The sequence below is a fragment of the Martes martes genome (assembly GCF_963455335.1).
Source record: "Martes martes genome assembly, chromosome: 15".
Classification (NCBI taxonomy): Eukaryota; Metazoa; Chordata; class Mammalia; order Carnivora; family Mustelidae; genus Martes; species Martes martes.
This window is the reverse complement of record NC_137903.1, coordinates 52,629,248-52,773,426: the sequence shown is the minus strand read 5'-3', so window position 1 is coordinate 52,773,426 and position 144,179 is coordinate 52,629,248. Positions and strand designations below refer to the sequence as shown.

General features: G+C 40.9%; 3 protein-coding genes across 9 annotated transcripts; 1 reads left to right on the top strand and 2 right to left on the bottom strand.

Moving 5' to 3' along the window:
* Window positions 1-65,947: 65,947 nt before the first annotated feature.
* Window positions 65,948-100,122, bottom strand: LOC308355998 (torsin-1A-interacting protein 2-like). Of its 3 annotated transcripts, XM_080824588.1 has the most exons (6): window positions 99,971-100,101; window positions 88,422-88,597; window positions 78,248-78,426; window positions 75,015-75,503; window positions 72,443-72,544; window positions 65,948-69,689 (listed from the first exon to the last, which is right to left on the bottom strand). In XM_080824588.1, the coding sequence occupies exons 3-6, from the start codon at window positions 78,279-78,281 to the stop codon at window positions 68,923-68,925; spliced, it is 1,392 nt and encodes a 463-aa protein (XP_080680714.1). In that variant the 5' UTR covers window positions 78,282-78,426; window positions 88,422-88,597; window positions 99,971-100,101; the 3' UTR covers window positions 65,948-68,922. The 3 variants fall into 3 exon arrangements, with proteins under 3 accessions (XP_080680714.1, XP_080680715.1, XP_080680716.1); XM_080824589.1 differs by lacking the exon at window positions 88,422-88,597 and having other exon boundaries at window positions 99,971-100,122; XM_080824590.1 differs by lacking the exon at window positions 88,422-88,597 and having other exon boundaries at window positions 99,967-100,106.
* Window positions 86,138-88,074, bottom strand: LOC308355999 (torsin-1A-interacting protein 2). The gene has a single exon (XM_080824591.1). The coding sequence runs from the start codon at window positions 87,927-87,929 to the stop codon at window positions 87,534-87,536; it is 396 nt and encodes a 131-aa protein (XP_080680717.1). The 5' UTR covers window positions 87,930-88,074; the 3' UTR covers window positions 86,138-87,533.
* Window positions 100,123-104,411: 4,289 nt separating the features above from the next.
* TOR1AIP1 (torsin 1A interacting protein 1) lies at window positions 104,412-143,520 on the top strand. 5 transcript variants are annotated; one of them, XM_080824584.1, is made up of 11 exons: window positions 104,412-105,153; window positions 106,847-106,924; window positions 110,547-110,606; window positions 111,757-111,801; window positions 122,188-122,229; window positions 123,059-123,145; window positions 125,828-125,884; window positions 126,935-126,976; window positions 127,503-127,571; window positions 138,192-138,248; window positions 141,094-143,520. In XM_080824584.1, the coding sequence occupies exons 1-11, from the start codon at window positions 104,673-104,675 to the stop codon at window positions 141,876-141,878; spliced, it is 1,803 nt and encodes a 600-aa protein (XP_080680710.1). In that variant the 5' UTR covers window positions 104,412-104,672; the 3' UTR covers window positions 141,879-143,520. The 5 variants fall into 5 exon arrangements, with proteins under 5 accessions (XP_080680710.1, XP_080680709.1, XP_080680712.1 ...); XM_080824583.1 differs by having other exon boundaries at window positions 141,091-143,520; XM_080824586.1 differs by lacking the exon at window positions 126,935-126,976.
* Window positions 143,521-144,179: the final 659 nt, after the last annotated feature.

Here is a 144,179-nt window from a genome sequence, read left to right as displayed (position 1 = left end):
GCTTGTGCCCTCTGGCTCTATCAAATAAATAAAATAAAATCTTCTAAAAAAAAAAAAAAAGACAATCATCATTCACAATCCCAAGTTGTACTCAGAGGCAAAAATAGTCCATGATAATTACCATACTGATTCCCTCAACCAGGGGCTAGAAAAGGGCTTCAGAGGAGTCTTGTGTGTGTAATAAACTCTTCCATGACTAGAACAAGCAAAACATTCTTAATATTAGCAGTGAGACCTCCAGCACTGGAGGTCAGTCTAGTGATCTTGATGGACCTTACCTGAAAGTGAGATAGGTGAGGTTTGGGAAACTACATGCCATTAAAACATCACCCACCTAGCTTGTTATGGTTTTATAGAGTTATTTATTAACAAACGAGGCAGCAAAGGCACCTACAGAGGGATCACATAGCTAAACACCATAAGCAGATTATAAAGGAGACTTTATTTGATTAATCAGTTGGTACTACAGGTCCTGGAGTAACACCATACAGGATTGGGAATTTTTAGTAGAATCCATGAAGAGAAGCAAGAGAGAGAATTCCATTGTCTTTTGATGAAAAGAGAGGGAAGTATGATATTGAGGTCAAGAGCAAGACAGGAGAGAAAAGACCAAATGAGAATAAAGGGGAGAAAGGGATTGACACCTTCAACGGAAAGATTTTTTTTTCCAGCTAACAAATTACTTTTCACTGACCCATTTAACTATTCCTTGTCTCAATACCGTAAATTTATCCAGAACCTGTCCTAAGACCAAAAAAAGGCAAACTTATAAAATGTGTCAATAATGAGATAAATATAAGCCTAGAGCCAGTGCTAATCCTGCTTATATTTTCTTAATCAATGTACTGAAAAAGGAAGAGACTCCAAAAACCACTGACACAAACTCGAATCAAAAGGTACCACAGAAAAAGATAGCACTAACACCAAATCCAGAAACACATTTAAGAAATGGAAACAGCTTTCTTCCATTAGCAGTAAACTCTGGAAACTCCTTGAAGATGATGCTAAACTTTAAATCATGTTGATAAGCAGCTTAGCATGAAGGTGAAGTCCCAAGAGACAAAGCCATAGTCATGGAGCAGAAGCATAGGTACTAAATTCTTCCTATGCCTCCATTAGACTCACTACAGTGCCTGGTACCCAAAAGATGCAAATTATTCTGCTAGGTGTTTGGCAAACTGACTTTGCTCAGAGCTCTCCATTCTCTCAGTGGTTAAATTTAAGTTGAGAATAAAAACAATGTGTTTACAGTTTTTCAAATACTCTATTGAAGGAAAAAGGGATCTGTAGTTGTACAGATTTATGCCATACCACTCATATTTTCCTTAAAGACTTTCATTTATTTTCAAAGTTCTGGCTTGGTTGGTGTCCCAGTATGAAACTTCTGGGCAATTAGTAAATAAAGCAATCTACTCATAAGACTAATGGCTCAAGACCTTCCTTAAAGCAGAAGTTAACACTGAAAAGAAATTTTAAAAATAAATAAAAATTTTTTAAAAAAACTATTGAAACATTCCATTACCTTAAAAAAAAAAAAAAAAGTACCATGTCATTGAGAAAGGTGATCGTGAACATCCCTCTTAGCAACTTTTTCATTTTCAGAAATTACTGTCCTTCCAACAAAAGTTGGAAGAGGAACTTGGATTCCAGAAATAAAGAAATTATTCTATCAGCTCAAACCTGACAAGAAGAAATTAGGGAAAGGCAATATATGAAGAAATAATGGCTGAGATTTTTCCAGAATTAAAAAAAAAAAAAAAAAGGCTTCACTGCTCCTTTTTCCACCACCATGGTGCACGCAGTTGACTGTTCCTCATGTTTTCTCACAAGACTTCCAAGGGCCGAGAAACAAAAGTAGAATCATTCCATTCCCCAGTGGATTTGGATGAAAACTCGTAATAAAATCAGGTACATGAAGGGCCTGGGTGGCTCAGTCAGTTGAGCATCTGACTCTTGGTTTCAGCTCAGGTCACGATCTCATGGGTGGTCCTGAGACCAAGCTCTGTGTCGGGCTCCACGCTCAACCAGGAGTCTGCTTAAGAGTCTCTCTCCCTTTGAACTTCCCCCTGCTCCCACACTCCCTCTCCCCCTCCAAAATAAAATCTTAAAAAATAAAAGAAAAAAATGCTAAAAATAAATGAGCTAAGCATCTAACTTAACAAGTTAGAAGAATAAGCCCAAAGAGAGCAGAAGAAAGGAAATACTAAAGGTAAGACATTAGAAAGGATCGATGAAGCCCAAAATTATTTCTTCAAGGACTAAAAACATGGACACACTTCTAGCAACACTAAGCTAGAAAAAAAGGGGGAAAGTCACAATATTAACAATGAAAACAGTACGTGCAACAAAGATTTTTTAAAATGAGATATTAACAACCTTATGCCAGTAAATTTGAAAATTGAGGTGTAGTAGACAAATTCCTCAAAAAAAAATTATAGATTGAACAAAAAGATTTTTAAAAATCTGAATGGACCTATAGACACTATCTACATGCAAACAATGTTTCATATATACTCCCACTTAGAAATGAGATCTAAAATAGTAGAGTCTGAATCTTCAGGAGAAAAGTGGGACTTGAAATGAATGTACAAATTGAATATCACATGGATGAATGGAAGAAAAACAAGGAAGATCATTTGAGAAAAGGAAAGACCTAGAAAAGGAAATGAGAACAGTGTACTTGTTTTTGTGACAGTAAAGAAATAGGACTGCCTAGAATAGAGAATATATTTTGGATGATGAAAAGACAGGAAAGTGCCAGATCATGAAAGTACTTAAAATCCCAAAAGAAGAGTTTAGAAAAGATTTTAGGAAAGAAGAGAACCATTTCATTACTATTTTTAGTAGAAGCTATGCATGGCAGCAGGGAGTGAGAGAGGAGCCTAGGTTTAGACCAATGATATGATGGATGGAATGATATTAAGTAATCAGACATGAAATATGAAATCTAGCTAGCTCCTCCCACCCATTTGAAGTCAAAGATACCCATTTCTCGGTCAATGGTAATATTTACTTAACATGTGTGGGTGTGACATTATATGCCAGATACTACACATTTATGCGGTTATTTTAGGTCATTCTCCCATGACACTATGGTGGTAGTCATTAACATCCTGATTATACATATTAAAAAACATTAAGTAACTTTCCCAAGCATTCTTATGTAGTAAGAAGTAGAATCAGAATCTGACCATACAGATTCCAACCCCAAAGGCTAAGTTCTTAAATAGTAACATGGAAGCAGCTTCCTAATAAGACAGCTCACTGTAAACCCCCCTTTAATTATACCTTATTTTTTTCTCTAACCTTAAGTTATTTTAAATATCTAAATGCTCAAAAATAATATAAATGCTTGGAAATGAGACATACTTCATACCTTCTAATATATACTATCTTTTTTTGTAGATTTATTTATGAGAGAGAGAGTGTGTGTGTGTGTGTGTGTGCAGAAGCAGGCAGGGTAGCAGGCAGAGGGAAAAGCAGGCTCCCTGCTGAACAAGGAGCCCAGCGTAGGACTAGATCCCAGGACCTTGGGATCCTGACTTGACCCAAAGGCAGACACTTAGCTGACTGAGCCACCCAGGCATTCCTAATATATATACTATTTTTATTAAGCAGTGTTTTATTAATAAGGTTACCAATGTATCCTTTCATGAGACTAGCGTAAAAACAATAATGTATCTAGTTGTCTTTAATCTCTCTAATGTATTTAGAAACCCTCTTTGAACTCCAATATTAATGAAAAAGTCCTCTGTTCAAATACAGTGTAAGTCCAGCAGGAAAAGGTCAGCCAGGGCTCTACTCATTTCCCCGTCTGCCAGCATGATTCATAATTCACCTCTTCTCTGTTCTTCACTCTGGTGGAATCCGTACGAACAAGACGTCCTGGTGTGGATTATAGGAACACTTCTACTCAGTCATTACAGAGTCAGATCCATATACACAAGTCAAAGAAATCCTACATCTATGAGCTCACCCACAAAAGCTGACCTGGGGCGCCTGGGTGGCTCAGTGGGTTAAAGCCGCTGCCTTCGGCTCAGGTCATGATCCCGGCGTCCTGGGATCGAGCCCCGCATCGGGCTCTCTGCTCAGCGGGGAGTCTGCTTCCTCCCTTCTCTCTCTGCCTGCCTCTCTGCCTACTTGTGATCTGTCTGTCAAATAAATAAATAAAATCTTTAAAAAAAAAAAAAAAAAAAAAAGCTGACCTGTACTGACCACACCTCTAAACCAGGTGTTCTCCACCAAGGGTGACCTTGACCCTCATAGGCAGTTGGCCACGTCTTGAGACATTTCAGCTGCCACAACTGGGGGGGGAGGGGGGCTTCTGGCATTTTACTGGGGGCAAGCCAGGGATGCTGTTGCGTGTCCTTCCTGTGATGCACAAAGAGCCCCCCACAATGAGAATTATTCCACCTGAAATGTTACAGTGCCAAAGATGAGAAAGCCTGCACCTCGTTCCCGCACTATGCACAGAAAGTTGCTTTGCTCAGGAAGGAATTAAACACAAATCCAGAGGCAGGGTAGGAGTCAGGAGCAAGGGTAGGCCTTACTCTAGAAACGAGACTCAGACCTGAAAGCCGTGTCAGATGTGGTAGAACAGTTACATGTTACTTATAAGTGATACATGAACGCTCATTGTCCTCATTTATGACTCATTCATACAAAACCCAGATTCAAAAACCAGACTCACTTGGTTTGAATCCAAACTCTGCCACTTACTAGCTTTGTAATATCGACCAACTTATTTTCTATTCCTCTGTTTCTACAACTGTAAAGTGAAAATAATAATAACAATAAAATAGCTACCTCTCCAAGTGGCTGCGAGGAGGATAGAAGTTAACATCTGCAAAGTACTTACAACAGTATCAAATGTATACCAAGCTCTAGGTACACATTAGCAGGTATTGCTTCTACAACTTGTCTTTCTAGAAACTGCAAATATGAAAGTGCGCACTGTAGGACACCTTCCTGGTATCAGAGTCTGCAAGAAAGAGACTCGATTCTTTGGTAAGCAAAGTAAACTATATACATACAAGAAACTTGCTCAGTCTGCAACATCCTGAGAAACTACCTTTTCACTTTCTGTGTTTCTGTATTGGGAAGAAGCTGGCACACTCTTTTCAAATTTTAATGTCTAAAATTGGCTTCTCAGCATCACTGGTGTCCCGCTGTCACTGTTACGGTCATGCTGTAGTTACGCTTGACGGTGGGTCCACACATGTGGTTGTAATTCCTGGTGAGAGGACTGAATGACTGCAACTCCTGGATGATTCCATCAATAAACCATTTAAGGGCCTTTGGAGGACAGAATACAGACTCCGACTGGTACCTAAAAGCCTTCCTATGACACCTTCTGGTACAATCAGGAAAGCTTTTGCACAGTATCTGCAGCAGCAGACTGGAAGAAAATCCTAGTGACAAGTAAAATACCTTAAGATTTTTATTTATTTATTTATTTGACAGAGAGAGATCACAAGTAGGCAGAGAGGCAGGTGGGGGGGTACCCCATAAAATGCTCTTTTAAGAAGTGAGTGTATGTGGGGTGCCTGACTGGCCCAGTGGGTTGGGTCTCTGCTTTCAGCTCAGGTCGTGATCTCAGGGTCCTGGGATTGAGCCCTGAATCAGGCTCTCTGCTCAGCGGGGGAGCCTGCTTCCCCCTCTCTCTCTGCCTGCCTCTCTGCCTAGTTGTGATCTCTCTGTCAAATAAATAAATTTTTTTAAAATAAAGTGTGTGTATGGGGCACCTGGGTGCTTCAGTTGGTTAAGCGTCTTGATTTCAGCTCAGGTCATGATCTCAGGGTCGTGAGATCAAGCCCCGTGTAGGGCTCCATGCTGAGTGCGGAGTCTGCTTGAAGATTCTGTCTACCCCCAACTCAGAAGAAAAGGAGGAAGGAATAGAGTGAGGGAGGGAGAGAGGGAGGGAGAGAGGGAGGGAGGGAGGGAGAGAGGAGGGAGAGAGGGAGGTGGGAGAGAGGGAATCTAAAAGACTTCTTCCATCAGTATGAAATAAAATTCTGTTGTTTTTTTTTAAGATTTTATTTATTTATTTGACAGACAGAGATCACAAGTAGGCAGAGAGGCAGGCAGAGAGAGAGAGAGAGGAGGAAGCAGGCTCCCTGCCGAGCAGAGAGCCCGATGCGGGGCTCGATCCCAGGACCGTGGGATCATGACCTGAGCCGAAGGCAGAAGCTTTAACCCACTGAGCCACCCAGGTGCCCCTAAAATCCTGTTTTTAAAAGCATTTATCTGCAGTGTTTTTTCTTTCCTAACACAACAAAAATACTGGCACATCTTACAGATGATGGCATCTTAGAGTTGACGAGTGACTGTAATTGGAGCTACCGTCTTTCCCAGAACCTGGAATGAGTATGCAGCCAAATCCAATGGGTTTCTCTATGGTCAATGTCAGAATATCAAAGAGAAAATGTGTTCCTAATACCTACTGAAAATAAGTTACCAGAAATATCAATTACAGCTCTAGTAGAATTGACACTATAATTAAGAATACTAACTCTTGACTATTATGAGGATCTAATGTACAGTATGGTCATTATAGCTAAATATACTGCATTAAATACTTGAAATTGGCTGACAGTAGATCCTAAGCATTCTCACCAAAAAAAAAAAAAAGTAATTGTGAGGTGATAGACTATAGTAATCATTTCCATGTATATACTTATCAAATCAGAGTATCACACATTAAATATATTTCAATTTTATTTATCAACTAGATCTCAATAAATCAAGTGGGGGATCCTAATTTAACCCACGACTGTCTTCATGATCTAACGTCTGATCTGAGAGTTGCATCCTGTGTCCATCTAGCTCCAGACACTACACACTTTATATTCCCTTATGTTCTGTGCTTCGAACCCCCTGAACTCCCATCAGCCCCACGCCTTGATACCAAGCATTCACTCTACTCTTCAGATTCTCAGCTGAAATTATATCTCCTCTAAGAAAATATACCTGATCCAAAATAACCCTCATCCCACTTCTCTCTCTCAGCTTGTCTTCATGTTCCTGTGTCCCTTGCTTCTGTTTGAATTTATCTGTAATATGTCTGCTTCTCCTCCCACCCCACATATGTACTCGCATTGAGTACAATTCCAAGTGGGCAGGGTTCTTCTCCATCTCTGCAGCTGTAACTTCGTTCTAAAATTGTTCCTGGAATCCAAGGGGACCTTTTGTTTGAATAAATGAATGCTCATGGCCACTTAATGAGGTGGGTGATGGCGTACTCGTTTCACAATTGGAAATTCAGACTTGGAACCCTTGGCTCAAACACTCGACGGTGAAGTAAACAGGATTTCAAATCCAGGTCTTTTGTCCGTAAAATTGTACTCCCTTCCTAGGTCAGGAAATGACTCTTCTTCAGCAATGGTAAATTGAGAAGACATACCGCTCAAATGCATCAAATGTATCTGCTAAGATATTTTCAAGTCAAGATCCTTACTTAGCAGCAAAAATAAACAATTTTAAAAGAATATTATTTTTTATGCGATTTCAGTTTGGAACTACCCGCCTTTATACACAAGTGTCTGCAATATTTCTCCCTCTCCTCTTTGCTTGGTTAACTTCTACTTGACCTTCAGAGCTCAGCTTTGATGCCATCTCCTCTTGGCTACATATTCTGATTTCTTAGACCTGGGCTGGGTGCCCACCTTGGGCTCACCTAGAGCACCTTGGAAATGAATCCTGTTATTTCTCCGCACTGTGGTTACCTGTTTATTTGCCTGAAGTCCTTGAAGGGACAGAGTCCTGATCACTGCTGTTATGCCAGCACCTACCACTGTGCCTGGCATATACATATACAGAAAGTGCTCAAAACATACTTATTGAACCTAATACACCATGGTCTTTAATGGAAATGTAAAAAAACAACAACAACAACAAAAAAAAAAAAAAACCTATCCACACTATTAGCAAAATAATCACAATATCATTCCATCAACAAATATTTATTCTTCTGGGTACTGAGGTTACAAACGTGGACAAGGCAAGCAAACTCTCTGCTACCTCCAGACGCAGCAACAATCAGTCAAATACACAGATAGTGTATTGTGTTAGATGGTGACAAGTTTTATGGAGGAAAATAAAGTAGCCTAAGGGGGGCAGGCAGGCAGTAGTGTATGCTTGTTACTGTACATGGAGCGGCTACCCTCGCTGATGAATGTCACCTGAAGAGAGTGGGGAGACTGGCCAAGCAAGGGTCTGAATAAGAAATATACTAAGCAAAAAAAAAAAAAAATTATATATATATATATTATACACACACACATACACACACATATACACACTAGGCAAACAGAAAGGCATGACTTAGGAGAAGAAATTAATAGACTACCAGACTATGTGGCTAGAGCAGAACTTTCAAGGGGCAAAATGCTAGGAAATGAGATTGAAAAAGTAACCTGGTCTGATGATGGCTTGAAGTCACCGGGTATTATCCCGAATAGGACAGAAACCATTGGAGAAGCATCTTTTTGGAGGAGTAATTTCGGTTGATGTTGACCCATCATGGACGGGCTTCTTCAATCTCTACTGGCTTCATTGTCGTGAGGATCGTGTTGTGGGGAAGCACAGAGCCAGTCATTAACAACATATTATAACAATGAAAATCTTTAGTGAATGAGTGGGTGTTGGGTGTAGCTCAGCACAGGAGCCCTGGGTCACTACTAGCATGTTCTTAATTCTAATGATTAGAAGAAAGCCTCGTGAGTTGTACTATTCGTTGTGCCATTGCTCAGACCACTGATTCCATCCAAATGTGCCTGCGCTAGCTGCATCCCTTTCTCCTGCTGCTTAAGGCAAAGTAATCAATTTTCTTCAGCAACCCTTTCATCCTTTGGGTACTGAAAATATCACTGAACTTGGGAGTCAAAATGCCTGGACCTACATAGTTTCAAAGCATGCGTTTTAGAATCTGTCCTCAGCTAGTGACCAATCAATTTTACTTTTTAAGTTGTAAAACGGCGGTAAAACTATCTACCCTTCCCAAGTTTTGTCAGTATTAGGATTATCTGTGTAAAGAATTTATCACGATACCTAGCATGTAGCAAAGGCTAATAATACGACTTTTTAAATTCATAACATATGCTGGAACATCTGATACGATAACTTCACCATCCACAGATATATATTATTCTCTGTCAAGGAACATTCCACATTTGGGTTTATATTACGTTTATTTGTGCCTGTATCTATTCTCAGGCTAGTGTGTGTGTTCCCTGAGACTAAACCACAAGCATGTCGTTTTTATGCCTGGTTCTTGACATTCTGTGTCTGAAAAGGTAGGTGCTCCATAAATGTATATAGAGAACGTATATAGAGGGTCGTAGAGATTTCTACCCATTGCCCCGAGCCAGATAAATACAGGTGGTCCTCCGCCATCCTTCCCTTACTCACAAAGTGGGACCCAGTGAGCTGCTTCACCTTCTCTACCCCACTGGGGCGTCTCTAGATTGGACTCCTGAGAAAGTCTTCTCGATGTTTTACCCTCTAGCCAGCCCATAGGTCTTCCTGTCCAGTGTCCATTCCTCTTCTACGTGCTTCATTCAGTCTCTCTTGGGAAAAGATCTGAACGACTTCAAAGCAACATCCCATGGATGGGGACCTGTGGGTCACATCTACATATCACAGATTCCATTCATTTGACTAGAATAAGGTCCTCAGTTAATATTATTGGTTGCTTGGGTTCATCTCCTCTCAGTTAAGGCTAGCATTTTGTTTCTGTTCCTGGTAAGTTAGAGCCAACATCCCAAGTGATAGCATATTAGGGCAATGCACCGCTGGGAACCAAGTTTGCTCGTTGATATGCCAGGTTTTGTGGGGAGTATTATTTAAGTAGTTTGCTGGACTCTGCTATTTTGCACTTTTGTTACTAAGTTGCTTTGTGCATACATGCATCCACACAAACACACAATCACACAATCAAAACCAAGAAGCTACATTATTTTCTGAATGTGATGTTTCAGTGTCAAGATTTTTTACATTCAATTGTTTGGGATTACTATTTTAATATTTATGAAACTTTGTAGTAAGTTATTAATATATTTAGGAATGGGTAAGAAAATACAATGAATTCCCCAGGAATAATAGGACATTGCATTTTATAAAGCACAAGTTAGAGAAAATTTGAAATGAAAATTCTTAAGTAAGTAAGGAGTGCCACAGTGTGGTTATAGTAGCTAATGTCATACAAATTTTGTCCAAAGAATTTTTTTAAGCTAAGATAAAATTAGTTGGTTGTTATTAAAGCTTCTCCTATATACTGCAAATTTAAGTAAATTGTTAAAATTTATTAAAGATTCCCCTAAAATAGACATAATGACAGCTAATGTTATTATTAATAACAGGCTACTAATAACATTAATAATAATGTTGTTATTGTGGGGTTATGGACATTGGGGAAGGTATGTGCTATGGTGAGTGCTGTGAAGTGTGTAAACCTGGCGATTCAGACCTGTACCCCTGAGGCTAATAATATATTATATGTTATTTAAAATTTTTAAAAATAAAATAAATAATGTTATTATTAATAACAAGTGTCACACTACTGGTAAATGGCTGAGAAGTATTAAAATTTATTTTTATCTGATTTCAGGTCCTGTGTTTAATAATCTATTATCTAAGCTAAGCCCTCTATAACCAAAAAGGCACTCCCTGTCCCAATAACCAGTGATCCTGGCTTCACGGGTCTATAGGATCAATTACAGTGCATTCATAGGTTTTTCGAGAAATTACACGAATACCTCAAACAGGACTTACTGGTTGTGATGTACTTCAGTGACCTTATCACGCAGAAGAGACAGATATTAACATTCATGTTTCAAACAAAATGAAACTCAAACTCTGTTGGTACGAATTTTTTTTTTTTTTAATTTAAATTCAAGGGGTGCCTGGGTGGCTCAGTGGGTTAAAGCCTCTGCCTTCGGCTCAGGTCATGGTCCCAGGGTTCTGGGATTGAGCCCCACATCGGGCTCTCTGCTCTGCAGGGAGCCTGCTTCCCCCTCTCTCTCTGCCTGCCTCTCTGCCTACGTGTGATCTCTGTCAAATAAATAAATAAAATCTTTAAAAAATAATAAAAATAAATAAATTTAAACTCCATTAGCCAACATACAGTAGTACATCATTAGTTTTTGATATAGTGTTTAATGATTTATTAGTTGTGCATACCACCCTGTGCTCATCACATCACAGGCGTGGCGCTTAAGTGACTGAAAGGGAACTAAACCCATCAGCTTCCGGTTCCTGATCAGCACACCTGGATGATTAGGCGGACATGTAGGGTTAGAGGTCACGAGGTTGGGAGGCCAGGGCTGCACACTAGGCGCTGTCACATAACTAACTGTATAATGTGAAGCAAGTCACTTAACTCCAGGCGTTTCTGGTTCCTTTTTCCTAAATAAAGAAATTATATTCACCTTGCCTGTCTTTGGAGACTATCATCTCAGTCAAATGAAATACAGCACCTAAAAGAGTTTTCTACAGACTGTGAAGTACTGGACAGGGGAGTTGTTGTTGTTGTTTTAATCTTCTCGTCACCATGGCAACATAAAGTGTAACTTTAGAACTGTAATTTAACTGAAGCTAAAATGTCTACTTAAATTAATCATTCAAAATTAGGATTTTTATGCCAGTCTGAAAATACCTAATCATCAAATCCTTACTGATATTTTCTCTCACTTAGGGCCTGGTGAGGACTCTCCACCATATACAGGAGACGGATTACAGGCAGTAAAACAGAACCTGCAGTGACAGGAGGTAAGTTTTAAATATAATTTTATGGTAATTCTGATATTGGATAAACTTCCCCAAAATTCAAATGCAGTACACAAATCAGATGGACATAGCTCATGTCTCACGGGACCTAACATAATAAGTTTAAAAATTTTATTTTTCTGGGGCACTTGGGTGGCTGCCCTGATTAAGTCTTGATTTCAGCTCAGGTTCAGGAGATCGAGGCCCCAATTGGGCTCTGTGCTCAGCACAAAGTCTGCTTGAGATTCTCTTTCTCAATAAATAATTTTTTTTTAAAGATTTTTTCTTATTTTAGAGAGAGAGAGAGTGCAAGTGGGGGGAAGGGCAGAGGGGAGAGAAGGAGAGAGAGTCTCAAGGAGAGTTTACTCCAAGTGCGGTGTCTGAGGTGGGGCTCTATCTCACGACCCTGAGATCATGGCCTGAGCCAATATCGAGTCAACTGCTTAACTGACTGAGCCCCCCAGGTACCCCAACGTTATAATAAGTTTAGATTAGTTTCCTTTTTTAAGCAGCTAGAAGAGAAGAAACCTATCTCTTTGGGAAAAGGTAACAACACTGATTTCCTAAAAAGGTTCTTAGCAGTATTACCAAGAGCTGTTATTTTCAAAACATTGTTCAGACCCCATTCAAAATCTCTCAATAGCAGTCTTTGGTTTTATTCATAACATTAATTACTAATTATAAAATGGTTTTAAGAAAGTTCTGAAATAAGAGACATCTTTGTAGGTACATCATTGCTCTAAAATTAATATAGCGTCTTTAAAGAGGTTTTCACATTCACAAAAAAACAAACTCTGGGAGTCTGAAACTCTACCATTAAGGTTCACTTCAGCACTTGAATCTGTACGGGTAGAGCCGGTATTGGAAATGTATGGAGAAGACAATTGGATTTGATGGATTTTTCTGGCCTAATAACGTCTCAAACAATGGATAGCAGGGTTATCACACTCTTGGTACGTTTAGCGATCATTCCACAAACAATCGTTGGTTCCCTGCATGAGACACGTGCCTCTGCCAGGCGCCTGCCCCAGGTCCTGTACTCCGAAGTTCACGGTGAGGGAGAGAGAGGCGCGCACACACCACCGGACAATGGGCGGATTCTACCCTGGAAGGCCAGGGAAGCGCAGCTGCGGAAGAACCACTCAGGGGAGACGGGCTTCTCTGCCCTCCCGAGGGAGGGGAGGGTGAAGTGTGAGACAGGTAAGACCTGAAAAAGCTACGATTTTGAAGAAATTCCGGGTCCAAGGACAGCACGTATAAAGGCATGATGGAGACAGTGTTAGAAACTGGGAGGGGATTCTCTCAGTCAAGTGTGTTCGGTAGATCATTCACGTCTAGGTTTTCACTGTCTTCCCCACTACTCCAGTTCATTGCTGTGTATATTTACATTGTTTTGCCGCAGAAAACAAAGAATGCTTGAATCGCTTTTTTAAAAATATGTGTTACATTACTATAATATAATTACATAATATTATATGTGTGTTCCTCAGTGCAAGATATATTCTGGAGCAATCTCCTTGGAGAAATAGAACTATATTTGCTTTAAAAGACCAACGTTGGGGGGGGGGGGGGCGCTCGTTGAACAATTTTTGGAAGAATGCTTCCATCTAGTGGTCAAATTGAGAAATTCACGTACATACGAATACATTCATCAGTATACTATAGAATACCGGGGAAATTACAGCACCTTACCCTAATACACCTTATGGGTGACTGAAGGAAAAGGCATATCACATCAAATTAAAGAAAATACTATGATACCTCTATTAAAAATTTCAGGCATGAAGAACAACACTGTCAACTCTGGTTGCCTCATCTTCAGCCTACCATGATGCAGGATGATCACGCTTGGGGAAATATTGGCAATAATGACCATAATAACAGCAGATTTCCTTGAGTATCAAGAACAACAAGAATGAATTAAAAATTTATAGGACGTTATCTTTATTTTGCAAGTAAAATTCCATTTTGCATCTTTCACCCTATGGAGATTATGAAGTGGGTCAGTTTGATGCACTGCCTGCTGGCCATCATGCCTTTCCTACTGCTCACTCTTGGTCACCATATACACAGCAGCCACGGATACTCTTCTGATAAGCAACACCCCTGCGCCATTGTTCCAAAGTGAGATGTCACCCTCTGGTCCAGATACAAGTCCACTGTCTAGGACATCCTCTACTTCCTTCACAGATCACCTGTCCTGGTCACCTTATTGCAAATGAGAACTCATCCCAACATCACCAGCACCACCAAGCCCACCCTCCCCACTCCACCCTTCTTTAGCATCCATCTGCCCACAGGAAACCTGCAACCAATGAAGAAACCAAATACTTAGGGGAAGCTAAGGAGTAGAAACCTCTACCTTCCACCAAAGCCAGTAGAAACGCCCACGTCAATCAACAAGGGTCATGAACAACACTCCCTAACAGATGCTGACTTGGAGGATAAAGACTGGCCTGAGCCACCAACTGGCTGCTGGTAGTGTAACCCAGCATCGGTGCCAAGAAACTAGGTACTAACTTTATTACTTTTCCCTTATCTTATGGAATTGAGTGCAGCACTGGGCACGTGGCAGTCTCTAAAGATAACCTTAATTTAACCCCTGATTCACTTTGTGGGTTTGCATTTTATGATAAAGAGCAGCTGCTGAATATGCAAAATGGGCAATTATTTCTTTAAATAGGCAAAAAAAAAATCTTCCTTTACTACATTCCCAACTTACTATTTAATCCATATTCATCTATAAGAAAAAAACAGTTGATCCATGGACATTATGTCCGGACTTCAAAAGAACAAGAACACCTTGTAAGGAAGGTGTGTAAAGAACACACAGGAAACGTAGTGTAGAACACATATCACTATCACAGCATATACATCAGGCTTCTATCTCACACCCAGATTTCTACCCAAGAATATGGGAACCCTATGTTCATAAAATCTCTCCCAGTCATTATAACCCACAATAGTAGCCTATGTGTTGAAAGTTAATGAACAGGACCTTCGAGTCACATATAGATCCCAAATTCTGCTCGGTTTTATCCACCTTCACTGATGCCCAATTTACAACCTATGCCAAAAACAGACTCCCTAAGGGGAAGGAAACCCTTACAGATCCTTGTTGGACTGATAAGAGGTTTAACAGAAGTGGCAGCCACTTCTTCTCAATTATCAATCAAATAAAGTTTTAAAAATTTTGAAACCAAACATCTCAGTTTTCATATACAAACAATGGCAGCTTTGTCATCATTGTGTACACGGATGAAATTACCAATCTATTACTAAGCACACTTTCCATGGAAGTAAATAGAGCAATGGAAGTCTGGTGCCCTCGTTTCCTAGCAACGTGCTCTAGCAACCCAGAACTAACTTTTTCCTGGCACCTGGACTTAGCTCCCAGTTGGCTAAGCCACCTCTCCCAAGTACCAGCTCCTATAAAAGGCACACCTCAACTATATTTCGACTTTCATACTTTTGTCTCCCCTTATCAAGAACAATAGTAGGATTAACCTAGCATCGGTTTGGAGTATATTATTTCTTTCTTGGCTAATTAAAAGATATTATCCTGTACGCAAATGGCATGTGAAATTCACAGACTGCCGCAGTGTTAAATATATTGTTGCAAAGAAAATCTCTGAGCAATATTGCTTGCCTAAGCGAAACAGTCATCAGCGGTGATATGCAACTTCGTGTAAATTAAGCCTTAGAATTAGGCAGATACCAGGTACTCCCCTGGCCAGGCTCCCATGACCTGGCCTCACCCAGCCTCGCCCTGTTTCAGGTCTCCCTGGCTACCCTGACCTGTGTCACCTGGCATTGGCAGTCACCACCCCTTCAGACACCCTTGGCTGGTAGGGACCCTCCAGGCTTGTGGAGCTAGGGCTCATGCCCGACAACCTGCATTGCAAGGGTGGAGGAAGCCCACCCCACTCCCATGACTGCTCTGAGGCAGCCACTGAAATGGGTGACAATCAGTCCCCATGAGTACTTACTGTTTCCTGGGGTCGACTCGGGCGTCTGCAGCAATCAAGGCTCCCAACTGCCTCTTGCTGGAAGATACCTCAGCCGGCTCCTGAAATCCAGCCCTCGCAAGGCAGTACAAGACTCCTCCAGCTCCGTCTTCAAGGGAAGATGGTTTATGTGCAGGTTAGGGGTGGGAATTATGCAGACCCAAGGCACCTCCAATACCCTCGCCTGGGATCTGGCCTCACCCGACACTGCCCTGGTCTACGCGCACGGGCGTCTCCCGCGCATGCGCAGTTCTCACCGTGACTGCTGGCCTTCGGCTGTGGGCGTCCTGCAGGCCCGTGGGGCTCGGGCTGTTCCCACCTACCTACTTAGGCCCCAGGGTGGGCAGAGCCCATCACCTGAAAATCTTTCTGAGGTAGTAATCAGTCCCCATTGAGCCTCGCTGCCTGATGGGAGTCTGGGCTTCTCCAGCCACCAAGGTTCCCAGGTGTCTGTTATCCAAGGATACCTTAGCCACCGTCCTCCCAGCCCTGCCCTGGCGTGGTATTCCAGATTCTTCTAGCGTCACTTAAAGTATGTGCCTCAGCGTAGGTTCGGGCTTGGAATTAATTTGATGTCACGGACGCCGAGAGTCCACTCCTGAGACCTGAATTCTCCAGATTTTACCTGTTTCTGGGTCTCTGGCTTCCTTGAATTGAGCAGCGGGTGCTTGTGCATTAAGCAGGCCATCAGCCACCCTGGGGCTACCTAGACCGTCCAGGCCCGTGGAGCTCCGGCAGGTCCCCAACCAACTGCATGGCCTCAAGCGCAGGAGCCCGAGCACGAAATCCATTCTGAAGCAGCAGCTTTTAACAGGGAGAGAGTCCAGATGGGTCCCAGCTTACCAGTTCAAGGCTCCCAGGCCTCTCTTGGTGAAGGACAGATACTCCAGCCCTGCCTGCCCAACAGTCCTGGTAAGGTAGTCCAGAACGCTCCAGCTTTGCCTTCAGGGGGAATGTGCATATTGGTGTAGCTTAGGGCTTAGAATCAGGCACAGGCTCTGCTGCCCCATGCCTCAGCCTTTCCCAACACTTGCCCTATTTTACTTCCTGCCTAGCCTGACCTGCACCGCCCACATGTTTGGAGTTTCCCCCATCAGCTAGCCTTAGGCTACAGGGGCAGCCAGGCCCGTGGAGCTCCAGCTGACTCCAACCAACGTGAGTGACCTCGGGCTCGAGCGAGCACTCTCCAGAAAAATCTTTCTGAGACAGGAGCTTTTTTTTTTTAAAGATTTTATTTATTTATTTGACAGAGTTCACAAGTAGACAGAGAGGCAGGCAGAGAGAGAGAGAGGGAAGCAGGCTCCCTGCTGAGCAGAGAGCCCGATGCGGGACTCGATCCCAGGACCCTGAGATCATGACCCGAGCCGAAGGCAGCGGCTTAACCCACTGAGCCACCCAGGTGCCCCTGAGGCAGCAGCTTTAAACAATCAACAGTCAGTCCCCATTTAGAGAAGCTGCTTGATGAGGTGCCAAGCTCCTCCAGGAACCAGACTTCTGGTGTCTCCTCATGGAGGATCCCCTATCCTGCCTACCGGGCGCCTGCCTGGAAAAGCAGTTTAAAGACCGGCAGCACTCCCTGTAGGAGGAATGTGCCCCAGGGCGCCAATAGGCCTTAGGATCAGGCTGGCATTTGGTACCCCCAAGAGCACCTCCCTGCGACCCAGCCACTCCTGACGCTCAGCCTGGTGAAAGAAGATTCCGAAGTGAAGTAAGCATTGCTAAGAGAGTCGCTCCAAACCGGGTCTGGAGGATATTGAGGGAGAAAGGCCTATGCAATGCCCATCTCCTGTTTCAAGTCTCAGGACATCCTGAACTTTTGGCTTTTGTCAATTGCAACTTGTCAGTTGCAACTCCACTACCTTCTGGATCCCATCCTACTTGGGGCTGAAATAGAGACTATGTAGCACCTGTTAGCTAAAGAGCCAATTGTGTATTAGTTTAATCCTGCAGGCACCAAGCATTCTTTCAAAACAAGCTCTATACCTGGACGACTGGGCCTTGGTAAGCCTGCTCTCCCTACTCCCTGTTTAGGGCAGGCTTTCAATACTGGTCAATTCAGTGCCTCCCAGATTGCCATCCCTGAAACCCCAAATAAGTGTTTTGGTTGTTTTACAGCCTTGTCTGGGTCAATACCCTGTTCTAGGAACCTGTACCCAAAATAGAAGCTCTCTGCCCACAACGGCATTTCAAGAGCCCCAGGCTTCTGAAGCAAGGGCGGGTCCCAACCCACATACCCTGTGTCCAGGGTGGAAGAAGTTCAACCCTGAAAACTGAAAATCACTGGGAGGCACCAGCAGGATGGGCGATAGTCTGCTTCTACATGCAGCTGCGGTCTGCAGGGGTCCCAGCCTTCTGCTGTAACCCCAGGCTCCCAGAGGTCTCCTACTGGAGGGTGGCCCAGCCTGCCCACCTGGCCCAGTCCTGCAGGGCCTTCGAATTACTCCAGCTCTGACTTCAGGGGTTACACGCGCATTGGTGTAGCTTAGGGCTTGGAATTGGGCACATGCCAGGTACTCCTTTAAATATGAGTAAAGGACACCAAATTAAAAAAAAAAAAAAAAGGAATCAGGGGTACACAGTCGGTTAAGTGGCCGACTCTTGATTTCTGCTCAGGTCATGATCTCAGGGTCGTGAGATAAAGCCCCTGGTCAGGCATGGAGCCTGCTTGGGATTCTCCCTCTCCCTCTCCCTTTGCTCCCAACCACCTCCCCACCCCACCCCAGGTCAAGTGTCTAGCTCATAGCTCACTCTCTCAAAAACAAACAACAACAGCAAAACAAAACAACAACAACAACAACAACAAAACCCACCGGCATCAGAAGCCCTGAAGAGGGAGCTGTCATGTCCTTACAGGTAGAGGGAAGGTAATTCTTGACCTGAGAGGACACTTTTCACGTTGAAATTTACTTCCTACTTTTAAAAAAAGAAGATCCCTCCCTGTCCCAGCAACAGGCACTGACCCCCATTTGCAGCTCATGGGACGCCACACCTCAAACTCTTCTCTGTTATTCAAAAAACCTTCCACAATTTCTTCCTAAAACTAAAAGCTGACCTTCCCTTTGCCTCTTCATACTTGACTGTGGTTTGCCCTACTTTGCTTGTCCCAAATTGCAATTCCTCGGCTATTCCCAAATAGACTCAATTTGCTAGGAAAATAACTGGCTCTTTTATATTGAAGGTTGACTTTAAATGGTGTCACAGGAATGAGATCCAGAGAAAACCCCCAACAACTCCGAGGCTGGTGAGCAGACAGCTGCCCACAGAGATGCCCAGGGATCCTGTCTGACTCAAGTGCTTTGTTGCTGACCCTGGAGCTGGGTAAGTCTCTCACAGGCTTCAGCTTCTGGAGCTCTCAGGCTTTATACAGGATCTGCTTTTTATGAAGGTATCCCCCTTGCGGGTTTCTGTTTGAAGCTTACTAGTAAGTCACCCATCCTGTTCAAGGGGTGGGGGGGGACGTAATTCCCAGTGTTTGAGCATGGCTGCTGGGAAACAGGACCACTTAAAGTTAAGACATTTTAGGGACTCCAAACGCAAAATAGGCCCCACCTGCTCCTTGGACTAGGCTCTTGTGCTTTTATGGAAAAATGGGTGAACTTTCGGATATTTTGAAATTATAACAGCCATTCTGGGGAGCCCCTGTTTTAGATAAGTCCATCTTCAGGGGTATCCTTAAAACAGAGGATTCTAAGCCTGTCAGACACAATGCAATGCATTCTTTGATTGACATGTAGAATCTTCTAAAAGACAAAAATGACTCTAACAACAATTCTAAAAGAATCCTTACAGTATGCAAACTTCTGCCATGGAGCTCATAACCTGAGCTTACTTAGACCATCTGCCAGAAATATTGCCTGGATGCAATTATTTTCTTCTGATTTGTATACCTGAGACATGTTTAACTTTTTTTTTAAGATTTTATTCATTTAGGGGCGCCTGGGAGGCTCAGTGGTTTGGGCTGCTGCCTTCAGCTCAGGTCATGATCTCAGGGTCCTGGGATCGAACCCCGCATCGGTGCTCTCTGCTCGGCAGGGGGCCTGCTTCCCTCTCACTCTCTCTGCCTCCCTCTCTGCCTACTTGTGATCTTTCTCTGTCAAATAAATAAATAAAATCTTTAAAAAAATTTTTTAAATAAAACAAAAAAGATTTTATTCATTTATTTGAGAGATATGTGGGGGAGGGGCAGAGGGACAAGCAGACACCCTGCTGAGCACAGAGCTGAAGGCAGGGCTCCCCCCCAGGACCCTGAGCCAAAATCAAGAGTTAACCACTTAATCGACCGAGCCACACAGGTTCCCTGATATGGTTAACAAAAGCTATGGGATCTCTATGCCTACCTACATGTTACATATTTCTATACTATACTATATACTATATTATTCTATATGTGTTTTAGGTACATCATATTTTTCTATCTCTAGATGGTATGAAATTTAATTATTAAATTAATTTGTAAAGAGCTCTAATTAATTGGCCTAAAGAAAATTAAGAATTTATAGAAATCAAATATACTCTAAAGAAATATAGAAACCATCCCAAATCCTCTTCAAGTTCATATGATCTTAGATAATCTTTCATAAATAAAACCTAAATTTTAAATTGTTGGTTTAATAAAAACGGACATGTCCTCAGGGCTATTTTATTAGGTTTATTACACTTAATGTAGATAAACAAATTTTTCTACCTGGGTTTACAAATCAAATAAGCTAATACTACATGTTACAAAATTTGTCAGTAAGAGAAGTAAGATGGTGGTTAGCTGTTTGATGAATCATCCAAGTATAAGAATTGAAAGCAAATAATTCAAATAAGTGTAAATAAGATCACAGTTTATATTAAATTAAACTAAATAAAGGATAGCCATTGAATATCTAACTTGTTTCCAAATAAGACAAACATTAAAGGCTAAACGTAAGTTTATCTACTTTTGGCTTTGTCATGAGCACACTATAAAGGCACATACGTGAGTTGTGCCTTTCCATAATGTCAGTTTTATTCGCTCATAAAGCAAAATGAATCACAATTATAAAGCAGGATCTGGACCCCAAATTCAGTAGCATTTCACCATGTAATTAAACTTAACCTTTTTGGGTTTGGTTTTGTTTCAGGCGTACAGGTCTGTGATTCATCCATCTGGCAGAATGTGCAGAGCTCATCCCAACGCATACCCTCCCCAGTGCCCATCACACAGCCACCCCATTCCTCCTGATGTGTGGAATTTGAGAAACAAGGCAGAGGAAGAGAGGGAAAAAAATGAAACAAGATGAAACCAGAGAGGGAGACAAACTGTAAGAGAATCTCAGGAAACAAACTGAGGGTTGCTGGAGTGGAGGGATGTGGAAGGGATGGGGTGGCTGGGGGATAAACTTGACTTCTTACACAGCACACAGAGCACAACCTAAGATAAGCCAGGCGACAAGCAAGGTAAAGAAGGGTGTAGGAAGTTAATGAACCAAGTGCAAAGTCCGTCTGTGGGTGCGCAGTGGAGATGAGGCCTCGGTCCGGTCCGGGTCAGCGCTGGGCACTCACTGCTTCTGATGTTGAGGCGGTGACTGGTCTCAGCTCTTTAACAGATCAATGGGGCAGAGCCATCAGGGGCAGCTGCTTTTTTTTTTCAATGGTGGGACATAGAGGGTTCAGTGTCTGGAGAGGCTGACAGTTTGTTGCAAAAACCTTCCCCTTTTCAAAGGGATTGAATGGGTCTGGGGCCCCTGCAGACCTCCTGTGCTTGTGCTCGCGATCAGCCCTGGGGTGACGGCAGCTGGTGCTGGTCTCAGCGATATCTCGTGGCTGCAGTGCCCATAACTGCTGCTATCACTGCTTGACCCCGGCCCCTGCTGGACATCAGACACTCCGGCTTGCTCTCTACAGGCTTTTTAGGTTTTATAGAGACCAAATATATTTGGATCTACTAATAAACACGTTTTATGCCACACTGAGAAAAATGTATTGTAGGGAAAAATATGTTTCAAACAAAGGTGTAAGTGTCTTTAAAGTTTGCTAATCTACTATCGGATCCTAATATATGGTAGTTCATAATTGCCTGCTTCCTGATTTTCACAATACAAAGTGAACCTTTAAAAATTGTCAGAACACTTAGAATAATAAGCATAAACTAACCTTGCACAAACTCTGTATAGTAGTGCTGAAAGAAAGTAAGCAAAGCAGCAGGCGCCCCTTTGGGGAGTAAGAAATGAGGGTGCTCCTAAGAGAACTTTCTCCTCCTATGGAAAGATTTATTGTAAACCCTTAGTTTGCAGACTGTAGTCACAGACCACTGATGAATTACGATTATCATTTTTGGGAAAATAAAAAATACACACATAGGTAGGTTATGAATAAGTACAGCTTCAGGGTCTTTTCTTTTTAAAGATCAGAGAGAGGGGGGGCAGAGAACACAAGCAGGGGGAGCGGCAGGCAGAGGAAGAGGGAGAACCCAGAGCTTGCTCCCAGGATCCCGGGATCCTGAGCCAAAGGCAGACACTTACTGACTGAGCCACTCGGGCGCCTGATGTATCTTCAGTTTTATCTATAATCTATAAATGGATTTATTATCTGTAGATAAATTAAAGGGAATAACTTCATATTATGCAAAATAGAAGATACATGTCAGTTAAACGTTTATTTCAATGTTACACTTATGGTTTCCCATATGGAGGTAGATGATGAGCCGTGATTCACGCTGTATTCTTGCTGAGGAATGATCCAGCGTGTTTGAAAGCCACTGTTCTTCTGTCACAATCAGTTGAGCAACAAAGGTTCTGTGCAGCCAGCTGAAATGGGGAATGCAAACACCCGGTCTGCCCTGTATGGACACAGTGACCACACCTCAAGGCCAAGGTACATTCACTCTGATGGCCTCATACTTAGCTGCTTTGTCTTTTCAGATTTGCAGCCAGGCAACAAACATTACCTAAAAGAACTTGCCACGTTTCTTAAACAGCAGTTTGCAAGGCTGAGAATTCTGGTGGCAACCCCCCAGACAAAGCTCTGCCATCAGCATTAAAGTTGTCACATTTTGCAAATCTTGATTCTGCCGACTCAACTCAGGGCAGCCTCTTCAGCAATCACGTGGGGGCTCTGTTCCCCCTGCCTGTTCTATCATTCTTGGTCCAACAGAACACTGTGAGAATGAGACTGTGAACAAAGTGAATCTCATAACTCATTTCCATAAAGCAGGCAGGTTATCATAACTGTGTAATGTTAAAGGAATTTACATTCATTTAATGTGATCCGTAATTTTGCTAATCTTTAACCTTTGTACTGTAAAAATTGCCTTATATCATTTCTAGATCAGTTGCACAAGCTATTGGACGTGACCTTTAAACTGATAAATATGAAATTGTCAGCAAAAGAAGGGAGGAGACTTTTTTTTAATGGATGGTGGTATGTGTGTGTATATGAATTTTTTTTTTTAAATTTTTTTTATTTTAATAAACATATAATGTATTTTTATCCCCAGGGGTACAGGTCTGTGAATCGTCTGGTTTACACATTTCACAGCACTCATCATAGCACATACCCTCCCCAATGTCCATTTCCCCACCACCCTCTCCCATCCCCCTTCCCCCCCGCAACCCTCAGTCTGTTTCTTGAGATTGAGTCTTTTATGGTTTGTCTCCCTCCCAATCCCATCTTTTCATTTTTTCTTTTCCTACCTCCCCCCCAACCCCCCCACATTGCATCTCCACTTCCTCATATCAAAGAGATCATATGATAGTTATATTTCTCCGATTGACTTATTTCGCTAAGCATGATACCCTCTAGTTCCATCCACGTCGTCGCAAATGGCAAGATTTCATGTCTTTTGATGGCTGCATAGTATTCCATTGTGTATATATACCACATCTTCTTTATCCATTCATCTGTTGATGGACATCTAGGCGCTTTCCACAGTTTGGCTATTGTGGACATTGCTGCTATAAACATTCGGGTGCACGTGCCCCTTCGGAGCACCACGTTTGTATCTTTAGGATATATACCCAGGAGTGCAATTGCTGGGTCGTAGGGTAGCTCTATTTTCAGTTTTTTGAGGAACCTCCACACTGTTTTCCAGAGTGGTTGCACCAGCTTGCATTCCCACCAACAGTGTAGGAGGGTTCCCCTCTCTCCGCATCCTCGCCAGCATCTGTCATTTCTTGACTTGTTAATTTTAGCCATTCTGACTGGTGTGAGGTGGTATCTCATTGTGGTTTTGATTTGTATTTCCCTGATGCCGAGTGATGTGGAGCATTTTTTCATGTGTCTGTTGGCCATCTGGATGTCTTCCTTGCAGAAATGTCTGTTCATGTCCTCTGCCCATTTCTTGACTGGATTATTTGTTCTTTGGGTATTGTGTTTGATAAGCTCTTTATAGATTTTGGATACGAGCCCTTTATCTGATATGTCGTTTGCAAATATCTTCTCCCATTCTGTCAGTTGTCTTTTGGTTTTGTTAACTGTTTCCTTTGCTGTGCAAAAGCTTTTGATCTTGATGAAATCCCAATAGTTCATTTTTGCCCTTGCTTCTGTTGCCTTTGGCGATGTTCCTAGGAAGAAGTTGCTGTGGTGGAGGTCAAAGAGGTTGCTGCCTGCATTGTCCTCAAGGATTTTGATAGATTCCTTTCGCACATTGAGGTCCTTCATCCACTTTGAGTCTATTTTCGTGTGTGGTGTAAGGAAATAGTCCAATTTCATTTTTCTGCATGTGGCTGTCCAATTTTCCCAGCACCATTTGTTGAAGAGGCTGTCTTTTTTCCATTGGATATTCTTTCCTGCTTTGTCGAAGATTAGTTGACCATAGAGTTGAGGGTCTATTTCTGGGCTCTCTATTCTGTTCCATTGGTCTATATGTCTGTTTTTGTGCCAGTACCATACTGTCTTGATGATGACAGCTTTGTAATAGAGCTTGAAGTCTGGAATTGTGATACCACCGACTTTGGCTTTCTTTTTCAATATTCCTTTGGCTATTCGAGGTCTTTTCTGGTTCCATATAAATTTTAGGATTATTTGTTCTATTTCTTTAAAAAAAATGGATGGGATTTTGATAGGGATTGCATTAAATGTGTAGATTGCTTTAGGTAAAATAGACATTTTCACAATATTTGTTCTTCCAATCCATGAGCATGGAGTATTTTTCCATTTCTTTGTGTCTTCCTCAATTTCTTTCATGAGTACTTTATAGTTTTCTGAGTATAGATTCTTTACCTCTTTGGTTAGATTTATTCCTAGGTATCTTATGGTTTTGGGTACGATTGTAAATGGGACTGACTCCTCAATTTCTCTTTCTTCTGTCTTGTTGTTAGTGTAAAGAAATGCGACTGATTTCTGTGCATTGACTTTATATCCTGACACTTTACTGAATTCCTGTATAAGTTCTAGCAGTTTTGGAGTGGAGCCTTTTGGGTTTTCCACATATAGTATCATATCATCTGCAAAGAGTGATAGTTTGACTTCTTCTTTGCCGATTTGGATGCCTTTAATTTCTTTTTGTTGTCTGATTGCTGAGGCTAGGACTTCTAGTACTATATTGAACAGCAGTGGTGATAACGGACATCCCTGCCGTGTTCCTGACCTTAGCGGAAAAGCTTTCAGTTTTTCTCCATTGAGAATGATATTTGCGGTGGGTTTTTCATAGATGGCTTTGATAATGTTGAGGTATGTGCCTTCTATCCCTACACTTTGAAGAGTTTTAATCAGGAAGGGATGCTGCACTTTGTCAAACGCTTTTTCAGCATCTATTGAGAGTATCATATGGTTCTTACTCTTTCTTTTATTAATGTATTGTATCACATTGATGGATTTGCGGATGTTGAACCAACCTTGCAGCCCTGGAATAAATCCCACTTGGTCGTGGTGAATAATCCTTTTAATGTACTGTTGGATCCTATTGGCCAGTATTTTGGTGAGAATTTTCGCATCTGTGTTCATCAAGGATATTGGTCTGTAATTCTCTTTTTTGGTCGGATCCTTGTCTGGTTTTGGGATCAAGGTGATGCTGGCCTCATAGAATGAGTTTGGAAGTTTTCCTTCCATTTCTATTTTTTGGAACAGTTTCAGGAGAATAGGAATTAATTCTTCTTTAAATGTTTGGTAGAATTCCCCTGGGAAGCCGTCTGGTCCTGGACTTTTGTTTGTTTGGAGATTTTTGATGACTGTTTCAATCTCCTTACTGGTTATGGGTCTGTTCAGGTTATCTATTTCTTCCTGGTTCAGTTGTGGTAGTTTATACATCTCTAGAAATGTATCCATTTCTTCCAGGTTGTCAAATTTGTTGCCATAGAGTTGCTCGTAGTATGTTCTTATAATTGTTTGTATTTCTTTGGTGTTGGTTGTGATCTCTCCTCTTTCATTCATGATTTTATTTATTTGCGTCCTTTCTCTTTTCTTTTTGATAAGTCTGGCCAGGGGCTTATCAATCTTATTAATTCTTTCAAAGAACCAGCTCCTAGTTTTGTTGATTTGTTCTATTGTTTTTTTAGTTTCTATTTCATTGATTTCTGCTCTGATCTTTATGATTTCTCTTCTCCTGCTGGGTTTAGGCTTTCTTTGTTGTTCTCTCTCCAGCTCCTTTAGGTGTAGGGTTAGGTTGTGTATTTGAGACCTTTCTTGTTTCTTGAGAAAGGCTTGCACTGCTATATATTTTCCTCTCAGGACTGCCTTTGTTGTGTCCCACAGATTTTGAACTGTTGTGTTTTCATTATCATTTGTTTCCATGAATTTTTTCAATTCTTCTTTAATTTCCTGGTTGACCCATTCATTTTTTAGAAGGATGCTGTTTAGTCTCCATGTATTTGCGTTCTTTCCAAATTTCCTCTTGTGATTGAGTTCGAGCTTCAGAGCATTGTGGTCTGAAAATATGCAGGGAATGATCTCGATCTTTTGGTACCGATTGAGACCTGATTTATGACCCAGGATGTGGTCTATTCTGGAGAATGTTCCATGTGCACTAGAGAAGAATGTATATTCTGTTGCTTTGGGATGGAATGTTCTGAATATATCTGTGATGTCCATCTGGTCCAGTGTGTCATTTAAGGCCTTTATTTCCTTGTTGATCTTTTGCTTAGATGATCTGTCCATTTCAGTGAGGGGAGTGTTAAAGTCCCCTGCTATTATTGTATTACTGTCGATGTATTTCTTTGATTTTGTTATTAATTGGTTTATATAGTTGGCTGTTCCCATGTTAGGGGCATAGATATTTAAGATTGTTAGATCTTCTTGTTGGACAGACCCTTTGAGTATGATATAGTGTCCTTCCTCATCTCTTATTATAGTCTTTGGCTTAAAATCTAATTGATCTGATATAAGGATTGCCACCCCAGCTTTCTTCTGATGTCCATTAGCATGGTACATTGTTTTCCACCCCCTCACTTTAAATCTGGAGGTGTCTTCGGGTCTAAAATGAGTTTCTTGTAGGCAGCATATGGATGGGTTTTGTTTTTTTATCCATTCTGATACCCTGTGTCTTTTGATTGGGGCATTTAGCCCATTAACATTCAGGGTAACTATTGAGAGATATGAATTTAGTGCCATTGTATTGCCTGTAAGATGATTGTTACTGTATATTGTTTCTGTTTCTTTCTGATCTACTACTTTTAGGGTCTCTCTTTGCTTAGAGGACCCCTTTCAATATTTCCTGTAGAGCTGGTTTGGTGTTTGCAAATTCTTTCAGCTTTTGTTTGTCCTGGAAGCTCTTTATCTCTCCTTCTATTTTCAGTGATAGCCTAGCCGGATATAGTATTCTTGGCTGCATGTTTTTCTCGTTTAGTGCTCTGAATATATCATGCCAGTTCTTTCTGGCCTGCCAGGTCTCTGTGGATAGGTCCGCTGCCAATCTAATGTTTTTACCCTTGTATGTTACAGACTTCTTTTCCCGGGCTGCTTTCAGGATTTTCTCTTTGTCGCTAAGACTTGTAAATTTTACTATCAGGTGACGAGGTGTGGACCTATTTTTATTGATTTTGAGGGGCGTTCTTAGCATCTCCTGGATTTTGATGTTTGTTCCCTTTGCCATATTAGGGAAATTCTCTCCAATAATTGTCTCCAATATACCTTCTGCTCCCCTCTCTCTTTCTTCTTCTTCTGGAATCCCAATTATTCTAATGTTGTGTCGTCTTATGGTGTCACTTATCTCTCGAATCCTCTCCTCGTGTTCCAGTAGTTGTTTGTCTCTCTTTTGCTCAGCTTCTTTATTCTCTGTCATTTGGTCTTCTATGTCACTAATTCTTTCTTCTGCCTCATTTATCCTGGCAGTGAGAGCTTCCATTTTTGATTGCACCTCATGAATAGCTTTTTTGATTTCAACTTGGTTAGATTTTAGTTCTTTTATTTCTCCAGAAAGGGCTTTTATCTCTCCGGAGAGGGTTTCTCTAATATCTTCTATGCCTTTTTCGAGCCCGGCTAGAACCTTGAGAATTGTCATTCTGAACTCTAGATCTGTCATGCTACCTATGTCTGTATTGATTAGGTCTCCAGCCTTCGGTACGGCCTCTTGTTCTTTTTTTTGAGGTGAGTTTTTCCGCCTTGTCATTTTGTCCAGGTAGGATTTGCTTTCTCCTGCTGTGGAATTCCGCTGTTCTTGGTGACTGAAGTTGGTTTTGGATGGTTTCTTGTTGATCTTCTGGGGGAGGGGCCTGTTGTAGTGATTCTCAAGTGTCTTTGCCGCAGGCGGAATTGCACCGCCCTTGCCAGGGGCCGGGCTAAGTAATCCGCTCGGGTTCGCTTTCGGGAGCTTTTGTTCCCTGAGCGCTTTCCGTAGAGTTCCGGAGGACGGGAATGAAGATGGCGGCCTCCCAATCTCTCGGCCCAGAGGAGCAGAGAGCTTGGGGTTCCGCTCCTCAGTGCGCTCTCAGAGCAAAGCGCCCAACAGTCCCGCCTCCCTGGCTTGCGGTCGCGCCTCGAGGAAAGCAGTCAATTGTTGGAGCTGGAGAAAAGCGCCGGGTCGCTTTTGTCTCCGTGGCCTCCGGCCACGCTCCGAGCCCACCCAGCCTGCGACCGGCACAAGGTAACCCCGGGCTTAGAGCTCACTCCTCGGCTTTGTCGCTATAGCCGGCTTCCCCGCTCTAATACCTGCGAGCTCTGCGGCACTCAGACACCCCCAGTCCTTCTGTGACCCCGCGGGTCCTGGGGTTATGCTGACCCCGCCTGGGTTTCCCCCCAGTTTAGCCTCTGGAGCGATGTCTCCCAGTGGAGCCGACTTTTAAAAGTCCCGGTTTTGTGCTCCGTCGCTCCGCCGCTTGCCGGGTGCCGGCCCCTCCCCCCGGGGTCTATCTTCCCGTCGCTTTGGATTCACTTCTCCGCAGGTCCTACCTTTCAGAAAGTGATCGATTTTCTGTTTCTGGGATTGTTGCTCTTCTTCTCTTCGATTTCCCGTTGGATTTATAGGTGTTCACAATGGTTAGATAAGCTATCTAGCTGATCTCCTGCTACCCGATGTCGTCTCAGCCTGCTACTTCTCCGCCATCTTGACTCCTCCCTGTGTGTGTATATGAATTTTTTTAAGAGTTTTTTTTTTTAATTTATTCATTTGACAGAGAGAGCACAAGCAGAAGGAGCAGCCGGCAGAGGGAGAGGGAGAAGCAGCCTCCCCGCTGATCAGGGAACCCAATACAGGGCTCGATCCCGGGATCCTAGGATCATGACCTGAGCTGAAGGCAGACGCTTAAGCCACCCAGGCGCCCCGTATGTATGTATTTATTTAATTTTAAGTAGGCTCCACGTCCAACATGGGCCTTGAAACTCCCCATCCCAAGGTTGACTTGGGCTTGGGCTGTCCCTCTGGAGGGCCCTGCTGCCTCTGGCATTGGATGGGACCCGCAGCTCATTTCTGCCTGGGAGCTAGAATCCTGCAAGTGTTGGGATAAGCCTGGTTCCGAGTATCACCCTATGTTATCGTAAATGTCCTCCCCCTCACAAGGCACTACCTACAATTGTGAGAGATTGCTCCAGAGTTCAGAGCTGGAGGTTTTTCCAATCCCTTGGCAGGGGTACTCTGTAAGTATAGGTCAGAGTCTCTCGTCGGGATGGGACTTTGCTCTTGAATGAAATATATTACAATGAGGGACAACTAGGAGCCTGATACTGACCCTGTTTTGGTATTCTGAGGGCTTTTTGCAGCTCTGCCTTCACAGGTATAAGCTTACTTTTGAAGTTAGAACCTTGAAATAAGGGAGATGCTTTGTGACACCAAGATCCTGCTTCTGTAACATGGCCTTCCCACATCCGTGCTGCTTTCTGTGTTTCTGGCTGTCCAGAGCCCCACTTTCTGGGCATGCGCCGTTCATCCCCTTTAGCATACAACAGGCAGTGGTGCCCTCAGGCCCTGCAAGCCGTGAGAGCTGTGCCTGGCATCTGTCACTTACAGACTCCAGCGTTGGGTGGGCCTACCGTCAAACCCATCCTGAAGCCACACAGGCAGATTACAGACAGTCCACCGTTGGAGTTAATTCCTGAGGGGCCTGGGGTTTCTTCTGCAACCTGGGCTCCCGGAAACCTCTTATTAGATGATATTGCGCCAGCCCTCTCTGCCAATTCAGTTCATTAATTTTAACTCTGCATTCAGAAGGAATATCGCCCATTGGTCATACTGGGGCTGATGAATATTCATTTGCCTTGTCGCCTAGAGACATGCCTCCAACCCAGCCTCTCAAGACCATTGCCAGATTCTAGGTCCCTCCTACCCTGAACTGTGCCATACCTGTAAGGGACAGTTGGCACCTTCAGCTTGCCGGAGCAGCAGGGACCCAATACGCAGTGAGAGCCGGGGCCTGTCCCCAGGCTCCTGCGTAGCTTCTAGAATGGATGGGGCCAACCCTCTGGACATCTGAGATGGCAGCATTCAACTGGCAACAGTTTATCCCTGTCTAGACTGGTTACTTGATGGGGTCCTGATTACTGGTAAACCCACCTTTCCCAGGTGTCCCTCAGTGAAGAGTACCCCAGCCAGCCGCCCCGCCCAGCCTCGTCCTGTCAAAGCAGGCCAGGTTCCTCCAGCTTTACCTTTGTTCTGTGTTAATTGGCATGATTTCAAATCCACTTTTTTATGACAAAGACAAAAAGTGTTTTTAGAAGTTGTTTTCCTAGAGGAATGAAGTAAGTCGTGCCAAGATGTCATCATCTCCTCGTTCTCACTCATGAGAACTCAATAGCTCAGCTGCTGAGAGACCCCTGTGAGGGACTTACCAATAAACACCTAAGAAGAGGCAAATGTGGCAGGACGCTCCTGCTACAGATACTGAGATTTGGGAGAATTATCCAAGAGACTTCAGTCTGGGCAAGGCTACCCTTTGCTGATCAAAAATAGCTCTCCGGGGGCGCCTGGGTGGCTCAGTTGGTTAAGCGTCTGCCTTCGGCTCAGGTCGTGATCCTGGGGTCCTGGGATTGAGCCCCGCATCAGGCTTCCTGCTCAGTGGGGAGTCTGCTTCTCCCTCCCACTGCCCCTAGACTTGCTCATGCTCTGTGCTCTCCTTCTCTCAAATAAATAAATAAAAGCTTTAAAAATACATATAAAATTTAGCCTTTTACCCCACCCCCAAAACATGACCAAGGCTAAAGTACAGTTTTAAACTATCCCAAGTATGAGATTTTTTTTTTTTTTTTAAATAGGCTCCACACCCAACGTGGAGTCCAACACAGGGTTTGAACCCACAACCCGGAGATCAAGACCTGCACCAAGATCAAGGGTCCAACACTTGGTACGGAACCGCCCAGGCACCCCAAGATGTGACTTTTTTTTTTTTTTTTGAAAAAAATTTTTTAACTATTTTATTTATTTATTTGACAGAGTGAGATCACAAGTAGGCAGAGAGAGAGAGGAGGAAGCAGGCTCCCTGCCGAGCAGAGAGCCCGATGCGGGACTCAATCCCAGGACCACTGAGATCATGACCTGAGCCGAAGGCAGAGGCCCAACCCACTGAGCCACCCAGGCACCCCAAGATGTGACCTTTTAAATTTCAAACTGAAATTTGCTTATTAGCACCGAGGGAGGTAATCTACGTGAGAGAAAACCAAGATGTTCTCTTCCCCACGAAAGATGTCCTGGCCTGAAACATTCTTTTCCTTTGTAAATAGCTTCCTTACAACCCCTCCTTCCTATAAACAACCAACCAACCAACCAACCAACCAACCTTACACGTGTGCAATACCTCCCAGCATCTCTCTACATGCTGGATGGGATGCTGTCTGATACGTGAATTGCTTACTATAGCCAATTAGATCTTCAAATTCACTTAGTTTAATTTTGTTTAACAAAAGGTACAGCTCAACTAAATTTGAACTTTATTCCTTTCACTTCCTCTTGCCTGAAACAATAGTGTGATTAATCTGTCATTTGTTTGGAATATGTTATTTCTTTGTTGGCTTATTAAAAGACATTATCCTTAATGCTATTGGCTCATGAAATTCCACAGTGAACCTGCGCTGACTATATTTTTGGCAAAAACAAAATCAGTCTCTGAGTGTTAATTTGCCTCCCGAAACAAAACATTTGGCGATGTCAGCAACCCAACCCAAAGTAATAATTAGCATTGGTCAGTGTCGTGGGATATATCATACTTCACGCCAAATATGAAATTATAAATATAAATGATGAATTATCTTAAATTTGTAATTGACAAAAATCTGCTGGCGCCCATTACTGGGGTTTGGGTTTGCTCTTTGGGTTTGGGTTTTGGGTTTGACAAACTTTAAATTTAATATACTGTTTACCATCTATAGCAACCTCCTGAAATTATAAACAGCTTTTGAATAGGCAAAACTGATAGAGCTGTTTTATAGTTTGGGTGCTAATGTTGACCACAATAATTTTTCTTTTTAACAAGACTACATTAGATTTAAAAGCATAGAGACAGAAAATTCACACAGACGTGGAAATTCCAAAGACAGGCAAAATGAATTATTTATGTCATCTTGAATTAAGGAGAAGAAGTTAAGGATCTGTGTCTTCAAAGGTAAGGAATGTCATCCTCAGAAAGAATTAAAAAGAGTAAACGGTAAATAAATGTTTGCTGGGTGACTCAGAAACAATGGGACAGAGAGAAGACCTCGATCTAATAGGCCCTGCTAGGTTCCTCCCTGTCCGCCATAACTAGCTCCTAATGTAATGTAGATATCTATGGTGATAACCCTCTTGCTGAAGTAGGTTCTCCATCTAATTTCTTTTTTAGGCAGTTATTGGGGGGGGGGGAGAACTTTTCCTGAATCTGCCGGGATTTGATTGCTTTTTATTTATTTATTTATTTATTTTTAAGATTTTTATTTATTTATTTATTTATTTGACAGAGAGAGACCCAGCAAGAGAGGGAACACAAGCAGGGGGAATGGGAGAGGGAGCAGCAGGCTTCCCACAAAGCATGGAGCCCAATGTGGGGCTCCATCCCAGGATCCTGGGATCATGCCCTGATCTGAAGGCAGACACTTAACGACTGAGCCACCCAGGTGGCCCTTGGTTGCTTTTTAACTTAAAATAATCTTCATGCCAAAGTAGCCTATCTTAGGGTAGCCCACCCTTGGCCCCTACAGTCCCTACTCCAAAGCATCCTTGAAGTTTCACAGATAACCAGCTGAGCTGGTCAATAGCTTCGTCTTGTTGAACCCACAGAAATTATCTTATACTGCTTTAGTATATTATAAACTATTTGGAACTTTCTATTAAGCATCTCTGTAGGAGTGCCCACAATACTGACTCCATTTTTGGCCCTCCGTCTTGCTCATGTTCACATGATGACCTTTCTTTGGGCTAGGTGTTCTGGGCCCCTTGGAGATAAGTAGACATACTTTAGAAATATCCACCAAGTCCAGAATGGGGAAGCTTGCTTTGATCTCCCATGAATCTCTTAGAGATAACATAATCTTTCCCCCTTCCTGATGCACAGATGGTGCCACAAGATCTAATTAAAGGTTAGCTGTCAATTAGGTGCGTGCAAACTCTTTAATCTCACTACAATGCCCTTCTGCATGTCCCCTCACTCTGTAAAGTTGTTACTGAATGATCTATCACAGCCGCTAACGTAGGAAACAAATGGTAAGTCTTGGCATGCTGCCCTGGCCAACTGCTCCATCCCAGAGAATCCCAAAATTCTGGACAAATAAAAACATAGTTCTTGGAAGGGTTTGCCAACGATGTTACTGAACAAACTTGGAAAAACCATTGCAACAGAAGCCAATGACTCGAGAGATGAGGGTTTGGAAAAGAGAAAGGGAGCAATTTATTTCACATGCCCCCAATCAGGGGAGGTGACAGCTCAGGCCTTAACAACCAATGCCTCCACCACCAAGATGGACACCTAGAGTTTTATAGAGATAGGTTTGGGGAGGGAGACTGGTATATGCAAGACAGCAGCCAGAGAGCACGGGGTCATGGGTGGGTATCAGTGTATGTTCAGCCCATAATCATAAGCAGGGAAGGGATCATGCAGGGTGTGGTCTTCTAGGCATTCAGTCATTGCTATCAGGGATTTTATGGTCTGGTGGTTGGAATGTTCTAGTCATTGCAAAACATCTTCATCAATGTCTTAAGGTCTTAAGTGCAATATGAAATATGCACAATGGGTTTTAGTTAGAACATGAGTTAAGTGGTCTTGTCTATTTGTGGTTCTAATTACTAGGGTCTATAGTTGAGTAAGAGGGTCCATTGACAAAATCTGTGGACTAAAGTCTGGACTTTGCAGAGAATATGCAGCTGCCACAGAGAGCCATCTGCCTGATTTCCTGTCAGTAAGTTACCTTGAATAAAACTCTGTGTTAAGTGCATGGGGTTATCTACTTCGTGTTCTGGTCTCAAAGTGCCTTCTCAGCTTGGGGGATACATTACTGTCTCTCCCCCACCTTCTAACAATCTTCATAAGAAAACATATTTAGAACACTATTGTAAAAGGCAGGAGGACAATACCAAATATGGCTTCCTCATTAACCCTACAAAATTACTCAAGAGGTGGTTAGAGATAGAGCGGACTATGTATATTGATTTCTGAGCATCCCTGGAGTCTAAAATGTACAAAGCACATGACTTCATCATTCTTCAACTCTCAATTTCATTATTGGGTCTCCATGCACATATAACCAAATTTGGGGGGTTCTTCCTCCTATTAATCTGTTTCATGTCAATTTCTTAGGCCAACTAGAAGAGCCTTGAAAAGTAGAATAAATTTTCTCATCCCCAAAATCTGGAATCAAGACTCCCAGTTATCCCTTAATGAAGGGTACCCCAGCTAGCCTACCTGGCCCTGCCCTAGCAAGATGGTTCAGATTCCTCCAACTTTGCCTTCAGAGGAAATATGTGCATTTGTTGAGTTTAGGGCTTGAAATAGGAAATGCCATAGTCCCCCATGGCCCATTCCTGAGATCTGGCCTCACCCTAAACTTGGTCTGTTCCATCCCCTGCCTACCATGACCTGTATGACCTACCATGACATATGCACCCTACACACCCTGTCAACTGACCCTTGGCAGCCATGGTACATTTGTACATTTGCAGGCCTGGCAGAGATTTGTTATGTAAATGTAATGTCACTCTAAAACTGCAACGAAAAGAGTGTTTTTATTTCCTTGCCATCAGACCAAGCCCCAAATTTTGTTTTTACTGTGTTAAAAAGAAAACCACAGGCCTAAAATGACATCACTTAAGTCAAGGCCAAAAACCAAGACTTACTACCTAACTGAACTGCAGGTTGACTCCCCAGGAGGGTAAACTTTCATCAGTCAGCAAGGAAAATCTGGGTCAATACCAGCATAGACCACTTCCACTCCACTTGAGGAGGACAACCTTTCCTAAACAATGCATTCCTTGCTAACAAATTCCTTCTTTATTCCTTTCCTTTCCTTTCCTTTTGCCTTGTCCAAGGAACATTTCTTTTAATAACTTTCTTGTCCCATCCTTCTTCTATAAAAACCTTCCATTCTGTACAACTCCTTGGAGCTTCCTTCTCCTTGCTAGATGGGGTGCTGCCCAATTCATGAATCATATAATAAAGACAATGAGATCTTCAAATTTATTCAGTTGCCATTTTGTCCTTTTAACATATTTGGTGATGGCATTGGGAACCAACGTGAACTTCTGTCGGCATTTGGAGATAATGAGAGACACAAGAGTGGTGCCTCAAGAACCCTTGTAAGTCCACTGTCTTTCTCACCATTTCTGAGAGCTGTTGGTAAGCCCCTCTCTATTTCAGCTCTGTTACTTTGCATTCAAGCTACCCATCTAATTGGCTTTCCAGTCTAGGTTAATGGGTGAGTCTAGATTGACAGGAGGCTCTAACAGAGCCCTGGTCCTTAGCTCTTGGTTCAGTCCACAATTCTACTTTGGAAACTTTGTCCCAATTTCCCATCTGCAGTCTCCCTGAAGGGAGTCCGCTGGTGTAGCCCATATTGGGAATTGCTCATGGTGCCTATGGCCTTCTCTTGGCCAGTCTGCCATGACATTTTGGTTACTGGTGGTATGTTGAGGTGTGCATGTTTGTCTTGTGTTGTGTAAATAAAGGCTAGTGCTAGCTGAGATCTCAGAGGCCAAAAAGCCATAAAAATTGGGGACACACCTACCCATCTAACTGGTAACAATTAGCTAACACTTCGGAGTTATTAGAGGGCCTACCACCCCCAGAAAACTCCCATGTTAGATTAAGTTTGTCACGGACTGGATTAGATTGACATTAGGTCACCCACCAACTAAGAAAACTACTAAGCAACAAGGCGCACTATAAAACACACGCGATCCCCAGCCCCACGGCAACTGTCTGCTAGTTTTAGTTTGCCTCCGAACAACCCAAAGACCTAGCTAAAGGAGATGGGATTTTTTATATCCGGAAGTGAGGAAAGGGATTCTTTATATCCAGTACCTTCTGGCACACTTACTTGTTTTATGTCTCAGAATAGAAAAATTGTACTGAAAACAACATGGAATTACAATGGCTATTATGGGGAACATTCCAACTAGATAAAATCATTTAAAAAGTGCACTTGAAAGCCATTCCCGAATTAAGTGGAATGGGACACCTGTTTGAACTGGCAAGCAGAAGCCTCCCAAAGGTTTCAAAATTCCAAAAGTTTCATTAAAAGATTCGTTGCAAAAAGCGAATGAGAGAGGGAAAGGACACCTAAACAAGACTGCAGGACTGACATAATTCCTCCCACTGCTCCCCTCCGTCCTTTGTTACAGGCTTTCCTTCTCCTCCGGCGCCTACGTTCTTGGTCACACAGCTTCGGAGAATGAAGAGGTAGACCAGACAGAATGGAGGGCAGCAAAGCGAGGTTTATTAAGAGATAGTAAAGTTTATTGAATGATAGGGTACAAAGCTCCCAAAGAGGGGGTGGGGGGGACTTGAGAGGGTTGCCCCTGGAGTTTCTAAGTTTAGGGGTTTATAGTGGGCTGGTTGGCAGCCCACTGATTCATCCTCCACATGCCTGTCATCCAATTAGGTTTTTGTCATCTGTCTGTCACAGGGGAGAGGATGGGGGGCTCCTTCCAGGGGGGTGTGAGAGCCTTGTAAGGGTGATTTCCTCTTAGGGCAGGGGCCCCTTGTTCCCGCCTGCCTTTCTTCCAACTATCTTCATCAGTATTCATCCTAGGGATCCTGTCTGAGTTACTTTTCTACTCTTGAGAGACTGGTAGGGGCTCCTGGGTGGCTCAGTGGGTTAAAGCCTCTGCCTTCAGCTCAGGTCATGATCCCAGGGTCCTGGGATCGAGCCCCACATCGGGCTCTCTGCCCAGCGGGGAGCCTGCTTCCTCCTCTCTCTCTCTCTGCCTGCCTCTCTGCCTACTTGTGATCTCTGTCTGTCAAATAAGTAGAATCTTTAAAAAAAAAAAAAAAAAAAAAAAAAAGAGAGAGAGACTGGTAAAGTTAATGTTTGTTTGATTGTAAGTACGCTCCACACAAGCATGGAGCCCAACCTGGGGCTTGAGTTCATGACCCTGAAATTAAGTCAGATGCTTCCCAGACTGAGCCACCCAGATGTCCCAAAAGTTACCTTTTTTTTTTAAGATTTTATTTTATTATTATTTTTTTTTTGGACAGAGAGAGAAACCACAAGTAGGCAGAGAAGCAGGCGGGGCGGGGCGGGGGGGTGGGGGTTGGGGGGAAGCAGGCTCCCTGCTGAGCAGAGAGCCCAATGTGGGGCTCCATCCCAGGACCCTGAGATCATGACCTGGGCCAAAGGCAGAGGCTTCACCCACTGAGCCACCCAGGAACCCCCAAAAGTTACCTTTTAAAATAAGATCCTGTGAAGAAAAAAAAGACAAAAGAGAAAATGTATTAATTAATTTGTGGATTCATTAAAATAAGACCCCCTCAGGCGACAGGTGCTCTTCAGATCTATGTTGCTCAGTCAACTTAGAGAATTTCTTAAACTTCAGGAGGATTCTCACAAGCTTGGGGGCGGGCGGGGGCGGGGGGGGGGGTTGAGGCTTTTCTTTTTTAACTTTTAAGTAATCTCCACACCCAACATGGGGTTCAAACACAGAACCCAGAGATCTAGAGTCACATGCTGTGCTGACGGAGCCAGCCAGGCACACGTAGCTGTTTGTCTCGCTTGCTTGTCTCATTTTACACCCTAAGAACATGGCTTGGTTTCTTGCCTGCTTGGAATGGGCTCTGTCTGTGGCTGCCTTTGGGAGTGATTCTAGATCTTACAAAGAGAGTATCTTTCACACTCTTTTTAAGGACACCTCTTTGGTTCATGAGGTTGTTTGATACTGCCAGAAATATTAACTATTTGTCCTGGTTGAAAACCTGGTAAGATAGTTTAAAGGATTTAATAATTCTATAATCAGAAATCTGACCAAATTGGAAGCTGATATTCAGAGCCTTACAGGATGTTTTTTTGTTGATGTTGTGTGTTTTTTTTGTTGTTGTTGTTGTTCTTTAGGTCTTCTTCCCTAAATTGTATATACCCAGAGGGAAAGAAGGCATTTTCATAGATGGATGGGTAAGTCTGTCCTTTGATACCATTTAGGTGGCAATCCAGTTCTTTGAGGAATTAAAAAATAGTTGTCCTTGTTTTACAAATCTGGTGTTCAAGCAGGATCAGAGGTGTAGTTCCAGAAACAATTCAAAGACCACAAATCCTTTTTACAGATTCAAAAACTTTGCCTTTTTTTAATCTCAAACAGCTTGGAAGTATAAAGATTCTGGTCCTTAGGGAACACAAGTCCTTCTAGGGAAAACTTGCATTTTTTTCCCCTGTGCTTTTAAAATGTAAATGTTCAATATTCTGCCTGGTACTCTCCAGGAACTCTATCTAGTGCACCTCTTTTAAATGCAAATTACAAGGAGGTAATTCTTATCAAGAAAAAACAAACAGGGGGGAGAAATTATTTTGGAACTTGACTTGCCAAGGACAAATATGAATCTTAAGTGTCTTTTCTACAAATGGAAAAATAAGAAAGCTTTAGCCATCTAAACAGATATTATCCCATCCACCAGAAAAACAAACTCAGATCCAACTTCTATAACTAGTAAATTTTGTACCTATTTCAATATGGCAATAATTTTAAAACAGAAGCTGTAAGTTCTCTATATCTGTATGTTCATCTGTGTCTATATATATGTACATTGTAGTTACATGGTATTTTCTACCTCTAGGTGGTATTGCTAAAATTAATTTGTAAAAGAGCTCTATTTAGTTGGTTTGGAGGCAAATGCTTGTAAGGATTGGGCATTCTGAAACTCTCAGGCGGTCACCTGGGTGGCTCAGTTGGTTAAGTGTCTGACTCTTGATTTAGGCTCAGATCACCGTCTCAGAGTCCTGGGATAGAGCCAAGTGTCAGGTTCCCCACTCAGCGGGGAGTCTGCTTGAGATTCTTTTTTTTTTTTTTTTTCAACTTTCTTACTTTATTCTGGCTTAAAAATACAGCCTCCTTTATTTATTTTTTTTAATTAAATTTTTTATTTATTTTCAGCGTAACAGTATTCATTGTTTTTTCACCACACCCAGTGCTCCATGCAATCTGTGCCCTCCCTAATACCCACCACCTGGTTCCCCCACCCTCCCACCCCCGCCCCTTCAAAACCCTCAGGTTGTTTTTCAGATTCTTTCTCTCCTTCTTCCTCTGCCTCTCCCTCATTTGAAGGCCCCCCCCCCAAATAAATAAATAAATAAATCTTAATTAAAAATAAAACTCCAGGGGCACCTGTGTGGCTGAGGTGGTTGAGCATCTGCCTTTGGCTCAGGTCATGATCTCCAGGTCCCCCGTGTTAGGCTCCCAGCTCAGCGGAGAGTCTGCTTCTCCCTCTCCCTCTGCCTCTCCCCCTCCCTCTGCCTCTCCCCCTGCTTGTGCTCTGTCTCTCTCTCACTTAAATAATCAAAATCTCACCAAAAAAAGAAAAGAAAAGAAAATACACTCCTTGTACTGAGAAGTAAAAAAGACATCCTTCTCACCGGAGATAAGAAGGACTATGAAGCTAAGAAAACTGTAGAAAAAACTTTATGACCTTTTTTCTAATCTACGACTTCAGCTCAAATTCTGCTTAGAATTCCTTATGAATAAAAGCTTCCAAACACGCTTTCTTTATCCTGCCAATGTCTCACAAATTTATTGTCTCTTTGTCTAAAGTGCATAAGCACTGCTTACCTTGGTCATTTCTTTAATGTCTCAATTTCATTATCTAGCCTCTGGGGGCATGTAATAAAACTTTGGGGTTTTTTTTCTCCTATTAAGCTTATGTATGTTTCTTACTCCAACTGGAAGACCTTGAAGGGTATAGAAAGAATTTTTCCTTCCCTGAATCTTAAACTAATCAGACACACACACACACACACACACACACACTACTTTTTTCTTTTTCCTTTAAATAGGCTCTAGGCCAAAAGTGGGGCTTAAATTCGCGACCCTGAGAGCCAGAGTTGCGTGCTCTACTGACTGAGCGAGTCACGTGCCCCATCAACTAATCAGGCATGATATGTAAATTACATGGAAAACGTTGTCAAATAAGTAATAAATAATAAGCCGCCTTTCTACAGTAGTTTTGAGGTGTGGCACATGTGGATAAAGTCATTCTGCTTCTGCAAAAAACGGCCCATTGTTGCCAGACTTTTGCCATCCTGGTGTCCTGTTAACAGTCTCCTTCTAAATTAGAAAACTTAAGGTACATAATCAATAGCTACAAATTAAACAAATATTTGGAGCTATGGGAACCCCTAGATGGCCACTTGGTTCTTCCCCGCTCCCTGGCAAATACCGTTTTCCAGTTTTTGCATTACGTTACCTTCCACGGGGCATGAAGATGAACTCAAATTATGAACTGACATTGGTAGAGAGACTTCTATAAAACTGTAGAAATAGTTTACCAGCAATGTCAGATCTGCCGGCCCATAGTACTGGAAATGATTTTTGTTTGTTCCCAGAGGCCTCCTCCCTCTGGACCCCTGAAATGCCTACAGCAGGACTTCATCCCATTGCCACTTAGCATGGGTTATCAATATGTTCCTGTTATGATGCATGTGTTTTCTGGAGAGATTAAAGCCTTCCCCTGCTGCAAGGCTGATGCCCCCACAGTAGTAAAACAACAACAACTTAAAAAGTGTATTTCCCACTTGGGGAAATGATCTCCTGTGATCTAGCACCCACTCCCCTGGAAAAATCATCTGAACCTTAACAAAAACCTTGCAGACTTCTTGAAATTCTATCAGGGTACAACCTCCTGCTGACCCTTCTTTCTTTTTTGTTTTGTTTTGTTTTGTTTTGTTTTTAAGATTTTATTTTATTTATTTGACAGAGAAAGACACAGTGAGAGAGGAAACACAAGCAGGGGACGTAGGAGAGGGAGAAGCAGGGCTCCTGCCGAGCAAGGAGCCCAATGCAGGGCTCAATCCCAGGACCCTGGGATCATGACCTGAGCCAAAGGCAGCCTCTTAACCAACTGAGCCACCCAGGTGCCCCACTGCTGACCCTTCTTGTCTCCTCCTATGACGCCCAGCTACCGTAACTCTCTAACATCTTATCCTCAAGCCAGTCATCCACAGATCCAGAGGCCTCTCTGGATCCCAGTTCAAAGGAACCTGTTGGTCACAGTCTGGAGTCTGGTGACTGGGTATTCTAAAAACATCATCCAACGAAGACAGCCTTGAAGTGCACTAAGAAAGGACCTTACCAAGTGCTCCTGACCACTGACACTGCTGCAAAATGTAAAGTTGCCGGAGAACTAAATCAAATTGATGAGGAAGAGAAGGAACGGACTTCAAGGTAGACTCCTTCCAAGATGGGTCCAAGATGACATATCAAGACTTCATACTTTATTTTTTAAATTTGTATTTATTATTTATAATTTTATTATTTTTTTAAAAAAAATTTTGAAGTCTTCGTACTTTAAACATAAAAACCCTTTCTCTTTCTTTTCCTTTCTTTTACTCTGATGTTGCCCTGGAAAGATAATGCCCTTATCTTTATCTCCCAAGCCATTGCTGGGGGCGGTGCTAAGGGAGTGGGGTGGTAGGAATTACAAAGTGTGCGACCTCTGGAATTTAAACAACCTTTTATTTTAGCCTAGGAGAAAATCTAACTGTGCCCCTAACTTTTCACAAGCAAAATAAGACATCTCATTGGTCACCTACCCTTAATTTACATTGTTGAGCTTAAAAGGACCTACCAGGAGGCTTTCCTGATTCAGGATTCACTCCTTTTGGCAGGTCCTTTTGTCCCTAGTTAGAGACAAATGTAGATGAGGCTATGATCAAGAACTTCTCCTTAACTCCTGAAATTATTGCAAAATCTACCGCTAGAGCAATTGCAGCCCAGCAAAGAGCCTCACACTCTCTAGCCAAAGTCATCCTTGATAATCGAAGAGTCTTGCTTGTCTGTTAGCTAAGCAAGAAGTTATCTGTGCTATGGCTAGTACCTTCCAGGCCTGGATTCACACTTCAGAAGAAGTGAAAACTTGATTACATAAAACCACAGAATAAATCACTTGGTCTAAAAGGTGATTCCTTCTGTAGAGAGCAAGATGGAGTGTCTGATGTCCAGTAGGGGCCGGAGTCAAGCAGTGATAGCAGCAGTTATCGGCACTGCAGCCACGAGATATCGCTGAGACCAGCACCAGCTGCCAATACCCCGGGGGCTGATCGCGAGCACAGGCACAGGAGGTCTGCAGGGGCCCCAGACCCATTTAATCCCTTTGAAAAGGGAAAGATTTTTGCAACAAACTGTCAGCCTCTCCAGACACTGAGCTCACTATGTCTGACCATTAAAAGAAAAGCAGCTGCCCCTGAAGGCTCTGCCCCATTGATCTGTTAAAGAGCTGAGACCAGTCACTGCCTCAACATCAGAAGCAGTGAGTGCCCAGCGCTGACCCGGACCGGACCGAGGCCTCATCCCCACTGCGCACCCACAGACGGACTTTGCACTTGGTTCACTAACTCCCTACACCCTTCTTTACCTTGCTTATTGCCTGGCTTATCTTAGGTTCTGCTCTATGTGCTGTGTTAGAAGTCAAGTTTAATTACATGGTAAAATGTCATTGAGTTTGGAATCCTGAACCTGCTTTATAATTGTGGTTCGTTTTCCTTTACAAGTGAATAAAGCTGCTGACATTGTGGAAGGACACAGCTCATGTGTGTGCCTTCCTAGTGTGCTCATGACACTTTCCATGAGCCTTTCTTTGATTATTTGATTTTGATTTGTTTGGGTCTTGAGACCATGGCTCTAAAGTGCACCCCAGGGATGCCTGGGTAGTTTAGTCAGTGAAGCCTCTGCCTTTGGCTCAAGCCCTGATTCCAGGGTCCTGGGATCGAGCCCCGCCTCGGGCTTCGTGTTCAGTGGGGAGCCTGCTGCTTCCTCTGCCTCCGCTCCCCCTGCTTGTGTTCTCTCTCTCTTTCTCTGACAAACAAGTAAATAAATAAATAAAATCGTTTTAACATTTTTTAAAAAGTAAAGTGCACTCCAAATATTAGGGGTAATCCTGCTTATAGTAATCACGGTAGTCCCGCTCGCACATTGCGTTCGCTCAAAAGCTGTAAACGCCTGATTGCCGTCATCAACCACCAAGTAAACGACCTGAGACGGCAACGTGTAAGGAACAAAGAGAACGACCAACTTAATATGAAATTGAAGCCATGATCTGTGACTATCAAGGAAAAAAAAAGTCATGATCCTGATGGGATTTGATATTGAGGTCTGACAGTGAACCGTCAAGAAAGAATTCTTGCGACGGTTTTGGTGCAAAACGGTGGTTTCATTAAAGGACGGGGGCGGGACCCGCAGGCAGAAACAGCTGCACGGGGATTGTGAGGAATGACTGATTATATACTTTTTAGTTAGTGGAGTTAGGGATAAGGTTATGTCTCTAAGGAATTTGGAAGGAGGGCTTCCAGGACCTTGAAAGGCTAGCTGTTGCTAAGATAAGGTTATTTACTACTGTCTAGTAAAACATTCGGCATGAGAGCCTTCCGGTGTGTATCAGTGGGTGGGCCATATGCTTGGAGGATCACTTCGAACATATATCTTGGTGGTGGGGGAGGTTTACGGTTATCAGAGTGAAGTTATATTAAGCAGAGCAAAGCCGCAGTGGTCAAACATGAAAGGAAGTCCTTGAGGAAGGTGTAGGAGTGTTAGAGTCCGCGTGCCTCAAGAATCCTGCTTGGAGGGGCACCTGGGTGGCTCAGTGGGTTAAAGCCTCTGCCTTCGGCTCAGGTCATGATCTCAGGGTCCTGGGATCGAGCCCTGCATCCACTGGGCTCTCTGCTCGGCAGGGGGCCTGCTTCCTCCCTCTCTCTCTGCCTGCCTCTCTGCCTACTTGTGATCTGTCTGTCAAATAAATAAATAAAAATCTTTAAAAAAAAAAAAAAGTGTTTCTCTCAAAAGTTTAAAAAAAAAAAGAAAGAAACCTGCTTGGAGACCCTGCACCAAGGCAAAGTCTAGCCTTTGTTCCATTTTCCCCCATCAATACCACTCAAAAGAACAACAAAAACAGTGAGAACTTCAGTGGTAGCCAAGAGGGGCGCTACACCTTAAATTTTGACCACGTCTTTCAGTTAAGCAGAGAGCTGATCGGAAGGGGTGAATTCCTAAAAAGAAAAGCACAGACCCCAAAATGGCCTCACGTAGGCTGAGACTCCAAACTGGGGCTTAATACATTATTTCTTTGTAGTCTCAACCTCCCCCAGAAATGTAATTTTAACTGGTTAGTCAGGAATTTTTTTTTTTAAGACTTTGTTTATTTACCAGACAAGATCGCAAGTAAGCAGAGAAGCAGGCAGAGAGACAGGAGGAAGCAGGCTCTCCCCTGAGCAGAGAGCCCGATGCAGGGCTCGATCCCAGGACCCTGGGGTCACGACCCAAGCCAAAGGCAGAGGCTTTAACCCACTGAGCCACCAGTCAGGAAATTTTTTAATCAACGCCAGTGAGTCTGCCACAGGGGACCTCCGCTGGATGGATTGCGAAAAGACTGGTGAGGGGATCTGCATGATAAGACCCTCTACTCTTCCCCCTCAGGGAAAGCAACCTCGCCTGGAGCAATCCTTTTCTTTTGCAAATAATATTGTTAATAACTTCCTTGCCCCCACCCATCTTCTGTAAAAACCTTCCATTTTGTACAATTCCTCAGAGCTCCCTTCTCCTTGCTAGGTGGGATGCTGCCCAATTCATGAATCATTTAATAAAGCCAACTGTATCTTCAAATTTACTCAGTTGAATCTTCTTTTTTAACAATGGCGACAGACCACTTGCAAACAAGCTTTTTTGACTATCCCTCCCATCATCTTACATCATTGTAACACTTTAAATCCAGCTACCTTATTAACCCTCCCTGATGATGGAGAGTCCACACTATATTACCCATGATTGCCTTACAACTACAGAAATGGTCGCAAAGCCATGAGGGGATCTCTCAGACATCCCTTTAGATAGCCCAGACTTACTTTGATTTTGTAATGACTCCCGTTGATGACATTTCTGGGGGAAACATAACTGGCTATGCTATAGTTTCCCCACAGAAAACAGTGGAGGCATATTCTTTGCTCACTATAAAATCAGCCAGAGCTTCTGAACTCATAGCTCTTACTAGAGCTTACACATTGTTGGAAGGGAAAACTGTTAGTAATTATACAGAGTCCAAATACGCTTTTGGGGTCTGCCATGTCGTTGGCACCATGGATTCTTTTTTTTTTTTAAGTTTTTTTTTGTTTTTTTTGTTTTTTTTTTGACAGACAGAGATCGCAAGTAGGCAGAGAGGCAGGCAGGGAGAGAGGGAGAAGCAGGCTCCCTGCTGAGCAGAGAGCTGGATGTGGGGCTCGATCCCAGGACCCTGAGATCATGACCTGAGCTGAAGGCAGAGGCTTTAACCCACTGAGCCACCCTGGCACCATTGGTTCTTAAATTCTGCAGGTATTTCTATCACTAATGGGCATATAATTGCTATTCGCCTCCTTCTAAAATCACTGTTGTTCACTGTTCAGCCCATATGAAGGAAATGGATACTAAATCTTTAGGAAACAATAGGGCTGACAGCTGCTAAGTATGAACCCCAGATGGCCTCCCTTATCCTTTCTCCACTCAATTTTCAAACCTACCTTTATCCCCGACTGACACTATTATTAAGCAGGTGCCCCACAATCTGAGAAAGACAGTTGGATACAAAAGGATGTTGAACAGTTACCAGATGGATCACACACTGGGCCAAACAGAGGCCCTGTAGCCCTTCTTCTGTTAACCTATTGACTTGCCACCAAATGGGACACAAGTGCTCATAGGCAATAGTTAAGGAACTAAAAAGACAATTGGTTTTGTCTGTCACGTGCACAATTTCTGACCAAAGTACTTGTCAAGTTGCGTAGGATCTCACCAAAGTTCTGGAAGAAATCAGCATACCTCAGGAAAGTTTTCCAATGTCCACACTGCCCTTTGCAGCACTCCAAATGGATGTGATAGGTTTGCCACCAGTCTTAAGGCTATTCTCACTGTGTGGATATTGTCTGCCTGTTTAGTGGATGGTCTGACGCTAACCAACCGGACATGCTCATGCCACAGCAATGGTAAAGAAATTAGTAACTGAGATTATTCCTCATGTTGGCATTCCTTTGTGGATTGAATTAGACCAAGAAACTCACTTTATGACAGAGATAAACTGCTTGCTTACAAAAACTTGGATCCTCATGAAAATTTCATACTCCATATCATCCTCAATCATGATGACAAGTAGAACATAAAAATCTAGACATAAAAGGGACCTCAGGAAAGTTTTGTCAAAAAGTTGGACTAAAATGGCCAGAAGCATTGCCGTTAGCCCTTGTTAAGATCCGGAATACTCCAAACAGGAGACACTATTTTGAAACAGTGTTTGGTCCCCCCAATACCTACTGACATGGCTGAACCTTTTGTTCATGAGTTACGTAAACATTATAGGAATTCAAGTGAACATTTGATGCTATAACTTGCTATATGCAAGAACTAACGGGTATAGTTGAAGCACACCAACAAGTAAGAGGCATGATCTCCATCAACTGGTGAATGTTGCCACTCCTTTTGATCAGGGGTCCAGGTGTACATCAAGGTCTTTAGAAGAAAACATGTGCTGCACTTCACAGAAGGACCTCATGAGGTCCCACCTACACTGCCATCAAATTAAAAGAATGATCCTTCTGGATGGGTGCAAGCCAGATCAACACAGATCCAGACCATTGGCTTCAAGACAGATGGGAACTGACCTCTACAGGTGACCTTAAATTAAGGATTTCCAGGGCCAACTTTCAGGCCCCAGAAGCACATGGCATCGTGAAGTAGACAGCTTTTCCCAAGATCACTGATCAAGAAATGTTTCTTTCACCTACCCCACTTTTTAAAACTCCCTATGTACACATTTTTTAAAACTCTTTCTTACAATGCTTTTTCCACATTTATAAATCATTTCTTAAAAGGCTGACTGGAGAGTACTCGTCTCTATCTGTCCTACTCCCCCTAAGTTTCCACTACAGGCTCTTTTTCAGCCTGCGTCTTGCTCTTACCGATCCTCTCTTTTTCAACAGGTCAAACACAGACCAAACGCCCCTTATGCCAGCTTACCGAATCCTGGCCACATCAACTAAGCAGTCTGCTGTTGGCTATGTCAACATCCAGATAGTGCAAAAGAGAACTGGTCCTCATTCCTGTCGATGTGACTACCTGGTAGATGAAATATAGAAGATGGATAAATGACAAGGGATGATGTCCATGACCAGAAGACCATTTCCCCTGATGAGCTACTTGGGCTGTAGACAAACTCTACAGAAGCTCAAGGATTATCCGTTATCTTAATAATGACAACAGTCGAATTTTTTTTTTCCCTTTGCAATGAAAACAGGCCTGCCATTGGACTTCTCCTGAGTGATACACCAAGACTATATTGCAACCAGACTCTGTGGTTTGGTGCTAATAATGGCATCTTCAATTTTTTGTAATTAGGTTTTAAAACTTGGGTATAGTTGACACACAATGTTACATTAGTTTTAGGTTTACAACTTAGTGATCTGTCAAGTTTATACATTACGCTATGTGTACCAAAGTATAGCTACTATCTGTCCCATTACATTGCTAATATGATATCATTGACTATATTCCTTATGCTCTGCTTTTTATTCCTGTGACTTACTACTCATTCCATAACTGGCGACCTGTATTCCCCTCTTCCTTTTATCCATTATGCCCAATGTCTCATCCTCCTCCCCCCAGCTACCATCAGTTTGTTTTCTGTATTTATAGTTCTAATTCTTCTTTTCATTTGTTTATTCATTTTTTAAAGATTCCATTTATGAGTGGATTATATGGTATTTGTCTTTCTCAGTTTGATTTATTTCACTTAGTATAATATCTCTAGGTCCATCCATGTTGTCCCAAATGGCACAATCTCATTCTTTTTTATGACTATGTAATATTTTATACACACACACACACATTTTCCTTATCTAATTATCTATTGATGGACATGTCTATTGATGGACATGTCTCAGCTATTGTAAATAATGCTGCAATAAACACAGGGGTACATTTATCTTTTTGAATTAGTATTTTCATTTTTCCTCCATAAATACCCAATAGTGCAATTACTGGATCATATATTTCTATTTTTAATATTTTGAGGAAGCGCCATACTGTTTTCCACAGTGGCTATACCAATATACATTCCTACCAATAGTTCATGAGAGTTCCTTTTTCTCCACATTTTGCCTACAGTTATTGTTTTTTGTCTTTTTTATTTTAGCCATCCCCACCAATGGTGAACATGGCGCCTTCAACTCTGACAAGAGTAAAAGTAACTGTAGCATAGAAGTTTGCCAAATCACCATCTATTTTACAGATCAGCCCCGTACAATATGGGGTATCTCAGCTGGTCCCTTGTTACATGGCCCAATACCACAGATTATATTTGCCTGGATCAAAATTCTGGGCTGATTTGGCCAGGTGACAAAACTAAGCTATACAGCTGCCTGAACTGAACCACAGGCCTCCTACATCAGCTGTTTCACAACTGGTTTTGCTCTCACAGATTGACAGAAGCACATGAAAAAAAGGAGATGTGTGGATGTTAACATTATCTATGGAAAAGGTCATGGAATGCTCTAGACCTTGAAGAATATAGGTTCCAACCTAACCTTCCGTAAACCGCATTAGTCTTTTTTATTTCATGGATCAATCAAATATATACAGAGTTCCCACCTAAATGGTCAGGGTGATGTGGAGTTGGATACCTAGCTCCTTCTCTCACTGCATACTCCACTCCAAATGCCAGCCACATTACAAATGTGGGCTCCTTTTTTCATGAAATTGTGCCACATGGATGTGCCATTTGAGAACTTACAGAAAACTGCTTGTATATCACAACTCCAAGGGTTTTTTGTTTTGTTTTGTTTTGTTTTCAGCCTTAAGGTCTTACTCCTAATCTTCGGAGATTATGAATTGAAACAAGCCATCCTAAATCTCTCTATGGTAATGGAAATAGAGTCCATATCACCATGCAAACTTTGAAAATACTCCAGTCAGAAGTTAACAGCTTAGCCTCTGCGGTACTTCAGAATTGTCACATCTTAGCTACACTAACTGCCCAGCAAGGAGGAGTCGGTGCAATTGTCAGTGAAAATTGTTTCTTCTGTGTAAACTCAATGGGACAATAACTTAAATCTACTAAGGGAAAGGATAAAAATTTTCATCAGATAAATGAAGCACAGACATTCTATTGGACTAATTTATTTCCAGGGTGGGGGGGCAGGGACTGATTTAATGGGGTGTGGGGAAATGTGTTTTGATTTGTTCTTTTCTTTTGTTCATTTTCATTCTAATTGGTGATCTTTTCTCTCTTTGCCAATCTCTTACTACTCAATTACTAGCTCAATTTCTTTCTCCACAGTGACCACCTCTGCTTTCAGTATAGGAAACTTCCAGGAAAGTTTCAGAGGAGAGAACTGTCCAGTCCCAGGGCGGGCTGCCTCAGGAGGTGCCCCAAAGGCATATTGATTATGTTGAGTTCAAATTACCTAAGAAATGGCCAGTGCAGGAAGAGCACTCTGTCCTTCCTTTGTTTCTAGGAACCAAGAAATAATCTCCCATGGGAAAAGTACCCTTCCCCTTCCAAGAGGTAGAAAGAAATAGGGAATTCAGGGCTGAGAAGGCTGTATAAACCAACTGTGTTACTTTACCAATTTACAACCCAGCCCCAAATCCTGTTTAGAGTTTCTTACTATTTGAAGCTCTCAAATGTAAGTTTTCTTTGTCCTATCAATTCTTTACAAATACATTGTCTCTTTGTCTAAAAAGTATATAAACTAGACGTCCTGGTTATTTCTTGGTTATTCAACTTAATCTTAGACAAGCTGGAAGAATATTGGAGGGAAGAGTAAAAATTTTCCTCCCCAACAGGGATAATAGTAAGACACATTTATGAAATAACAGAGAAGAGTGGGGAATTTAGATGGACAGAGACTCAAAAAACAGCCTTTACTTATTTGAAAAATGCTCTCAGAACTGTTACTACATTGGCAGCGACTAATGAGGACTTTAGTGCCTATACTTGCAAGAGTTTGCAACATGGTCACTGTGGACTAAAACAGCACAGGACCTAAAATCTTATCCAATTGCATTTTGGACTCAGAATTTCCCATGGTCCAAGAACAGATAACCCCCAATTCAAACATTCACCTAAGCATCCTATAAAGTCCTATAAAATACAGAGCCACTAACAGAAAATAAACTAATTATACTTGAACTGCAACACCCCATCCTGGAGTGGGTAAAGCAGACCCCTGACAAACAAAGGGGAACTCTTCCTGACAATAAAGTCCTAACATGGAAATGTTATATTTCCAAGCAAGGCATACAGATGGAGGGTTGACCCTCCCACATAAATAAGGAAATCTCAGCAATGCTGATGGTAGATTTTTCTGGGATATCTAAGCTCAGGCCATTGGGCAGTTGGGACGATCCTGGTCCATGACACTCAACAAGGCATGGTTTACAGATGGGTCAGTCCCCATAATGCCACATGGAGTACACCGACAAGCTGTGGTCTTAAGACTAATGATGGACTGCTCAGGAGAATCAGTCCAATATGCTGAACTAATAGCCATAAAATTGGCTACCAATCTATTAAGGAGAATCAGAATAAGATATTTCTTTTCTTAGACTCATGAGCAATCACTAATGAAATAACTCTTTCATCAGGAACATGGTCAGAAAATAAGTGGAAAATAGGAAATAGGAAAATATAGGTAAGGACATATGGCAGAAAATATCACTGGCTGAATGTTCAGTTTCTTCACACGAGTCTCTGCACATCAGAAGAACTGAAGTAACCACGTTTAATAACCAGGTAGACAAACTCACTAGGAAAACGAGTGAGGTGAAGATTCCTAAAGTTTATCTTTAAAAAACACACTGAGGGACACCTGGGTGGCTCAGGAGGTTGAGCCGCTGCCTTTGGCTCGGGTCATGATCTGGGGGTCTTGGGATCGAGTCCCACGTCGGGCTCCTTGCTCGGTGGCTCCCTCTCTCTGCCTGCCTCTCTGCCTACTTGTGCACGTTCTCTCTTTATCTCTGACAAATAAATAAATAAAATCTTTAAAAAACAACAACAACAACAACAAACTGATTTGTGGCTGAGGAAACCAATTAAAAATGTAACCATGCATGGGGGCATCTGGGTATCTCAGTCGCTTAAACATCCAGCTCTAGATTTCGGCTCAGGTCATGATCTCAGAGTTGTGAAATTGAGCCCCTTGTGGGACTCGGTGCTGGATATGGAGCCTGCTTGAGGTTCTCTTTCTCCCTCTCCCTCTGCCCCTTCCCCTGCTCACATATGCATGTGCACATGTACTCTATTTCTCTCATAAAATACATTATATATATAATACAATGTGTATTATATATATAGATAAACCATACACAAGAAGGGCAATGGATTGTACAACCTGACCAGGGATATGCCAAATGATAGGGTCCTTGCGTGGGCACCTCAGCAAACAGCTCATGCTGGCACACGTAGCACTGGAACATGATTAGAGAGAAGAAATATGTACATACCTACCAAATACCTCCAGATTCAAATTAAGAAATGTGATCACTACTGAGAATTTAAAGCTTGGAGTCCTTTAATGAATACTCCAGATGTCATGAAACTGACAGACCCTTCCAAAATAAACAAATTGATTCTATAGGAGCCCTGCCTATATCAGGGGATAAAGTATACACGTGCTCCATTGTAGACACGTGGTCAGGAATAGGATTACCCAATCCCTACAGGAAAAATGATCAAAAATGCACCATCATAGCATAAGAAATCCAGATGCTTGCTATGGTATCCCAGCCGTCGAAAAATCAGACCACAGCACCCACTTCACAGGAAGGGGAATATAAGAAAGGGCTATGGAGGGGCGCCTGGGTGGCTCAGTGGTTTAGGCCTCTGCCTTTGGCTCGGGTCATGGTCCCAGCATCCTGGGATCGAGCCCCACGTCGGGCGCTCTGCTCAGTGGGGAGCCTGCTTCCTCCTCTCTCTCTGCCTGCCTCTCTGCCTACTTGTGATCTGTCTGTCAAATAAGTAAATAAAAAATTTTAAAAAAAATTTAAAAAAAAAAGAAAGAAAGAAAGAAAGAAAGGGCTATGGAACCAGGCCTAATATGAAACTTCCTCTTATCCATAACCCAACTGCCTCTGGATCAACGGAACGGTATAACGGCTTCCTTGCACAGAAGTTCAGGTTGCTTACTGATAATCTAGATATGAGAGCTTATACCAAAACAATCTGGCAAGAGCTCTAAACCACAGATATCGAAAGGATGGAAAAATTCCTATTGAATTAGTATTGCAGGCACCCAAGAGAAAAGGATTAGCACTAACTAATTAATCTAAATTAATACCCTAGAATCTAAATTAAAAGGTAAAGTACTGATGGTTATTAGCAGCACGCACGACTCATAACACCTTTAGGGAGATCAAAGGAGAAAGTATATTACATCAATTAAAGACAATAATTTGATGCCACAGTAAAAATTTCAGGCATGAAAAACCCCATCTTTGAGAGTAGACGCCTAATATTTAGCCTAGCATGATGCAGGGCAACTGTGCTTGGGCCATCATAACAAGAGATTTTCTTGGGCCAAGAAGAATAACAATAAAGAATAAAAAATGGACACTATTAAAATAGGACACTCTCTTGATGTTGCAGGCATGACACTACACTGCGTGGTTAGCTAAGCGGGTCGGCACAGCATGCTGCCTGCCTACCGCTTGCTAGTAGCTGCCATACCCACTGCGGCTACCGAGACTGACCATGCCGGCAAGAGCTGTGTGCCACGCACGGTTCCAAAGTGCAATGCCACCTTCTGGTCCAGATTCAAGCCCACTGTCTGTGATACCCTCACTTCCTTCACAGATCACGATCCTGGTCACCTGATGGCCAATGAGGACTCAACATGACCAATACTGCCAGCGTCACCAAGCCCAACCTCCCCACTCCACCCTTCTTTACCAGCACCGCCGACTTGCTGGGAAACCTTCGCTCGGTGGAGAAACCAGACACTTCGGGAAGCAGATGGAGCCCGGCAAACCTCCACTTCAGTCTCTGCAAGAATCAGCAGGGATCCCGAACGTGGAAAAATGCCTACCGGATCAGTCCTGCCGGCATCCACAGTGGTAAGGATGAGCACTAACTTGTTAATCTAAATGAATCCCCCAGAATCTAAATTAAAAGGAAAGGGGTTTTGTTTTTGTTTTTGTTTTTGTTGAGAGAGGGAGAGCGCCTGAGCATTAAGGGGCAGAGGGAAAAGGAGAGAAAGAATCGTAAGCATCCTCCATGCTCAGCGCGGAGCCCGGGGCGGGGCTCAGTCCGGGGACCTGACGTCATGACCTGAGCCAAAATCAGGAGTCAGAGGCTTAACCCACTGAGCCACCCAGGCACCCCCCTAAAGGAGAAGTATTGATTAAAAAACATAATGATAGGGGCACCTGGGTGGCTCAGTGGGTTAAGCCTCTGCCTTCGGCTCAGGTCATGATCCCAGGGTCCTGGGATTGAGCCCCTCATTGGGCTCTCTGCTCAGCAGGGAGCCTGCTTCCCCTTCTCTCTCTGCCTGCCTCTTTGCTCTCTCTGTCAAATAAATAAATAAAATACTTTTAAAAAAACATAATGATATATATAGTACTGGGGAAATTATAGCACCTGCTGCTATAGTACCCCCAAAGGATACTGAGGTGTGGGATGAAGATCAGCCTGAACTACTAACTGGCTTTTGGTGGTATAACCCAGCCCAGATACCAAGACGACCAGGCAGTGACTTTTGTACTTCTCCCGCATTTTGCTGAAGCAAGAGCCACATTGCACACATGGCAAGAGACTCCATAAAAATGACCCCAACTTAATTCCCAATATTCATTATGTTCTAGTATTTCATTGGTAAAAGAGCAGCGGCTGATTATGCAGAATGGGCAATTAGATCTTTAAATATAAATAGGCTCAGAAAATGGATCATATATACACTTTTTAATCCATATCCACTATTAGGAAAATAAGAATTTATTTTATATATCACTATATCGAGACTTCATTTTTTTAAAAAAAGATGTTATTTATTTATTTGACAGAAAGATCACAAGTAGGCAGAGAGGCAGGCAGAGAGAGAGGAGGAAGGAGGCTCCCCACTGAGCAGAGAGCCCGATGCGGGGCTCCATCCCAGGACCCTTGGATCATGACCTGGGCAGAGGCTTAACCCACTGAGCCACCCAGGTGCCCTATATCGAGACTTTAAAGAGCAGGGACACCCTGTAAAGTGTATGGAGGACTCATAGGAAATGCAGCATAGAACACATATCATCTGTCATGGTACTTATCAGGCTCCTCACATCCCAGATTTCTACCCCAATACTTACTGTATTGGAACCTACAGTAGTAGCCTATACCTTGAAATTTAATATAGAGAACTTTCAAGCCAGATATAGAGCTCCAAATTTTGCTCCATTCCATCTACATTTGCTTATGTCGAATTTACACTCTATGCCCAAACCAGATTTGCTAAAAGGAAAGAAACACGTACGGGCACCTGGGTGGCTCAAATGGTTGAGGGCCTGCCTTCAGCTCAGGTTATGACTCCAGGGTCCTGGGACCGAGTCCTGCATCGGGCTCCCCACTCAGCAGGGAGCCTGCTTCTCCCTCTCTCCCTGCCTCTCCCCCTGCTTGTGTTCTCTCTCTCTCAAGTGCATAAATAAATAAATCTTTTTTTTTTAAAAAGATTTTAAATAAATAAAATAAAATAAAATAAAATAAATAAAATCTTTTTTTTTTAAAAAGATTTTATTTAACAGACAGAGATCACAAGTAGGCAGAGAGAGAGGGGAGGAAGCAGGCTCCCCGCTGAGCAGAGAGCCGGGTGTGGGGCTCGATCCCAGGACACTGGGATCATGACCCGAGCTGAAGGCAGAGGCTTAACCCACTGAGCCACCCAGGCACCCCTCAAATGAATAAATAAAATCTTTAAAAAATAAACATAGAGGAAAAAAGCATTTATAGTTCCTTATTGGACCAGTAGGAAGTTTAATTTTTTTTTTTTAAGATTTTATCCATTTATTCGACAGAGAGAGAGTGATCACAAGTAGGCAGAGAGGCAGACAGAGAGGCAGGCAGAGAGAGGGGGAAGCAGGCTCCCTGCTGAGCAGAGAACCCACTGCGGGGCTCGATCCCAGGACCCTGAGATCACGACCTGAGCCGAAGGCAGAGGCCTAACCCACTGAGCCACCCAGGTGCCCCCAGTAGGAAGTTTAATTGGAGGAACAATGACAGCCACTTTTTCTCAATTTCAAATTGATCAAATCACATTTGATTTTAAAAATTTTGAAACCAAACAATCTCAGTTGGACACATATGCGTGGCAGCTTTGTCAACATTGTGTACACAGGTGGATAAAATTAGCAATACATCACAAAACAGAAATGAATTTCACATGGAAGTAAATAGAGCAATGGAAATTTGACATAAATTGTTGGAGAAAATGCTAAAAATAATGAAACACTTTTTAAAGTTCATAAACTATGTTTCTCTAAGTGTGGATTGTCAATGTGAAGGTAAAGCTTGGTTGATATATGAAATCTTAAAAAAGCTATAATCTTTATAATATATAAAGGGCATATAATATAAGGGCAGTATTGGTCACCTGAGATCAGAGACAGCCCAACGAGAAGCAGAGTAGACACCACACATCCCTAGTGGTTCTGATTCCTTGGACAACTGTGAAAACAGATATTGACACCTGAAGGATGAAACGTGACATTGGGTCCCACACTTTTGCAGTTCCCCAGTATCAAAAGGGAAGGTAGAGTCTACAGGCCACAGAAAGATCCCTTATGATAGAAGGAAAACACATTCCTGAAGATACGTTGTTGGAATGGAACCAAAACACCTTTATGACTGTTGGACTTTTGGATAGTCATACCTATGAAACAAGGACTGGTGATCATGGCCTTGGTGCCTCCTCCACCCGTTAATACATAACATGGAAACTAGACCAGGATAGTAGGCTCTAAGCCAAATCTCATGCTAGACTATTGGGGTCAGGAAAAAATAAAGAACATAACATGATAGGATGTGTCAAAATAGAGCAGGTAATGAACGCATCAGTAGAAGAAAAAAGATATTTGAGGTCAATGGGTGATGAAGGAACTATTAAAATAACCAGAGAAATATTTCACATTAGACCTCCTAAAATTAATCTAATATAGGGGTACCTGGCTGTTGGTGGCATGTGTGGTTCTTGATCTCAGGGTCATGAGATCGAGCCCCACATTGGGTATGGATATTAAGGAAGAAAGGAAGGAAAGAAGAAAGAAAGGAAGAAAGTGAGGAAGGGAGGAAGGAAGGAAGGAAAAAAGAAAGACATTTTGTTTTTAAAAATAATAAAGGTAAATCATACATTAGAGGTAAAATTGTTTTGCTATTGATTAAGGAAAACTTCAACTTTTAAATTTTTATTTATTTTTAAGTTTTTATTTATTTACTTGACAGAGAGAGAGAGAACACAAGCAGGGGGAGTGGCAGACAGAGGGAGAAGCAGACACCCCACTGAGCAGGGAGCCGGATGAAGGGCTTGATCCCATGACCCTGAGAAGGTGATCTGAGCTGAAACCAAGAGTTGGACACATAACAGAATACACCACCCAGGCACCCTGACGTCTTCAACTTTTAATGTTTGCGGACTGTGTTCCTAGACTCCCAGAGAAACTTTACTTCAACATTTAACAAGATCACAGTGACTTGGCAAAACCTCAAAGCAAGGGTTCTAATGTCTTCCCTGAGCTCCCAGTGTTCATCTACTACATTAAAGAAAGTAACCAAAAAGGAACATTTTGAACACAAAAGATAAGAAAAAGGAAGAAATTTCCCTGGTTTCCCCACGACTGAAGTCATTCAGTCCCGTGTATACTAGAAACTTAAGGTCTGCAACTTTATGAAATGTCCTTTGTCTAATAGTTTGTAACTTTTTATGTAAAAAATGTGGATAACCCTACCCCCAAATGTTTCCTGGATCTTTGTGAAGATTGTGTAGCCTGAGCAATAGCTTGGCTGGGCTTGGGCTCCAACAAAACTCTCCTCTTTTTTTTTTTCTTAAGGCATTCATTCTAGAAGGTTCGTTCATTTGGCACTGGCAATACAAACGTGAAGTGAATCGTGTCAGGATGTCCTCATCTCATCTGTCCTCATGGATGAGCTCTCAATCGAACAGCTGCTGGGGGACCCGCTGGGGTTTGTCAAAAGCGGATGAAGAAGTAACTACGGCAAGGGGACATGTAGACGGCAAACGGGGAGTTTGTGAGGACCGTCCGGCAGTGTTTGGTCTGGGCAAGACTACCGTCTGCTCATCTGAAATCGCGACCTGAAAACCACGGGTCCTGGGGAGTAAAGGCAGCTCTTTCAACAGCAGTGGCCAAAGCCATGCTGCGGCTCCCGGCAGATTCTCTCGCCCATCAACACCATCCCCCTCGTTCTCTAGCAACGTGCGCCGCACTCCGTCAACGTGGGACGTGCCTGCTCCCCCTATGCCAACTCACGTAAAGGTGCATCTCAGCTAAAGTTGGACTTTATTCCTTTCATCTCCCTTTACAGGAGTGATTAGTGTGATTAATTGATCATTGGTTTGGATTAGGTCTTCATGGTTCATGAGGAGATATTCAATAGGCTGGTGAAATTCACAAATACAGTGTATGGTGTATGGGTGTACATTAATTTGCCTCCCCAAAGAAAACAGTCTTCAGCAGGAATATGTGCATTTGTGTTTAGGGCCCAGGATTACTCGGATGCCCTGTACCACCAGCTGCATCAGTGGCCTGCTCTCACTCAACACTTTCTCTATAAATAGGTTTCTGGCTGCTGTGAACTGGGAGGCTCATTCATGTACCGGGCATGCTCCCTGGGCCGGCCAAGGGCAATCAGACCCTCCACGCCTGCGGAGCCTGGACCGTCCCCAGCCATGTGCATAACCTCCTGGACAAGAGATCCCACTCCCCAAAAAAATCTTTCTGAGGTGGTACCTTTAAACTGGTGACAGTCCCATCTGGACTGGCCACCTGGTGGGGTCCCAGACTTACCAATAATCAAGATGCCCGGGTGTCTTTTTTTTTTTTTTTGAAGATTTTATGTATTTATTTATTTGAGAGAGAATGGTGAGGGGCAAGGAAGAGAGAGAATCTGAAGCAGACTCCTCGCTGAGCTGTCCTGCATAGCCTGCCTATGAGCGACACACATCCCATTAACCGGATCTGGACAGCCAAGGCCCTCAAGCCTGTGGAACTCGGGCAGTCCCAGCCCTCTGTGGAGGCTCCATGGCAGAGGTAGCCCACCCACTGAGTATCTTCCTAAAGCAGCAGAGAGAGAGAGCGCACATGCGAGAGTACCATCAGGGGCAGGTGCAGAGGGGTGTGGGACTCGATCCCAGGACCCTGGGATCATGACCTGAGCCGAAGGCAGATGCTCAGGTGACCGAGCTGCCTGGGCGCCCCTAAAGCAGCAGCTTTAAAGGGCCAGCACTCGGGCCCCACGTGGCCTGACTGCCAAATGAGGGTCCCAGGTTTCTGTTGCAATCAAGGTGCCAGGTGTCTCTGAGGTGCCCCCAGAATGCAGTGCTGGCCAGGCAGGCCAGACTCCCCCAGCTCTGCCTCCCACCCTATTCTAGATCCCCGGCTGTCCTGACCTGTGCAAACTGTGCGTGCACAGCCCACCCTGTGTCATCGGGCCTTGGGCTGCAGGGGGCTCTCCTGGCCTGGGGGGCTACAGCTGGACCCCAACCACCTGGTCGGCCTCATGGTAGAGGGAGCCCATGCTCTGAAATCTTTCTGAGACGACAGCTTTACACTGGTGACAGTTGGTCCCCATAGGAACTGGCTGCTTGGAGGGATCCCAGGGTTCTCCAGCACTGAAGGCTCCCAGACGTCCCGTATCGGAGGGTACCCCAGCCATCCTGCCCAGCCTCACCGTGGCAAGGCAGTCCAGATTCCTCCACCACTGCCTCAGGGGAATACTCACATGTGTGTGGGTTAAGCCTTAGAATTAATCGGATGCCATGTTCTCCCAATACCCCTTCTTGTGACCTCGCCTCACCCGACATGGCCCTGTCCCAGGTCACCGGCTCTCCAGTCCTGCAAGGCCCGCTCATGTGCAGTCCACACTCTGTCAGCATTTCTCTGGCTGCCAAGGCCCTCTGGCCCCTGGAGCTCAGGCAGGATGCCCACCATCCAACAGATGCCACAATGGAGGAAGCCCACCTTCAGCAACCACTTTGAGCCTACAGTTGCAAACGGTGCCAGTGCGTATGTGGACCTGCTGCCTGATGCGGTACCAAGCTTCTCTACAACCCGGGGTTCTCAGGTGTCCCCAGATGGAAAATAGACTTTCCTGCCAGCCTGGGCCCTGCCTGGCCCAGCTGAGAAACCTCCAGCTCTGCCTTCGAGGGAGATAGTCCAGCATGGACAGATAGGCCTTGTGTGTCAGGCCTCTGCCTTCTACCCCCCACAGCCTCCTCCTCTCACCTGACCTCACCCAGCCCTGCCCTGCCCCAGATCACCGACCCCACTGACTTCCATACACACACAGCACACATCCAGGAAGCTGGCCTTGGGCTGACCTGGCCCTCCGAGCTTATGAAACTACCACAAGGCCCCAACCTTGGGAAGATTGCTTCAAGCAAACAGCTACAAATGAGAGACAGTGAATCTCAACATGGACTTGCCACCTGATGGGGTCACAGGCTTCACAAGGCACCAGGCCTCCCAGCTGTCTCCCCGTCAAGAGCTTCTCTGTCCTGCCTACCCAGCCCCTCCTTCACGAGGGAGCTGTAAAACCTCCATATCGGCCTTTGGAGGAAGATAACACAATGGAAGGTAAGCCATGTGATTAGGCCAACATTCTGGACCCCCATCAGCCCTCTCCTGGACCTCGGCATCTCCTGATGCTTGCTCTGTTCCAGGTTCCAGGCAAGCCTCACCTGCACATCCCCTCACCCACCACTGGGTAGCCAGGGCCCCCCAGGCCTTTGGAGCTAGGACCCAGGCCCAACCACCTGCATTGCCTCAAGGGTAGAGGTAGACCACTCCCCATGAAAATCGAGGGGACTGAAATGGGCTACTGTCAGGCCCCTGGAGGACCGGCTGCCTGATGGGGCCCGGGCTACAGTGGCCACCAAGCTCCCCGGTGTCTCTTACTGGCAGATGCCCCAGTCAGCCCACCAGGTCCGGCCCTGGCAGGGCAGCCCGGTTGAGCCCAGCTCTGCTTTCGGGGGACTATACCTTTTTGTGTAGGTTAGGGATCAGGATCAGGAAGATGCCAGTTATCCCCCATAACGCCCAGGCCTGTCCCAGCATTGCACGGTTTCAAGACACCTGGCTATCTGACCTTCGTCTTTCAGCTGGCCTTGGCCTACAGGGCCACTCCAGGCCTGCAGAGTTCCACCCTGACCTCAACCACCTGCTTGGCCTCCGGGTGCAGAAAGCCCACCACGTGAAAATCTTCGAGAGGCACCAGCTTTAAGCCAGCCACAGTCAGTACCTGTCTAGACTGGCTGGCTGAGAAGATGAGGCTCCCACAGCAAGTAGGGCCCCCAGGGGGCTCTGACTGGAAGATACCCCAGACCTCCCACCCTGCTGCCCGGGCCCACAGCACACATCCCTCCAGCTCGGCCTCCAGAGGGAATATACACATTTGTGTTGAGTGGGACTTGGAATTAGGCAGACGCCAGGTACTACCAATAACCTGGTCCTGTGACCAAGCCTGTCCCAACACTCTCCCCGGTCCAGGCCCTTGGCCAGCCTGCCCTGCGTGTCTCGTACATGCGCCGTCCAAATCCGTCAGCGACCCTTGGGCAAGCGGGGCTCTCCATGGAGTAGGGTCCATCCCCAGCCACGTGCATAGCCACAAGGATGGAAAGAACCCACCCCCCAGGCCTCACTGTGGCAGCCGCTGAGATGGGTGAGAATCAATGTCATGTAGTCTGACTGTCCGCGGGGGTCCCTGGCTTCAGCAGCAGGCCGGGCCCCCAGCTGATCCTCTTTGGAGGCAACCCCGGCTTGCACAGTCCACCCCAGCCAGGCAGCTCGGGTGACCCCGGTTAGGTCTTCAGTAGGAACATGCACATTTGTGTAGGTTAGGACTGAGCACCGCGCAGTTGCCCTGTCACCCCAGGAGCCCACCCCAGTGCTCTTGCCCGGTTCGGATCCTTAGCTACCCTGGTCTGCACCATTAGCGTACGTGCCGCAAGCACCTGCAAGCCGCCCAGCAGCCCCGCCCTGCAAGCCTGTGCACCCCAGCCCGGCCTCACTCACCATCGCTCTGGGGTGACCGCGGCAAGAAAATGGGTAACAGTCAGTCCCCGTGAGGTCTTGCTGCCCGACGGGGTCCCCGGCTTCACAGGTGACTCCTAGTGGACGGATACCCTGTCCCGCCTGGCCTGCCTCTTCCTCACAAGGGAGTTAAGAGCCTCCAGCTGTGAGTTAGGGCGGGGCAGGGGGCGATATTCCACAGTGGTAGGTAAGCCTTGCCCTGAGGCCGAAGTTCCGACCCCTAAGGGCCCTCTCTTGTGACCCGGCCTCTCCTGACAGGTGCCCTGGCCCTGGTCCCTGGCAACAACGATCTACTTGGAGATGCACATTTCCTATCGCATCAGCCGCCCTTGGGCGGCCGGGGGCCCCCAAGCCTGTGGAGCTACAACCCGTCCCCAACTACTTGTTCAGCCTCAAGGATGGAGGGAGGCCACCGCCCCCCTTGGGACATCGCTCTGTGGCAGCTGCTGAAATGAGCGACAGTCAGTCAGGGCCCACATGGACTTCCTGTCTGCTGGCTCCCGGGCTTCTGCAGCAGTTGGGGCTCCCAGGTGGCTCTTAGTGGAGGCTACTCGGCCCGTTTGGCGGATCTGACCCCGGCAAGGCATTACAGATGATGCCAGGGAGGCATTCCTCGGGAATAGGGACATTTGCATCGGTTCTGCCGGGGAGTCAGGCAGTTGCCTTGTAACCCCAAGAGCTCTGAATACCTGAATTCTCCTTGCACTGCCGGCTCACTGGCTACACCGACCACTGCGATCCACACACGTGCACACTTACACTGTCAGGGGCCTTTGGCAGCCTTTGTGCTCCAGGCCTGGGAGCTGGGCTCCAACCAACTGCATCGCATCTGGGGCATCAGGAGACCACGCTCCAAAATCTTTCCGACTTGGGGCATCACACTGGCCACAGTAAGCCCCTATGTGCAATTTATTATGCCTTTTGGGTACTGGGTGGATCCGTTGTCAAGGTTCACGGGTGTCCCTTAGTGAAGGACATCCAAGCCATCCCGCACCCCCTGCCACACCCTGGTAAGACCATCCAGATTCGTGGAGCTCTGTCTTCAGGGGTAATATGCGAATTTGTGTGAGTTGAGGCTCGCAATTAGACAGGGGCCTTGTATTCCCAACAGACTGTCCTTATTACCAGGATTCTCCCAATGCTGCCCATCGAGGGCCCGGCTTCCTGACCTGCAGGGCCCACCCACGGGCAGTCTGCCCTCTTTCAACAGTTTTGAACAAGTGGGGGCCACTCCTAGTCTGTGGAGCTCAGACTGGTCTCCAACCATGTATATAACGTCCTGGGTGTAGGGAGACCACCCTTTGAAAATCCTCGTGGGGCGGCAGCTTTACACTGGCAACATTCTGTCTTCATTCATGCTGGCTGCAGAATGGAGTCTCTGGATTTTCCAGTTATCAAGGCTCCAAGTGGCTCTCAGTGAAGGAGACCCCCAGTGGGTGGGCCAGGACCAGTTCTGGAAGCGCAGTCCAGATTCCTGTAGCTTCATCTTCAAGGGAAGTATGCCCATTTGTGTATGTTAGAGCTTGGAAGTAGGAAGAGACCACGGACTCCCAAGAGCCAGCTCCGGACCCTAGATTCCCCTGATGTTGCCCAGTACCAGTCCCCGGATTTGCTGATCTGTATGATCTGCATGTATGCAGTGTCCACCCCATCAGCCCCCCGTCCGCATCATGGGTCTCTGGGAGCCATGGCCCAGGCCAACCACCTTCATGTAGTCTCAGGTGTGGAGTGAGGCCGCCCACCATTCAGTGCTCTGAGACAGTTGCTGAAATGGGTGAGCCTGTCCCATTCGGACTTCCTGCCAGCTGGGGTCCCAGGCTTCTGCAGCAATCAAGGCTCCAGGTGTCTCTTACTGGAGGATATGTGGGCCAACCGCATTTTCCACTCCCTGCCCTCCACACCCCTGACAAAGCAGCCCAGAATCCTCAGTGTGGCCTTTACAGAGAATATATACATCTGTGTAGGTTAGGGCTTAGAATCAGGCAGATGACTTAGACCCATGGTAGCCCGCTGCCATGCCTGGCCTATCCTTACACTTACCCTGTGCAAGTGCCCGGTGACCTTGACTGCCGTGAACTGCGCGTGCACAGTATGTGCCCTGCCATCCAAACTTTGGCAGCCAGAACTCTCCAGAACTGTGGAGCTCAGGTTCATCCCTAGCCACCTGCATGGCCTGAAGTGTGGAGGGAGCCCACCTGAAAATCACTTTGAGGCATCAGCTAAAATACGTGGCAGTCCCCATGTGGACTGGCTGGCTGTCGGGTCCTGGGCCTCTGCTGTGATCAAGGTTCCCAGTTGTCTCTTATTGGAAGATACCCTGACCAGCCCCGGCAAGGCAATCTACACTCCTCCAGCTTTGCCTTCGGGGGAAATATTCACATTAGATGCCACGGATCCCCAAGAGATCCTCCTTGAGATCTGGTTCTCCTGACACTGCCCGGTTCCAGTGACCTTGACTGCCCTAATGAGCACAGACCCTATCAGCAGTCCTCCCCAACCACCTGCACAGCCCCCGGGCAGAGGAGAGTGCCCCTCGGAATCTTTCAGAGGTGACAGCTTTAAACTGGCAACAGTCCCCATGTGGACTGGATGCCTACTGGTATCCTGGGTGTCTCTCAGTGAAAGCTATCCCAGCCAGTGTGCCCACCCCACCTTGGCAAGGCCATCCAGCGTCCTCCAGCTGTGCCCACAAGGCAGTATGTGTGTGAGCGTAGATTAAGGCTTAGAATTAGGCAGAGGCTTTGTGCTCTCAACAACCCACTCTGGGAGCAGCCATCACCCGGCACTGTGCAGAGCCCTCGTGAAGTCCGTTCACATCCCTGCAGCCTGCCTGGGGCAGTGGAGACCCTCCAGCCCTGCAGAATGCCTACTGGTCTTTAACCATCTGTATGGGCTCCATGGTGGAGGGAGCCTGCTCCCTAAAATCTTTCTTAGCCGGTTGGTTCATACTGGAGAAAAGTCCCCATTTGCTGGCTGCCTGATGTGGTTTCCGGTTTCTCCAGCAATCAAAGCTCCCAGGTGTCTCTTCGTGAAGGCTATCCCTGCCAATAGCCCACCTTGGCAAAGCAGGACTGAATCCTCCAGACTTACCTTCAGGGGAACTACGTGCAATTGTGTAGCTTAAGGACTTAGAATTAGGCAAATGCCATAGTGCCCCAAGAGCCTGCAGTTTAGACCCGACCTCTCCCGACACTCACAGCAAGTTCCGTGGTTTCCTTGACCTGCACCACCCATACACGCACAGCACAAGCTGTTGGCCAGTCTTGGGCAACTAGAGCCCCTGGGCCTGTGGAGTTCAGGCCCAACTGCCACCACCAGCTCTAACTTGATGTAACATCAAGTCCTCGTTTTGACTGCTTGATGGGATCCAGGGCTTATCAGGAATCTAAGCTCCCAGGAGTCCCTTAGTGGAGGCCGGCTAGCCTGCCTGGCCCTGCCCTGGCAAGATGGTTCAGATTCCTCCAGCTTTGCCTTCAGGGGGAATATGCATATTTGTCGAGGTTAGGTCTTGAAATAAGGCAAATGCTGTGGACCCTCATGGCCCATTTGTGGTATCTGGCCTCTCCCTACACTTGGCCTGTTCCATGCCCCGGCCTACCATGACCTGCATGGCCCATGTATGCACCCCCATCAGTGGGCTCTGGCCGCTGTGGTCCTGCAGACCAATGGAGCTCAGGCTGGTCTCCAACCACCTGTATAGCCTTGTCCAGTGGGAGCCCACCTATGGAAATGGCAAAGGCTGCAGCTTAAAACTGGCAACAGTCATTCCCCGTTGTGGTGTGCTGCCTGATGTGGTCCCAGGGTTCTCCAGAAATCAAGCCCCTTGGGTGTCTGTAATCAGAACATACCCAGGCCAGCTCTGCACATTCAACAGGGTCATCAGCTAGAGGGGGAAAGGTCACAGGCTTGCTGAGCCTTACCACAAAGCTTGGAGGCTTTCAAAGGAAATATGTTTAAACTATTTTATTAATTTTTAAAAAATACAAACAGAAACAATAGCATTATTACTTTTAGTGACAGGAAGTCCCTGGAACTTCTCTGCCAATCTTTGAAAACGAACTGGGAAACTTAAATTTACCGCAAAGGTGAAAAACCTCCAAAGTCCAGAGACAGTATCTGATTCTACACCAGTTTCTTCTGGAAGTCTGGTATCACTCAAGAAGTAATTCATCTTAATGCAGAATGTAATTATTTTTCTGCGATAATAATTAAACAATGATGTATGGTATCATGTATGGTATCATATGCCCACAAGTCCCTGTTCTAAGTCAAAAAAACAGACTCCAAAAGTAATGAAAGATTAACTACCAGATACACAAAAGAAAATCTGGAAACTCGAAAAAACAAAACAACTGAATAAAAATTAACTTAAGAGGACATTAGATAATAAATTTTAATTATTTCACATTTTAAAAATATAAAGTTTTATGTTTTAAAAATAATCATTTTATTCATGAACAGAGCCAAAACTAATATACTGCTTCTTTTTAAAGTAAGTTTTGAAATAGTAGATAGAAAACGGACAATAGTTTTAGTTGATTGCACTTATACAAGGAAGGAAAAGTGTTTTTTTAACAAAGCCTGAACGTTAAAAAAAAAAAAAAAAGTGCCATTTTGAAAGCTTTTGCTAAATTATATTGAAAGGAAGTGATGAAAAACCATATTCAACTGAATGAAGAAACAAAAATTTTTGTTTCATTGGTGATTCGAATCACTGATAGAGGAGATAGCTATACACATTTCATACTGGTTCTTCATAGATCTGAGGTAGCACAGGTCAGCAGGCCAACAGAACAATTTTACAAGGCACCATTGGTTTTGTGTGACAGAACACTAGCTGGCACCTGAGATCTAGAAATACAGAAAAAAATTCAAACGTGGTATATAAATTTTTCGTCAGTTTTCTCTGATTTTATATTGGATTGATACTGATAGGATATTTACTATGCTTTGTCTTTTTGTTCAGGCAGGTCTTTCCTCAAATCTACTCGAGAGATTCCTTCACAAAGTCGCAAATGTAAATAGTTCTTTCAGGTGTGTCCCTACACGCAACTGAACACCACCTTAAGGCCCTGGTTAGAACAGATTTATATGTTTCTCCTGTGACAGATATTTTCCAATAGGTTTCTCTCCCATGTCTCCGTAATCTCCTTTTAGGGATCAATAAAGATCCCTATATCTTCCTAGTGTTTCAAAAGATCCTTCCATGTCTTAATCATGTGACTTCCTTCATGCTTGAATCGTCAAAATGCTTAAAGCATGAAAGAAGTCACAGGATTAAAGGATGGAAGTGTTCTGGAAACACTAGGAAGATCTACATACATACACACACATATATATTATATATACATACATATTCCGCTCTCACGACAGCAGAGGCCAAAACTTAGTTGCAATATTCCAGGATCGTGGTAATAGTCCCCAGGGATGCCGTGTCATGGAACAGACCTTTCCTTAGGTCAAGATAATTTTAGTAGAGTTCTGCCTTCAGAGCTGCAATGCCAATCAACTACTATCTCCATGAACACTGTTCTCAATCCTTCTTATAATCACAGAACACGGTTCAACAACTAATATTGGTCACTAAAACCTCTTAGAATCTATTTACCATGTCTGCTTCCTTTTGCAAAGGATAATACCTCTTGCATTTCTTTAATTGTTAGCCTAATGGTATTTCTAACCATCTAGTCGAGAAATGAGCCACATTATGTAATGTTCCATCACTGTAAAAGAAATAAACAGCATGGTGCAGTTACGCTACTGTACCCATATAAAACCTACTGTTCAATTAGTTCTTAAAAATCTGTTCTGCTTAAATGGCACTCAAACTCTCATCCTAGACAATTATAAAATCCCATTCAAGGGAGACAGAAATGATGATCAACAGAAATTAACAACAGCATCAGAAATATGCTTACCAAATACTAACTTACACATTCTTCTTTTCATCTATAGGTCTTTATCTTTCATAAATAGCATTCTGTACAATAAACCTATATTTCATCTTCTTCCAACTCATAAGATTTAATACATTCATTATTTTCCTATCTTCTAAGTTTTTTTTTTTCACTTAATCAGCAATTTTCAAATTTCATTATCAGTGGAACTCTTTGTTCCAACGAAATCTTATGGAGACTCCCACTATATAAAGCAGTCAAAAGCAGAACTGCTATGATCAGAAGGGGAGGGCTGTCAATAGACACAACTTAGAAACCACTGCTCTAAAACATTCAAGAAGCTGAAGAAAAGATATTGTCCACTGGAATTTCTTCATTTCCAACAATTCTAAACAATCTCCCCCTTGTTTCCAATTTTTAAGAACATTTCATGAGGACAGCTACTTTTACCTCAGCCCATTAATGGAATAAAAAGCAAAGAGCTTGCATACAGCTGAGTATTTGAATTCATATTTCTTTTCAAACTATTCAAAAATGCAAATTAGTGTAAGATGTAATCCCATGACTGGTTATTAAAATCAGTTTAAAAAATATTTAAGATGTGATAGAAAAAGTTTTTAATTACCATTGCTTCGTAACTATAATTGCTCTAGTCCATAAGTCCAACACTAGCCAAAAGGCTCGTTATCAAGAAAACAAAAATCACTCTGTAGTCATTCTGAGAAGGTTTTATCTTCTCATGTAATGATTCTGTGGCTATATTTTTGGATTAAAAAAAAAAAGCTTCAGTTATATATTCTATGCATATTTTAAACCTGATTGGCTTGAAAGGCCAGGAAAAGTTTTGTCAAACTTAGAAAGTTTTGTCAAACTTAGAAAGATAATACAAAAGTTAAAAAATGAAATTTGTTTTTTCTAAAATAAGCTCCTTTGTGCTTGCCAGGCTTTTCATCAACCTCCTTCCACAGAAACAGGTTTTTAAACTGACTTTTTAATAAATCCGTGCCTTCCGAAACCGACTTGGTGCTTAGCTTATAAAAAAACACCCCTGTTCCTCTATGTTCCTCACAGGCTGGACGGGCAGCACCAGGTGTGAAATGCGGCTCCAGAGCCCACTCAGCTTGTCCGAGTCCATGTGGTTGAAGGAGCGGGGAGTGTTGACGTTGGTAAACCTGGCCCAGAGTAAATCTCTCACTTTTTCCTCAGTTTCCCTTGGGCCAACACTTGCTTCTAACGTTTCCTCCTCCAGGAGAACAGTCAGCACCAGGGCCACGTCTTTGAAGGCGGCATTCTCATGGTCACAATACTTGTAGAAGATCAGGGTAGAGCCCGCAGGAAGGGATTCGAAGTGGTGTACGACAGCAGCCTTCTGGCCATTCTCGAATCCCGAGCTCAGCTCCATGTCAACCAAGTGCTTGACCGTGTCACTGTCCTCCAAGGTTCTTCCAGCCCCGTCAATCTGAATGGCGGAGACTTTCTGGGAGGAGGTGTAGGCATTCGCGACGAGGTGACTCAGGCACTTCAGGGTCTCTCTTCCCTCTTGAGCTGCTGTAAATATGACGGTGGCTGGCTCGGTGGGGTTCGAAGCATTGAGGTGCTTCTGGAGAAATTTACGTCCTCTCTGCCACAAGAAGGAGCTCTGGCCTGGGAATTTATCCTTCAACTGGCTAAACTGAGCCAAAAAGGCCTCTAAAGCTGGATTTTTGGGCACTTGCTGGGCTGGAGAGGAACAGTAGCTATTAACAAAACTTATCAAAACAACAGTCGTAACCAGGAAGCAAAGAAAGATGGAGCCTGTCAGAAAACAGGAAAATAAAATACAAAATTAGAACATCGATCAGAAACAAAACCTGGGGTGAACTGAAATGCATTAGAGACACTGTCGGATTTCACTAATTGTGGAGAGTTTCTTTTGCCTATATCCTCTGAAGTTTGAGATATTAAAGTCTACCAAAAATACTTACTCTCTAATTTCTTGAAGTATTTGAAGATACAGTATTTTTGTTAAATTAGTTAAATAAAGTTAAGCTTATATATTTGTTGCTACAACTAATGATGTGATTTGGAACTATCGGGACAGTCTTCCACCTTCTCGAAGTACCTGTTACCCACAATAAGCCAATTCGTCCTTTATGGGTCAAAATGTGGAAAGGCCACTTGAGAGGTTAATAAATACTCTGTAATTAAAAAGCAGTTTTAGTTTCTTATTTATGAAAAGCCTTTCCTCCTATGCGAATTCCCATTTTGTTAAGGATGGCGAAATATCTGCCAGGGCCCCTAAAGGAAAAATCCTTAAAACTCTATTGCTCTATTTCACTATTAGTTATTATCAAACACTTTTTAAAAACATATTAAAACAAGCCACAGTAATTAGACACCAAAGAGAACTAGGAGGCTTCTAAATTGGTAAGGAAGAAGTGAAACTTTCACTAGCTGCAGATGACACAATATTCTATATAGAAAACCCTAAAGACACCACCAGAAAACTACTAGAACTCATAATTGAGTTCAGTAAAGTTGCTGGATACAAAATCAATGTGCAGAAATCTGGTGCATTTGTATACACTAATAATGAGGCCGCAGAAAGAGGAATCAAGAAAACAATCCCACTTGCACACCAAAAATAGTAAGACACTTTGGAATAAACCTAACCAATGAGGTGAAAGACCTGTACTCTGAAAACTAAGGGACACTGATGAAAGAAATTGAAGATGGCACCAAGAAATGGAAAGACATTTCATGCTCACGGACTGGAAGAACAAATATTATTAAAATGGCCAACTGCCCACAGCAATCTACAGATTTAATGCAATCCCTATCATAACATCAACAGTATTGTTCACAGAACTAGAACAAATAATCCTAAAATATATATGGAACCACAAAAGGTCCCAAAGAGCCAAAGCAATTTTGAAAAAGAAAATCAAAGCTGGAGGTATTACCATTCCAGACTTGCAGGTATATTATGAAGTGGTAGTGATCAAACAGGATGGTACTGGCACGAAGATAACCACACAGATCAATGGGACAGAACAGAAAACCCAGATATAAACCCATGCCTATATGGTCAATTAGTCTTCAACAAGGCAGAAAAGAAAATCCAACGGGGGAAAAGGATGGTTTCTTCAACAAATGGTGATGGGAAAACTGGACAGCTTCATGCAAAAGAATGAAATTAGATCACTTTCTTACACCATACACAAAAACAAATTCAAAATGGATTAAAGACCTAAATGTGAGACCTGAAGCCATAAAACCATAAAATCCTAGAAAAGAACACAGGTAAGTAAGATCTCTGACATCAACCATAGCCACATTTTTCTAGGTATGTCTCCTGAAGCAAAGATATAAAAGCAAAAATAAACTATTGGGACTACAACAAAATAAAAAGGTTTTGCACGGCAAAGGAAACAATCAACAAAACTAAAAGGCAACCTACCTAACGGGAGAAGGCATCTGCCAATGACATGTCCGATAAAGGATTAGTATCAAAAATTTATAAAGGGCTTACACCAATCAACACCCAAAAAACAAATCATCAAATTAAACAGTGGGCAGAAGAAATGAACAGATATTTCTCCAAAGAAGACATCCAGTGGCCAACAGACCCATGAAAAGATGTTCAACATCATTCCTCATCAGAGAAATGCAAATCAGAAGTACAAAGAGGTATCACCTTACGCCTGTTAGAATGGCAAAGGTCAACTACCTAAGAAACAACAGGTGAAGATGGCAAGGAGGCGGAGAAAGGGGAAGGGTCTTACACTGTTGGCTGGGAATGTAAGCTCCGGTGGTGTAGCCGCTCTGGGAACGGTAGGCAGGGTCCTCAAAAGTAAAAAACAGAGCTACCCTCCCATCCAGTAACTGTGCTACTGGGTATTGACCCCAAAAATACAAAAACACTAACTCAAAGAGATACACGCACCCCTATGTTTCCTGCAGCATTGCCTACCACAGCCCAATTATGGAAGCAGCCTGAGTGTCCAGCAGCAGAGTGGAAAAAGATGTGGTGTGTGTGTATATGTACACATACATAATGGAATATTATTCAGCCCCCAAAAATGAAATTTCGTCATTTGCAACAACATGGATGGAGCGAGAAAGTATAATGCTAAATGGAGTCGGTCAGAAAAAGGCAAATACCATACGATTTCAGTCATATGTGGAATTTAAGAAACAAGACAAATGAGCAAGGAAGAAAAAAAGAGACACACCAAAATCACAGACTCTAGAGAGAGAACAAACTGATGGTCCTCAGAGGGGAGAGGTGGGGGGATGGGCACACAGGTGACGGGGATTAAGGAGGGCACGTGCCATGATGCGCACCAGGTGATGGACGGAGTTGCTGAATCACGAGACTGTACACCTGAGACTAACAGAACACGGTAAGTTAACTACTGGAATTGAGACAAAACAGAACACCACAATATAAAACAATGTTAAAACTGTGAATCTGTTAGTTTTCTAGTTCTAGTTTTCTCCCTTTCTCTGAGGATTTCTGAATGTGAATCAACGCAACAATAAGACCAATTTTTTTTTTCTCCTACCATAACTCAAAAGATCCTTTTTATCCATCTTTCTTATGGTATCCGGTGCATTCTCTTTGTTTTCTTCCAACTCTTGTGTTTCTTGCTGATGACTCTCAGCCTCTGGGGAGAAAAGGAATATTATTTGCAGAAAATACACTAATGGGGTATCACATACTTTAAACCTCTTACCAAACCAAATTATTAGATTGAGAGGATTTCTGTACTTTGTAAAATCGTATACAAAGCTAACTTTTTTCCTGTCTTTTCCTTAAGGCTATTACTTTTATTCTACTTAGAAGAATAAAATCAAGTGCTATAAAATTCATGTAGGGTTACTGTTGCTACAGTCACTATTCCTCACTGGTCCTCACGTCAAGGACAAAGAAACAAGTGTCCTAATATTACAGCCAAACCTATCTACAATATGTCTCGAGAAAATGTACAAAATTAAAAAGGGATTTAAGAAGTGTCAGCTGCGGGCACCTAGCTGGCTCAGTTGGGAGAGCACGCAACTCTTGATCTCAGGGTTATGAGTTCAAGCCCTACACTGGGTATAGTAGAGCTTACTCTAAATAAATGACAATTATTAAAAATAAATAAAGCATACATAATAAAACACTTTAAAAAAAAAGTAAGTGTTAGCTGAACACAAGACTCAGTATCACAGGGCAATGGTACTCTAACTCCAGGGTTCAAGTCATGTGGCAAGACCCCAAGTACACAAAAACAGAGACTCTAAGTTTAGAGATAGGAGAGATTACTGTACAGTTACAAAACAGCTTACAAAAGCAAGTTTGAACTTCTTAGTGAAGGAAGTATAAAAAGCAAGGAATACAAAGTAAAGAAAATTGGTGAATTACATAAAAATGTAGGTGTGGGGCGAGATATCAATCTAAAATGTGTGGGTGAAAAGGAGGGCAGTATTTTGTATCCCTGTTGGTCACTCTACAGCCGAGATGTGTGCTTACGGTGTATTCCATTAACATAAATAAGATCATCTCCACCTATAAAGGGTCGTGTATTGAGTCAAAGCCCACCCCAAAAAATGGACTTTAAAATATCATATCACAGAATATAAAAGGATCTTTACTGATCCCCTACTGTAGCCCCTCCTTACCTATCATGGCAAAAGGTCTAGCAATGTTAAGGGCTTTGCCCAAGGTCACATAAAGAGATGTGGCTAAGCTGAGATTAGAACAAGGCTTCTCATCTGCTAGGTCAGCTCATTCCATTATATTAAGTTGCTTCCCGTGCATAGCCTGCATTTTTAAAACAATACTTTCTTCCTCTACTCAGTGAACCTGCCTACTGGTGAAAATCTGATGGAAGATTAATAGTTCATATAAGTCACATTCATTCATTTATGTAACAACTATTCATAAAGTTGCTTCTCTGTGCCCGGTGCTACAGAAACACAATGAATGACAAAGATGTAGTCCTTGCCTTCACTGAAGTTACAAACTATGCTAATGATTAGTGAATGAAATGTATTATTTGAGATCTGTCACTGACTTATTGTGAAACATGAATTTCCAGCCCTTAGTCGAGTCCCTGATGAACAGAATGTCTTACATTTTATATTCCTTTGCACTTGGCAAACAGGCATTTTAGACTTTGCTGTTCTGTGTACTTACAAAATACAAATCTGTCCATGCAATTATAGACAGTGAGAGCTGGGAGAGACCAGCTTTTGGATAGCTCTTAATCCAACTTTTTCATACTACAAATAGGAAACTGAAGTACCAAGGAGTTAAGAGACCTGCCCAGGGTCACCCAAGTTAGCAAGTGGTAGGGCCACAACTAAAATTCATGTCTCTTTTGTGTTCCAGTTAAGGACTTAACCACTGCAACTTTATCTTCATAGAAGATAGGATATTTACTCTCCTTAATATACAAGTGGGGAAAATCATATAGAAAGAAATTAACTGATCTGCTCAAAGTCCTATAAAATATGACTGAGTTAAGGGCACTGGACCATTGATGCTGATTTTTAAATATACCCATCTCTTGATTTATATAGCATTTAGTTTCAAAAAAAAAAAAAGATTTAAAAAATGTTAAGTAAAAATGTGTTCCTAAAAAATAAATAAAAGCCAGAGGTGAAGTTTTAAAAAGTCAATCTCTTTTTAAAAATCATACTACATTACTACAAACAGTAAGTAAATAAAAATAGTTAAAGGGCACCTGATGGCTCAGTCAGTTAAGCGTCTGCCTTGGGCTCAGGTCATGATCCCAGGGTCCTGGGATCGAGCCCCACATCAGGTTCCCTGCTCAGCGGCGAGTCTGCCTCTTCCTCTGACCCTCCCCTCTCTCAGGCTCTAACTCTCTCTCTCTCTCTCTCTCTCTGAAATAAATAAATAAATAATTTTTAAAAAGTTAAAAAATGCAGTTTATGTGTTGGAAGCTAGTTAAGTAGTGCAATGAGCTAGTCAAGGAGATGAGAAACCTCACTCTAATCTCAGCTCGGTCATGTCTCTTTAAGTGGCCTTGATCCTATGAAGAGAAGTTCTCTAAAAAGAAGGCCCCTGACCTATGCTGTGTCCTCAGCAACAGAGCGAGACAAAACAAAAAGTCCAATGGGCTTCCTCACCTGGTGCCAGCAGTCGCCTCCTCATGGTAGCCTGGCTCTCTGGCGCTGCAGGGGAATGCTCAGGGCTCTGGGCATCCCGAGGGTCTGCAGCGGGTGGCTCCGGTGAAACTCCGGGTCCGCTGCTCACCTCCTCAGGCAGGGCTGCAGAGCTGCTCCGTAAGACTGCATCTTCTCTTTCTACCCTGTCACTTGGAGATCTGGTGGGTTCTGGCAGGTTCTGTTCTTCCTGAAAACTCTGGTTGTTCTCATGTTGTGTTTTAGCCTTTGGATCGTTCCCATAATTTGTCCCATCTGGACTGTCTGATTGATCATCTGTGTCATCTGCGTCTGCACTTCCTGTAACTATGGTTTCTACCCCTTGGTGGACGACTTCATTAAGACCAGAGGCAGGGTCTGGGGTCTGAGCTTCTTCAATGGTACTTTCGGGGACTGTGGTCTCCTGTGCCTGAGGACTGACTGATACGTCATTTTTCAAATCCTTCTGAGGGGCTATTGAGATAAAAATTTATAATTTTTATTGAAAAAAATTCCCTATTTTTTTGTAGTTTAACAAGGTCCCTGATTAATAGTAAGTAATATGTGTATAGATTTGATGGTTTACAGGCACTCTTCCTAAACATTACTTCTCTTGATTTCCACTCAAGGTGGTTAAGACAGACTTACTATGTGTTAATAAATCTAATAATACTAATGTAGAACTATTTTGAATGACAGAACCAATTTTTGGTTGTATTAAATACATCCTCTTCCCTAACAAAATAATGAACCTAGGCAATAATCGTCAAGAACAATTAAAACCACTATGCAAAAACCTGATGAGACATTTTATAATGAATGAACCAACTGATCAACCTTAACATCCCAGAAAGGGGGAAAAAACAGACATCATTAACCTCCCAATTCAGTGCAATGGGAAGTACACTATACCACCAATGAAATAATCTTGCCAAATGAACTGGTATCTGATCAAGATTCTAGAGCTAATTACTGGCTTCCATGAAATATATGGATAGAGGAACATATTAAATCATGCCTCAAAAAAATTAACATAATTAATAATATAATAATAAAATTGATTATTGACTAAATATTTTTAAAAATCATGCCTTAGACATATAATCAGTAAAACCCAAAATGTGAGAAATTCAAAGAGACAAGAGACTTTGTTTTGTAAATAACAGCGAGAAATAAAAATGGCAAGAAAAGGAAAAAAATAAAAAAAAGAAGGGTGACCTATTAAGAGAAACTTAAACAGAAGAAATATGTCAACCAAATGCGATGTGTGACCACCTGTTTAGATCTAGTGTTGAACAAACTGTTGAAGAAGTATTTATGAGATAATCAGGTAATCTGAATGCCAGATATTTGGTGATACTAAGGAATTACTGTTCGTCTTTCAAGTACAATATATTGTGATAATTTTTTTTAAAGATTTTATTCATTTACTTGAGAAAGAGAGCAAGAGTGAGTACAAGCAGGGGGAGCGCCAGGCAGAGACAGAGGGAGAAGCAGGCTCCCCTCGCCGCCCCCCAAGGAAGGGAGTGTGATACAGGGCTTGATCCCAGGACCCTGGGACCATGACCTGAGCCGAAGGCAGATGTTCAAGTGACTGAGCCACCCAGGTGCCCTGGCGATAATTTTTTTAAAGCATCCTTTTTAGAGATAAGAATCGCATATTTAGGGGCGCCTGGGTGGCTCAGTGGGTTAAGCCTCTGCCTTCGGCCCAAGTCATGATCTCAGGGTCCTGGGATCGAGCCCCACATTGGGCTCTCTGCTTGGCGGGGAGCCTGCTTCCCCCCCTCTCTCTGCCTGCCTCTCTGCCTACTTGTGATGTCTGTCTGTCAAATAAATAAATAAAATCTTTAAAAAAAAAATCGCATATTTATGACTAAAATTACATGATGTCTAGAATTTGCCTCAATTCAAGAATGTGGGAGAAAGGAGCAAGACTACAGATGAAATAATGTGTTGACAGCAGATGAAGTCATTTGATGGGTACTTGGGATTCATCTCATCTCCGTCTCCATGCTTATGTATGTCTCATATTTTCTATAATGAAGCTTAAAAAGAAAGCAACCTAAAAGATTTATCAATCAAATATAGTGAGCAGCCGACTATTAAAAAAAAAAAAAAACCCAAACCCCAACTGTGGAGAAAAAAAAGATTAGGGAGAAAAAAAAAGATATGAGGTAAGCGGGGAAATGTACATTCTGATTAAATATGTTATGATATTAAGGAACAACTATTAATATATTTTTCAGGTGTCATATGCTATTTGGTTACTTTTTTTAAAAAAGTCTATCTTTAAGAGACGTAAACTGAAGTATGCACAAACAAAATGATATAATGCCTTGGATTTGCATTTAAATATTCCAAGGCAGGCAACATGATCAGCATTATAGGAATGCCTGGGTGGCTCAGCTAGCTAGGCATCTGCCTTCGGCTCAGGTCATGATCCTGGGGTCCTGAGATCGAGTCCTGCATCCGGCTCCTTGCTTGGCAGGGAGCCTGTTTCTCCCTCTGCCTGCAGCTTCCCCCCCTACTTGTGCGCACACACAGGCTCCCTCTCTGACAAATAAATAAAAAAAGTGTTTTTTTAAAAATCAGCATTATATAGGTTATAATTGAAATTAGATGTTGAAATTACCATATTGTATGCCTGAAACTAGTATTACACTGTATTTCGACTAACTGGAATTTAAATAAAAACTTGAAAAAAAAAAGGAATTAGATGTTGAGTATGTGGGAATTCATTACAGTACTTTTATATATTTTAAAATACCCTTAAAATAAGTTTTAAGTAAATATGCCCTCTTCTGAAATATCTACTACTTATTTTGCCTATTTTTATCTTCTACTTATACATACAAGCAAGATAAAGAATTTAAATTTCATCTTTCCCTATAACTGAAAGTAGATGGGACGTCAGTTTTCTTGATTTTTAAAAATATAACTCTAAAAATTAGTCTACTGTCCCTACTGTATTTTTCCAAGGTTTCTCTAGCTTTCTACTACTGGAATCTCTAAAACATTAATCTTCCTTATAACTTGGGTCGGATCCTATGGTAGACTTCTAAATACAAAAGAATAAGAATAATCATACCAAACTAATCAAACTAATCTTTTTTACTTCCGAACTTCAGGTTTCCATCATCTGAGATCCTCCCTTAGAAAAGATCTAGATTCCTACAGCACAAATCTGGACAAACCTGTGCTGTACAGACTAGTCTTACCCTCTGCAGGATCCCTAAGTCCTCTGTCCGCCATGTTTGAGTTCTAGCTCTTCAGACTTTGGGATACTTTTTGTTAGTGTCTGGTTTTTCTTGTGAAGATGTCTTGTTTTCTTCTTGTCCCAAGTCCCAACAGACTCATGCTTCCCGTGGACCAAGGAAACAAGGCATTTATACAGTGACTAAAATAAAATGAAAAAAATTAAATGACTTTTTATTCATACATGGAAGAAATGCCAATTTCAGCTTTATTTATTCAATCTGTTTAGTTTGAGTAATAGTTCCTCTTTGAAACCTTTCTAGTGAAGAAGAAATGTTTTCTGGCTTTGGTGAGGATCCTTCAAATCCTTGACTACAAATAGAAAATATTATATATAAAAATCACATTTTTTGTCAGGAATAATAATACCTAAAATTACTTAACTTGCCTTATCTGTAAAAAATGATTAAGGACTGCTATGAGGATTAAATACAAAAGTATATGTGAAAGAGGTTTGGAAAGGGTTACATTTTTGATGGCCTAGTTGAGAGGCTAGCCAGCTAACATTGTGTCTTTTTCACTACCACTCCTTTGTAAAATTTAATTTTTACAAGTTAAAAACTTTAATCCCAAATGCCTGGTATAATGCCTAGGGTAAAGCAGACTCCCTATTTTAATTTAAAAGAATATGGATAAATAAATGTATGAATGTATAGCGTGGAGCCAATTATAAACGTGAAAGGAAGGGAGGAGTTAGAGACAGGCCTTCTTTCTGCTCGTGTAAACATTCAGAGAACATGTCTCAGATTTGGAGAGTTCGTGGTTACCCTTTTATCTTCTTCGATCTCCTAAGACTAGGCTTTCAACTCTACTTTTCATTAGCATGATATGTTGCAATGAGGGTTTCTCTCCTATCCTAGGTTCATGATAGGAAATAAAAAGTCCCCAGTCTTTTTCAGATTTGTTAAAACACTTTTTTGTTAGCCCAAACCAAGAAAAAAATGGGTAAAACTTTCTTATGCACCAGTGACAAAAATTTTAGAAAGCAAAGATGCTATTCATAATAACAATAAGGAATCTCATAATAAAAACTAAAAGATACCTGGTAATAAATCTAACAACAGATATGCAAGAAATTTAGAATGGGGTGAATTTTATTGTATGTAAATTATACCTCAATAAAGCTGTATTTTAAAAAAAGAACTTTAGGAAGAAAAGCATGAAACTTTATTGAAGGACATAAAAAAGACCTAAGTAGAGAGATACATCATGTGCATAGACAGTAAGACTAAACCATTGATGCCAATTCTTTCCAAATTAATCTATATATTCACTGTAAATTGAAACAAAATTGTAAGACAATTTTTGGATTGTTGCATGTTTCTTAGAGAATGGACAGCTGACCCTAAAATTCACACAGAGCAATAAAGGATTAAAAAGAGGTAAGATAATCCTGAGGGAGGGGGGCTATCTTTGCCCCATACATCAAGACTTATTATGAAACTTACAGTAAATAAAAACGATAGGGCGATGGTACAAGAACAAAGAGAACATACAGAATAGAGAGCCAGGAAATACATGCACACATACATAAAGGAAACTGGCTAAGCGACAAGAGGGAAAGAATGGATTAATGAGTAGTTTGAGGACAAGTGACAGTTTAAATGGGAAAAAAATTAGATTTCACCCTGCCACCTGACACAAAAATCAATTCCAGATTAGAGACCTACGTGTAAAGAGAAAAATTTTGAATTTCTTTATAATCTCAAGGTTTTCTTAAAACAAGATATAAAATACACAAACCATAAATGGGAATTCTGACAAATGCGATCACATTTTAAATGTTAATTTCTGTACAAATCATCAAAATCAAAGTTAAAACCTAAATTCACCGACTAGAAAAATATCAGCAACACATATAATCAGCAGGGGATTAATATCCAGAACACATAAAGACTCCTAAGTGACAGATAATGCTATGAAAAAGTAAGTGGACAAAAGAGTTTAACAGTTTTAACAAACTGTTAAAACGAAGAGGAAACCTGACATTCTAATGAATCAATAAGAAGAGTGGTCAAGGAAATGCAAAACAAATTAATGACATACAACAGCTTTTTACAATCACTGACTGGCAAAAATTTACAAGTCGGGCAATACCAGGTGTTGGCGAGGATTTGGATATACAGAGTTCTTAAATGCTACTGGCAACGAGGCAAACTGTTACAACTCTGGAGAGCAATATGGCAATATCTGGTAAAGTTAAGATGTGCATATTCTACAAATTGTCAATTGCACTTTTAGATTTATACCTCAGAGAAACTTTCCCGCAAGTGCCCATCGAGGTTGGTGGCAGCATCGCTTAAAATGAGCAAAAATGAGAAAACCACCTAAATGTCCATTAATAAGGAAGGGATTTTAAAAAACTGTGGTATATTCTTACAATGCATTACTATATATGGCAATTAAAACAATGAATTATAGATCTCAAAAATTTGTAGAAGTACAGCATTATCATTTTTACATACAATTTAAAAAACAAATTTATACTATGTAGTGTTTCAAAAGAAGTGAACAAATGGCATAAATAAGAACTACTGATACAAACTACAACACGGATGTTATCTAAAAAGCATAAGTGAAAGTCACACATAAAGGAGTATTATGCCAAATGATTTTCATTTATATAAACTTCCAGAACAGGCAAATCATGGTCTATGGTAACAGAAGATCTATCAGTGGCTCCTGGAGAAGACCTTTTGGGGTTAAGAAAGTATCTCATATCTTTATTGAGGAGGTGGTTACATTTGTCATCAAACTTAAAATCTGTACATTGCATATACCCTTAATAAACTTTATTTCCAGAGCTGAACATTATTTCCAAACAACTGAATGCTTTCAAAAACATATTGCCTGCTAACTAGAATGCAGCCAATACACATTCTGCAAAAGGAACCATCACAAATCTTTCTATAATCTTACAAATGCTCAGCATATACCTTTCTTGTCACGAGGCACACATTCCTGCAGCCCATTTCATTCAGGCCCTTTGTAACATATCACTGTTCATAGCTGAAATGGTATTCCCTCAAGGCTACAAGGAAGAAGTGGTATAGACATGGAGGTTCTCGACATATCCTCGCAAGAAGTCACATGGTGGGACAGATGGGAGATCTTGAGGCCACTATTCCCGAAGCAGGTCACCTTTTGAGCGGTGTCCAATCCGTATGAGGAAATGGAACCTCTGGACTGATTAATGGAAGTGAGGCAGAGCCTCATCCTGATGGAAAATGGGAATGTTGGAGACATTTTGCAGCTGCAGGAAAAACCCTTCCATAATCATGTCCACAACAAGATTCCTTTGATGGTATCTTTTGCAAAAAGGAACTGATGAAAATCCATATGCTTCATAGGCACAAGAGATATTTACTTTCAGCAAATCCCTTACAAGTTTAATTGTGAAATGTTGGTTTTCAGTGCCCCATATATGGATGTTATGATTCATTTTGCCACTTAAATAAAACAGAGCCTCACCAATAGTGACTATCCGCACTTCCCTGTGACCCTGAAACCTGCAGCAAAGGTTGTATCATTTTACTTTAACAGTCTCTGCATGAGGGCTTTAAATAGGACAAAGCAATAAAGTTTTATTCTCCCTTTATGGAGAACGCAACAGATGGTACCCTGAGGGATGCCTTCCTTCATTTCCACATCCTGGGACTTCTCTAAATAGGGACACAAATTTGCCTTCCTACTTCCTCTGCTGCTGTGATTGCCTTGGGCTCTTTTAAGATGTATCCTTTCTGTTCCATCCACTGTACCAATGCTAATGATTTGACAACCTGGTATGTGTTCACTGACTGGTACACTGCCTGAACTTTGCACGGCAGCAGTACAACCAAGTTTAGTGGACTCCAACACACAAAATGAAGTGTCGTAAGGGGAACTCTACAAACTGGTACACGTTACATCTTTATGCACACATGTTACTGATGTTACCGAGTGGTAATATTTTTAAAGCAGTCAATTCTCTTTTATTGCTCTGTACCATTGTTTAAATACATATAAAATAAAAAATTAAACACAGGAACAGAAAGGATACACATCAGCTTCCATTTGATGCTTGCTTCTGCTGATGCAAGGACAGGAACAAGGCAAGAACGGGTTCCAACTCTATTTGTCAAGTATCTTTAAAAAAAAAGAAACTGAGGCAAATGTAGCAAAACATTAATATATTTTAGATCTGGGTACCTGGTGAATGTTATTTTCTGGACTTTTCTGTATGTTTGATATAGTTAATACTTTTTTTAAATGAGTAATAAAATGTATCAGCCTCTGTGAGGAAAAGAAAGAATCAAAAGGCAGGGCCTATGATGCTAACTCTTTGAGCTCGCAAGCAATGAATTGATGTTCCAGAGGCGCACTTCAACCACAGCCTCCCGGGCATTTTGTCACAACCAGCTGGGAGGAGACTGGACAAGAAACAGCTGCATGTGAGAACAATATCAGGGCTGGGAGAGCAGCAGGACGTCACCCAACTTCTACTCATCCTGAAAACCTCTGGTCCCACCATGGGGACCAGGCAGGAGGGAGGGAGAGGACAGAGACCTAGAGGAGACCTGGGGAATAAGAGGGAGGTACCAGGAAGCACTGAAATCTGTAACACTTAAGCGATAATTTTTTTCCAAGGATTTTATTTATTTTAGAAAGAGGGAGAGCAAGAGGGAGCGCGAGTGAGCATGAGTGGGGGAGGGGCACAGGGATAGAGAGAATCCCAAGGCGGGGATCAATCTCACAACTCCGAGATCATGACCTGAGCCAAAGCCAAGAGTCAGACGCTTAACCAACTGAGCCACCCCAGGCGCCCCTATGTGGTATATTAAAAAGGGGGGGGGGGAATCAGAAGCTTAGCAGCTAAGGACAAAAGAGAATCAGTCAATTCAAGATGGTAATTTAGATATAAATGCCATCATGACAAACATGGCAGTCAGGGCCCAATAAATACATATTATCTTTTTTCTATTTTTAAACACTTTTACTTTTTTAAAGATTTTATTTATTTGAGAGAGAGAAAGAGACAGTGAGAGCAGAAACACAAGCAGGGGGAGTGGGAGAGGGAGAAGCAGACTTCCTGCTGAGAAGGGAGTGATCCCAGGACTCTGGGATCATGACCTGAGCCGAAGGCAGATACTTAATAGACTGAGCTACCCAGGCGCTCCTGCTTTTATTTTAGTAAATGGTGTCATTTTAGGCTCTCGGGATAACAAGCAGGTATCCTGGCCCTCAAACCATTTATAATTCTGCTGTAGAGACAACATACAAAACATACACAACAAAAATAATTGGTAACATTTATTGAGTGCCTTGTTTATGCCAACAGCATCCAAAGCACTTTATGTATTAATTCATTTAATCTTCACAACAGTCTTATGAGGTCTGGACCATTAATATTCTTACTATTTTACAGACAAGGAAACTGACAAACACAGAGCTTAAGAACCTCCCCCCAAAACACAACTAGTAAAGGCAGAGTCAGGATTGGAACACAATCTGACTGTGTGACCCAAGCTTTTACCCATGACACTAAAAAAAAGACAAAACAAAAAAACAAAACAAAAAATGCCTATTGTAAACATAGTATAAAGCGCCCGGTATCTACTTCTGAATTGTGACTCCAGCTTCTATGACCTGGTTCAACCTACACATAATCTTAAAGTTTTCTCAAACTGCTTGTTTTGGTGCTGCGGAAAGTCTCAGGTGATGCAGTAAATCACACAGCAATTACATCTACTACAATAATGACTGTAAATGAGCCTGAGAAGTGTGATAAGGATTTGCTTGTGGTCCTCCATGCCTGTAGACTTCTTGTCTTTACACCTAAGACGTAGGGCTCAACTCAACTACAGACTCGACCTCAGTTATCTTCACTGGAAGGTACTGGTCCTTCACTGGAAGGGACTTAAGAAGTTTCCAGTAATTCAGCATCAAGCTCTAACAATTGGCTTTAATCCCTGTTCTAAAACTAAAACTCTACCTTATCCCTAGTTCTAACTTCTGCCTCATTCTCCTGTACATTTTCTAGTCCTAAAGACTTACTACGTGCCCTAGGATTGGCATATACTATCCCATTTCAAACCCCAGAGTAGGAGGTAGATATTACTGCACTACCTATGTGGCAGATAAAGTAACTGGAGAGAGAGAGGTTAAAATGCCCAAAGTCATTTAATAGTACTAGAATTTGAAAACACACACAGGTCAGCTGGCTGCAAGACCATTATTTTTCCTATATAATAAGCAGTTTTCAAGCTGAGTTCTCAGGACTCCATGGACAATCCAGGGCCATCAGGGAAGACTGAAGAAACAGAAGGGGTATGGTTCATCTCACTCTTAGAGATAAGTGTATCCTGCTGATTGCCACACATTCTTTGGATTCCATGGACTTCTTTTATGCCTGCCTGCTTGCCTGGGCTTCTTTCTCCTCCTATCACTTAAGAGATAATCTTAACTCAGTTACCCCCAATGCAGGAGAGCCTCCTCTTTAGTAAGGTTATTTCCTTCCCAGGTTACCCCAGCACATGTCTCTGAATATTCCACTCCCAGGTCTGCCATAAAATAACTGGAAGTGGTTTTAATAGTCATTTAAAAAATGGCCACCAATACATGTAAGTAATAGTATCAATTCTGCCACAGTATGAAGATTAATACGGCTCATATAACCTAAAATAGCGGATAACCCTCTACATCATATGTTGTGAGACTTAATTTTAGGAATATATTTATACTTTATAATTCACTATCTGGAACTATGAATTGGAACATTGTGGAGTATTTTAAGCCAAGTCATACTAAGAAGACCAAAGCAGAAGAGCTACAAAGTCCCTTGGATTTTCTGCTTTGCTCAATTTTATGAACGCTGCCACATTATGTTATTTCTGAGAGCTGACCATGTAACAGGTTATGCGATAATACAATCATGTCTGAAGGTATTCTTAAAGTAATTTTTAATATTTTTGATTCCTTTCTCCTGTCCATATACTCACAAAGCTTAGAATGACACAACACAGAACTACAGCAGTCCTGATTATTTTAATGAGAAACATGTGACTAATAATCTGAACTAGCACAGTGACCTACCTGCAGTCCTACAGGAAACCTCTTTATGTGTTACCAGCAAAGTACAATAACTATCAACACCTTGTGGTATTATGATGAGTACTCAGTTCCCATCCTTTGAAGCCAGATAACTGAACACCATGGAGGTGCTACTGTTGTACTTCTCGAAGTATCCATAGAAGCACCTGGGTAAGAATCTCCTGCACCACTACTTAGAAATGAAGATTCCTGGGCCCTGTGAGCAACCTAAAGAATCAAAATTTCTCTAAGATCAAGAAATTTACATGTTTTGACAAACTCATCCAGGTACTGATTTGGAAATCAACAGTACAAATCTGTTTACTTTTTCTTAACTATTTAAAGAAAAGACTGGTTAAAACAATCTGTGGTTAAAACATTTTGCTGAGGGGCACCTGGGCGGCTCAGTGGGTTAAGCCTCTGTCTTCAGCTCAGGTCATGATCTCAGGGTCCTGGGATGGAGCCCCGCATCTGGCTCTCTGCTCAGCGGGGAGCCCGCTTCCCCTTCTCTCTCTCGGCCTGCCTCCCTGCCTACTTGTGACCTGTCAAAGACATAAAATCTTAAAAAAAAAAACAAAAAACAAAAAACAAAAACCATTTTGCTGATACTTAAAACTGCACGCATGTAAAGTGTTTGTCAGTATGTGTTTGAAAAAATTTAGGGACCAATAATATTGATCAAAAGCATTACCTCTAAGTAAATTTTCACTTTTTAGAAAGAGCTTTAGTACTGTAAAGGAGTTCTTAACCAAGGGTTAATGATAAACTAACTCGTCTTCACTCAATTTAGCAGTCCACACAGTTTATTCTGCAGTAACAGGAGAGAACTTCCATTGCAACAGACATAAGGCAGATACAGGGTAGATCTCTGGGGTACATCCTTTATACAGATGAACAAATAACTTTGGGTTCACAACATGTGGCAGGCATGATTTGTTGCATACCAACAGCCATTCATTCCTCCCTTCTCCCTTCCTAAAAGGGCCATGATTTTATTAGGGGAGACTATGTGTCCTACCCACCCAAGCACTGCTAACCCCATTCCCCTTTGCCAGGTTCCCCCAGCTTATGAACCAGTACTTTCTAATGAAATATAAGAAGAAATCTGTGAGGGACTTTTAAGATTTTTTTTCCCAAATAAAAGACACAGACTTGAAAGGCAAAAGCTTTTGCTTCCTACTTCCAGCCTTTGGGAATGAAATGTCTGAATAGCAACAGCCACACTTATGCTCACCGAGGAAACAACTATGAGGACAAAAAGCCACCATGATAAGGATCCCAGTGGCGAAGAACAGAGCGAGCCTGAGACCTTAGAACATGGTTGAGCTGCTACACAAGCAACGGATTATCTAGGATCTTAGGTGGAATTTAAAAATTGTTCAGTGGCCTCTGAGATGTTTTCAACAGATATTCAAAGTTTTCTCCTATACTCTAAGTTCCATGATTCTCATCAAGTGAAGGCCAGCATGTGGTCAATGTCCAGCAAGACATTCTTAGTTCTCAGAAAACGCTTCCTTTAGACTGTTCATCTTGTCTGTGGAGTCAAGCTTGGTAACTCCTTGCCACCTATCTCATAGCACAAGTACTTTTCCATTTCCAGGGGAGGACATTCTAAGTTCACTCACCACTAAAACAAGACAGCCTTTGCTTATGTGGCATCAAGTAAGTAAAGACAGTGGCATTTCTGCATGTTTTTGTGTATCTTATGTAGGTATTACCACTGGTTAATGTATAAGAGGTGGAATTTAGAACAATGCAGTTTCTAATCAAAGTATCTAGCTGTTTTACTGGAATAATCTATAATCCAGCTACAAAGTTGCTTTCCCACAAAAGTTATCACTAAAAGTATCATTATGGTACACACAGTACAGGGCCTCTCCTCCAAGACTATCCTGTCATATATCCATAATAAGGCTGCGGAGCTTTTTAGGATGGGGAAGCTAATTCCAAAACATAGGGAACATGGATTAGACTGGTTCTAGATGAACAGCCCGGCTGGAATACTGATTAAATTCATGCTGAACAAAGTATGTGTGGACAATGGGAATAGATCCAACAATTTAAGCAGTTCCCCAAGGTAGTGACAGTTTAGATCAGATTTAGAAAGGAGACATTTTCCCATTCTCCCTTGGGCTACTAGTACAAACTCTAGAGTCTCCATGATTTTGACTGCTTAAGAAGTTACTTGTTTTGGCCAAGTTTTTTGTTCAAGGTTTTGTCCGTTCTGGTCAAGATTAACTGCAACGCAGGGTTAAAGCCAGCTACTCTAGAGTCATGTATCCTTTTTCTAACCAGTGGAGGACCCAGAAGAAACGGGTGGCAAGCTTTTTCAAAGGTCCATCTGGTAAGATTTTGGGGAGCCCACTCAAGTGGGAAAGACCAAGGCAGAACAAGGCTTCTATTAGCAGGATTATCAGGGTAACATTCAGGGCAGTAATCAGCTCTGTTAATGCGGTCTAAGAACACCTGGTAACATTCATTTTCAACAAGTTCAGTTTGGTACAACCAGTGGCCTAGTTCTAAACTAGGGAACCACTGTTGTCCACAGTCCGGGCAATGTGAATTATCTGAGAACATCTGGGCCTAGAGAGGTAACACAGAAACCAATGTAACAGTAAAAGGCAACAATGACAGAGATACCCAAATAACCAGTCCTAGTATAGGTCTGGTTGAGCAATTTCTCAGTCCAACCAATGATACTTGGCGACCAGAGTTAAATTTGGCTTGCACCTCCGTGCAATTCTTCAAGATTTCGTTGTCTATTTTTCACTCAATTGCAACTCAGTCTCTGAACTCAGGGGCCGATCCGTCTACAATGTGATCAGTCACTCACTAGCAGCACAGATCTCAGAATAGCTCCTTCAAATCCCAGCTTCTTGAGAAAAGACAGGGCTCTAGTCTAAATTGGTTATTTTTTCTTGTGTGTTATCAGCTGGTGGTGTCATGCAGAGGCACTTGGCTTACTCTGCTTTGCTGGTAAGTTATTATATCTGCTTGGTGAAACAGAGCAGCTGACAGGTCCAATGGGTCTTTTGTGGGCGCTGGCACTTGCCGTTGTAATACACGTACCCAAGTCTTAAGGCCTTGGCACTTTACAGCGATGTAGGGGGGTCAGGAAAACCTGGTAGAGTCCTCTTGAATGTGGATCCAATGAAGTCTTTCTTGGGAAGACCTTAATCGGGACCCAGTCACAGAGAAGTAGCTGATGCTGAGTTGGTTGAAGCCTCTGGGAATGCTTCACATACCTGTAAATGATAAAACTTCAGACGACTCATATGGGCTTTGAGTTGCTCATATTATTATTAGAAGCATGCATTTGGAAATCATTTGGACCAGTCAAGGTGGATGAAAATTGTCTTGTGGGTCTTTTTATGACAATTTCATAGGGGTTCACACCAATTTATCCATTGGCAGTTATTCTTATGCTTATTTTGGGCACTAGGAACGGTTTTTTGGTTCACTTAGGATTCACACTAGACTGGGACGCCTGGGTGGCTCAGTAGGTTAAGCGTCTGACTTCAGCTTAGGTCATGATCTCAGAGTCCTGGGACTGAGCCCCAGGTAGGGTTCCCTGCTCAGTCAGGAGTCTGCATCTCCCTCTCCCTGCTCACGTATGCACTCACGCTCTCTAAGTCTCTCTCTGTCAAATAAATAAAATCTTTTTAAAAACTTCTGTACTAGCTTAAAATTTTTAGGACTGTATTTCCTTCTTCTAAGTCCTTCTGCACTCCAGTAATCGTAAAGTCTGTATAATCATATTTAATCTAGTAAAACTCTGAGATTTCTCGTGTATCTTTTCTGTGAAATGGGTACCATATATTATATTCCTGTAATGTGTGGACTAACATTAACAATGGTGACAGCTTTTCTATAATATACTTTAATCCATCCAGGAAAATGCTTACAAAATCATCAGGAAATATTCTTAATAGCTAACTGTAGGAAGTTGGGAGGAAATCTTTCTGAAGGCTAAAAAAGAAACCAAGAGGGGTATGTCTCATTACCCATATCTATCTTCATAGGTTTACGCACATTATATATTTAAGAAAGCAAGTAAGGTATAATCTTGAGCAACAGTTCTGAGCAATTTTTGGAAAATATTTAGAAAATCAGTCAGAATTTGCAGATGCTATCATTTTTATACTCCTTCATGACACTTAATATAACAAGTAGAAAAAGGTGGGGTTCTAGATGTATGAACAACTACATAGCCACCTAGGGAGTGCTACATATCAGAAAACGACATAAACCTTGCTTTTCTCCAGTGCTCTTTTTTTGTGAATTCTGAGGCTTGATCCTGTGAGAGCATGTAGAGACACTGGGGAAGGCATGAGTGCTAAAACTGTATAAAGATTTGGCCTGAAAAGCAGAGCAGTGACAGCCTCAGTTGTGGTCAAAGCATTTTCCTTGCAGACCATCAATAGTAGCTGTGACTGTCAGATTTTAAAATGGAAAGTTTAAAAGGCAACCAAAGAGCCTCTGACAGTGCAGCAACACAGAGCTCCTATTCTGATGAGAGCCCAGGCTGAGCTGAGGCAGTCAGTGAAGGTGCACTGAAGTATTTTCGGAGGTGAGATAACAATGTATGGGCGTGGGCTACCAACTCAGCTCCTCAGGCAAAGTTAACAGAAGGTGTGGCAGGGTTCCTGACTCAATACTTATATGGGGCATAAAAGATTTCCCTGAGGGCCTACTGACACGAGCCACCACAATAAAAGTTTCAGTTGCTGAACTGGGAAATCTTCCATGTTTAGTACATGGCACAGACAGATGATGAATAAAACCCACACAACCATGGGGTTCAACATAAAAGTTAGTGGTAAAGTTATATGGCTAAGTCTAACGTTGAAAAGATAAAGAATTTTGGATTTTTTGAGTGAAAATGGGATATGCAATTGAAATCACAACAAGATACTATTTCACATCCACCAGACTGGCAAAAATTAACAAGGCTGACAACTGGGGCTATATATACTCCAGGCAAAACCACCCCCAGGATTCCACATCTCCACTGGCAGTGTCAGGCGGGAGCCCTAAAGCTCCAAATACTCAGAATAAACCCATCTTTCCCCCAACTTTTATCTCTCCAACTTCAACAGTCAACAAAGCATTAGAGCTCCAAATACTCCTCAATTAAGAGAATTCTAGTGTTCCTTATGTTTCAGACAAGACAGCCCCTTCCCCTGGTCCTCTAAAAACCACTATGGGCAAGTGTCAAAAGGGGACCCCAAAGCACTAAGTGCTCACATTAAGATTACTTGCCACCATCCTCCTGCTCACTCCTAGCCTTACCACTAATGGACGAGTGAAGAGGGCCTCTTGAAAATGGTCCCGGCGTTATCCTCAAACTTCACTCCCACCCCCACTCACAGCTTCACTACCCTTATGGCCGAACAATCTCATCATACTGTATTTCTGTTTATACTGATCACTAAACGAAGCCCAGGGCTTCCTGGTTGTACCTCATCCTCTTAATCTCTAATTCCCATATACAGCCAAGAGCAGCCAAGATAACATCCCCTTTTCCTCGCTTTGTATTTTCCATTTTGATATTTTAAATATTTGAGCTCTTTGTTTCTACAAAATACACACTCCTTGAGAATAGCGCTTTTTGTCTTTATTTACTGTTGTACATGACCAATAAACATAAAAAGAATGAAAAAATATAATGTGAATCCTTATACCATAGAAGCATAAATTAGTACAACCATTTTTGGAATTAATTTGGCATTATCTAGTAAAGCTGAACATATACGTGCTTCCTGTAACTCAGTAATTCCACTCAAGTATATACCCTAGAAAATTTGCACATTTGTGCTTAAACATGTGAATGAAAATATTCATGGTAGTACCGCATGCAGTAACAAAACAGCCAAAATGGCCATGAACACTAAAATGGATAAATAAATTGAGGTACAGGCATATCTCGTTTTATTGCACTTTCCTTTACTGTGCTTCTCAGATACTGTATTTTCAAAACATGAAGGTTTGTGGCAATCCTGCATCACCAAGTCTGTCAGTACCATTTTTCCAACAGTATTTGCTTGCTTTGTATCTCTGTGTTACATTTTGGAAATTCTCACAGTACTTCAAACTTTGCCATTATTAATTATATTTGCTATGGTAATCTATGATCAGTGATCTTTGGTGTTACGACTGTTACTGTCTTAGGGTATCTGAGACCATACCCATAGAAGACTGTGAACTTGATAAATGTTTTTTGTGTCCTAACTAACTAACTAACTAACTAGCTTGCTCCCCTGACTCACTGTTCCCCCATCCCTCTCCCTCTCCTCGGGCCTCCCTATTCAGAGACACAACAGTACTGAAATTAGGCCAATTAATAACACTACAATGGGCCCTAAATGTTCAAGTCAGAGAAAGAGCTGCATGCCTCTCACTTTAAATCAAAAGCTAGAAATGATTACACTTAGTGTGAAAAGCATGTCCAAAGCTGATAGGCTGAAAAACAAGACTTATTGCCCCAAAGAGCTGAGTTGTGAATGTGAAGGAAAAGTTCTTGAGGGAAATTAAAAGGGCTGCTCCAGTGAACACACAAATGATAACAAAGTGAAACAACCTTCTTGCTGATATGGGGAAAGTTTGAATGGTTTGGTTTGAAGATCAAACCAGCCACAACATTCCCTTAAGCCAAAACCTAATCCAGAGCAAAATTCTCTCTTGAATTCTACGCAGTCTGAGAGACCGGAGCAAGCACAGCAGAAGTCTGAAGCCAGCACAGGTTGGTTCATGAGGTTTAAAGAAAGAAGCTGTCTCCGTAACATAGTAACAGCGCACGGTAACACAGCATGCTGGAGAAGCTGCAGCACGTGGTCAGGAAGATCTAGCTAATTCACTGAATGAAGGTGGTTACACTAACAGCAGATTTGCAATGTAGATTAAAGCAACCTTCTACTGGAATAAGATGCCATCTGGGACCTTCAGAGCTAGACAGAAGAAATCAATGCCTGGCTTTAAAGGACAGGCGACTCTAGTTAGAAGCTAATGCAAGCAGCCACTGCTCATTCCAAAAATCCCAAGGCCCTTACGAATGATGCTGTATCTACTCCACCTGTGCTCCAGAAATGGAAAACAAAGCCTGAATGACAGCACATCTGTTTACAACATAGTTTACCGAATATTTTAAACCCACTGTTGAGGCCTACTGCTCAGAAAGAGATTTCTTTCAAAATACTACTGCTCCTTTAACAATGCACCTGGTCACCCAAGGCCTCTGAGGGAGATGTACAAGGAGGGAGATTAACGTTGCTTTTGTGCCTGCTAACACAATGTCCATTCTGCAGCCCACGAATCAAGGAGTAATTTAGACTTTCAAGTCTTATTACTTCCGAAATATGGCTATGGCTGCCACTGGAGAAGGGTCCCTTTCATGGATCTCGGCAAAGTAAACCGAAAACTTTCTGGAAATGATTCCCCATTTTAGATGCCATTAAAAACATTCCTGATTGACGGGAAAAGGCCGAAATCAACATTAACAGGATGCTGGTAGAAACGGATTCCAGTCCTTATAGATGACTGAGGGGTTCAAAACGTCAGTCGGAGGAAGTAACTGCAGATACGATGGAAATTGCAAGAGAACTAGAATTAGGAGTCAAACTGACGAGGTGAGTGAATTGCTATAATTTCGTGACAGAACTTCAATGGATGTGAAGTTGATTCTTATGGATGAGCAAAGAAAGTAGTTTCCTGAGATGGAATCTATTCTTGAAGATGCTGTGAAGACTGTTGAAATGACAACAATAAAAGTTATAGAGTATTACATAACTTTGTTGATAAAGCAGTGGCCGGGTTTAAGAGGATTGAGTCCAATTTTAAAGAAGTCCTACTGTGGGTAAAGAAGTTCTACTGTAAAGTGCTGTCAAACAGAATCACACGCTATATGGAAATCATTCATAAAAGGAAGACCCAACTGATGCCCTAAACTTCACTGTTGTTTTATTTTAGGAAATTGCCACAGGCCCCCCCCCCCCAGCCTTCAGCAACCATCACCCTGGACAGTCAGTAGCTATCAACATTAAGCTAAGACCCTCCACCAGCAAAAAGATTATGACTCATTAAAAGCTCAAATAACGGTCAGCATTTTTTTAGCAATAAATTATTTTTTAAATTAAGGTATATACATTTTTAAAAAACACAATGCTAGTGCACAATTAATGTACTATAGTACAGTGTAAATAGAATTTTTAGGTATTTCAACTTGACTCCCTTTACTGAGATACTTGCTTTACTGCAGTGATGAGGACAAAAAACCCTCATTATGGCTATACAATGGAATTCTGTACATACAGACACAGATGAAACTCAAGAATATTAAGTTAAAAAAATTAAAAGTAGCAGAACATCCCATTCCACCCACCCACACTTATACAGTTTGCATTTACGTTAAATTTCAATATATTATTTAGGAATATTCAATAAAACTATAAAAGAATGAAGGATAAGCAAAGGACGACCATTACCTTTGATGGGAGAGGAAAGGGGATAGGGCTGGGGAAGGCATACTAAAAGCATTTCAAAGATAATAATTTGGGGGGATGGGCAGATGGTGTAACTGGGTGATGGACATTAAGAAGGGCATGGGATACAATGAGCACTGGGTGTTATATGAGACTGATGAATCAGTAAACTCCACCTCTGAAACTAATAACACACTGTCTGTTAGTTAACTGAATTTAAATAAAAATTTTTTTAAAAAGATAATTTTTTTAACTCAGTGGAGGTATGAGGTTCACTGTATCACAAGTTGTAATGGCTTATAGAATCTCTATTCAGTATGTTATAATTTTAAAAAACAGTAGAGTGGAAATAGCAATGGGCTAGAAATAGAGATTTAGCAAAACCAGAATTCCACATTGTGGACAAGAAGAGCAGCAGTAGTTACTTTGCCCAGAGGGTAACTAACATCCAGAGGATAAAAGCCTACAGAAGGATATAGAAGTGGGCACCTGGGTGGCTTAGTCTGTTAAACATCTGCCTTTAGCTCAGGTCATGATCCCAAGGTCCTGGGATGGAGCCTGTTTCTCCCTCCCTCCCTCAAATAATTTTTTTTTTTTTAAAGGAAGGATATAGATCTTCATTTTTCTCATAAAATTGTAAGCTACTATCTCTTCATAGAAATAAAAGAAGCCTACCTAATGCTGGTATGGCAAAGAAAGCTCATCTAAGCATATTCCCATAAAAGCATGCATCTGTGTGCAAGGATTTTCACATGGTGCCTTTGTGCTAAATTAGAAAAAAGGAACTCTCCTCCAATAAGCTGTAGCCCAGAGAACCTCACGTAGCCCGGTATTCCACAGTAATCCTTTGTCTGTGAGATAATAAAGCTTACTAACAATAACTAACACCAAGTATCACTACCCGTTCTAAGCACTTTACATATATTAACTCATGTAATCCTTACAATAATCAATTTTATAGTTAAGGAAACAGAGGCTGAGCAACTTGCAAAGGTCACAGGTCACTGCAGAGCAATCAGTATCTGAATCCAGGCAGACTGGTTCCAGAGCCCGTATCTTTTACCAAAGATACTACCTTTTTTTTTTAATTACATAAATGATGTTTATTTGATTTTTTTAATTAGCATATAATGTATTATTTGCTTCAGGGGTACAGGTCTATGAATCACCAGTCTTACACAATTCATAGCACTCACCATAGCACATACCCTCCCCAGTGTCCATCATCCAGCCACCCTATCCCTACCCCCAACCCCCCCACAACCCTCAGTTTGTTTCCTGAGATTAAGATTCGTTTCCCTCCCCGGTCCCATCTTCTTTCATTTTTTTCCCTCCCTTTTCCCCAAGACCTTTATGAAGCAGAAACAGTTAAGCTTTAAAAAACCCCTTCACAAACTCTTTGCTACTCTTCAATGGTGTGTATGTACTGAGGTGCAGGTGGAGAAAATCACCTACCATAATTTTTCATTTCCAGACAAAAACATCTAGGATAGGTTTAGGGAGTCCTGAATCCCTTGAAATTACATCAGGATTTTTTATGTACACTTGTGCTTTTTTTCTGGAAAGAGAATAGATACTTTTTTTAAAAGATTTTATTTATTTATTGGACAGAGATCACAAGTAGGCAGAGAGACATGCAGAGAAAGAGAGGAGGAAACAGGCTCCCTGCTGAGCAGAGAGCCCCATGCGGGGCTCGATCCCAGGACCCCAGGATCATGACCCGAGGCGAAGGCAGAGGCTTTAACCCACTGAGCCACCCAGGCGCCCCGAGAATAGATACTTTTAAACTCCCAAAAACCATTAGGTTGTTAATGGTTCCTAATCATTTTACTACCAAATGTAATTTTTATTCCAGCACATCCCTCCTCAGATCTCATTTTGGAAGGATGTCTAAACAATGAGCATTCTTCCAATGATTTCATTTTCTCATTTTTTTTATTAATCAGATGTCTGCCAATGTCAATCTGCCAATCAAAACTTCAAAGAAGATAATTATTGTTACTAGCCCTAGTTTAGAAATTTTCAGTATTTTAAATTGCAGATAAATATTCAAAATGCCTCTATCATAAAGTTGGAAAGATTTAGATATTCTGGATTTGTTTCCTTCCTCAACTTGTTGTTAGCTTATGTTAAAAGTAGTTGATTTAAAGTAAATAAATGATTACTATTTGGCTTGTAGAAAAGCTGAAAATACCTTGACAATCACCATTTCTCTACTGATTATTAAACATAATTGTTTAAGTTACTGAGGAAACTAACCATGTAGTTGGCTCAATGCCAAGTACTATGGCTATATATATAAAGAAAAATCTTACAGGACTTCCAGATGTCCAGGGAATCCAGACTGGAAACAATGCTTTGGGTAAAGGTTAAAAGTCTTCAGACTGCATGTAGAGTTCATAGGAAATTCTGGAAGCCCCACAGAAGAAGCAAGGTTTTCAAACCTTTTAACCAGCAACAGTGGGTAAAAACCAAAGTTTAAAGAGTTTCTCCACTGCACAAATGCTATACAAGAGGAAAACAAAAATCCGGTTTTTCTGTGTGTAAGAACTACAGTAAATTTAAGATTCTTCCTGAAACTTTGGAGACAAGTTAGAAAATAGCACTTTAACTGCAAAATGAAAATGCAATTCTAACCCACTGAAATCTGTATCTACTAATAACGGCAGCTTAATACACATTAAATATTTATCTTCTCTAAATACTCTATTTCATTCTTTGCTATTTCCTGAATGGATGTTAGTAAGCAAGTTCAAATCTGCCTTTGTCAGACAAAAATTCTCTTGTTCTTTTTATGGTAGGATAATGTAAGTCTCAGACTGAGTCAGGATTGGGACGACTTCTGCAGGCAAACATATTCCTTAGAATTCAGCCTCCACTAACTCTTTATATAATACATAAAATCAGAAGACAGATATACAGAGAAAATATAAATGCTTTAAACCGTGAGTTCCCATTTTAATTATTTTCTTCCATGGAGTATTATATACTAAGGTTAACCAATTATAAAAAATACCTCTTTTTTATATGAGACAATTTCTCTGATAAGTTTCATACACAAAGTCAAACCATTCAAGTTTCATATTTTCTAAGTAGTTTGGAATTTATAGGCAGGAGATTAAGGAGTATGGGGATAAACAGGAATCTTCTTTTTAAATTCTCATAATCTAAAATAATTGTGTTAAATATATCATGAAAATAAATGCTCCTCAGAAAGTCTTCAGACTGTTTTGTGAGAAACTATTTCTAATTTGGCAGTGTTGGAATCAGTGAGAAAAGACATATGGATGACAATCCTTCAGCACAACTTACCACATAACACTGTTCCCTCTTACAAAGAACACATGAGTCAAACAAACAAACAAAAAAACGATCCTGAGTTAGAAAACAGCTGCCTCTCACTCCAGCAACTGACAGACAAAACAGGTGTATGTGTGGCCTGCTAACATACCCTAAAACAGAACAGCTGCTTTAGACATTCATGCGTACACTTCAATGGACCTTGCCCTAATGGCCCAAAAGTCATGGTTCAAATTCAAACACCAGTAGTAAAATCTTTTTTTTTTTTAAAGATTTTATTTATTTATTTGACAGAGAGAGATCACAAGTAGGTGGAGAGGCAGGCAGAGAGAGAGGAGGAAGCAGACTCCCCAGTGAGCAGAGAGCCCGATGCGGGACTCGATCCCAGGACCCTGAGATCATGACCTGAGCCAAAGGCAGCGGCTTTAACCCACTGAGCCACCCAGGTGCCCCACCAGTAGTAAAATCTTTAAGGTTAATACACAACTTCCAATAGTGGGACCTAGCACCAAGTTCAGGTATTTCTATACTTATATGTATGCTATTTGTGTCTGTGTTTAAAACTAAATTTCTAAGTCTTGCCCACTCCTCTGGACTATATTTATTGTCATAATATGCCAGTATTATTCTCCCATAAAAAAACTAAAACCTTAAATAAAAAAACCAAGAAACTAACATTGGTACAAATCAGTTAACTGAACTACAGACTTTTCAAATTTCACCAGTTTCTCCATTAATGTCCTTTCTCTGTTCCAGATCCTATCTGGGATCTCATATCACATTTAGTTGTTAATTCTCCTGAATCTCTAAACTGTGACAGTCTCTTAGTCTTTACAGTTTCTTTTGTCTTTTGTGAACTTACTTAGTCTTTGTGACCTTGACACTTCTGAAAAGTAACTGTCACTTATTTTGTAGAATGATCCTCAATTTGGGTTTGTATAATGTTTTCTCGTGACATTTCTTATGCATTTTTGGCAGCACTATCACCAAGGAAATGATGTTGTATCCTTCTAATTGCATCATATCATGGAGTTCATGATGTCCATGTCCTACTACTGGTGATGTTAACTTCAATCATTGGGTTAATATGGTATCTCCAATGCCAAGTTACTACTTTTCCTTTACAGCTGTAATTATCTTGAGAGGGTTTTTCAGAACAAATATCCTGATTTTCCTCAAACTTCCATCCACTAGCATTATAAGTGAATTTTGTCTGCAGTAATTACTACAGGGGCACCTGGGTGGCTTAGTGGGTTAAGCCTCTGCCTTCGGCTCAGGTCATGATCCCAGGGCCCTGGGATCTAGCCCCGCATCGGGCTCTCTGCTCGGTGGGGAGCCTGCTTCTCCCTCTCTCTCTGCCTGCCTCTCTGCCTACTTGTGATCTCTGTCAAATAAATAAATAAAATCTTAAAAAAAAAAAAAAAGCTTGATTTGCTGTGCAAAACTTAAAAGTGTAGTCACTATATGGACTTATGTCTTGTGGGACACAATAGTAGCCATAAGATGTAAAACACTAATGAGATTTTAACACAAATTCTATATGCAAAATGAGAAACAGAAAGCAGATAGGGTTACTCTGAGCAAACTTCCCATCAGGAAATTCAAATGGAGCTTCAGAGAAAGGTGGAGTTCCATGGTATACAGTTTAAAATAATGTCTCAGGCAAAAACGAATTACATACAAGACACAATATATTACTAAAATACTCCAAAATCCTCAAGTATTATTAGCTAAATTTGTAAGTTACTCTATTCGTAAGTTACAGGAGCTCTCGGGCTAGTATTTTCTCTATGGTAGCAAGGAAGATACGTGAAATAGAACTTAAGTGAGTCACTCATGGTTATGTGATGAACCAGCAGTGAAACTGGTAATCAGGTTGTGGACTCTGCCTTCAACATAATAAAAAAATTACTGAGGAGAGAGAGGATCTCAAAGTTTCCGTAGCAAATACCAGTTTTTCAAACCGTTGTAATCCACACAGGTGCTTCCAAGAACATTTTTAGTTCTTCAACAATGAAATTCCTTTTTTTCATTAAATGAAATGTATATGCTAATCATGTACTTAAAAAATAAAACTGATAAATATGGATAGATTCCATGGCCCTAGATCTTTTCCCTGCCCAACAGCCCTAATTCTTAAAAAAAAAAAAAAATAGGGACAAGTAAAGGGTTTCTCATACAGATCAAAAATAAAATGTTTTAAAAGTCAGAGACAGGTAAAACTGAAACAAAAGCAGTATGTAGAATCAGATTAAGAAAACTCTATGGAGAAAGTCTAACAAGCCTAACTAATAGAACACTATACACTTTCCAGAAGGAAGAAAAAGGGGTAAACTTTCACAACGGGTATGAAATGCAACTGAGAAAAAATATATATGTACATATGTAATATGTAAGCAAAATAATAAATGTAGGTTCTTACCAAAACTTCAAACTTAGCCATTTTTAGCACCATTAAGGCTAAAAAAGGTGGGGGGAGAGTACTGTTCTATAGGGTAAAGATGACGAATAACGAGACCCTGTTAGGCATGCAGGTAAAGAGTGTAATCTCCACCTGCACTGGCCGATTTCCCGTTTATATTTTGAGACTTAGAGGAATTCTACTTCTCGTCTCAAAGTCCAAACCAAACAATTATTCCCACCTCAATTTGTTTAGTGTTTGTAAGATCTGATTTCTCTTTACTCCAAAACAAAAATATGCCCCCAAACTGCTCCGCTTACGGTTTTTTGCAGTACGGAGGTGGGGGTGGGGAGGGATTATTTCAGAAAAACCTCTTCAAAGAAGATATCAGATCAAATATTAGCACACCGAAAAGTTGTATATACATTTTACTTACTTACAAATTCTAGCAGGGTCTTAAACTGTGAACTGTCAGCGTCAGGGGAGCCCTTCGGGTGTTCTTTCCGCTCCACGACGCCGCCGGGCTGCACCCCTCCTCGGACGCGGCGGATCAGAACGTCGTCCCAGCCCCTGTCCACGTGACACGACCTCCGTGGGGAAGGGAGGAGCCCGCGGAATGCTGGGACTGGTAGTCGGCCCGCCCCTCCTCCTTCTCAGGACGCACCCGCCTTCCTCCATTCTCCCCCCACCTGCCAAAGCCCGGGCGAGAGGCGTGGCGAGTGCGCCCCACAGAGTCTCCCGGGACCAGGTCCCCCGCAATCCCACAGGAAGGCACCCATCTCTGCAAGACAACCACAAACTCTAGCCCTTATAAATTTACAGGCTGGAACAACTCATGGCACCAACTCTGTGAGGGGCACTACCCAGTAATGGCAAGCACCAGTCAGACGTGACTTGGAACCTCTACTAGGTGTGTGTCCGCAAACGAGTTGCTTAATCCAAACCTCAGTTTGCTTGTGTCAAATGGGGGCAAGGCTCTTACATACATACCTCATAAGGTTATAGTGAGCAAACGTGCTAATTAATGAACGTAACGGTATTTGCTAAATGATAGTAGTAAATAAATTTTTAAAAATAGCTATTATTTTAATAGCTATTTATTATTAATTATATAAATGTTAAGATTGAGAGACAGCAAGGAATTTACGCTAGAACACATGATCAGCCAGGGGCAGCCAAGGAAGTCTAAAATTCCTGTTCTTGATCAACTCCAATTCAAAACAACGCAGAAAAAAATCCCTCTTAAAGCTTACTCTTCCTTATTTTTTCCTCGTAACATTTCCGACCAAGACACTATTTTACTTACTTTGATTTTTATCTGACTCCCATAGAATATAAATTCCAACACAGGGTTGGTTGTATTTTAGTCTAGGCTTTCACTGCTTTATCCCCAGAACCTACAGCAGGGTTTGTCTAGTACAGAGCAGAAGCTCAAAATATTTGGTTAATGATTCTTAATGTAGTGGTGATTTGGGGTGCCTTCATCTCTCATTCTTTCTGCGGAAATCACAGAAACACTGTGACTTGGGAACACTCCTAGATGCTGCAATTTCTAATTCAACAAAGAATAAGTATTATATCCCACTTACTTCGTTTAACTTTTTTAAATTTCAGTATAACATTTCCAGCTAGACACTTTCGTTTGTATTAATGGTCTTTAAAATATTTTTCCTTTTACTTGTGAGAATGGGGAATAAATGGAGTAAGCTACTATTTCTTTAGTTTACTTTCTCAGTATTTTAATCTTTAACTTTTAACAATGTTGCTTTTCTACTAAGATACAAAGTTCTTTCCCTACTGACCAGAAATGTGATTATGAGCAAAGAACTGATAGATGCTTTCTCAGTAAATAACTGGATTTCTGCTTACCTTAAACAAAAAACTCTTGTACAAAAATTACATTATTTTAAAATGTTTCTTTTAGAACAGCTGCTTTAGAAATCCAGTGTCAACAACACTAGACTTCTAGACCTAGGCATATAAATTAATGCCAGTCATTTAATTTGAATTATAATTTTTTGTGTATGTCTTTCTCCAAATAAATGGCAAATTCCCTAAGGATAAAGAATACACATTAATTTAACCCATACATTTACCAAACATCTATTCTGTGGCAATACAGATGTTTGATAAATATGCAAATTAAATTCCTTGTTATAATCATTTCTTCTCTTACCTGTCTTCTCTTGTGATCCACTGAATTCCTCTATATATCTTAAATTCCGGAAGTAAATGTCTAACCTCCAGAGCTCAGGTTCCATCTTGGGATTGGTGACCCAGCAAGTCCCTTACACTATTGGCTATGAATCTACTGCCTCTAATGTCACTTCTTATGGGCCAGCCTTGTAGTTTGGAAAATATCTACAGCAGCAAATCTGGTTTGACAAGAGTTTAGCTCTACCTCACAGTTAGTGACGAAAGCTGGTATTTGTAAGGTTGCTAGGTGTGGGAGGCAGGTATGGCAGAGCTAGGAATACATATCGTTACCTAGACAAAAGAGAGAAAATCCTAAGCAAATATATGTGTTATCATCAAAGTTACCATACCTGTGATTTTATGATTCCCTATTTGTTTCTTTGGAAAGCCAAAGCCATTAGTTTCTTTCCTAAGCCTTTACAAGCATCTAGTGTAACACAGTACTGATTACTCAATAATATGAAGATCTTCTTTGATTGTTCAGTAACATATAGAATCTCTCATCCTTTCTTTCTTAATATGTCCCCAAACCTAAGTTTAAAAGGCTGTGTCCCAGTTCCTACATAGAAACTGTACTGGTGGGGGGCACCTGGGTGGCTCAGTGGGTTAAAGCCTCTGCCTCCGGCTCAGGTCATGATCCCAGAGTTCTGGAATCGAGCCCCACATCGGGCTCTCTGCTCAGCGGGGAACCTGCTTCCTCCTCTCTCTCTGCCTACTTGCGATCTCTATCTGTCAAATAAATAAATAAAATCTTTAAAAAAAAAAAAAAAGAAACTGTACTGGTGGGACACCTGGGTGGTTCAGAGGGTTGAGCCGCTGCCTTCGGCTCAGGCCATGATCCCAGAGTTCTGGGATCCAGTCCCGCGTCGGGCTCCTTGCTCAGTGGGGAGCCTGCTTCTCTCTCTGCCTCTGCCTGCCACTCTGCCTGCTTGTGCTCTCTCTGACAAATAAATAAACAAAATCTTTAAAAAAAAAACAAACTGTACTGGTAAGTGTTTTTAAGAGGTACTTACTATGCATTAATGTTCATAATACGAATTTTGTATATTAATACTATAAAGTTTTATATTATTTAATAATTACATTATGGAACTTTTACTATGTTAATAATGAGCAATATAATAGGCATCTTATAGAGAAATCATTACTTAAATAAAAGCCAGGTATTACCAAGTATCAATCTTTTCAGCATTTTATCAGAGAGGAATTAAGTCCCACAAATTTTCCAAATACTGTATCATTTAATCCAAGCTGACAAAGGAGAATACACTTTCAACCTTCCCTTAAAAGATTAAAAAATAAGTAGCACTTCCTTTGTTACTCTTCCTCCAATTTCTTTGGCTATGTTGTATATTGCAAACAAAACTAAACTAAGCTCCGGACAGGCTAAAATCTAGGTGACTCTAAAGCATGTAACCAGATCTGAAGCCGAACTTATGAACTATTAGTGAAAACATAATACACCTGAAGATTAAGTTGAAATTTTTGCCCAGTTAAACAAATGAGTCGCTGAAAAGCATTCTAAGGTTACTTAAAATACCTGAAATAAACACCTTCAAAGTTTTCAGAATCATTCATTGTAATTGGTGCCCAAAATTACAATATTTTAAAAAGATTTTATTTATTTATTACTTGAGAGATCACAAGTAGGCTGAGAGACAGGCAGAGAGGGGAAGCAGGCTCCCTGCTGAATAGAGAGCCCAATGCGGGACTCGATCCCAAGACCCTGAGATCATGACCTGAGCTGAAGTCATAGGCTTAACCCACTGAGCCAAGCAGGAGCCCCCGAAATTACATAACTTCTTTACTCACTAAAATCAATTCTAGAAAGCCCTCCAAGAAGACAAGTGTGTATGTATGAGGTAACATTACTCTTTCTCCCAAATACTGACCTTCTCTATGTCTAAATTTGGCTAAATATCTGCAGATTATCCACGTCTATAGACATGGTATAAAGAGAGGAAACAAGCAACTCTTACCACATTCTCTTACTCGGTAAACTAAATACAGGAAACCCTAAGCCAAATTCAGTAGATCACATCATACCCAGAATCAAAATAAAAACGGATCACAAGTTAAAATTATATTGTTCTTACTTAATCCGAATATTTATTTCTCAATGTCCATAACACAGCACCAATTGGGTTTCTGAACAGTGCTACCGGAACAGAGCTTTTATAGGAAAGCCAGAAAGAAGACTGCATAAATTCTGCAAATGTAAATACACCCGAGTGTGTGTGCGCCTGTAGATACGATTTTGGACTCTCAACAGGTGACTTAAAATTTAAAACTCGCTGCCTTCTTAAGGAGCTCAAAACTGAAAATTTTTCCAAGAAAAGACGGCACTTGCCGACGTATCTTTAAACCATTACTCCTCCTAGAAACACTTGGAAAGGCACGGCTAAGGCAGCAGTCGATCAAAAACGTTCCAGGAAAACTGCGCAACAGCGTGGGGGCGAGCACAGAAACTTCTGCACCCGACTTTCGCTCGGCCTTTCCCAGAGACTCGGAACCCGGTGCCAGGACCGGCGTCTCCTGCGTGCGGTTAACACTTGTCACGAGCAGCTGCGTTCAGGAAAGGCAATTTGCCCAGCCAGTTGTCCCTTCTTCGTCGTCCCCTCCCTCCCTCCCCCAAGGCCAAGGACAGCGACGTCGTCCTCCCTCTCCTCCTCTTTGGTGCCTTCAGCCAGGAGGCGGGAGTGACCCGCAACAGCTGACCCGGCATAGGCACTGCCTCTCCCACAGCCCTCAGGACACACCATGGGCCCAGAGGCGGGTTTGCAGCACAGCAGCGACGACGCAGGCGGCGGCCCCGGCGACTCTCAACTGCCTCCCTGACCACCGCGACCACCGCCCAACACCACGAGAAGCCGTCGCCACCAACGACAGGACAATCTACGGACCCCCAAACCACCTTCGCGATCGACTCAAGCTACGTCAACAACTATGGCGGGCGACGGGCGGCGGGCGGAGCCGGGGAGGGAAGGTTGGGGGATGTACGTCACACCTCGGGCCCCGCTACGGGAGGGAAGACGCGGGCTCGCCCCTCAAAATGGCGGTGGCAGTGACGCGCCTGCGTACGGAACTTCTTCGCCGTCGCGCCACGGCCGGCGGGAAGTGAGGTTCTCAGAGGAGCCGCCAGAAGTGTACGGCGACTTCGAGCCCCGGGCGGCCAAAGAAAAGTCCCCGGCGAGAAGACGAGTCCCGCTAGAAGAGTTCCGGCCTGATTCGGCAAAAGAGGAAGTGAGAGAAAGCGCCTACTACCTTCGGTCTCGGCAGCGGAGGCAGCCGCGACGCCAGGGAGCCGAGGAGATGAACACGCGAAGGACTATCCGCCAGCAGCAGCAGCAGCAGTCAGCGCAGCCCCTGCTCCAGCCGTCTCCGGTTACCACCAGGAGAGGGTTACGGGACTCTCATTCGTCCGAAGGTGAGGCCGCCGGAGGGAACAGCCTCAGCCGCGAGCCGGGGAGCGAGCGCAGCGCGCGGGTGCAAGCGGCGCGTGTGCGCGTGCCGGGCGGGCGTGCGTCCCCGCGCAGCTCATGCCCGCCCGGGCTCCTGTGGCTCCTCGGCGCGGATGGGCGGTCGCCCCCACGCGGGGTCCGCCCCGACCGCAGGCGGGGGAGAGGCGACGGCGGGAGGCTTGGAAAGGCGGTCGGGCGGAGCGACCTGAGCGGGCAGCTGTGCGCATCCCTGGGCATCGACCTTGGGGGCTCCGAATTGCCTCTTTCTGCAGGCCTTCACGGGGGGACGGGGGACGGCGGGTTGGGGGGCGGGCGGGACGGCGGGGCACTTCAGGCTCGGTTTCACTTCGGTTCCCTCTGTCCTGCGGATGTTGCTAGCTAGCAAAGCCACTTCCATTTCCTCTCTCAGAGGCCAGAAGTCCCCAGCCGAGAGTTACGGTGCTGATGTGACCCTCCAGTCCTTCCTCATCGCCACCCAGGTCGGGGGAGAGAGAGGGGAAATTTGGTCAGTGGGCGTTTCGAGGGATAGCGTAGTGGGTGAATGGACTGGAGGACCCCCCCCCCAAACACTTACACCGAGGTGGGTTAAGGCAGTTATACGGAACTAGATCCCTAATGCCTGATAAACTTGAACTCTTTCTCAAGTATGGTGGTCTCTGCAAAAATGCACCGCGTTGGGGGCCCTCGATGTAATCTCATTGATTAAGTAGCTCGACAAAACGAAATTCTTAGTTTTCCTCTAAATGGGCAGCAAGGTTGTTGGCAAAGCGAGTGTATGGTTTTAGGTAAGTCACAAGGCAAGCTGTTCCCTTAAGCCATCCTCTCCCAGCCACCACCTCTTCCCCCATCTAACACTGAGTCACAGGTGAAGTTTGGTGTTGGCCCCCTGTAAGGTCACCTATGAGCTAAAATTCCCAGGGTTTGAATCACAATGGAATTACATAGTTAGTGGTAGCCCATTGCCAGATACGAAGAGGAGGTGGATTGTCAGCTCACAGCGGAGTACTAGAAACGCTTGTACCTCCTGATCCATGAAGTGCGGACACATTTTGAAGATGCGTTGATTTTGAAAACTTTACGTTAAAGAGATGTAAGCTGTTGTTGGGTGTAGCTACTCAAGACAGTTTAGCCCACTTAGTTTTATCTCTCTTTCAAGATTAGAAACTTCCTGAAGACAACGATCCCATCATCTTTGAAGTTAATTTTATCTCCTTCAATATCTGAAGACCGCTTTGCACTTTGCACCGGGCAGGCAATAAATAGGTTACATTGTATTGACTCTGCCGCAGAGCCTAGTGCAGTTGTACAAGCTAACTTTTTTTTTAATACATAAAGGATTTATTTCTATTTTAGTCTATCTATGAGGATCTAAACATTCTTCACACTTCTGCTTTCTTCCAGATCATTTCTGAAACTCTGGCCCATCTTTTATATTTCTAAATTAATATACCTTTTTTGTAAAGCATCAGAGCTGAATAGTTTATTTTTATGCTGCGTTAAAGAGTAGTTATACCGGAATTCTTTTGTTTTGGTAGATCTAATTACACATTTCTAAAGAAATGAATTACTTGCATTTCTGCTTATATAGTGCTATATATTGCGTAATCTCTACCCACGTCATATGTTCTGAATATTGACAAATGTCATGTCTGTTTTTAGAGGATGAACCATCTTCACAAACTATTTTAAGCCAGACAGTCCCAAAGAAAACTATCCAGAGAGCACAAGAAATTCCAGGTAAGAAAAGTGATTTTGTTTGTTGCCATATCTGCTAGCTTCTTTGTATGTACACATTATAGCCTGGTTCATCAAGGATCCCAAAAATCATACCTTAACTCAGAGGTTCAGCGAATCTTCTCTATAGATTGTTTCTTGGATTAAACCATACAGGCATATGTCAAGAAAAGATGGGATGGATACTAATTACCAGCCACTTTGCATATGGTCATTCATTCACATAACTCTGCAGGGTAGAGGTACCCATTTTATAGGTGAGGGAACCGGAGCTCAGAGAAGCTAAGACTCAGCCCTACAATTACATGATGTATGGTGGAACCAAAATTCATGCTCAGGTTTGTCTTCTCCAAAGCCTTTTCATTTTCTTCCAAGTACCTCATTGTCACTCTCCTCTGTAAGTTCATTAAGTGTATCTTGCATGAATATGTCGCACTACTTTCCATTTAAAATGGATTAACTGGGGGGTGCCTGGCTGGCTCAGTCAGTAAAGCATGGGACTCTTGATCTCAGGGTTGTGAATTTAAGCCCCATGCTGGGCATGGTGCCTACTTAATAAAAAAATAAACAAAATAAAATAAAATGGATTACATAGTCTGGATGATAAAATGATGACATGATATGGTCAATATTTCATCAAATCTAAAATGTCATCAGTTGTAAGATTCATATCATTGTTTTATGTACCACCTAGAAGGAAGAAATGCTGCCAGTTAAACTCCTAATATGTCATAGATGGTATGATGCCTCCCAATCTCAGAGATGTTAAAGTGTAAGAATATTTGTGTCTTAGCATCAATGTAACATAGAAGTGGGCTACATTGATAGTCTACTTGAGTTTTAAAAAACTGTTTAAACTATTTTAAAAAGCAGGGGAAAGGATTTAGTTCAGTTATTAATGTTTAGTATCCTTTGGTTTTTAGTTCCATTTATTTTCAGTTTGCTTTTTTTGATAATCAGGAAAAGTCCCACAACCATAAATAATGGTGACTATGAAATTGACCATCCCTGACCCTTTTTTTTTTTTTTTTTAAACTCATATCTTGACTTGTTTCCTTATCCATTGCTCTGATAAGATAATGCTTTGGGGTGCCTGGGTGGCTAAGTCAGTTGAGCATCAGACTCTTGATTTTAGCTCAGGTCATGATCTCAGGGTCTTGGGATTGAGCCCCACATAAGGCTCCACACTCAGCGTGGAGTCTGCTTGAGAGTCTCTCCCTCTTCCTCTGCTCCCCCTCCTATGCATGCACACACTTTCTCTCTCTCAAATAAATAAATAAATAAATCTTTAAAAGATTATGCTTTATAATTTATTCTGTTCTCAATTTAGAATAAGGTTCAAATTTAGTTCCAAATAAACATACCCTTCATATTTAATGCCTATGTTACTATGTTAAGATTATAAACTCTCTTAGGAAAATGCTTTGAGGGGCGCCTGGGTGGCTCAGTCAGTTAAGCGCCCAATCTTGGTTTCAGCTTGGGTCATGATCTTTTGAGTGGTGAGATCAAGCCCCGCATAGGGCTCCCTGCTGCTTAAAGATTCCCCCCATCTCTTCCCACATGTGCACACATGCATGCTCTCTCCCTCCTCCTCTCTCAAATAAATAAATAAATCTTTAAAAAAAAAAAAAAAGACTAAAGACTTAAACCAAGGGGCAACCTTCTAAAGCAGCCAAATAAAGACAACTACATCGTTTGTCATCCTGTTTTTGTAAGTCATGGTAAACATCGATTATATTAATTTAGAATAGGTATACAGTTTGAACTCTTCTTATTGTTTGAAGTTCCAGAATTGATTTATTTTCACATTAAAATAGCCATTGGGTTGTTCATTCAGGTTAGTCCATGTATACTTATATAACTGTTCTGTAATCAGATTCATTCTTTTCTGGAAATCATGAAGCTGGCGTTACAGTGTGAAATTATATTAGAATTTCATTTGTTTTTCCTACAGTTAAATAGATATTTTTGTTCTAACAGTTGTGGTTTCTAGCTAAATAATCATAGATAAGTTTTTCTTAATGCCTACTATTTTGTCACAAACATTTGATTCTTTGGGTGCTGAACATTTGATTCTTTGGAACATTCTTTCATTCTTCAGCTATTTATTGAGCACCTGCTTTATGCCAGTCCCCATGCTAGGTGCTGGGGGTGCAGTGGTGAGCAAAAGCAGTCAAGGGACGAAGATTGCTACAAAAGAAGGATACTTGCTATTTTATTCTCTAATTCATCTCTTTGGTACTCTTTCTCCTTTAAGTATCTTATATAAGGCTATGTATATCATAGAGCATAGGAAAATTGCTTCTTAAAAGATGGAACTGAAATAGTAATTGATGTCTGTAGATTAAATTGATCTTTAGGTTTTAAACCTGAAAAGGGTGGGAATACGGAAGAGGAAAAGAGGAAAGTTGTAATGATTATGAACGTGTACAGGATTTATTTTTAAAGCTACTTCTTTAAGTTCCAATACCTGATGTGTGAAGCGCTAGCAACTAAGGTAGATGGTTCATAAAATCCTAAAGCTGGAAGATTGAGGGAAGTCATCTACTCAAAGTTTGTATCAGTGCAGGTTGTCAGCATCCGTACGTATAGTCCCTGATCATTTTCACTGAAGTAGAAATCATTGCCTCACTATCTGTTCTGTTTTGGAGACAACAGCAATAATTTATTTAAGTAATGAACTAAAATCTACTTTGTTGTAACTTTCTCTTATTGATCTTAGTTCTGCCTTTTTTGAGCTACGTAAAATCAGTTTAATCACTTCTCTACATCTCTGTCTTTAAGATGCATAGAAACATGCTCAGTAAATATTTTTTGAACAAACGAGCAGCTGACCCTTCAGAATTTCTCTTCTAGATACTTTAAAGGGGAAATTGGGTTAAGTCAGTTTTGTCTAAACAAATACAGGCAGTTAGTGTAACGGAGGGGACCAGTGATATCCAGTTCAGAATGGTTTTCACAATTATACTGAGACAAACAATGCTTTTTACAGAGACAAATGAAACAAATGTATTATAATCCAAATTTAGATATATATTAGACTTTAGTTTACGTTGTTTAGGGCTCTCTGATAAAACACACCTTGGTTTGCTAGGTTAACATTTTATCTAATGGGATTGGCTTCTCCATAAACCCTATGCCATTGAACCTTAGACAGTCTGAAACCAACCCTGGCTGGATTAACATTTCATTTAAAATTAGAGCTTGAATTTCTTGAGTACACCCAAGGTTAAAAGTTGGAGGGACTATATGAACTCTAAGGAAGTTAACCCAAAAATTAAAATTGCCAGGAATAATCCCTAATGAGGATAAGCCCCAAATGGAATAAATAATTGAGTTGCTGTTGCTGTGCAAATTTTGGTTCTTAATTGGAACTATTAGAAGAGTTTTATTTGGTATTCTTTTCTTTTTATATAAATGTGGTCTGTTCAGGAAAACTGCTTATTTTTCCATCATGTTCATAAAATTTTTATGGCAGGAAACTTGTCTATGTTCACTATTATATTCCCGTACTTAACATAATGAAAGGCTCAGAAAAACCTTTGTGGAATAAACAGATGATAGTATGATAAATTTGTATGTTTGACATTTCATATTTTTTTAAATGCTTTTTCTTCTATATTAGTGGTGAGTGAAGATCCTATAATCAGCCTGCGTAGACCCCCTCTAAGAAATCCAAGATCTGGTAAGAGATTGTTTTGTCTGTTGGTTTAACTGTTTTATAAATATAGTTTTATTTTTAAATAGGTTAGTACATATATTCATATGGTTCAAAATTTTAAAGTTATTAAAATGTACGATGAAAAGTCTCCCTACCCTCTTTGCCCTTTACCTACTAAGTCTCCTCATCAGAGGCAACCAATGTTTTCAGTTTCTTAGGTCTTTTTTAGAGATATTTTATGGAGATACAAGGAAATTCATGTATTAATGATATTTTTCCTCTTTCTTAACACAAATGTTAGCCCAGTAAACACTCTTATGCATCTTCCTATTGTCTGTTTTTATTTTTACTTACTTTCCATTTACATATATAAAGGGCTTCCTCATTCTTTTTAAGAGGTTGTTCTTAAATGTTGCTATGATTCTTTTTGTTAGCATGATGATTTTAAACTAGGATCGGGAACTTTTTATTCTTCCCAGCATAATGCTACTAAAAAAATCAAGACTGAGGCTTTATAGCTCAGGGCTATAAAATTTTTTTGCCTCATTTATATTTCTTTTTGACTAAGACCTCTAAAAATGTTGCCCTTAAGTTGATTTCATGACTATGAAAGAAAACTAGTAAAGTCATTCCAAGCAGTCTACTTCTGCTTCATTTTCAGAGTTTATTAGTCAGTAAGGGTGCTTTATCATGGTAACTAAAAAAAGAACCTTACTTATCTTCACATTAGGTTTTTACTCCTCAGTCCTTTTCTTTAAGAAAAAGTTAGGATGGGGGCACCTGGGTGGCTCAGTGGGTTAAAGCCTCTGCCTTCGGCTCAGGTCATGATCCCAGGACCCTGGGATCAAGCCCCGCATAGGGGCTCTCTGCTCCATGGAGAGCCTGCTTCCTCCTCTCTCTCTGCCTGCCTCTCTGCCTACTTGTGATATCTGTCTGTCAAATAAATAAATAAAATCTTTAAAAAAAAAGAAATAAAAAAAAAAGAAAAAGTTAGGATGGGTTGCTTTTTTGTTTTGTTTTGTTTTTTGGGGTTTTTTTGATGGATGGATAACTGTTATTTTAAGTATTATAATGATAAAGATCTGTTAAGGTTTTGATGATGAACCTGTGGTAAAGTACCATATGATGCATTTCCTTTTAAGCTCTAATCATTTTCTTGCTCTCTCTCTTGCAGATTCGGCATACAAAACAAATGGAAATACTAAAATGAGTGAATTAGGTTTGTTTACCTCTAATTTTTATAGGGTTTCTTTGAGGGTTTTGGTTATCAGAATACAGGAATATACACATTTAGTCACGGGCTTGAGATTATTTTCTTCGTTATCTCAGCTTGTGGGACACTGTCCCTACCTTGATCTTTCTTAATTGCCCTGGTTTTTAGTCTCTCTGACATTATATCTTTTGTCATGTTATTTAAATTCATAAATGAACATGTAATAACAAATACATTTTAATTTTTATTAGACTTTGTTAAACTCAGACTCCTGGGAGAAAAGGGGATATAAACTTTTGCATTCACATTTTTTCTTGATTTAGAAAGTAAATTCAAGATGTCTTTTGCAGTAAGTTCAGTGCCCTTTCCGATGTTTGCTGAACTGGTTTAAATGCTTTTCAGTGTTTGCTTTGGTGTAGGACATGAGATACCAAGAGTGAACCTACATGGATTGTGGTTGGACTTAGTTTTAAATTTAGAGATGAGTCAAAAAGAAAGGAAGTCTCCCTTTTTTTTTTTTTTAAGAACTAGTTGCAACTTCTTTGAAATTCATCTTTCACTTAGGTTCAGGCTCATTTCTTTAAGATTTCAGGATTTAGTGTGTCTGGCCACTGAAAACATTCTTTACATTATGCAACTCATGTGCACTCATACCCAGCAGAATTTCTCAAGTGCTTTATTTAAACCCCCCCCCAAAACATTTTTTTAATTTATAGTCTCTTAATTGGAAGAGATGTTGGAGCTAAAATAATTCAGCACTTTTACTTTCTATTGTAGATTTAAAAATTATTTTCATAAATACTTTATAATAAGAACTAACGTTTTAAAAACTGCTTTCCAGTGTAAAGAAAAATTTCTACAGGATTGCCAGAGAATGGCATCTTCTGATTCTTTTTTATGGTAATGTTCTTAGAGTATTAAAAGTGGCATTCATGGAGCTTCAATATTATCGATATCCCCAAACTGTTTTTTACACTCTCCTTCCTGCTGCCCCATTCTGACCCTTTCCTCAAAAGCATGGTTGACATTGAATAATCTTAAAGATACCTCTCTGAAAGGTATCTGTATGGGGAGTCAGCCTCTGAGTAAAATCTTACCTGCAATCCTGTTTTTGTAGAGTCTATGAGCTAAGAAAAGAGACTCTGTATGGCTGCCAGAGTCTCAAATATTTACTATTTGGCCCCTTATGGAAAAAGTTTACCACTCCCTGGTTTATATCAGTGGCAGGAATAGAGACCACAAATCACCCAAAGTGACATTTGTTTAAGAGTAAATTCAGACAGTTACATACTTGCCTGGACATAGATTTATTGTAGCACCTCATTATTAGCCTCTGTGGACACCACGAGAAGATAGGAGACACAACGGCTCCTATATTCTAGCTCGTCTTCTGTTTGAGAAAGCATGAGAGTTTGATTTATGAAATCTAGCTTTGTCCTCAGACAAAACACAAAATAAAAGTTTTATTTCCTTGCATATCCTTCACTTCTCACACCAACACATTTGGTAAGTCTCTAGGAATAGAAACTCTGTAGTACAAATATACCTGGAACTTTGTATTTTCCTTAAAAACTGTAGCCAAGCAAAAGAAGGTGATAGAGTTAGTAGTTGGTTTCCACCAGATGAGATGGTTGTAAGTGATCTGTTCTTAAACAAGCAAGTTCCTAGGACTTCTGAAAGTACTTTTCCTTAATTGGTTGAGATTATGGGAAAAGTAGTACCTCTTTAACAGCTCCTTTAATTATTGCCATTTGTCTACTAAATGGCATAGCTTTTATGATTTTTTTTCCCTCTTGGGCCCGCTTTATTTGGAACCGGGGGTTGGGGGGGCTCTAGGCCTGCTGGGCCTGCAGCAGTGCTCATACTGGGCTGATCTGCCTATCGACACTAGAGCCCACTGTGCCACTCAAGGCAGTATACTGCTCCATGCTGCGTCTGTAGTACCACAGGCAGCCCATGTGGCCCACGAATAATGGTCCATTGGGCTAATGGCCCATAGCTCCTTCGACGATAACTGGTTGAGGGCAACCCCTTTGGTCTTGGCCATGAACACGGCCTTCTTGGAGATCTTGTGGTCCTGATGGAATGGCATCCCTTTGCGGATAGTAGGTGATGTCAGTGGCCAGAATGTCTAGGCTAAGACATGTACCGTGTTCTCACAGTGGATCTGAGGGACACCAGTGGTAGGGAATGGTGAGTACTGGAGATCCTGGGTGGTGAAGCTGCCAGGCCCAGGCCCAAGCTCTACTCCCCTCAGCCAGGATGTCCCCAGCTATGGGTGGATGTACTCTGACCTAGCCTATTCTCTCTGTTTTGCCACAGCTTTATAATACTTTAACTATTTTTTTTTAATTAAGGGTATTGCTGCTCCAAATAAGAGTTTAATTTCTCAAAGCTTCTGTGTAAGCGTAGTGAAGAATAATACCTTTTAAAAAAAATAAGTGTTGGGGTACCTGGGTGGCTCAGTGGGTTAAAGCCTCTGCTTTCAGCTCAGGTCATGATCCCAGGGTCCTGGGATCGAGCCCCACATCGGGCTCTGTGCTCAGTGGGGAGCCTGCTTCTCCCTCTCTTTCTCCCTGCCTCTCTTCCTGCTTGTGATCTCTGTCTGTCAAATAAATAAATAAAATCTTTTAACAAATAAATAAATAAAATTTAAAAATAAGTGTTTTTAACCTTCTACGTGTAGAAGCCAAGGAGTTTAAAAAAGAGGAAGATGAATACAAAAGAGGGAAATGAAATTAAAACTTTTGTATAGTCCTAGATGCTGCTGATTCATCATCAGTTGTATTTAAATATTTATATATTCTTTGCAGCTTAGGTTAAAAAGATGAAAACGGAATGTTTAAAACCTTGCATGAAACCTAATTATTAAGCACTAATTTCACACTATTTTCTTGAGTTGTTAAGTAATGTCATGGTGTGAGAAATATTAACGAAAGCCTTAACTTAAAAATTTATTCAGTGATATAAAAATCTATTCATTTATTAAACAAACATTTTATTTTTAATAACCTTCTCTATATCAGTGACTGGTCTAAATGCTAGAACCATAACGAGCCATGGGATTTTTTTTTCTCTAGCTCTTATACTCATGATCTAATGGAAAAGAAAAACATGTTGGAAAAATTATTGTAATTTTGTAAGTGTTAAAATGGTGGTATGTGTATGTGATAGCCTGGAAGAGAGGTTGGGAAGGTTTCATGAAGGAAATGGCATTTGACCTAAATTTTGAAGGATGAGTAGCAAGCAGAGTGGGGAAAGAGATTTGCAGGTACTTGTAAATGTCTTGTAATAGACATCTCTGTTTATCTTCAGAGTCTGTGCAATATGAGAAATTAAACCCTTTTGTATTAGAGACAACAGTCTCAGATTAGCTGTGACTCTGAGATATGTTAAATAACTTCTAGGATGACATTCTAAAGATTTTTATTTATTTATTTGACAGAGATCACAAGTAGGCAGAGAGAGAGAGAGAGAGAGAGAGAGATAGAGGAGGAAGCAGGCTCCCCGCCGAGCAGAGAGGCCGATGCAGGGCTCGATCCCAGGACCCTGAGATCATGACCTGAGCCGAAGGCAGAGGCCTTAACCCACTGAGCCACCCAGGCACCCCTAGGATGACATTCTAACTGTAGACTTGGAATTCTTGACCTTCATTTACTAAAATGAAAACCATGTTAAGCATCTGCCTTTGGTTTGGGTCATGGTTCCGGGGTCCTGGGACCGTGCCCTGCATCAGGCTCCCTGCTCAATGGGAAGACTGCTTCTCCTTCTCCCATTTCCCCTGCTTACGTTCCCTCTCTCACTGTCTCTATCTCTCTGTCAAATGAATGAATAGAATCTTAAAAAAATAAAGTTAGGGAAACTTAGTTTTTAAAAAATTGTAAATATAGGCAAGACAATGGGTAGACTGATATAGTGATGGTTATTATCAAATCAAATAAATGTATAGGTTTTATTATTATTTAGAACATCTAATTCATGACATATCATTGGATTATGCATAAGGCACAAGGATATTAGTGATATTATCAAGATAACCTTGTTTAGCAAGTTACTGTTCATGTCTTGAATACTATTGATAAATATTGTTAGAAACATAAAATTCTATAGAAAGGGCTTTTAAAGACTAGAATCAAAGTTTTGTTGTTGTTGTTTTTGTTGTTTTTTAAGATTTTATTTATTTATTTGACAGACAGAGATCACAGGTAGGCAGAGAGGCAGACAGAGAGAGAGGGCAGGGGGAGAAGCAGGTTCCCTGCAGAGAAGAGAGCCTGATGTGGGACTTGATCCCAGGACCCCGGGATCACGACCTGAGCCAAAGGCAGCGGCCCAACCCACTGAGCCACCCAGGCACCCCTAGAATCAAAGTTTTAAAAGTGTTCAAAAATCGATAAAATCCATGATATATTGAATAATTCAAATATAATAATATAAAAAATGGGAGCTCCCTTATATAAATTGGATGAAAAAATTCTTAAATTATCCCCCAGACTAATTAGATAATACATACATAAACAGAACAAAGGAAATTGAGTTTTAGGCAACTTGTATATGAGGGATTGATTATTAGGTGAATTGGCTCTAAAGAAATTGACCTGGAGTTTAAAAAGTACATGGAAATAAATTAGGATCGAAAAGGGAAGGATAACTTCACTATACCTTTTTTTTTTTTATTGGTAGCTCAATGAAGGAATATACAGATTCTAAAATCAATTCAGCCTTAAATTTTGCTATACCAAATAATTTTTTAATTATATAAAACATAATGCCCTAATATAAATGTGACTTCAGCAAAACTGCTTTGTAAATGAGTTACACTTAGAAGTTGTTGGAACCTCAGAAGAGTTCAGCACTCTGTTTTTTCTTTATCATTAATTTATTTTAAAAATTGAGATATTTCTGGTTTCCCTCCTTTTCCACATGTAAGAAGCTTGGAAGTCACCGTGCCAACCTAACAATAAATAAACACAACTGAAAAATCAAAAGCTCTTTTTGGATCTGTGAGAAAGGAGAGAACACAGGGCAAATCCCTGCCTCCCAGAGTAGAGAGACAAATACAGGATATCTTGGCTTCCCAAGAGCAAAGACTGAAAAGTGGAGACCTCTGCAGGAACGAGTTCTGGGGTAGAAAAACCTGAGCTATAACTGATCAATTGTAGGAGGCTCCATGTGAAGTCTGAGAGTGAAAAATGCCAAGGGGACCCAGTCATCATGGGGCCCCCACTGTACTGTGAGATTTACCTCCAGGAGCTTGACCAAATCCCCATAGTAAATATCAGAGAAAAATTCTCTCATGCTTTGGCAGGGAGAAGGGGGAAAGGAATCATTTGGAAATATGTCCGATTAACAAGGCCTGCCTTCAGGGCAGTCTAGTTAACCAGAGCCTGACCTACTGGAGTATTATTAGCTTGCAACTGGGGGGAAGGAAAATACCATACTCCAGGCCACTCTAGACAACCTGTCCCACCTAAGGAGGAAGGAAAAACATTGAGAACCACTTGTGAAGTTCACAGTTCAGAGGCATAAACTCACTGAAAGACTAAGAATTACGGGACTATAGAGCCCTTTCCTTCCCCCCAGACCTCATCACTGCATCACTGAAGGCTTGTTTACAGCGGTTCCTTTTACCCAGTTGTTCTGTTCAGCCATCAGGACAAAATCTTGAGATTAAGATTTCGTGTCAAGACATACCCAAAGATGGGTGCCTGATTTCGGCTCAGGTCGTAATCTTGGAGTCATGAGATGAAGCCCTGAATCAGGCTCTGCACTGGGCATGGAACCTGCTTAAAGATTCTCTTTCTCCCTCTTCTTCTGCCCCTCCCATGTGCGTGTGCATGCATTTGTTCTCTCTCTCTCTCTCTCTCTCTCTCAAAGAAAAAAGGGAAAAAGACCTATCAAAGGGCAAAAAATAATTTGAAGAGACCGCCAACATCAGAACCAGATACGACAGGAATGTTAGAGTTATAAGACCAGAAATTTAAAACAACTATGATTGATTTTGCTAGAGTGTCTAACAGGTAGAGTAGACAGTATGCACAAACAGATGGACAGTGTAAACAGAAGCAGAAATCCTAAGAATCAAAAAGAATTGCTAGATAAACACTCTAATAGAAATGAAGACTGCCTTTGATGGACATCATAGATTGGATATGGCTGAGGAAAAGAAAGTTCTGTGCTAGAGGGCGTATTGATAGACTAAAATAAATGATAATGTGATGTGATAGAGGTATTAATAACTATGCTGTGGTCGTGGTAATGCAATATAAAAGTGTATTAAGTTAGTATGTTGTAGACAGACTTACACAATGTTTATGTGTCAGTTACATCTTAATTTTAAAGACCAGAATTCTCAACTAAAAAGAAGTAACAAGGACTTAAAAAAAAAACACCCAAGGACTGTATAGTTATAAAATGTTTAACACACATAATGGGAGTGGCAAAAGAAGAGATTACTTACAAAAGATACACTACAACCAAGTAGAATTTGTTCCAGGTATCCAAGGCTGGTTCAACATTTGAAAGTCTATCACATCAACAAACTAAAAAAGAAAAATGACATGATCATGTTGATAGATGTAGAAAAAGCATGTGACAGAATCCAGCACCCCTTCATGATAAACAGGAATAGAGGGGATTTCTCAGTTTCACAGTACTACAAAAAATCTAATCAGCTAATATCAAAATGGTGAGAAACTGGAAGCTTTTGTATTACAAGTGCTAAAAAGAAATGAGCTGTCAAGCCATGAAAAGACATAAAGGAACCTAAATACATGCTTAGGCAGAGATGGTCCTGCTCACCATTCCTTATCAACATTGTGCTGGAAGTTCTGGCAAGTGTAGTAAGACAAAAGGAAACAAAAGGTATACAGGTTGGGAAGAAAGAAAGAAAACTGTCTTTGTTCAATGGTAATATAGTCATCAATGTAGAAAATCTAAAAGAATGGACAAAAATAGGAACTAATAAGTAATTATATAGCAAGGTTACAGGATGCAAGGTTAATATGCCAAAGCTAATCACTTCTACATACCAGCAATGAACAAGAGAAATTTAAAATTAAAAACAATACAATTTACAATAGCATGCCCTCCCCAAATGACATACTTAGCTATAAATCCAAGATTTGTACAAGATTTATATGAGAAAAACTATAAAACTGATGAATAAAATCATAGAATTTCGGGGAAAAAAATGAGGATATTCCACATTCACGAATAGGAAGACTCAGTGTTGTCAAGATACGGCTTCTTTTCTACTTAATCTATAGGTTCAGTGTATTTACAATGAAAATCCCAACAACTTATCTGAAGTTAGAAACCTCTGCTCTGCAAAAGACGATAACGAGAGAGTAAGAACAAAAGGCACAGACTGAGCGTAAATACTTGCAAATTACACATCTAATAAAGGACAGTTATCCAAAATACACAAAGAACTCTTAGCTCTCAACAGTAAGAAAACAACCTGATTGAAAAATGAGCCAAAGACTTAACAGACACCTCAATGGCAGATACACAGATGGCAAGTAAGCATATGAAAAGATGCTCTATGTTATATGTCATCACGGAAATGCAGTTTAAAACAATATACCACTACATATCTCTTACAATAGCCAGAGTCCAAAAAACTGGCAGTGCCAAATGCTAACAAGAATGTGGAGCAAGAGGAACTCATTCATTGTTCGTGGGGATATAAAATGGTACATAACTTTGAAGATAGTTGGATGGTTTCTTACAAAACTAACCACATTCTTACTATATCATCCAGCAATTACATTCCTTGATATTTACCCAAAGGAGTTGAAAACTTAATGTTTACACAAAAACCTGCACACATATATAGCATCTTTATTCATAATTGCCAAAACTTGGAAGTAACCAACATGTCTTTCAGTAGGTGAATGGATAAATGAACTGGCACGTCCAGACAATGGAGTATTTTTCAGTGCTAAAAAGAAATGAGCTATCAAGCCATGAAAACGCATGCAAGAACTGATTATGACTTTCTGGAAAAGGCAACAACACTCTTGAGACAGTAAAAAGATCAGTGGTCATCAAGGATTTGGTGGTGGTGGTGGTGGTGGTGGTGGTGGTGGTGGTGGTGGTGGTGGTAGGGGAAGGATGAATAGCATGGAGCACAGGATTGTTTTAGGGCATGAAAATACTCTGAATGATGCAGTAATGATGGATACATGTTATACGTTTGTCTAAACCCACAGAATGTGCAACACCCAAGAGTGCACTGTAATGTAAATTAGGGTCTTTGCGTGATTATGATGTACAAATGTAGATCCTTCAGTGGCACCACTTTTCAACAAATAGACTACTCTAATGGGGGATATTGATAATGGAGGAAGGAGGCTATGCATGTGTGGGTCAGGGACCATATAGGAAATCTACCTACCTTCCCCTCAGTTTTACTGTGAATCTTAAACTGCTCTTTAAAATAAAAGAATTAATTTAAAAAGTAATGATCATTGCTGACCGTATGCCATTATAAACAAGACTGATGCAGTGGTAGATGGGTAGTAGACTAGAAATCAAAAGAGCCCTGTGTTCAAGTCTTTTTTTCATCATCTGTTCTGACACCCTTAGAAAAGTCATTTAATATCTGTGAGCATTACCTAGGAAATTATTCCCTTATGACCTTGTGAGAATCAGATAGCAGACATGAAGGTTTTTAGAAAATTAACTAGCAGCATGTAAATATCAAGGGCTTAACTATTATGAAGATAACGACGTAAGACATAACCTCTGATTTTTTTTTTTAAAGATTTTATTTATTTGACAGACAGAGATCACAAGTAGGTAGAGAGGCAGGCAGAGAGAAAGGAAGGGAAGCAGGCTCCCCGCCGAGCAGAGAGCCGGATGCAGGGCTCGATCCCAGGACCCTGGGATCACGACCTGAGCCGAAGGCAGAGGCTTTAACCCACTGAGCCACCCAGGCGCCCCTATAACCACTGATTTTTAAGAAAACATCTTCTGTTTGCATGCTGTGGGGTTAGTTATATGAATAAAAAGAGTAAACTGCTATACAAAAGACAAGTACAGTAATACTTACATGCCTAGAAAACTCCAAAAAGGGAATGATACCTTTTTATATGAATGGAAATATTCATGAAAAAATTTTAGGAGAATAGCACTATGGCAAGTTTGACTTTCCATTTTTCGTCTTGGAAAAGAAAATTGAAAAGACAGTCTCCCTAAAGATCCTAGGTTAAAGTGGAATCTAATATACCAGATTCTAGCATTTGAAGAGTAACATGGTTATTATGTGCAGTTACAGTTAGTTACACCAAAAATTTTGCAAATATTTTTCACATATTAATTTACATTTGCCACAATTATAGTAGGAATAGTTTGACCAGTGTTATATTAATATAATTAAACTGACCTGAACATAAGATTCCTAAATTCACCATATAATTTGTTGACACTTGTCTTTCACAGTAGTTTTCCCTTTTGGAAAGCAAATACAGGTTAAGATAGTTAGAGGGAAAAGCGGGAAAAGAAACAGATTTCGGCTTTCTGAGCAATATGATTCATGCTACTTCTCAAATGATCACTCTGCAATATTTTAGCCCAATTAATGCAAGGCCACATTTGGATATCTCCCTTCAATAAAAAAAAACCTTTCAGAATACCCCATATAAAATACTACATTTAAAATTTGTTTGATACATTTTGTCCATTTATCTTTGTCCAGATTCTCTGCCTCTGAGAAATAGTGGTGTTCATGAACTTGCTGGAGCTAGACAGAGTTTCTTTCCCTCTTTCTTCGTTTTTGACTCTATCAGTGCAATAAAGAACTGGTTTGTCGGTTCAACCAGGATGGTGGGTTTCTTAAGAGTGTAGGGGGGGCGCCTGGGTGGCTCAGTGGGTTAAAGCCTCTGCCTTCAGCTCAGGTCATGATCTCAGGGTCTTGGGATCGAGCCCCACATCGGGCTCTCTGCTCAGCAGGGAGCCTGCTTCCCTACTTCTCTCTCTGCCTGCCTCTCTGCCTACTTGTGATCTCTGCCTGTCAAATAAATAAAATCTTTAAAAAAAAAAAAAAAGAGTGTAGGGACTCTGGCAAATAGGAGAATGAGAATACAGTTAACCTGTATAGGGACTGGAATATTTGTCCACAGAGAATTTAATGTTTTCTGCAACAGGTTACATTTTAGAGCTCAAATGGACCTGGCGGCTAAAGGAAAAATAAACTTTCTGATTCTAGTTTGTGTCAGACTTATTTCTCACATAACTTAGAGGTAAATGATACATATATTTTTAAGATTTAATAGAAAAAAAGTTTAGTTGGTCTGTCTTTATGTTCCCTTTCCTAAATTACATGCTCTTACTTATTTCTGAGCTTTAGCTTTTGATACTACATGTGACATGTCTGCTTTTCTTTTCTAGAAGCCACCAGTGTCCAACAGAAGGTCAATTTTTCTGAAGGAGGTATTTTCTTTTAAAATGTTCTAAATCTTTTTTTTTTTTTTTTTTTTTTTTTTTTTTGCCCATTAACATGAGGTGCAGTTTTGATAGTACTTAAGAGAGAGTAGAAAATAGTGTTTTTCTTCAGGAAAGAAAAAATCCGTGCTTATCTGAACTCATAATTGGGCAGGTAAAATAAGATAGAGTGAGGGATGATAGTCTTTATATGCATTTTAACCATCTTTTGTCTGAGTTAATAATTTTAAGCAAAGTTAATAAAAAAAGATTCTGGCATATGCTGGCCTCTGACTATGGTATTAAAATCATCATTTTTCCAAAATCAGCCTGTGAATAGTACAATAAAATTTAGTCCTATTTTAGAACCCACGTAATCTAAGGTTACCTGCATACTAGATGTTAGTATATGGATGTATGTGTACATCCCCCTCTCAGAAACACAGAGGGACATATGTATACATGTGTGTGCCTATACAAATCTTGTCTAAATTTACACACTGACTATATATAGTTCCCCCCATAATGTAGAACTTTTCCACTACTTAATGCTCATTTGTTTACTCTTTGACTCTACAGTAAAGCCTCAGAATATAATCTTGTAGATATTACTCTGAATATTTGTTTGAGATATAATTATGTGCCTCAGAGAACATTAATGAGCTCAATTTTAGTTTGTATGAAAATTTGTGATCCAGAATAGTAAGCATAATAAATAACAGTTCTATATCTGATCATTTGAGAGGTCTCATTTTAATGTTGAATTATTTGTTTTTTAATCTAGATCATTAAAGTATTGAATAAAGACTCTACTAGTGTATGATTTACTTCTTTTTAGGAGAAACTGAACAGGACGATCAGGACAGCTCTGACAGTGATATTACTACTGTTAAGGTCAGATCCAGGGATTCTCTTGATTCTGGAGGTAACGTTGCTTTCTATACACATGACTTTATCTTAGGAGCTGTCTTTTTTAGTTAAAATATAAAGGTATTTGTGAATTTGCTTTTAAAAAAAAAAACTTCAAAGTATTTTATTAAAAGTTGTGTGCTTTTTAGTATTTATTAAAATTACTGATTTCATGTGTGCATCTAATTAGTACTGTAATGCCATGTAACATCTAAATAAATAAGTCACTTTTTAGCCTACTTTGATATTAATGGAATAGAAGATACTTTTTGTGCTCAAAAGAAGAGTTATTTGTAGTTTTTAAAAAACATATTGTAGAGAGGGATGCTTGGGATGGCTTAGTGAGTTAAGCATCTGCCTTCAACTCTGGTCATGATCTCAGGGTCCTGGAATTGAGCCCCATGTCAAGTTCCCCTCTTAGCAGGGAGTCTGCTTGTCCCTCCACCTCTGGCCCTCACTCCTCTTGCGTACTCCTGTGTGTGTGTGTATGCACACACTTGCTCTCTCTCCCTCCCAAATCAATCTTTAAAAAAATTTTTTTAAATCTTACAGAGAAATTGATCTCATTGGCATTGGTACTCATTACACCAACAGGAATGTTAGTTAGCTTTTAGGAAGTTTTAATATACCTAGGTAATTGCTTTTATCTCTGGACTGTTCAAATTCACACCAGGTCAGTAATAACAGTTTATGATTGTTCGCGTGAATTTGTGTAGTAAAGGAAAGAGTTGACTGAGAGAAAAAAATACCAATTGAGTCTAAAGAGGCTGCTGAACCAATTTGTAAAATCTGTAAATAATGAATTTATATTTCAGTCCTATGAAAGAGTAATTCTTTACTTTCCCCTCACCACCTTTTGCGAATTTCTGTAATTCCTGTTTTACTTTATCATTCCTTTTTAAAAATAAGCTCATAAGCTGGCGTATGGGCATTTGGTATTCTCTCTCTATTTTCCACCCTTCCTCATTTTCCCCCATACTTTCTTGATACAGAAATCCCAAAGGAGATATGCACCATTCTAGCATAGTGGTTAAGAACATGGGCTCTGGAGCCTGAATCCCAGGGTTCCACTCCTCCACTACTAGGTTGGTGCCCTCGGGCCATTGTTTAACTTCTGTGTTCCTCAGTTTCCTCATCTGGGTTTTTAAGAGGTTAAATTAAGTCACATGTGCAAGCACCTAGAAAGTACCTGTCACATAGTAAACACTGAAATTCAACGTTCTTACTAGTTTTGGTATATGTATACACAAAGCTCTAAAAATTAGAGACTGATTTGGCCATTCCTATGGCCAATAACTTGATGCCATTGCTATTAGCATATAGCTCTTCAAAACTACGTAAACCACAGGCTCTGTGATCCCTTTAGAATTCTAATAAATTCTTAATGAAGCACATACCCACATGTGGAAGAAAACTCTAGCTAAAGAACAAAAAGGGGAGCATATTAAGAAGAATACATATTTTCCTAGATTATTTCCTGGACTAATTGTCACAGAAGAGGTACAAGAAGAAACATGAGCAAAGGGGGAAAAAAGAGAGAGAGAGGCAAACAAAGAAACAGACTCTTAACTATAGGGGACAACCCGACCAGCAGGGGAGGGTGGGTGGGGAATGGGTGAAGCAGGTAATGGGATTAAGGAGTGCATTTGCTGGGATAAGCACCAGGGAGTGTATGGAAGTGTTAAGTAGCTTAATCCTACGTCTGAAACTAGTAGTATACCGTATGTTAACTAACTGGCATTTAAATAAAAACAAAACAAAAAACAGATCCATTGGAGTGCAAAAAGAAAACACTAGAATTTCATGTATATTTATATTTCATTCATTTAAAATGTCTGTTTTTGGGGTGCCTGGGTGGCTCAGTGGGTTAAAGCCTCTGCTTTCGGCTCAGGTCATGATCCCAGGGTCCTGGGATCGAGCCCCACATCGGGCTCTCTGCTCAGCAGGGAGCCTGCTTCTCCCTCCCTCTCTCTCTCTCTCTGCCTGCCTCTCTGCCTACTTGTGATCTCTCTCTCTGTGTCAAATAAATAAATAAAAATCTTTAAAAAAATATTTAAAAAAAAATAAAATGTCTGTTTTTATTTTATAATAAATGCAACACATTAGTTAATATATTATTTCAGTCATATATGTATATGTTTTGGAGATTGATGCTTGGAATTTTTTAGTAATAGAATATGGTAAGAAAAATATTTAGCCACCACCTTGAATATGTCAAATGCTCCTGCTTCCAAGATAACAATCTGATTGCTTTTGAACAGGTTTAGTTATGATTCCCATCTTTATATGAAAACAAGTTTTTAAAGAAGAGTAGACTAAAATATATAATGTATTGGCCACTTATAAGAAAAATTTGAGGCAAAATGGGTAGTAATGATTTCAAGAAGATCCATCATAACCTAAATGTTCCCAACTCAAAGCTTTTATTATCTCCCTTACCTCATGCCATGTTCCATATCTTACATTTTAATCTTTAGGAAGTGGTTAGGGAAAGAGATAATTAGTTAATTTTTTAGATACAACGTGACTCTTTAGAAACTTTTTAAAAATAAATTGTGCGCCCAAGTGTTGAATTCCCTGGGGTTTTACTGAATATCTTTGCTTCTTTATTACTCATTGTTCTCCTATAAAATATGCATTTAAAATGTATACTATACTTTATAGTGTACTATATTTATTTTTGTTGCTGTTTTTTTAGATCAGACCACCAGATCATCAGCTCAATATCCAGAATCATTTTGGCAGCCATCCCAAAGTAAGTAAAACCGTGTCTTCAGTTCTTAAAAGTCTATCTGTGTGTGTGGTCAAATGCTGTTCTTTTTTAAAGATCCTCTTTTCCAATTTAACATGCAGTGTTCAAAAAGAGATCTAGTGAATGCTAAAAAACTGATTCAGCATCTTAAATTTGCTTCAGTTCTGTACTTAAGCTTGAATTTAAAAAACAAGCATCTGCATTCCGTGACTTGTTGAATGTCCTTGCTTCCCATATAAATTTGTTGACTGTTTTCAGTTTAATTTAACTAATTTAGTTTGAGTCTCCTTACGTGTACATATTGTAATAAGGATATAAAATTTTATATGTAGTATGATTTGAGCTCTATTGCAAAAGTTTGGAAGGTTGAATAAGTAATAAACCAAGGTATAGTAAAAAGTTAATGATAAACTAGATGGTAGGTATATAAAAATCTTACAGCCTCACTTACAATCTTAAAAATTTTCACAATGTGTTGAGAAAATTTAACAAAAGAAAAGATTAGAAAGTAATACAGTAAAATGCTAATAACAGTGATTTGTTCAGGATGGTAGAATAATTGGTGACATTTTTCTTTTCCTTCTGTATTTTGCAGATTATATACCATGGATATGTATTTCTTAGGTTAAGCAGAAATGATAGTTTCTTCCTTTCCATTTATAAATCAAGTCCCAGAATTTGAGTTAATTATTAATCAATCTATAATATCCTTGTATATAAAAGTTTGAAGGACTTTTTTTCCTTTCCATGTCACTTTTTTTTTTTTTTAAAGATTTTATTTATTTATTTGACAAAAATCACAAGTAGGCAGAGAGGCAGGCAGAGGTGGGGAGGAAGCAGGCTCCCTGCTGAGCAGAGAGCCTAATGCATGGATCAATCCCAGGACCCTGGGATCATGACCTGAGCCAAAGGCAGAGGCTATAATCCACTGAACCACCCAGGCGCCCCTCTACATCACCTTTTAAATACGAGATTGTCTTATTTATTTATTTACTAAATAAATAAATAAAGATTTTATTTCTTTTATTTCTTTATTTGTCTGGTCTGTTTTAGGTCGAGACTTCATAACTCTTAATAAGCATCCTCCTGTGCTAAGTATGTGGTTGGTTGTCTGTTCTTTTATCAGTCAAGTAATTTTGACTTTGTCAAATTTAGATTTGAATAGCATTTTAAGTAATTTTATCTTCTTTGCCTTTTAATCCCTCCACACATTGGTACCCAATGTGTAATTACTCTGTGATGCAGAAATGTGTTTAGGACTATTTTACCTGAAGTAACTTATTGACAAGAATAAATGGTGAACTTTTTTCTTCTTAAGTAATACTGAAATCAAGTTCAATTACTATTGAATTCAGTCATTCTCAGACCAGAACAAAGGACTTGTACATAGTTTTGTCTATTAGGTGATTATGTATTTATTTGCTGCCTATTTTACTTTAAGTAGTGGTTCATCCTTCATGGTATGATCTTTAAACATTATCTTTTACTTCTGAACCTATTGATTTTGTTATTTTCCTCCTCAAATTTGTTTTGCCTCTCTGATAAATTTACCTTGTAAATTTGTATGGTATACATTTTCTAAGTATGTGAAATGATATCTTGATATATGTATTTGCTTCAGGCTCGGGATATCAAAAAAAACCTCAGGAATGGTTTGAACAAGCCGCAAGAATAAGGGCTAGCACGCAAAGTAAGTTGATAAATCTCCGCCTATCACTGAAGTAATTTTAAGTTTATTTGCTGTCTTTATTATTCAACATACAAAAATAATTTAGTTCTTGAGATAGGGATTTAGGCTGTCAGATAGGGATTTAGGCTGTGATTTCATTAATAAAGAACAGCTATGATTACTGGTTATTTCTATCTGCTTGAAGGAGCAGATGGTGGTGTGGGAAAGCCGGTGAATGATGGGTCCAGACTTCACAAGTTGTCAGTTCTACTCTCCTGACAGTACCTGATTTTTATTTGTAGCGGACTTTGTTTACTTTTATATAAATAACCACTTAGAGCAACTCTGCCTGCCCCTTATATTAAGTAATAAAGATTGAAACCTACAAATAGTATATTCATGTTTAGGTTTAGGGTGGATTAAATGTCACAAAATTTGAGAAGTACCATAGATAGATATGATGAAATAATTGTGCTTTGAGTTCAGTGTCTTTCATAATTTCTGTAGCTGTGTCCACATTAAATCTTGACTGTGTTAAAAAAAAAAAAACTAAGTCACCCTTAACCTTTTATACCTTCTTTATTCATCTAACCACAATAAATCTCAAGGTCATCAGGTACTCCCTTACTTTTTATTTAGTTAATATGAAAATTCCCATCACATATCTCTTGCTCAAGAAATGTCCAGCTGTTGGGGGGCATCTGGCTGTCTCAGTTGGTGGAGTGTGTGACTCTTGATCTTGGGGTTGTGAATTCAAGGCCCGCACTGGATGTAGAAATTAAAGTCTTAAAAAAAAACAAAAAATGAAAGGAAATGACAGACTGTAATAGGACAAGATTACCTTGTAGTAAACAAACCTCTGTGCCTTTGCTTTTCGATCAGCAAAGTAGTGATGGTCAGAGCTCATTTTTTCCCACCAGTGAATTTATATCCCACATGTGAGTCTTCAGCCGCGTAAATTGGAAAACATTCTATCCTTGCTTTATTGTTGGCTGTCATTCCATATTGTATGTACCTTGCTATCAGAAAACCATTTCTTGGGGTGCCTGGGTGGTTCAGTTTTAAAGCGCCGGCCTTTGATCCAGGTCATGATCCCAGCCAGGGTCTTGGGATCGAGCCCCGCGTCAGGCTCCCTGCTCGGTGGGAAGCCTGCTTCTCCCTCTCTCACTCCCCCTGCTTGTGTTCCTGCTCTTGCTGTCTCTCTCTCTCTCTCAAATAAATAAAATCTTTAAAAACAAAAAAACATTTCTTCTTACAGTTTGCTCTTTCTGACCTATTATAATAAGAAAGACAAATATTAATTATTTAGCTTACTAGGATTATGTTTATAACAAGTATCAAAAATCTGAGCTGAGTGGCTCAGCTGGTTAAGTGTCTGATTCTTGACTTCAGGTCAGGTCATGATCTCAGGGTTGTGAGATCGAGCTCCAGGTCAGGCTCTGTGTTGGGTGTGGAGCCGCTTTAGATTCTCTCCCTCTGCTCCTCCCTGCCCCGCCTTCTCTAAAAAACAAAATGATTAAAACTTACTTTATAGATTGAGAAATATATTCTTAGGAGTAAAAATGGTTGGGGCTTCTGAGTGGCTCAGTGGGTTAAAGCTTCTGCCTTCGGCTCAGATCATGATCCCAAGGTCCTGGGATGGATCCCCGCATAGGGCTCTCTGCTCACCAGGGAGCCTGCTTCCCCCTCTCTCTCTGCCTGCCTCTCTGCCTACTTGTGTTCTCTGTCTGACTTGTGATCTCTGTCTGTGAAATAAATAAATAAAATCTTAAAAAAAAAAAAAGAAGTAAAAATTTTTGAGTTTAAGTATATACACTATATAAATCTGGGAGATTTGTTATGTTAGTTCTTAACTATGTAGTCTGGATAATTTATAGCAGATACATTTCTTCCAAGTAAGTGAAGTATAGTACACATTGTCACCAAAAAGTGTTTATATAATTTTTATTTCCTCTGATAAGACACTGTGAAAATGCAATGCAGAAAGGAAAATAATGATATTAAAGATCTGATTGGAATGTAGAAATAGATCTTTTTAGTTGCTAAATTGATAGCTAAGTCTTAGTGCTGTATCTGTTTGCATCCCTACTTTATCTTAACTTAGTGCACTTATTATGGCTTAAGTAACTGTATACTGATTAATAGCCATCTACCATATATAGTTTTGAGGGTTATATAGAAATTATGTACCAGAAGTAGGATGCAGATATCAGAATTTTTTAGACATTTAACCACATGAGGACTTTAAGATAAGAACAGTGAACATGAAGAAAATACTTTCGATGAAAGTGGAAGACGGCAGTGATTGTCATATAGCCTTACAGACCCTTTCAATCCAAAATCATTTAAAAAAAATTGTTTGCTTAGCATTCTGAATTTCATATTTCATTAAGTTCATATTTCTGCCTGCTTTAGTGCTAAAAAAATTAATTTTCAGATTTAGGTGTTCAGGAATCTGGGATTTTAAATTCTTATTGTCATCCTGTGTTAGCACCACTTCCCTGGGTAGACAGGTCCCAGTTTGGGTTTCTGCCTATGTCCTACCCTCTTGGGGAAGATGGTACCACTATCTTTATTTTTCCTATTTCCCAGATGATAAAACAGTGAGAATAGGGAAGAGTTTCTATGCAGGGGTCAGATCTCTGAATCAGTGCTTCATCAGTATATGTGCTTTGGAACTTCTCTAAAAGTAGTGCAGAGACACGAAAGAGAGTTTGGAGTTAGAGCTCCAGACCCAACTCTTCTACTTACTAATAGAGTGATCTTGGTAAAGCTCCTTAACCTTCATGAACCTCAATTTTCTTTCCTTTAGAGATAATAATGCCTATAATTAGGTTATTCTAGTTAGCTTAAGGTGTATGTGAACACAATTTTTAAGTCTAAATGATAAATGAATAATTACTAGTGTTTATTGCTAACAATATATTGTGTAATAATAATAACAACTATGAAAGAGTCATGCCTTCTGCTCTTGACATTTATAGAGTGACTGATTGTTACTGTACTCTTCAAACTGGAAAATCTTGAGCTTTATCCTTTGTGTGTGTGTTTTTAAGGAATTTGTCACTGTTTGTTTTTTTTTTTTTAATATTTTATTTATTTATTTGAGAGAGAGACAGAACACGAGCGAGGAGAAGGCCAAAGGGAGAAGCAGACTCCCCATGGAGCTGGGAGCCTGATGCGGGACTCGATCCCGGGACTCCAGGATCATGACCTGAGCTGAAGGCAGTCGCCTACCCAACTGAGCCACCCAGGCGCCCCTCTGTCACTGTTTCTAATAATATTTTTTAATAAGAGGGATAGAGATTCTCTTAGAGAATGCTCTGCCTGAGCAGTAGATACCTTATTAAGTTTGTTCCTGTTCTGTGAAGTTTATATTGCATGTTATATAATAACTGTTCTTTAGCTGTTCCATTATTAAAATCATCATAGAAGAGAACTTAACAATTTTCATACATTATCGCATTTGAACTTTGCAACCATGGAGTAAGATATTCAAGATAAACATTTTTTTTTAAGATTTTATTTATTTACTTGACAGACAAAGATCATAAGTAGGCCGAGAGGCAGGCAGAGAGAGAGGGGGAAGCAGACTCTCCACTGAGCAGACAGCCCCATGCAGGGCTCGATCCCAGGACCCTGGGATCATGACGTGAGCCAAAGGCAGAGGCTTTAATCCACTGAGCCACCCAGGCGCCCCAAGATAAACATTTTCTTGATGGCTTTTTTTCCCCAAGACAATTGTATTATGTTTCACATGTTCTTTCACTGCAGTTTCCTCTGCTGCCATCCTCATATAATAACTTTTTTAGTCATTTTATTAAAGTATGATTGCATGCATTTAATGTATACAACTCAGTGAGCTTGGAGGTAAATATACATCTGGGAAACCGTGACCATCTGGGAAACTATGCCATAAGTATATCACCTCCAAAAGTTTCCTCCCACCCTCTTTATTTATTATTATGTGTGTGTATGATAAGAGCACTTAACATAAGATCTACCCTCTTGGCAAATTTTAAATATACAGTACAGTATTGTTAACTGTAGGTGCTCTGCTTTATAGTAGAGTTTTAGGACTTACTCATCTTGTATAACTGAAGCTTTGTACCCTTTAATACCTCCTCATTTTCTCCTTCCCCCAGAAACCACCATTCTACTCTCTGCTTCTGTGTATTTGACTATTTTAGATTCCTCATAAAATGAATTGTTTGTCAGAATCTACCACTCTGTTGTTTTATATGATGCAAAACATTGTAGATTTTATATGTATTATTAACACTATTAAAAATTAGAGGATATGGGATGCCTGGGTGGCTCAGTTGGTTAAGCCAACTGCCTTCGGCTCGGGTCATGATCCCGCAGTCCTGGGATCGAGTCCCATATCGGGCTTCTCCTGCTTTGCGGGGAGCCTGCTTCTCCCTCTCCCTCTGCCTCTCCCCCTGCTTGTGCTCTCTCTCTCTCTCTGTCAAATAAATAAATAAATAAAATCTTTAAAAAAAAAATAGAGGATAAGGTGAAAAAGATATTTGTATTTACTTACAGGTATAATGATTCATACATTGATAATGAAGAAGGAGCAGTATGATTGTTTTATGGTAGCCTGGTGTAACTGATTCCTTCCTAGTAGCCTAACCTATATACTAATAAAGGGATCATTATAACATTTCTATAGCATACAGTATTACAGTCATATTCATAATACAGTATTGGAAACATTACTGCTTTTTAAAAAACATTTACCTGTGATGATAGTCCAATAGGCAGTTTCTCCAGTTACTAGAGAGAGAGGTATACAGTATCCTATTTCCTTGAGAGCAAAGTTTTGAAACAGTAAGAAAACTGACATTATGAATTTTATGTAAAGTATCACTCCTCTTATACCTATAAAAGGATAGGCTATCCTCTTCCATACAAGTCTTGCACACCATGTTCTACACAGTGACTACTTAGGAGAAGACAATGACACAGAAACATCTCCTACAGTTCTTGTCGTATAGTTAATTAGATTTTCACACCAAGACATTCATGCACATAAAACAGATAAGCTCATTGACTGTACAGCGTGTTGGTTATTTAATGTTCATTAGGTGGAAGTGCATCATCATAAAGGTCTTCAACCTCGTCTTTGTATCAAGTAGGCTGAGGAGGAAAAGGAAGGGTTGATCTTGTTGTCTTAAGGGGGCAGAGGCTGAAAAGGTGGAGAATGTAGAAGGGGAGGCAGAAAAGGCAGGCACCTTCCAAAATACTTAATTTCTGTCTGATTTTTTTTTTTTTTGCCTTCTCATATCTCAAAAAATGTGTCTATATGGCACCAACTTTCTTCCACCATTTCCTTTAGTTTCAGTGCCTCTATCATAAAAGAGTCCATGTTGTAAAAGAAGTCAAAGTCAGTCTTGAATAATTGGAAGCCTTCTGCCGGATTATCTAACGTCAGTTTGTTTTCTGACACTTCTTCTCGGTCTTCTGCCTTCTTCCTCAGTGCAGGAGCACTCATCTCCATCAGGTCATCTTTTAATTCCTCTGGTGTGGTCTTTGCTCATGAGTGTCTCTAAGATGCCTTTCTTTGTTTGTAATTCCAGTATAATTAACATACAGTGTGATACTAGTTTCATAGATACAGTATAGTGACTCAGCAGTTACTCAGAGCTTCTCACAGAAAGTGTACTCTCAATCCCCTTCACCTGTTTCCCCCCTCCTCCCACCTGCCTCCCTTCTGGTAACCATCAGTTTGTTCTCTATATTTAAGAGTCTGGTTTTTTGTTTGTGCTTTTTTCTTTGTTTGCTTTCTTTGTTAAATTCCACGTATGAGTGAAGTCATATGGTAGTTGTCTTTCTCTGACTGGTTTATTTCACTTAGCATTATACCCTCTAGATTCGTCCATGTTGTGCAGATGGCAAGATTTCATGTTTTACACACACACACACACACACACACACACACACCCCAGATCTTCCTTATCCATTCATCTATCAGTGAACACTTGGGTTTGCGTCCATGATTTGGCTATTGTAAATAACGCTGCAGTAAACATAATGATGAGTGTATCTTTTCAAATTAGTGTTTTCATATTCTTTGGTTAAACACCCCATAGTGGAATTACTGGATCATAGGGTAGTTCTGTTTTTAGTTTTTGGAAGAACCTCTATACTGTCTTGCACAGTGGCTGCACCAATTTGATTCCCACCATTAATACAACTAGGATTACTTTTTCTCCTCAACTGTGCCAACACTTGTTCCTTGTGTTTTTTATTTTCTCCATTCTAACAGATGTGAGGTGATATCTCATTGTGGTTTTGATTTGCATTTTCCTAATGATGCGTGGTATTGAGCATCTTTTCATGTGTCTGTTGCCATCTGTGTCTTCTTTGTAGAAGTATCCAGTTCGTGTCTTGTGCCCATTTTTAATTGGGTTATTCATTTTTATGTGTTGAGTTATAGTTCTTTCTCTATTTTGGGTACTAATCCTTTATCAAATAATGTCATTTGCAAATATTTTCTCCTATTACGTAGGTTGTATTTTAGTTTTATTGATGATTTCCTTTGCTGTATAGAAGTTTTTTTATTTTGGTGGAGTCCCAATAATTTATTTTTGCTTTTGTTTCCCTTGCCTCAGGAGGCCTATCTAGAAAAAAAGTTGCAGCAGCTGATGTCAGAGACATTATCACCTGTGCTGTTTTTTAGGATTTTTGTGGTTTCAGCTCTTACATTTATTTAGGTCCTTAATTCATTTTGAGTTTCTTTTTGTAGATGGTTTAAGAGAGGGGTCCAGTTTTATTCTTTTGCATGTAGCTGTCCAGTTTTTCCAACACTATTCGTTGAAAGACTCTTTTTCCCATTGCATATTCTTTCCTCCTTTGTCGAAGATTGACTGTGTAATAATGAGTTTGTTTCTGGGCTCTTTATTCTGTTCCACTGACCTTTATATCTGTTTTGGTGTCAATACCATACTGTTTCGATTACTACAGCTTTTTAGTATAGCTTGAAATACAAGATCTATATCTTGAAACCCTTCACCCCTTACCTTTTCTGCCACATCCATGATCTCTTTCATGATTTCCTTGATTGGCTGTATTGTAAATCCTCTGAGGTCATACACATCTGGACACAGTTTTCTCTGGCAGGAATTTATTGTTTTGGGTTTGATGGCTTTTTCTGTAACACCTATGGCATTATTAAAGTATATGCTACTGTCAGTTTTATGTAATTATTAATACTGCATCTTTATGTTCATTTACATTTCTTTCAGCTGCAAATGGCCCCATGTACAGTCTGTGTGCATAAATTCTGATAAATTTTGACTTTTGTCATTTGTGTGTATTTTATGATAGCAAATGATAGAAGAGTATCTACATATATGTTATGTGTTCACGAAATATCTTTTTCTTAATATTTGAAAATACTTCTAGGCTATCCATTTCTACTGTAAGTTTTTTCAGACTGTTCCAAATCTTTAAAAAATTTTCAAATGTATTTATTTTAAAAAATAAACATATGGAGGCACCTGGGTGGCTCAGTTGGTTGAGCATCTTCCTTCAGCTCAGGTCATGGTCCCAGGGTCCTGGGATCGAGCCCCACATCAAGCTCCCTGCTCAGCAGGGAGACTGCTTCTCCCTCTGTCCCTTCTTCTATTTGTGCTCTCTCTTTCTTTCTATCTCTCTAAAATAAATAAAGTCTTTAAAAAAAGTCCACATATAAGTGGACCTGCACAGTTCAAACCTATATTGTTCAAGAATTAAGTGTGTATGCCACATTTTTTATCTATTCATCCATCAGTGGATGTTTAGGTTGCTTCCATGGCTTGGCTATTGTGAATATCATGGCAGTGCACATGGGCACACAGATATCTCTTCAAGACCCTAATTTCATTTCCTTTGGGTATATATCCAAAAGTGGGATTGCTGGATCATATGGGAGTTTCATTCTTCAGTTTCTGAGGCGCCTTTATATTCTTTTCCATAGTGGCTATAGCAATTTAAATCCTATCTACAGTGTACAAGGGTTCCCTTTTCTCTACATCCTCTGTACATACCTTGCTCTTGTATTTTGGATAATAGCCATCTTAACAGGTGTGGGGTGAATCTTACTACGATTTTGATCATGTAGCTCATCCTGTTTTTTAAGTGTGCTATAATCCCATGGTCTATTTTTGCTTTTGTTTCCTGTGTTTTGGTGTCATATATAGGAAATCATTGCCAAGACCAGTGTCAGGAAGCTTTTTCCCTGTCTTTTTTTTCTGAGAGTTTTATGGTTTGGGGTTCTTTTTTTTTTTCCTTAAGTTTTCTTTTTTTAAGCAATCTCCACACCCAACATGGGGCTAAAACTCACGAACCCAAGATCAGTTGTCACATCCTCCTCAACTGAGCCATCAAGGCACCCCCTATTTGATTCTTATGTTTAAGTCTTGAATCCATTTTGATTTTTTGTGTATGGTGTAAGAGTCCAGTTCATTCTTTTACTTGTGGATATCCAGTTTTCCCAGCACCATTTATTTTAGGAGACTGTTCTTTCCCCATCATTTATTCTTGGTATCCTTGTTAAAGATCACTTGATGATATCTGCATGGTTTTATTTCTGAACTCTGGTCTCTGCTGTTGGTCTCTTTGTCTGTTTTTATGCCAGTACCATACTGTTTTGATTACTCTCGTTTTATAATGTATTTTGAAGTCAGGAAGTGTGATACCCCCAGCTTTGTTGTTCTTTCTCAAAATTTCTTTAAACTATTTGGAATCTTTTGTGTTTCTATACAGATTTTAGGGTTGTTTTCTATTTCTGTAAAAGATGTCATTGGAATTTTGATTGGAATTGTCTTGAATCTGTATATTGCTTTGGGTAGTATAGACATTATAAGAACATTAATTCTCCAATCCACGAACATGGATATCTCCATTTAGTTGTGTCTACTTCAATATTTACTTTAAGATTTACTTATTTGAAGAGAGAGCATGAGAGGGGAGAGGGTCAGAGGGAGAAGCAGACTCCCCGCTGAGCTGGGAACCTGATGTGGGACTCGATCCGGAGCTCCGGGATCATGACCTGAGCCAAAGGCAGTCACTTAACCAACTGAGCCACCCACGTGCCCCTTCTGCTTTAATTTTTTATTAGTGTTTTATGGTTTTCAGTGTACAAGTCTTTCACTGCCTTGTTTAAGTTTATTGCCAAGTGTTTTATTCTTTTTGAAATAGGATTATTTTCTTGTTTTTTTTTATTTTAAAATTTAAAATATTCTGAGTTGTGTAACTATTACATTTGTTACATAATAACTGTATAACTAATGTTATAAGTATAGTATTATTATAGTTATATATTATATGGTAGTTAGGTATTACATAAAAATATATCTCATTTGATCTTTTTATATAATAAAGTATAGTACAGTATTATAGTTTTATGTTATTATAATTATGTATTATTATAATATCATATATTGTTTCATTTGATCTTTGCGACCATAGAGTAAGGTATTCAAGAGAAACATCACTTGATGGAATTTGTTTGTTTTAGTAATAGAGTTGTTAACTTTGACCTAACTTAGAAGTTTCTAAATAATGTAATTTCCTAGGCTAAACCAGTAATTACAGAATAATATGCCTTTAGAATGCTGATTGATGTCACTTTGTTTCATTTGAGGGTTTTTTGTCATATCACCAAAAATAAGACTATGTCTATATCTTAGCAGTGCTAATTTTATACCTCTAGTATAGTCCATTGTTTTTCAAGTGAAAGCTCTTGAGGTCATTTATAGATACATAAGTTATAAAACCAGGCAAATGATGGGTAGCAGTGTTGGTAAATATAGGTCATACAAATTAGTAACTCAGCTTCTTCACCTTCTGAACCCTGTACTTCCGTTTCTTCTTTCTTTTATGTTAAAATCTGTGGTCATGCCAAGAAGTATGGAGGGGGAAAGTAAAGAGTTAGGATAGTTTTTGTTTGCTAAACTAATGATAGAAATAGAGATGTGGTGGAGTCATGATAAAATTATTTTTAAAATCTGTGGTTTAACCATAAACCTAAATAAAACTGGATTGTCTATCCATAGAAATGGTGAAGAATTTTTAATATAATTTTTAAAAATATTACTCATACTTGAAATGATCAGAGGCACCAGAGTAAATATTCGTATCAGTCTGAGGTAGAGAATAGGATTAACATTGCATTTTACCTAAAACCCTTGTCCAGTTAGCTCAGTAATCCATAATCCGTATTTTGTCCTTTTTTCCCTCTTACAACATCATCACCAGGCAAGAGCTCAATATATGGCAGTTTTTCAGATGGTATAACGTGTTTTCTTTTCTTTTAGTTGTGCTTATTTTCTTTGTTCTCTTAACTTTGTGCTGTAAGTTTCACTACTTCCATTAAATAATTTGGGTCAAATACTTTAAGGCTTTCTCACAAAACAAATGTATTTTATGCTTTATACTAGACCCCATGGCATGCTGTGAATAATTATGAAAGAAATAACTCTTGAGTCTCAAGGAGCTGTCAGTCTAACGGGCACTTAGATCTTCCACATTTTCTTCTATTTCTGGCTGATTTCTGCCTTATATTCTCTTGGTGGAATTTGTATTTTCTTTCTCTGTTGGAAATACTTAAATTATGAACCATAAATTGATGGTCTTTATTATTCCTATCATTAGATGACAGCATTCAGAAATCAGAGCTTGGAAACCAGTCTCCTTCAACCTCTAGTCAACGTAAGTTTGTGTATTCAGTTTCTATTAAATGAGTTTATAAAATTGGTCATACATAATTGTTTTAAACTTTTTTGACAGCAAAAAATAATGCTATTTGAAGAGTTGTATTTTAAGCACTTAGGAGGAAAAAGCATATATTTTACTAGCAGTGAAATTCTTTAAGGACAAACTATATGAAACAACATCTGGTTTTCCCTTTCACTTAATTAACCATAAGACCAAAGTAAAAGCAGAACTACTAATACCAATAGCCAGGTGAACCTTGCTGTGTCAAAAGAAAGATGGCACATGGCATGATGTAATAGGATTACCACGGGTTTTAGAGTCCACAGACCTGTATTTGGATTAGACTGGACCACTTAACCTTCTGTCACAGCTTTCCAGCAAGTTTCTTTAATTCTCTAAGCCTATTTATTATCCCGAAGAGTACTAAGAAAATAATTTCACAGTGACTCTCACTTTGGTCTCAGTACTACTTTCCACTAGCAAAATTAGTACCTTTAAAGAACTTTTTTAATGTAATATGGGCTATACCTATCCATATTTACCTAGAAATTAAAAGTGAAAAACTTTAAAAATACCTACTTATTTTTAAATAATTTAGTAAGACTAGTGACAGATTGCTTATATTTTCTAATCTCTTCAATGTCTGGCTTAATAAAATAGAGCTGGATTCTCATATCAGCTTCTGTGTTCAGTCTGTTAAATATATTGTTTTGGTTGCGGTATATAGAAAAATCCAGCTTTATACAGATAATTTAGATTTTTTTAATAGTCTAAATATAATTTGGGATATTCTCTTTTGATACTGTCCAAAACTCAAAAAGTTACTTAATATGTAAGATCTGAAACCACATTAACGAATTTTTTGTGTTCTATTACATTTAAATTGGCCTTTCTTGCACTTTGAATGGAATATCATGCACTGATCATTGGGAAAATACTGGTTTACCAAATTATGTAGATCTTCCGAATGTTGACACATTTCTAATACAGTATAAAAAGATCACATTTGTTAATATCACCACCAATCTCGAGAGAAAAAGTCTTTAAGGGTTCAGGAGCTGTTGAGTTTATAGTGTCAGATACAATATTTCCACAATCCTAATTTTCACTTTAAACTGTGAATTTTATAATTGGCAACAAATATTGTCAGTTGTTTTCCTAGAAACAACAGACTCACTTTGTTCATTTTCAAGAAAATGGCAAATAAATACTCAAGTTTGACTAACCGTAGTTTGTCCCTTGTTTTTAAAAGTACTAGTTCAGCTCAATTCAGTTGCACAAAATTCTTTTCCCTGAGAAAACTACTGTACTGTGCCAGGTATCAGAAGTGCTTTATGTTCATTTCCCAGTTCTTTGCATACTTTATCAAGATTTGTATTCAAGGGTTGAATTTTAATATGATAAATAATTTTAACTGCTTTATGAAGCAGTTTCGCTGATAGCCTTAAATGCATGGCTTTGAATACAAAGACTACGTTAGCACTGCCCTGTGATCTATGCTAAGGTATCATTTGTTTTTCCCACCATGGCTTTGCACCATCAATGCAAACGTCAGCATGGTGGGAAAAGTCAGATAACATCTTAGTGTTACGAGACTAACTTTTTAACCTCAAGGACCCTCTTGGAAGGATCTAGAGGTACCCAGCAATCACAGTTTAACAACCATTGCTCTAAAAGGTTCATAGTACAAATAAAATAGAAGGTGTAAAAGTATTGTTCCTATTCTATTTAAATGAAGTGGTATATGAGAAAGTATTTATAAACTGAAAAGAACTAGATAAATGTAAATTGATATTATTATTGCCAGTAATAATTAGGAATGAATTGCATAATCAATTTTACTGGTATTAACTGCATTCCACAAAAGGTGGGCATCGGTGCAATTAAAGGGACAGCTAGTTACTATAAAATATGGAAGACATTCACTTACAGTGCATCCTTTTTTAATCCCTTTATATACTTCAGAAACATTGCATGTCTGGATAATAAGCTGTATGAATTTTGGGTGTCTGAATTTAAAACTATGTTAGCAAGTGACTTCTATTAATGTTTGCCTCCCAAATATTAGCAGTAGTAATAATAGTTCTGCCTTAAAAATAATATTATTTCCGACTTGCTTATGCCATTTCATATCTTTGAATTCTGCTTTTTCCTTTTAAGGCTTTTTATTATTTTGACATTGAAGAGACACATGCATACTTATATGCCTAAAACCTATGGGTGTGAGATTTTCTTAAATACATGTGAAGAACATTTTTTTTAAGATTTTATTTATTTATTTGACACAGAGAGAGAGAGAGATCACAGGTAGGCAGAGAGGCAGGCAGAGAGAGGGGGGAAAGCAGGCTTCCTGCTGAGCAGAGAACCCGATGCGGGGCTCGATCCCAGGACCCTGAGATCATGACCCGAGCCGAAGGCAGAGGCTTAACCCACTGAGCCACCCAGGCGCCCGAGGAACATTTCTTTAAGAAAGTAAATTACTGGGGCGCCTGGGTAGCTCAGTGGGTTGGGCCTCTGCCTTCAGCTCAGGTCATGATCTAAGGGTCCTGGAATCGAGCCCCATATTGGGCTCTCTGCTTAGCAGGGAGCCTGCTTCCCCCTCTCTCTCTGCCTGCCTACTTGTGAGCTCTCTCTCTCTCTCTCTGTCAAATAAATAAAATCTTAAAAAAAAAAAAAAAAGAAAGTAAATTACTAGCTCCATTCTTTAAATTCCTTCCTCTTTTACCTAATGTTTATGAAGAGTAATACTGATTTTAAGTCACTTGTCCTTGAATCGAAGAAAATGGTATTTGAATCTGTCATTTCTTTTCTTTTTTTTTTTTTTTCCTGTCCTTAGCAGAAGTGACTGGACAACCCCAAAGTGCATCTTATAGCAAGATCTGGTGGTGGCTACTTGTTCTGATAGTTTCTTTGGCTCTTGGGAGTTATTTATTCCCTCGTAGTCCTGAGGCGGAAACCACTGCTGTTCAAGAGTTCCAGAACCAGATGAAACAACTTATGAATAAGTATCAAGGTCAAGATGAGAAGCTGTGGAAAAGGAGCCTTACATTCCTGGAGAAACATCTGAACAGCTCCCAGCCCCGGCCTCAGCCTGCTATCTTGCTGCTCACTGCTGCTCAGGATGCGGAAGAAGCACTCAGATGTCTGAGCGAACAAATTGCCGATGCCTACTCTTCTTTCCGGAGTGTCCGTGCCATCCGGATTGATGGGGCAGACAAAGCTACTCTGGACAGTGATACTGTCAAACAAGAGGTAGATTGGGAACTGAGCAATGGATTCCAGAATGGCCAGAATGCTGCCGTGGTACACCGCTTTGAGTCACTGCCTGCAGGCTCCACTTTGATCTTCTATAAATATTGTGACCATGAACATGCAGCCTTCAAAGATGTAGCCTTAGTGCTGACTGTCTTGTTGGAGGAAGAGACACTGGGAACCAGTCTAGGCCTAAAGGAAATTGAAGAAAAAGTGAGAGATTTCCTCAAAGTCAAGTTCACCAGCTCTGACACACCCAACTCCTACGAACATATGGACCCAGACAAATTAAGCGGGCTCTGGAGCCGTATTTCTCACTTGGTCCTGCCTGTCCAACCTGAAAATGCCCTGAAAAGTGGCATCTGCTTATAAGTGTGACAGAAGACGAATCATGTCTCAAGTTCTGAGAATTTTTCAGACTTTCTAGCTAGAGACGGGATTCAGAGCTCTTTTTGAAGGAACTGGTTTCTTTTTAAAGGAAGTTAAGTTCTTATGTAAACATGGAACATCTAAATCATTTATTCAACCTAATTATCTGTTAGCTGAGAGAATCATTTCTCTGTTTCCATTGAGATCTGTGTTAACGATCTCTGAGGACTATAAATCATATGGGATCCCATAGAGGATCTGTTTAGGTTCAGGGTTGAAACATTATTGCTGTGGTATGACCAGACCAGGTTGGGGGGGGGGATTGGGGTCCTTCCTATGAACCCTCTCAATTTTTTAAGTTAGATTTTTCACAGAGTTTGCTATTAGTAAGGCAGCTCTCTAAATGCAACTGTGGGTTTTCCCATTTTGTTCTCTTTTACATCATTAGGTGTGAGTTCCTTAGTCAGCTTCGCCTTACAGGAACGAGAGTAATGAAAGGTCACCAGAGTGTGTTTTGGGAATTTTTTTGTCTTTGTTTTTGGAGGGCGGGAGAAGGAGACAAGGCACAAGAGAAATTGTGGAATGAGGAAGGAAAGGGGGGGAAATCTTCAAGGTGAAATTTAAAATAAGCCGCTGAGACTTAGGTCTCTCAAACATAGCCATATGAACTCCATTCTCGGTGAATTGTGTTGGGGTTTATTTTTCACATATCCTTTTCTTCCTTTAAGAAATTCTTGGTCCTCCAAAGGATTTTGAAGCATGTATATTATAAGGTTTAGCATATTTGTTCATTTGACTCTAAAGGGTGTGGTCAATTCAGAGCAGTTTATTTGGGACATATCCTGAAGCCTTTGTTTTGAACTCAGAAATGCAGTTGCAGGAATTGGTAAACCATTGGTCCGCCAGCTTTCCTAGACTGCTGAAGAAGGATTTGATTCTCTGCGTGCAGTCCTAAGTCCTTTAATGACACTCTTACAACAAATGTAAAGATTTACTGTGCACGTGATAAATTTTATTAAGAGTGCCTCAAGCCAAAAAGAAAGTAAACTTGGCCATATGTGAAGAATGTTGAAATGTACTATTGTGCATTCCTGCGCTACTGTTGCATTTCAGGTGTCACTTAGCTTCTGTAACTGAGCTTTCTCAAAATCTGTCGACCGCTTTGCTTTTCTTAAAATCTTAAGATTCCGGATCCACCATGGTTTTGTTTAGTTTTTTATTGTCTACAAAACTTAAAATGAAAATACTGTTTTTAGAATACTAGGGGCAGTCATTGACTTAACCATTTACCTGTTGAGGATCCCATGCCTGGTAGTGGGGTGTGGTCTGGTTTCCTCCAGCTAGGACAACTAGTATTCCTAAATTTATACCCTTTATTGCAATTTGCTCCTGACTGTCAGAAGTCAGGCCATCTGATTTATAGAGGATTCTAAAACAAGAGTTTTTGAAAAGGCTTATTTTATACACATATATTATATGGAGAAACAAATGTTTTTATTAAATGTTTCGCTGACCAAAATAATTTTAAAGAAATTTAATGTTACTTATATCTTTCAGGAAAAATAATTGTAGCAGCTGATCTGTAAATGACTTTAGAAGCTATTTTAGTAATTTAAATAAATTTACTTTCTTGGTTTGTACTCTATGTGTTGTAAACTTAATGATTGATAAACTTGGGTTTTTTGTCAGTTAATCCTAGAGCTTTCTTTACACTTGAACAATTTTAGTAACTTCCTCTAACAGAAACAAAGGCCAAAGAACTGGAGCCATTCACAAGTATATTGGTTAAAGATGTAATCACCATGGTTTTCTGTTTTGTGCAGGTATTTGAAGTATCACTATGTTGGAATTAATTTAGGTTTTCCTGGCTTGGCGAAAGTATCTACAGCAGTGTTGCTCAAATTTTTTCTTCTTACCTTGGTAAAGAGCCTTATTAGATACTGTTTTTTCTAATTGTCTACCCCCTGGAAATTCTAATACCACACATATACGCTATATCTGTTCATGGACTATTTATTTTTGTCCTTCATACATAAGAAGAGTGAGATTTTTTGCCTTCCAATAACCAATATTTGTCCCCGCTGAGAATGTAAGCTCAAGAACACCTGTATTTGATTTAATTTATGTATGTATGTATGTATTTATCTATTCATTATGTAGACCCCACGCCCAGCATGGAGCCCAATGTCAGGCTTGAACTTACAACCCTGAGATCAAGACCTGAGCTGAGATCAAGAGTCAGACGCCACTGGGGCATCCCGAGAACATCTGTATTTTTGATGCTGCCTGAAACGTTCTATTTTC

Bases quoted from the DNA above. Each gene is read 5' to 3' on its own strand.
- LOC308355998 (XM_080824589.1), bottom strand. From the start codon at position 78,281: ATGGCGGACAGAGGACTTAGGGATCCTGCAGAGG. The intron at 72,545-75,014 runs GTGAGGAAGCCC...TTTTCTCCCCAG, and splicing joins GAGGCGACTGCTGGCACCAG to AGGCTGAGAGTCATCAGCAA. The intron at 69,690-72,442 runs GTAGGAGAAAAA...GTTTTCTGACAG, and splicing joins AAAGGATCTTTTGAGTTATG to GCTCCATCTTTCTTTGCTTC.
- LOC308355999 (XM_080824591.1), bottom strand. From the start codon at position 87,929: ATGTTCTCAGATAATTCACATTGCCCGGACTGTGGACAACAGTGGTTC.
- TOR1AIP1 (XM_080824583.1), top strand. From the start codon at position 104,673: ATGGCGGGCGACGGGCGGCGGGCGGAGCCGGGGAGGGAAGGTTGGGGG. The intron at 106,925-110,546 runs GTAAGAAAAGTG...CTTCTATATTAG, and splicing joins GAGAGCACAAGAAATTCCAG to TGGTGAGTGAAGATCCTATA. The intron at 123,146-125,827 runs GTAACGTTGCTT...CTGTTTTTTTAG, and splicing joins GGATTCTCTTGATTCTGGAG to ATCAGACCACCAGATCATCA.